Source organism: Eptatretus burgeri, chromosome 13 (assembly GCF_056783735.1).
Source record: "Eptatretus burgeri isolate ZD-2024b chromosome 13, Ebu_testis_v1, whole genome shotgun sequence".
NCBI lineage: Eukaryota > Metazoa > Chordata > Myxini > Myxiniformes > Myxinidae > Eptatretus > Eptatretus burgeri.
The window spans coordinates 77,544,258-77,688,436 of NC_140973.1; the positions used below are offsets into that span (position 1 = coordinate 77,544,258).

Consider the following 144,179-nt stretch of genomic DNA (forward strand, 5'->3'; position numbering starts at 1 on the left):
TTCCATTTAGCCGAACAGTTGGTTCCTGTCGACCTCTCCATCAGGCAACACGTATGAAGCAATTTTCAATATTACAATAGTGTGCCTTAAATCGATGTGGTTACGCTGAGCAAATCCTTCCTTTTAAGAAATGATATGGAAGGACTCCAAGATGTGTGCCAAGTGTGACCATCCAGTGTGAACGATGCCACGCAAAGGGTTGGCCAAATCCAAGGAAAATGTTGCAGTAAAGGGGTGGAATCATCAGTTCACTTAAATAACGTGAAAACTAGCTTGATATGGAATGATTGTAATCTCGTGTCAGATTCCTTCGTTAGACAAAAGGTCACGCTGTACCTTTAACGGGCAAAGGAATGGGAAATAATTAATCATCATGATGCTAATTGAGGATCAGGTATAAATCTTTTCCTTCTTTCTTGATTCCTCCTCTTCTTAACTGAAATTCAACAGAGAAAGAGCTCATCATAATTGGCAGGTGTTGAATTTGAACATGCAACTTTCTTTCTGTTTAACTCCATGAAACGGGAACCCAAACACATTGTGATGTGTCATTAAATGTTTCATGTAGCCTCGCCCTTTATTACACGATCGTATCATCAGAATGTGAATAAGTTGGATGTGTTTTTAAAGCCAATGTCTTGTTTTCATGAAGTATAGTGCCGATAGAAAGTGTACACCCCCCTTTTCAAAATTTTCACCATTTGTTGACTTATCACCTGGAATTAAATTGCATTAAATTAGACTTCACCCCCCCCCCCACCTTTATTTACACATCGTAACCCACAACTTGCAAGTGAAAAACAAATTCTACAAATTTCAAAAAATTTATTAAAAATACAAAACCAGAATATCTTGGTTGTATAAGTGTCCACCCTCCTGAGTTAATACTTGGTGGAAGAACCTTTGACAGCAATTACAGTTGTGAGTCTGTTGGGATAGGTCTCCACCAACTTCACACACCTTGATTTCGAAATATTTGCCCATTCTTCTTACAAAACTGTTCAAGCTCAGTCAAGTTGCATGGGGAGTGTTGATGGACAGCAATCTTCAAGTCAAGCCGCAGGTTTTCGATTGGATTTACGCCGGGGCTCTGACTAGGCCACACAAAGACATTTAACTGTTTGTTCCTTAACCACTCCAGTGTAGCTTTGGCTGTGTGCTTCAAGTTGTTGTCATGCTGAAAGATGAACTTCCATCCCAATTTCACCTTCTTGCAGAGGGCAGCAGGTTTTCTTCCAGGATTTTTCTGCATTTTGCTCCATCCATTTTCCCTTCTATGCTCAGAAGTGCCCCAGTCCCTGCTGATGAGAAACATCCCCATACCATGATGCTGCCACCACCATGCTGCACAGTAGGGATGGTGTACTTTGGGTGTTGTGCTGTGTTGGGTTTGCGCCAATCGTAACATTTTGCATTTAGGCCAAAAAGTTCCATCTTGGTTTCGTCAGTCCACAAAACTTTTTGCCACATGGCTTCACAATCTCCGGAGTGGTTTTTGTATCCCTCAAACGGGACTCAAGGTAGGCTTTTTTGAGTAGTGGCTTCCTTCTTGCCACCCTACTGTACAGGCCAGGTTTGTGGAGTGCTTGGGATATTGTTGTTACATGCACACAGTGACCAGTCTTTGCCATAAAGGCATGTAGTTCTTTCAAAGTTGTCATTGCCCTATCGGTGGCCTCTCTGATCATTCTCCTCCTTACTTGGTCATACAGTTTGGAGTGACGGCCTGATCAAGGTTGGGTCTTGGTGGTACCATATGCCTTCCATTTCTTAATGATCATCTTGACTGTGCTCCAAGGGATATTCGAGGCCTTTGAAATATTTTATACCCATCCACTGATCTGTGCCTTTCCACAGCTTTATCGTGGAGGTCTTTTGAAAGCTCCTTGGTTCTCATAGTTGAGTCTTTGCTGTGAAATGCACTACCCAGCAGAGGAAACATTGTTGAAGAATTCCGCCCGCTCAGCGTGCGCACGACCTTTTCAACCCAATCCGTCCACCGAACGCGCAATCCAGTCGCATCTTCCGGATCAATGCCGAAACCCAGCTACGGGTGTTGTTAACCACACCATAGATCAGCCAAATTTTCTGTCGACGCGCTACAGGGTTGATCGCCGAATTATCGATGTACCTAATTATTCGCGCAGACAGAAATGCCGGGGATCTACACCTCAACGGAGCCTGCACGAAAACGAGCCGCTTAAGCAGCTCGTTCCGTTTGCGATTGCCGAGCGGTTATATATCGCCAAGCCCCGTCGGACCAGATGTATGTTTTATTGGCTAAAAAACAGCTAGCTAAAATTCCAAATGCTCCATGGCAGTCAATGTGAGGAAGGGACGCAACGAACAGGTGACATTTAACAATGGGGTCATTTATTTCCATACACAGGCATGCAATGAATGGGGGGATGGGGAAAAAGACACGAGCAAAAACCTACAGCCGAGTTCTATTATTAAATGTAAAGCAAATACAACACAAGCACTTAACAGTTTCCTACTTGTTAGACGGGCCCACGGACACTCGTACGCACACACACACACACACACCCAAGAAATGGTGGCTGATGCCTTTAATAAGGACTTCAACTCGGAGGACAGATGGGCTGAAACCCAGAACCTATCTCGAACCTCTCCACCTCGTGTGGTCTTCAAGCTGTTCGGACCCGGGCTCCAGCGAGAGCGAGCTGGATCCAATCGCCATGAGCCGCGATCCTTCCCGTGCTCCAGCGAACCCTCTCGCGCTTCCGAACAAGTGCTGGTGAGACGAGGCGCCGATCCTTCCCATCGATGCATCACTTCCTCGAAGAACCACCTGCAAGATGAGGCCAAGGAGTCACACCAAGCCGGAAACCAAGTGGAGAACAAAGAGCTCCGAGCCGAGCAACCAGCTCAACTCTCTTCCGATGAACAAAGCCTCTCACAACACGAACCGAGAACAAGAAGCAACCACCAGCAGCTCGAGCCGAGCAATCAGCTCAACTCTCTCCCGATGAAGAAAGCAGCCGACTCTCTTCGACGAAACAAGCCAGAGCCCAAAAAGCGAACCGAGCCAAGCAGAACCCAAAGGCCTGCTGAAAAGCCAAGCCAAAGCAAAAAGCTCTCCAAAAGCCTCCACCTTAACCCGAGCCAAGCCGAAGCAAAAAGCCTTCAAAAAGCCTCTTCCCTAACCCGAGCCAAGCAGAAGCCGAAGCTTACTGAACCCCCCCGAACAAAGCAGAGGATCTCTTCCTTATCCTCCTCCGCCCCTCCCCCACTCCCGGCGTGACTCATCCCCCATGCCCGCACAACCACGGGTGGGAGGGAGTTGCTTACGTCATGAATCACGGGACTGGAGGGCTCTTCTTCCTCTTCCCAGAAGAGGGGGAGGGTCGGCTTCCTTTGTGTTGTGATCGCTCCCTAACTATGAAATTAAATCACAGCGCATTTAATCGATTTCTGCCCATTAAACAATGGAAGGTGAGCTATGTAGGGAACAAGCACTTATCGACATAACTGAGCTAAAGGAACCTGTATGTTGAGTACTATCGAATTCCAAATTCGTAACACTATAGTACCAGCTGATTTTATTCTGAAATAATGAGAACCACTCCAATTTAACACAGGTGGAGGCCAATTAACTTGGTGTGTGATTTTGAAGGTGATTGGTTGCACCTGAGCTAATTTACAATTACCATTACAAGGTATAGACTTATCCAAGCAAGATATTCTAGTTTTGTATTTTTAATTAATTTTCTGAAATTTGTATAAGTTGTTTTTTCACTTGGAGGTTGTGGGTTACGATGTATAAATAAAGGTGGCAAAGGTCTGATTTAATGCAATTTAATTCCAGGCTATAAGGACACAAAAGGTGAAAATGGAAATTGACGAAGAGATTGTAAATAAATCGAGGAGCTTTACAAAAACCATCTGTAGGACGTTCATAAACGTCAGTGTATTTTAATGTGAACTCCAAGGACGTTAGTCGATAATGGACACATGGTATATATAATATGTGATTTGAAACTGGATTCTCTACATCCTGAGCCTGGGAACATGAACAGGCTAACCCAACCTGAGATTCAATTTGACAGGTTATTGGGAATCACAGCACAGCCCAATCAACACCATTAAAAAGATCTTCCACCTCCTACCTTTATGACTTTACCGGTTAACAGGGTGTTCCAGGTGCTTATCTGGCATATCTACTCTCATTTTCACTCCACTCCCCAAGGAGTTTCCATCTTGTGAGCACGAGGAGAAAACCAATACAAGTAGTCAAATATACTTCGGTGCAAACAATTATGGAAGGGTGGAGGAAAAATGCTAATGCAAAACCTTACCTCCACAAATCTTCACAAAAATCACACTTTTTCGCCACATCCTCCGTGCCCCAATTTATTTTCACTCTTTCACTCTCGTTTGCAAATCCTGAATCCCTTGTCATTTTCCTTCATTTTCTCAAACACGCCTTCATATGTAATATGTCAACGGCCATTAATCTCCACGACAATACTTTTTACAAGACTTTTTAAAATATATATGACAATGTACTTTTTGGTGGAGTGATTTGTCAGCTAAGCTTACTATTAACTAAAAATGGGGCAACATGCTCATGTATAAGACTTAAGGACTTTCCTAATTGCGAACTCCCTGAGCTATATGGCTATGATGTGGTGAGACTGGAACGAGTGCAGGCAGAGGAGAATCTGGAGCGAGTTCAGGCATAGGTGAATCTGGAGTGAGTGTCAGCATAGGTGAAGCAAGAGCGAATTGCAGGCATAGGTGAAGCTGGAGCAAGGCATGTATTAAGGGAAAAGTATTGATTATTGGGGATTTTAATTTGCTTTGGATAGATTGGGTCCATGAACAGGAAATAGGCAGAGCAGATGAGGACATAACGCATTTAGTTCAGGATTGTATTTTAAACCAGTTGGTAGATAAGCTCACGAGGAGGAGTGCAGTGCTATATCTCTTGGACGTAACAATTCCAAGATGGTAGAGGAGGTGGAGGAAGGAGAACATTTAGGGACAAGTGACAATAACATAGTGTGTGCAAGTATTCTGTTAAGGCTTAGAGTTTGCAATTGTAGACTGAGGTTATTTGATTTCAGGAAGGCAAACTTTGAGGAAATGAGTAGAGAGTTAGTGCTCTAGAATGTGACAAGCAAATAGGAGGCAATAAGCTAGAGAAAAATGGGCAGCCTTCAAGGAGCATATATGCAGTGTACGGAGTACATCCAGTATATCCATGAGGTGTAAAGCCAGAGGAAGAAAGAGACCCGGGTGGTTGAGCAGGGAGGTAAGGAGTGCTAATAAGGATGCACAGGAGGCAATTATCAGGTACAAAATAACCACATTGGATTTGGACTCATATCAATAGGGGTAAACAGAGGCTCGTTTCGAAAATAATGCAGCAAACCAAAAGAGGATATGAGAAGGAGATGGCAAAGAATAATAAACGTATAATAAATAGCAAGGCATTCTTTAAATACATAAGGGGTAAAGAACAGATCAAGACAAGTGTGGGCTCACTGAGGAATAGCACAGGGAGAGTGGTTATTATGAAAGTGAGACGGCAGGCTTATTAAACAGTTACTTTGCGTGAAACATTTATGGAAAACAGTTAGGAGAATTGCCAATAGCTCAAATAATTTATCTAAACCCCTGTTCTTCATTGCACGGCCCACAAGTCATTGGCGTCCCCTGGTGGCTGAAAGTGTGGGCCGTGACGTGTGGCTGATAATACACAATGTGAAAACACCCTAATCATAATCTGCCATAAATACTTTCAAATTGACTGAATGGGTTCAAATGAGTGTTCCAATGCAAAGCATAAAAGTAACATAACTACATCAGGATATGGTTGCAGTGGACAAACAATTACTCTTGCAGCCCAGTTAACCACAATGAAGAAGAGTATGTGGATTTGGGCCAGACAACATCCATTCTGGAGTCCTGCAAGCAGTGTGGCATCTCTCACACTGATGTCTTATCGGCAAAAGTGCTCCCCCCCTTCTAAAACTAAATGAAGATCACTGATCTAGGAGGACAGTGGGTGGGATGAAGAGCTTTTAGAAGAGTTCCAGGTAGGAGTGGAGGAAGTTAAGAAGTAACTCAGAGAGCAAGGACAAGATAAAGTTCAGTGGCCAGGTAATATGCATCCAAGAGTATTGAAGAAGTTGGCAGAGAAGATAAATAGCTAATTGGATTAGAAACTGGCTTAGTGATAGGAAGTAAAGAGTGGCTGTGGGTGGGAGGATGTCTTGCTGGGAGGATGTAAGTAGCGTGGTACCTCAGGGATCAGTACTCAGACCATTACTATTCAATATGTTAATCAACGATTTGGATAATGTGGTGAAGAGTAAGCTTTCCAAATATGCAGATGACACAAAGTTTAGAGGTAAAGTGGATGTGTGTGTGCAAGAGAGAGAGAGAGAGAGAGAGAGAGAGAGAGAGAGAGAGAGAGAGAGAGAGAGAGAGAGAGAGAGAGAGAGAGAGAGAGAGAGAGAGAAGAGAGAGTTTTGTATACTTTTATTATAAAAGTATCAAAACACAACAGAACTAGAGGGGGAGCACTCGGGAGAGTGCAAAACCTCTCCCGCCAATACTGCTGGGTCACTCAAGTGAACCTTATATCTTATTCAATAAATATGATGTCAACAGTGCTCACAGAGTTATAGTTCTTTTCTCCAACATTTTTTTTTTTGGGGGGGGGGGGGGTTGGAAATCACTTAAAACATGTAAAAATGCAAAAAAAAAAAAAAAAATCGAAATGTTGAAAAAAAAAGTTGCAAAAATTTTTTTCCCTCTAACAATTTTTTTTGGGGGGGGTTGAAATCACTTAAAACATGTAGAAATGCAAAAAAAATTTCTTTTTTGGGGAAACAAATTTTTTTTGGGGGGGTTGGAAATCACTTAAAACATGTAAAAATGCAAAAAAATTAATTTTTTTCTCAATTTTTTTTGGGGGGTGGAAATCACTTAAAACATGTAGGAAAACAGAAAAAAAAAAAAATTTTGGGGTGGGGGTAACAATTTTTTTTGGGGGGGGGTTGGAAATCACTTAAAACATGTAGAAATGCAAAAAAAAAAACATTATCTCTAACAATTTTTTTTTGGGGGGGTAATTTTTTTTTGGGGGGGTTGGAAATCACTTAAAACATGTAGAAATGCAAAAAATAAAAATTGGGGGGGGGGACCAAGTCCAAAATTTAATGGCATGATCCTTGGACCATACCTCACCCCCCCCCCCACCAAGTTTCGTCGAAATCCGTTGAGGAGTTTTTCCGTAACTGTTCACAAACAAACAAACAAACAGAAAGGGGTGAAAACAGCAACCTCCATCCATCTTCAAAGATGGCGGAGGTTAAAAAGCACACTCCATAAAAACAAATCCAAAAAGTTTTGACAGCAAAAAGAAATTCAACAACAAAGGGCCGCCTCGCCCACCAGAACGGACAATTCTGTCGTGACCCTCACGGAACAACGCCGGGAGCTAGTCACGGGTGGGGGTTTAACCCCACCACGACCATGCCAATTGCCCACCCGCGCAGGATAGGGTTGCTCGTCAAATTCGATCTACCTAAGTACCTGCGCAGATGGTCGACCGGGTGATCGTACCTCGCCGCAGGCCGACTCCGGACACGAACCGCTTAAGTGGTCCTTTCCGTGCTACAGTGATAACCGAGCGGTGTTATCGTCGGCCTCGACAGTTCCGATTAATTATCGGGGGTATTAAGCCCACTACAAACCCTTTACGTGAAGCAGGATGGAGGGTCAATAAAGAAAAGACGAAGCGAAATGGGAAAACAGTTCACACAATGCACATTTATTACGAGACACACGGAGAGCACACATATACAGCCAAACAGTCAAAATGCACATATAGCAGTCCAAGTAATAAAAGCAACGACGACGCAGAGTTACTACCGACTACGCGCACACACACGGCAACACTTATACAGTTCTACTTTACAGATGGCGCCAACACACGTTTACTCAAAAGCAAAGGAAAGAAGCCACCCTCATAGACAAGGGGGCAGGCGTGCCTGTAGGCCAATATGCGCGCGTGACCTGAAGGAGCGGCCAGGTCCGCGAGACCGGGTGGGTCCTACCCGCGTCCTCGTGACGCGTTGGCGGACGAGCCGCAGATGTGGCCGCGTGGCTGTGCCCCGACTCCGTGTTCCTTGGCACGACGTTTGGAGTGGGGTGGGAACGGGGCCCCCTTTGTTGCACTATCTCAGCACGGGGGAAAAGGGGAAATTGTTGATGCCCTGGGGGAGGGAGAATGGCTGGCTGGCTTGGGTCCCGCGATGAGCGATCTCCCACCGCGACCTCGTCGCCGACCGCCGTCCTTCAAGCCTCGGACCCGAGCTCTTTGGCCTCTTCCCACAACTCTCCTCAGCCGACTGCAGAACCCAACTCGATGCCTTCGCCACCCGACTCCACTCTGCCACACTCTGCCGCTGCCACACTCTGCTCTCCAACCAAAAACTGACTCTCCCACGATTCGCCATGACATGACAGGCCTTCGGCCTACGATTTTCTCGACAAGACCGTGGTCTCGGTCTCTCTCTCTCTCTCTCTCTCTCTCTCTCTCTCTCTCTCTCTCTCTCTCTCTCTCTCTCTCTCTCTCTCTCTCTCTCTCTCTCTCTCTCTCTCTCTCTCTCTCTCTCTCTCTCTCTCTCTCTCTCTTTCTCTCTCTCTCTCTCTCTCTCTCTCTCTCTCTCTCTCTCTCTCTCTCTCTCTCTCTCTCTCTCTCTCTCTCTCTCTCTCTCTCTCTCTCTCTCTCTCTCTCTCTCTCTGTCTCTGTCTCTGTCTCTGTCTCACTGTGTCTCTCTCTGTCTCACTGTGTCTCTCTCTGTCTCACTGTGTCTCTCTCTTCTCCAGACAAGAAGGAAAACAAAACACGGAAAACGAAAAATGGGGAAAGTGGAAACACCAAACAGCACAGCAGCGGAGGGGAACTCACGACACGAAGCAAGGAGCGGCCATGACAGTACCCACAACGTACCAGCAGAGAGAGAGAGAGAGAGAGAGAGAGAGAGAGAGAGAAAGAGAGAGACAGAGACAGAGAGAAAGAGAGAGACAGAGACAGAGACAGAGACAGAGACAGAGACAGAGACAGAGACAGAGACAGAGACAGAGACAGAGACAGAGACAGAGAGAGAGACAGAGAGAGAGAGAGAGACAGAGAGAGAGAGAGAGAGACAGAGAGAGAGAGAGAGAGACAGAGAGAGAGAGAGAGAGAGAGAGAGAGACAGAGACAGAGACAGAGACAGAGACAGAGACAGAGACAGAGACAGAGAGAGAGACACAGACAGAGACAGAGAGAGAGAGAGAGAGAGAGAGAGAGAGACAGAGAGAGAGAGAGAGAGAGAGAGAGAGAGAGAGAGAGAGAGAGAGAGAGAGAGAGACAGAGACAGAGACAGAGACAGAGAGAGAAAGAGAGAGACACACACACGCAGAGAGAGAAAGAGACAGACAGTCAGACAGAGAGACAGAGATTCAGGAAAGTTGAGACAATTTCCTAGATTAAGCAGAAGATTGACAGATGACAGGTGCAATTTAACCGGAATAAAGGTAAGGTGCTGGGGATAGGTAAGAATAATGAAAATGAGGATGATATAATGCACGGGGCAATCTCAGAGCGTGTGACACAAGAGAATGATCTCGGAGTGCGAGTCGATACTGGTCCAACAGGAAGCAGACAGCACAGTGACAGGTAGCTACAGGTAAAGCTAACAGGGTTTTAGGTTCTATTAATTAATTAACAGGAGGAAATAATGGATCAAGAGAAGGAGTGTAAAACTACCGAATTTGGTAAGCCTTTCCCCTGACTTCTGCTACTTCCTGTGTCATGGATGTTTTTTGTTATTTTTCCTTTTTTTAACCTCGCCGAAGGAGAGGGTATTGCATTTGGGTCCATTTGTTTGTTTGTTTGTTTATCTGTCTATGTTTGTCTGTTTCTTTGTTTGTTTGTTTGTTTGTCCAAACATAACTTTCGTGTTTTTCTCTGCAACCGCTTGGCGGATTGAGACGACATTTTCACCATGGGTGCGACCACTCATGCAGAATGTTGTAATGATAATTATGACATCATAGGTCACATGGGGTGGCAGCCATATTGGAAAAACAGAAAAAAAAATTGGACCTCTATCACTGAAACTGCATGAAGGAAAAAATTGAAACTTGGCACGTGGCAAGTCCTCCTCATGGGGAATGAGTATGATTTTTTTTGGGATGTCATAGGTGCCTTCATTATGACGTCATAATTGCACATGTAGAATGCCACGTCTGATCAGTAAAAATTTTTGAGGGTCATCTCGGGATAAAATAGTTCACAGAAATTTTTTTTGATGTTGTCATTGGTCACATGATTTGGCAGCCATATTGTTAAAGAAAAAAACCTTCAAAATTTCCTTCCCTGAAGTGGCTGAACAGATCAAGGCGAAACTTTAAACTTATGACCGCCTATCCATGAGGAACAAAAAGTTCACAGATATGACATCATAGGTCACATGGTTTGGCAGCCATATTGGATTTACCCTAAAACATAAAAATCTTCTTCTCCAGAATAGCTGGACATATCGAGGGGAAATTTCACCTAAATGTTCCTCAAGGAATGTGTGTACAAGGCTGTTCAGGAATAATTTCTAAGTCATTTGGGTTGGCAGTCATATTGGATTTAAGAAAATATTAAACAATGTTTTCTCTGGAACCACTTAATCAATTGACATGAAACTTTACAATTGTGATGTAGTAGTGATGGGGAATATATGTTTTAAATTTCAACTTGATCAGCCACTTGGTCTGGCAGCCAGAATTATTACGTTTTTTGATATGGGGTTTTTTTTTTTAATTGAATAAGGCTCACTTGGCTGTACCTGGATGGGTTTGAGGGTAGAGGAGTAGCAGCTGAAATGAAAATCCTATCCAGGTTCCACCTGATGACGTCATCTTTGCTTTTTGCTTGTTTGGGTTACTTATTGCTCCTATTTGGTGTTCCGTTTGATTTGAATTTCATTTATTTTAATTCAATAATGAATTCAATTGAATAGTAAAAAAAAATAAAACGTCATGGGTCAGGGTCAGGGTCAGGTGGCCGACCAAAGTGGGGTTGCATCAAAGCGCAACGTCTTGGTACCCGGTCATTACTGCCAGCAGTTATAAAGGTCAGTTCTAATTATGTCTCTTATTAATTAAGTAACACACCAGTCCACAAACGCCACACAAAACAAGTCCTGGTGAGGGTTTGCAATCTCTGATTTTGTTTGTTTGTAAACAGTATTACGGAAAAACTCCTCGACGGATTTCGACGAAACTTGGTGGGGGGATTAGGTATGGTCCAAGGATCATGCCATTAGATTTTGGACTTGGTTCAAAATCCAATATGGCCGCGATGGCAGCCATTTTGAAAAAATATTTGATTTTTTTTTTGTTTGCATTTCTACATGTTATAAGTGATTTCCAACCAAAAAAAGAAAAATTGTTAGAGAAAAAAAAAAGAAAAAAAAACAGAAAATTTTGCAACTTTTTTTTCAACAATTTCGAATCTACTTGGCCTTGTCAGCGACCCAACTCATCCAGCACGTGTTGTCCAAATCTGTCTTCAACTTAATGAGAGATATCATGCTATATATCGGTTTTGGCCCCATCTTTCAATGGGGAAGAATCACTTTAAAAATTCTAGTATCTGGATCCGGATTTTCAATAAATTTCAATCAATTCTTACTTGTCACACACCCAAACTCTCCATCAAGTCCATCCATAACTTTTTGAGATATCCTGCTCACGGACAGACAGACAGACAGACAGACAGACAGACAGACAGACAGACAGACAGACAGACAAAAAACAAAAATATTGGCAATACCCCTGGTTGCTCACGTGGTACAATTATGATACTGAGGATGAAGTTAACATCAGACAGAATCCGCAAATACCTCTTTTAGTAGGGGGCAATCCCCCCCCAATAGTCCCCAATTTTTTTATGTTGTGAAAAAACTTTTGTTCGGGTGATGAAGGTTGTGGTCAAGTTTCATCGAAATCGTGTGTGTAGTTTCGGAGAAGAATTTGCAAGTGTTTATGGACGGACGGACAGACGGACAGATGATGCACCATCCCATAAGCTCCCCGGAACTACATTCCAGGTGTGCTAAAAATGTCGTTCATAGCATGATACTTGTGAAATCCAAATAAACAATAATTTTGGTAAACCATCCAAATGATGATCAAGCCTCCGATTCAGACATCCCAGATCACCTGTTCCCCCCCCCCACCCCCAACGCCCTTCCCCATTCCAACGTCCCAGATCACCTGTCAATCTTATTTAATTTCACAAGACTATCCCACCGACGAGCCTGTGCCATGATGATTCACTTTCACTGGGCATGGATTCAGACACACATTGGGGACTTGGGGCCCCACAAACGGTCTCCCATTATGTGATCAGATGTTCACTGTTCCGCTTCCGTTTCTCATTGTGGATGATATAGTTTGTACATGTATAATTGAGTATAATTAGCTCAGAAGTATAATATTACATCCTACAATTATCCACATTATTGTCCCAAAATACGCTGCTGGAGAGATTCACCCTCCAAGTCAGACGCACAGAATCTCAACACAGTATGGTGGTGTAAATGGAGGGGAGGAGGGGGGGGGGGTTTGGATGTGTCTCTGGAGCACCCTCCCCCCACCTCCCCCCACCTCCCTCCCTAAAACAAGACATTTTCCGAGACTCGTGTCATGGCCCTGTCTGCAATGGCGTGGATCTATTAAGGTGTTTCCTAGCTTGTGGGTGGCTACATCATGAGGGCAATATGTCCACCAATAAATACCACGATGGCACGGATCATGGGATATGCGTTTATCGTGAGATAAAGACCCAAGAAAAAAATATTAAAGATGTGGATAAGCAACTACATTGGACATTATGGACCGAGAAGGGTCGGTATAGCTGGCTCCGCCCCACAGGTACTTCACTGTATATATATATATATATATATATATATATATATATATATATATATATATATATATATATATATATATATATATATATATATATATATATATATATATATATATATATATGCACACACACACTGTCTATAATTCCAGCAATCCGTGTGTGTGTCTGTCTGTCTGTCCGTCTGTTTGTCTGTTTCTCGACGACCGCCGGTCCGATCTGGTTGAAACTTGCCAGGAATATTGCCGGGGCCCCGTGGATGTGTCTTTTCGAGGTTTGATATTAATCGGACGAGCAGTTCCCAAGTTACGGCCATTTATCTGTCGACCAATGACAAGACACGGTGCAATGACGTCACGAATGACGTCACAATTAATGTTTATTTATTTATTATTATTTTTATTTTTTTTTCACGAGTGACGGTCCGATATGATTGAAACTTGCCAGGAATATTGCTGGGGACCCGCGGATGTGTCTTTTCGAGGTTTGATATTAATCGGACGAGCGGTTCCCAAGTTACGGCCATTTATCTGTCGACCAATGACAAGCTGTTTTTTCCCAAGGTTTGAATTAATTGTTCAAATTATTCATTCATCTCAAGGTTTGAATTTTCCCAAGGGAAACAGCTGTTCCCAAGGGTTTGAAAGCTGTTTTTTCCCAAGGTTTGAATTAATTGTTGTGCTTGGTAGACATTTGTGAATACATTTACAGAGAGAGGGGCGAGAGAGAGGAGCGAGAGAGGGGGGCGAGAGAGAGGGGCGAGAGAGAGGGGCGAGAGAGAGGAGCGAGAGAGAGGGGCGAGAGAGAGGGGCGAGAGAGGAGGGGGAGAGAGGAGGGGAGAGAGGAGGGGGAGAGAGAGGCGAGAGAGGGGGCGAGAGAGGGGGCGAGAGAGAGGGGCGAGAGAGGAGGGGGCGAGAGAGGGGGCGAGAGAGGGGCGAGAGAGAGGAGCGAGAGAGGAGGGTCGAGACTAGGGGGAGAGAGGGGGGCGAGAGAGAGAGAGGGGGTGTTACAATTCTTCTTCTTCGTTTTACATGACGTCACAATTGACGCTGGGGACCTGAATATGTTTCCCAGGTGTTTCCCAAGTTATGGCCATTTATGATACGGTTGGTCCGATCTAATTGAAACAATGCCCCAATCCAGTCGTCGTTTACGATAGCGAAGGAACGAAGCTGCACATACTGGCATGCACTAGTCTATCCATAATTCAAGACCCTTTCGAACTCTAAGACTCTACAGACTGTTAGACCCTTTAGACCCCAAGAGAACCCTATTACCCTGTTAAACCATTGGACTCCCTTTAAACCCTTTACTTAATTACACCCTTGAGACCCTTTAGACTGCTCGGACCTTTGACCATTTGGAGCTACAAACTTTTAGACCCGTTATGGACACTTTTAGATCCATTTCGACCCCTTCCGACTGGACCATTTAGATTTTGACCTTCAGAACATTTTCCACGCACACCATACAAACATCTGTCGTCTTCTTTCAAAAGACAGACGATACTTTTTTCAGCAAGTAATAAACTCTGGATGGGAACTGATTTGATAATATAGTAAATAATAATAATCTTTCTTCACGCGGGGAAACCCCCCCCCCCACAAATACTGCTGAAAAACGACGTCATCCCCCACGCTGACGTCATCACGCCATCCCGACGCTGACGTCATCACGCCATCCCGACGCTGACGTCATGACGCAATCCCGAGGCTGACGTCATAACGTCATCCCGTTTCACCGAACCCGGAAGCCTGAATCTCCTCCCGACCAAATACCACCAATCATAACCGCGTACTTCACGACACGTGACGTTTAACCGAGCTATTCTCTGATTGGTTGGATGGATGGAATGGGCGGGATCCACAACGCGCTAATTCAATACGCCCCCTCTCCCACATTGAGTTGACCATATTAGGATTTCCTGGTTGAAACGTCCCGCCCTCTCGATCGCGGGTGACGTTTAACGTAAGGGACACAGTACCAAAGTACCAAAGTATGGGGAGCGACGTGCTCACCTCATTCCTCCAGGTAAACAAGCGGCGTTTCGTGGTCACTCTCACCTCATTGCAGCTCCGGTGGAATGAAGCGCTGACGAAGGGAGGTGAGCGCGGAGAGCCTCGCTCGCTTGGAGACAAAGGTGAGTCAAGGAAACACAGGTGTGACAGTGACCCTGAGTCCGAAGGTATCGGCGGTTGGGGCGGCGTGCGTACATGAACGTGGTGCACGGCAACGGGGTGCACGGCAACGGGGTGCACGGCAACGCTCGTTTGTGACAACAAAGGGAACGACACCAAAGGGAACGACACCAAAGGGAACGACAACAAAGGGAACGACAACAAAGGGAACGACCCATGGTACGGAAACCACGTGGGTTCGTTCGTTTTGTGTGGTTTATCTTGGATGGAGACAAGTCGCCCTGTTCGGACAGGTAGAGTGGATGAATATGTTCACAGGTGTAGAACACCGCGACAGGTGATCTTCATGTGGGTTTCTGGATCCTCGTGTGAAGACCAAACTGTATTAAACAAAAAAACCTCTCTCATTGGCCCAAAAGTTCACCGCCGTTGATGCACCGTCTTGTACACCGCCCTATCTAACGTCGTTGTTACATTTGTTGCTCTTGTCCGTCGTTTGCGTCCTTTATGACGTCACTCTAAACGGTAGAGGTTACTGTTTTTGGATTGATTTTTCCGTTTTGTTTGACTGCCAGGCTGAAACGATTGCTGTACCGAGCGGCGCGCGCGAGATTCCGTACCATTTGCCATATTGAGAGCCAAAGTACGGCGAAACCTGCGCGTCCGTGTTCGAAAATACAACGTGGAATTGAAATTGACGAGTTCCTCGATCGTAAATTGATGGACGGAGTGAGCCGATTGGTTGACCCAACTTTGCATTACCCGCGCGGGGGTAACGGAAGTCACCGGTGTCGCATCGCCCTCCTTGCGGAGGGTCACGTGACCAAGGACGGTGGTGTAGATTGCTCCTGAAGGGAGCTGGTGTTTCTCTGGTTTTATGGCGGTAGGATTGGACAACTTTCTGGGTTTTATTGTTTTACGGACTTTGTACGTTGTACTTCACAACACGATAACATCCAACCTGTTTACCAAAGGTAGGAGGAAGAGCTTGAAGCCACATTGGATAACGAGGAGTACGATTTAGTTGCAGTGAGTGAGACGTGGTTTAAGGAGGACAGTAACTGGAGGACAGGATTAGAAGGCTACAAGGTGTATCGGTGTGATGGGAAGGAGAGAAGAGTAGGAGGAGTAGTAATCTGCGTAAAGGACATCATTGCATCAAGAGAAAGGGGTGACGTTAAGGAAGGAATTGATGGAGAGGATTCTGTGTGTGTAGAGATTCGAGATTGTAGAAACAGTAAGGTACTGGTAGGATGCTTTTATAGGGCTCTGGGTGGGAAGGAAGAGGAGGAAGGAGGAGGAATACATGAAGAATTAAAAAGGGCATGTGGAAAGGGAAGAGTATTGATTATGGGGGATTTTAACTTGCCAGGGATAGATTGGGTCCAGGAACAGGGAAAGGGCAGAACAGATGAGGATCTCCTGGATTTAGTCCAAGATTGCTTTTTAACCCAGTTTGTAGATAAGCCCACGAGGGGGAGTGCAGTGTTAGACCTCCTTTTAAGTAACGATCCCAATATGGTGGAGGAGGTGGAGGTTGGGGAGCATTTAGGAGCACATGACCATAACATTGTGTGTACAAAGATTCTGTTGAGGGTTAGAGTTCAGGATAGTCGGGAAAGGAAATTAGATTTCAGGAAGGCAAACCTTGAGGGTATGAGGAGAGAGTTGGGAGACTGCAACAACAGGACAATCAGCATCAGAAAAATGGGAAACCTTCAAGGACCAAATGTGTAGAGTGCAGAGTAAGTACATTACAATGAGGTGTAAAACTAGAAGCATAAAGAGACCAGGGTGGTTGAGCAGTGAGATAAGGAATGCTAGTAAGGAGAAGACGAAGGTATTTATTAGGTTTAAAATAACAGGACTGGAGTTAGATTTATATCACTATCTGAGTAAACAGAGGCAAGTAAAGAAAATAACTCGACAAGCCAAAAGAGAGGATGAGAAGGACATGGGGAAGAATATTAAACATAATAACAAGGCTTTCTTTAACTAAATCAGGGGAAAAGAACAGGTTAGGACCAGTGTGGGCCCCTTGCGGAATAGCACCGGGAGAGTGGTTAGTGATGAAAGTGAGATGGCAGGCTTATTAAACAGGTATTTTACTTCAACTTTTACACAAGAACAGTCAGGAGAATTACCAATAGCTGAGAGTATTTATGGAGGAGGTGAGGAAGGGCTTTTACAGAGGATCCAGGTTGGAGTGGAGGAAGTAAAGGAACAGCTCGGTAATCTAAGAGTAGATAAGGCTTCTGGTCCAGATAATATGCACCTGAGAGTATTGATGGAGGTGACTGAGCAGGTAACTAAGGACCAGATGAGGAGCCATTTAAACAAATACAAACTAATCAAAGATAGTCAGCATGGGTTTACCAAAGGTAGTTTCTGTTTAACAAATCTTTTAGAGTTCAATGATGCAGTGTCTGATTGGGTGGATGAGGGAAAGGCAGTGGATGTAGTATATCTAGACTTTAAGAAGGTATTTGATAAGGTTCCACATCGGAGGTTGTGAGCCAAAGTGAGGGCTTGTGGAGTGGCTGGTCAGGTAACTAAATGGATTGCAAACTGGATTAGTACTCGGAAGCAAAGAGTGGCTGTGAGAAGGAGGATGTCTTGCTGGGAGGATGTAAGTAGTGAAGTGGAGTACCTCAGGGATCAGTACTCAGACCATTACTATTCATTATTTACATCAACGATTTGGATAGTGGGGTGAAGAGTAAGATTTCCAAATTTGCAGATGACACAAAGCTTGGAGGTTAAGTGGATAGTGGAGAAGGTGGTGATCAGATACAGGAAAGTATTGATACTTGCATAGATTGGGCAAAAGATTGGTGGATGGAGTTTAACCTGAACAAGTGTAAGGTGTTGGGGATGGGAAAGAACAATGAAAATAGAGATTACAGGATGTAAGGGGTAATAATGGAGCGTGTCACACAGGAGAAGGATCTGGGGGTGGTAACAGATAAGGAGGTAAGCAGGCATCACAATGTCAGACAGGTACAGGTAAAACAAACAGGGTTTAAGGTTGTATTCGGAGGGGGATCATTTATAAATCAAAAGAGGTGTTAACATTGTACAGGAATTTAGTGAGGGCCACATCTAGAATATTGTGTGTGGTTTTGGTCACCACAACTCAGGAAGGACATAGATGCCAGAGAGAGGGTTCAGCACAGGGCTACTAGATTGATTCCGGGCCGAGCTAGACTCAGATATGAGGAGCGGCTGAAGGAGACGGGGCTTTATTAACGAGAAAGGAGGTGGTTACGAGGAGATATGATGGAGATGTTTAAGATGATGAAAGGTAAAGTAATATAAGTGAAGAAGAATTATTCAACAGAGTAGACTGTGATAGGACGAGGGGCCATAGCCTGAGAGTAAAGAAGAGGAGAGTAAAGACGGTAGTGAGACAGGGGACCTTTACTCAGAGAGTAGTTAATGCATGGAATGGTCTCCCTGGAAAGGCAGTGGCAGCAGAAACAGGAGATAAGTTTAAATTAGATATGTACCTGGAAGTGATGGTGGTAGAGGGGTATAGGAATGTTGGCAGGATTTTTAGGTAGTTTGAGCATTGATGAGTGATTGTGTGCATGTGTACGGAGTGCTGTTGGTGGGGGTCTCATCAAGGGGCGTTGTGTGGTTGATGCTGTGTTTCTCACCCAAGAACCGCCTTTGCCCACCTCCCCTCCCTCCTCACCCAACAAAGAAAAAACTACAGAAAAAAAAAACTTCAAAAATCACAAACAAACAAAGAAAAAACATTTTGCATTTTCATTTTTAGCTCACCTGGACTTTATTCAGGTGAGCTGAAAGCATGAGTCACATTTGCTCTGCGGCTAGGATACGGCGACCCGACTTCCCAAATTAGTATTTGCTCTCTTCTCCAAAACTACACACACAATTTTGATGAAACTTGACAACAACCTTCATCACCCTTGATGTACCAAAATTTATTCACGGCATTAAAAAGTTTAGGGTCAGAGGGGGTCTGCGGGAGGTTTGAGTGTCTGTTGCTCCTGATGTCGGCGAGCTTCAGGACAGGCGGTCCTCTTTTTTATTTATTTAATATAAATTGGTCTGGTGTCGATGTGGCGCAGGCACGATGGGCCGAATGCCCTCCTCCTGCATCTCCATTCCTTGTGACAGTTGTAGAAAGTCATAAACATTTATCGTTTTTAAAAACACAGTGCACATTGGTGGGTGTTAAAGTTCGTGTCAGGCACTTTGGCGCTAACAAACATTCAGAACATGTTTTAATGAATGCAGACTCCCCGGTATGGATGATCACTTTGTCCCCAACTAGATGGAACGCGGACCCAAGGCCTGAAGAGAAGAGGTGGAGACTTTCAAGCTGAGCGAGGCTTCCTTGGAACAATCAGGAGGATGGGCTCGAAGAGGCAGAATATTATTGGTTTTTTTTTGGAAACAGAATTTATACTTGGCCAACAGCGTCTTGTATCCATTAAGGCACGCTTTCATCGTCTATTAAAAGCGTGCGAAATGTCCTTTGCTGCACTGTGCTACGTTTATCGTCGCGTTGGGAATTGAACCCAAATCGGACGTGGAAGCTCAATCTCTCTTGCAGCCAATAATGTAAATGGTTACTCGTCTAAATTCAATCACTGTGTCAAAACAGAGAGATTGCACAATCGACTTCGTCAAATCCATTGTGACGGCACGCGGTCCGTAAGGACCCGTGCCCTCGCGCACAGGCATGGCTCGACACGGGAAGACGGGCATTGCATAGGAGTGGATGAGCGGCACAAAGGAGAGGGACGGGAGAGAACTATTGAGAGTAACTGTATTCAAATGAGCAGGGGTGGTTGTGGGATAAAGCTATCAGCCGACGACGGGGCAGCACTCCCGAAGGACCTTCGGTGTCCTCGTCACTTGGCTCGTGCTTCTCATTGAGAAAAGACAATATGGATAACGGTCCATTAGAAGTACCATTTCTGTGGAAATGCAGGGATGCGTAACAATTCCTCATTCGTTCCATTCACTGCACACCTTCCCGTGTTACCTGATTACAGTTTGAGTGGCACAATTACAAGTTATCGTTTGCATGGAATGGCAGTGGAAGTTTCTTGTACAAATTTTTGGGTTTTTTTTTTTTTGGTCATCGAGGATTTTGTAAATTAATTACACGCAGGAGAAAGACATTAGTACGTATCGACGTACAATATGTTTTCATTCAGTATGAAGACTTTAGTCGACGATGGACAAACATATGGTATGTGGGGTTCCCCTCGCAGGCCAACGCTGTCATTATTCGCTTCTTGGTTGTATTGGCAGTGACATGGCTTTCCCGGTGTTCCAGGTTTGCCAGGTACTGTGGTGCCGTTGGAGGAGGTGGTGGCAGTGAAGAAGCGGGTTAAAGGGAGCGGTGAATCGAAGGATGAGTGTTACGCGCTCTCGGTGCCCTCACAGTGCGAGGCCTTCACAGGTACAGAGTCCTGCGTTTGTACATCATTTGCAAATCATTCCTTCATTCGGATATGGTTTGAAGGTTAGACGATTGACGTTCCTTGATCATTGTAGCTTGTCGGAGTAGGACTTGGATAAGAACCTGCATCTTTGGTGGAAGCTGCACTGTCTCTACTTTACTTTGGTATCACCATTGTGGAGCAGGAATACAAGTCCTGACATTGGTACGACTCTACAAACCTTGCAGTGTACCATGTTGAACGTCGACCTGGGAAGCGATGGGCTCTTCAGCACGTCACCTTCTGGAGCGACGATGAGGGTGTACCCTGCCACAGATGGATTCAGACTCTCAACAAGCACGTCGCCATGCAAGGTGCGTCGGTAAACGACTCGTTTCTTTCCAACTTGCCAACGTGAGCGACTCGAGATGCTCCTATCCCTGTGCCATTCCAGAGCGTATCGTTACTTAGCGGCTGAGGTCCACAGCGCATGTGCGACGTACCTATCGGACGTGTAACTTTGATCATGTCCAAATGGGGCTTAACTAAATCGAGCGAAACAAACTCGAATCGAAATGGAATTAAAGTAACTTGAAAATCCTTGCTTGCAAAATTTCCCTTTGCATTGCTTTATGACGAGAGATACCATAATGTCTGGTTGCATGTTTAAACGTCTCGAGTACTGCACATCCATTTTCTTTGTGTCCAATAGCATCACGCCGTGATTTGTTCGTCCACTAGCGACGCTTCCAATTTGCCCGAAAGTGTCGCAACTTTGATAACCCCTTGCAATTTGGCTGTTGGATCAAATTGAGAGGCAATCTGGTCAAATGCATCTGTTTTTTTTTTTTAGGGTCTTTGGAGACCCCGTGGGAAGGCGAAGACACCTCCCACCCTCCTTTCTTCCTCTAGGCCTATTGACAAAGATAGGATTAACTCTGTGTTCAGAATCAAGTAAACTGCAGAGTTTTATTGAAATTGTTATTTATTTATTTATTTAGTTTATCCAAGCCCCCAAGGTAAGTGCAACGAGTCTGGTCACGCTCGGAACCGAGATCGTCTTATTTGATCGTCAGTGGTCCCAGGCTACCAGTAATTGGAAGATTTTGTGAGATATTTTAGTTGATTTCTTGATGGTTTTTCCTGTTCGTGATTTCATTTCATTTTTTATTTTTTTTTATTTTCCCAACCCCATATGGCACAGGACTGGTTAATGGTTGTTTAATATCAATAGTTTATTAGGAACCTCACCCCTTATGAAGGGAAGAGAAGAAGACCCATCTATAAACTACTATCCTGGTATTTTCCAGGGAGATTCATCAATGTGTGTGCTGTCCCAGTGATGGCCGTTAAGCCGGGTGTCCTCTCTGCATTAAAGATTCCAAGGTGTCCTTCGCTAAGAGTCGGCGAGCTATCACCAGCACCTTGGTCAAAGTACAAATTCCAAATTCCTGCCCTGACCGACTGCTGGGAAGGCAATGGCAAAACACCCAACATAACACGGGCCAAGAAACTGCTTCGGCAGCACCAACGCTCGAGAGCCCTATTCTTCATTGCACGGCCCGTGAGCCACTGGCGGCCCCTGTTGGCCTAAAGCGCGGCCCCTGATGTGTGGCCGACGATACACAAATGTGAAACACCCCATCATAATCTGCCATAAATGCCTTCAAAATGCTATCAACAATTGTGAAGATGACTTATCTAGAGTATGATGTTTCTCATGTCATCATCAGTCGATTCACTACAACATGTACACACTGATCGGAATTGCTTGTTTCTTCACTGTAGATTATTTTGTTCTTCTCCGTAGCCTCCACTGCCATGTCAAATAGATATGCAGAGGTAATTTAAGCTTTTACTGACAAGCCTGACTTGTGCTGCAGATAACGTTCGACCACAACGCCTCTTGGTGTTCATCAACCCCGTGGGTGGACGGTGTCGTGGGGAGGAAATTTACCGCTGCCACGTCGAGCCCATATTTAAGCTCGCCAGCATTAACACTCACGTTGTCGGTATGACATAATCCTTTTTTGGGGGGGGAGTTGTGCAATCTGATAACCACATTAACTCGATACCACCTTTGGTCACCAGGTTGTAATTTTGATGGACTTTTAATGACTCTGCGCACGTGTGCCGGCAGTGACGAAACAAGCTAATCATGCAAAGGACTACATCCTGAACAACAACACGGAAGCATTTGATGGGTCGGTGACGTCGCTGATTTACTTTGTCTCGGCGTTTTGTTTTCCTACTCATCCACTCGTTCCACCGCGTTGCTTGTGTCGCTGTCCCATTGGAATTAAATTGTTAATTTTGAGAATTCTGTTGAAGTTAGAACACCAATTGGCCATGATGCCTCCGTTCCACTGGTGCTTGGCAATGCGGTTTGTTTGTGCCTGTCATATTGGGGGGGGGGGGGAGGAGGGTTCGGCTCATATGTCGTACGCTTGTGCATTATTGTGACTGTTAGTTTGTTTGCAATTATCATTTCACGTGTCGGCTTTCTTTAATGTCGGTGCACCCTTGTGAGTGTTGATTTGTTGATGCGTGCAGCATTGTGCGTTAATTTGTTTTGGGGGGGGGGGTGCAGCCTTGAGTGCGTTATGAGTGTTCACTAATTGTCATGCAGCACTGAGTATAGTAAACCTTCACCATTCGTGGGAGTTACATTCCTGGGAAGTGCTGCAGATTGTGAAGCAAAGGGCCTATGGGGAAAATGGGGGTTAGGTTCATGGCTGACGAGCTGAACCCCCATAACTTATCCTATAACTCACTCTACATGAAACAAAACCTGAAAAAGTGTTATAATGGAGGCTAAGGTGCTTGGCTGACAAGAACAAATATACAGGTAGTGGACAAAAAAAAATGGAAACACCTGGGTAAATGAGGGACACCAGGTATATTGAAAGCAACAGCTTCCACACAAGTGTGGCCCGTGCAAATTCCACACAGCAAGTAACATCCCAGAATGTTTAGGGTCATATGTATGTATAAAAATGCTACACAGGCCTGGTTGCCGAAAATTGTGGCTATCATGGCTGCAAGAGGAGACCTCGGTGACTGAAAGAGGGGTGATTGTTGGGGCGCATTTGGTAGGAGCTCCAGTGACAAAGCTCAACTTGCTGATGTTTCACGAGCAACGGTGTCCAAGGTAATGTGGGCATGGAACTCCGAGGGAAAGACATCATCGGCAAAAGGCAACAGTGAGCAGAAGCGCAAGTTCTAGGATCGTGATATCCGTGCATTAATTTGAGGTTCAAGGCAAAGTAGGCGAGCAACTGCAGATCAATTGACTGTAAATTTCAACCTGGGGCACGAGCAGCCAGTTTCATAAAAAAAAAAAAAACGGTCCGCCGACAAGTCAACAGAGCGGGATACCATAGTTGGTTTGCAGTGCACAACCACTCCTTACAACTTGCAATGCACGTTTGTGAGTCGAGTGTGCAAAGACCACACGCAATGGACCACTGAGCAGTGGAGAAATGTGATATGGTCAGACGAATCGTCCTTCACCATGTTCTCGACAAACGGAGGAATGCACGTGTGGTGCCAACCGAAAGAACTCGACAACCCCGAGTTCTTGATTCCAACAGTGAAGGATTCTCGTGGTTCTGTGATGTTGTGAGTGCATTTTTTCTGGCATGGTTTGGGTGCAGTCATTCCCTGAGAAGGCAAGGTCAATGCCAGTCTCAACTTGAAGGTACTGAGTGATCATCTCTCTCCATGTTGCAGCATTTCTTTCGTGTCAGGAGGGGTGTCTTCCAGGATGACAATACCTCTATCCACAGAGCACGTGTGGTCACCCATTGGTTTTATGAGCATGACACTGTTATCCATATGTCAAGGCCTTCTCAGTCACTGGATATGAACCCAATCAAACATTTATGGGATATTCTGGAATGCCGCCTGAGACGACGTTTTCATCTCCATCAAACAGGTTTGTGTTGATTGATTTTTCTCAGAATGGAAGAATGGTGTCACATCCCTCCTGCGGTATTGCAGACGCATGTGGACTCTATGCCGCGGTGCATACAGGCCGTACTGGCCGCGCGTGGTGGCCCAACACCCAATTAAGTGACTTTACATTGATGTTTCCATTTTTTGGTCCACTTCCTATACATCTATATTATAAAAGGAGCCATGTCTGTCTGTCTGTTTGTTTGTTACTTGGCAAATTTTTTATAGTGTTGATCGGTTCGGTTCGTTTGTTTGGCCGCTCACCTGCAGCCCAAACTGCTCAGCTGATCATTCTGAAACTATCGGAGATTGTACGTTCCGTCCTTGTGATGGTCGATTGATGGTCGGTGCAAGGTCAACAACTTGGGTGGAGTTTCTAAAATCCTCTATAATTTTCATCCGATTGACTTGAAATTTGAACAGGATTTGCATATATCAGGTCACTGAATTCAACCACCAATTATTTTTGAGGTCAAAAGGTCAACATAGGCATAATTTCTGAAATTTATAGGGCCAAAAACTATGTATATATATCATGCTATCTATAAAAATTGTGGATGAGTTTGATAGGTGACAAGAACAAGCCGATTCGATTTTGGTTCAGATCCGGCCTATCAGTGGGATACAAAACGTAAACTGTTCAGCCTGGCGGAGGTATGCGCTCCACCGAGTGCCGTTCCACGTTGTGTGCGGTGTTGTGAGAGTTTCGTGTTTGTATGTGCAGCATTTTGAGTGTTGGTGGTGATGGAACGTTCAACGAGGTCATGCACGGGGTGATTGAAAAAGCTCAAAACCGTGTTGGCGTTGGTGAGACGGAAGGCCAACTGAAACCTGCCACCCTGCGTGTTGGGATCATTCCAGCAGGTAAGGTACAGCATGTGGTAACTGTATTACACTGAAAAGGGAATGCCCATCTACAAGGGAACCTGCTTTGGACGTTTATCTATCTAGTCAAGTCAAAATAGGGTTTGACCTAGGACAAATTGGAATAGAAATTAAACCTGTGGTGACTTATGACATGACAAATATATCTTATGACAAACATGGTAAATAACATATAAAACTAGAGGGGGAGCACTCGGGAGAGTGCAAAACCTCCGCCGCCAATACTGCTGGGTCACTCAAGTGAACCTTATATCTTATCCATTAAATATGATGTCAACAGTGCTGACAGAGTTATAGTTCTTTTCTCCAACATTTTTTTTTTTGGGGGGGGGGGTTGGAAATCACTTAAAACATGTAGAAATGCAAAAAAAAAAAATTCAAATATTTTTTTTTAAATGGCCGCCATAGCGGCCACATTGGATTTTGGACCGAGTCCAAAATCTAATGGCATGATCCTTGGACCATACCTAATCCCCCACCAAGTTTCGTCGAAATCCGTTGAGGAGTTTTTCCGCAATACTGTTCACAAACAAACAAACAAACAAACAAACAGAAAGGGGTGAAAACAGTAACCTCCGATCTTCGATGGCGGAGGTTAACAATCTAATGCAAAATATTTGGTGGAACATCATTTTTGGGGGGTCCCGAGAAATTGGTAATTTGGGACCTGGCGAAATTAGGTTGCAAAGAATAGTGACCACAAATATGATTACAGCTGGATTTACTTTGCTTCTTATGATACTCTGATAATGTCCCTTTACAGTCTTAATGAATAAGAATGACTGAAACAGCAGCCTGTGGCTAAGGGAGCCCCAATCCAGCCCCCCCAGCCCCCCCCCATGGGCACTGATACAGGGTTACCAAGACTAGATTTGTTTCGCATTCGTTCAATAATCACTTCAATTACCAAAGAGCTCATAGGGAATCATATTAACATCCAGAGTTCATCAACTGTGGGGAGATGCCACCCCTAGTCTGAAAAATATTACCAAATTTGGTACTCTTCCACTGTAAGTTGATGATGACAATATGCAGTTCACGTCAAATTGTACGCGTCATCCTCTGCATTGTCATCGGAGTTCTCGGTTTTCATATTCTCACAGATGCCTCTGCATTCACTGCAAGCCGGTGTGCATTCCAGATCAAGTCCTCTGCATCCACAACGTTTTCCGCACCGTCTTGCATTTGCATCTTATGACCTCTAACAGTGCTTTGGGTGCCACATCCAAATGTGTCATTAGAGGAAGCATCTTCCCTTCAACAACTTCCCAGCCCCAGTCCTCTGACTGCAAGTTCATGCCCTTCCACTCCTGCACTTGGTGATAGACACGGGAACTGTGGTACTTCATTGCTCCTGAACTTGGAGCCAATACCTTTGGGTATTGCACCACATTTTTGCTCGTCGTGACTAGTTCTTGGAATCTGTGGTATCTTAGCAAATCTAGACCGTCATTGGACTTTGTCTTGTGTAAACAAAGCATAGCTTTCTGTCCTGCCTGGATTATCTCCTTCTTACTGGGTGCAGAATTATTAAAAACCACAGCCTGCTCGTGAAAGCATTCACTGTTCTGTAGCAGGTTTAAAGCCACACCCTTCCCAAAACCAAACACTCGTGAAGTAGTGTCACATCCGAGAATACCGTGCACAAATAGAATATTCTCACAGACGGTCTCGCCAAGGTGCTCACGTACACATCTGATGTTCAGAAAATTTTTCAGTCTGTCCCTGTTTTGGCTCAGGTCTCCAGAAGACATCATGGCCCAAGTTCTTTGCATGGCAGCAGAGGAGTACCGGAAGATCCGTGTCATGTCCAACGAGGATCACCTCCAACTTGTATTGCTGTCGGCGTCGCCTCTGGCGTGATGAACTTCACAACCTGCTGCTTCTCGGGAGTTGCTCAAAAAGTTAAGAAATCGCTGCTTATTTGCATTATTTGATAGGAGGATCACCTGTGGTTGAAAGTGAACTGTTCGGCCTTGGCGCTTTCCAATTTGTCTCCGATGAGTGCCAGCTTTGGTGTATGGCCCGCTAGTGTAGCCATCAAAGACAACAACTGCCTCTCTGTAATGCTTCCTCACATCGGTCACGTATCTGTCCAAAATTGACCGAAAGGCTTCTCCGATTTGCCATGGGATCCTGTGACGTAAAGCACCACCGTCAAGAACATACTGGCTGTTCAGAGGTACAGAATGTTGCTCCCCCTGTGGTCGGGTAGCCCAAATAGCTTTGGCATACTTTAGATTTTCAGCCTGTGTTCCTGCAATTACCAGTCTCTGAAAGAGCAGTTGTGGATCAACATTCACTTTCTCTCCAGTTATTCTGAGTGTAGACTTCGACTCAGTAGTGATCACTTGATTTTTTTTTTCTCCTGAAGACATATTGCTGAACATCTTGCCTCTCCATTTCATTCCGAATTTTCTTCCCAACTTGCTCCGCTTGTTCCGCATTGACATCATCCCCGGTTGCTACACCGGTTACAATACTGTGCAATGTGGCGCCGTCTTCAAATGGATTTCTTTCAGCGAGGATGGAAATGAGTTTATTTGTATCATCCATATCTCTCATTTGCCGAGCTTTTGACAAGTCCTTGTGTTGCTCACTCGTTGAATAGGGGACCGAGGTTAGTTGCTGCATGGCATTGTTCACCTCGGCACAAACAGGTCTGGACAGGCACCATACCAGTCGTTGTGTTTCAGTCATGCCCCGTCGTCTTGTCAAACCACCAGTTGTTTTAAGGCTTCTCATTAGAACCTGTTCGATCACAAGATCAGGTGACAGCCCTGCCCAAAAGCGATCCGACCTTCGTACAACGTGAAAGCCATCCATAAACTTTGAATACACGAATGGGTTACTGTCCTGCAGCTTTGTCATTTTCTGAAGGTACAGGTACACTGACTTGGTATACAAGTTGTGCCCTGAGGCAGAAAAGTAGGGAAGCACGTCTTGGAGAATCTGTGGATGTAGCTTCCAATCACCCGTGCGTTCTGATCGTAGGAAGTCCCGTACTATGTCGACACATTTCATATACACACACATCAAAATTTTCAACAAACCTTTATTATGAGAATATGGAGAAAATAATTAATAATTGGGTCCAAAACGTCAAAGGACAAAGTCACGGTGAGTCGAAATAGGCCTTATTATTTCAGCCGTCGCTTCCTGTTTCTCCTTGCTCAACCCCACGTCCGTGTTCACCGTGAAACGATCGCAACGGCGCGGATTTGACGCAGGTGGGGGTAACGCTTTCAGATTTTGGACTTCGAAACATGAAGCCGTTTCAGTTTCTGCTGTCCCTCTTCCTTTTCAAAACCTGCACAGTAGTCGTCCACGAGTCAGGCGCAAAAATTTTGAAGTTGAGTATCAAGTTGGGGGACTAATTCCCACGATGATTTTTTTTTTTTTTTACTTGCACTAATGTATGACGTCCAAGAAAACGAATGATGGACATCTCAAATGAGTAGCTTATTGCCATTTGAGGGCCATCCTTAAAAATGGCCACCATTTTCAAGCAATATTAATGCAATTCAAAACGATGGCTGCATGGCCAATTCTGGTGGTGAAATCTTCATTTGCACTGATCAGATGTTGTTCGCTATCTTATTAGGAGCATGTCGATACTTATTTTAACCATTTGTGCAACCGTTGGGTTCTGTAGCGGCCATTTTGGCTCGTTTTAAATTTCCCGCCTGAATTTAATCCAACGATCCTCGCATCCACAATTTGTAAACCCCAATGCTTTTTCTCAAAAAAAAACGAGGCAAAAAATCAAACTCAAAAAAGATGAACCTGAAAGTGTTTGGTGAAGTCGAGGAGAAGTCTGTAAGGGGCACAAACAAGGAAATGGTTCTGAAGGCGGAAAGGAAAGGAGGTTGTTTGTCATCATGATGATCATTGCACAGAACCGAAAGCTCGACATGCATGACGTGTTTTGTTACCCTTTGGATCGTTGTCATGGTCACGGGCAAATGTTGACGAAACTCTGAAGAAAACCAACAAAGCTGTGCTTGCCGAAAATCTAGAAAGTATGGTGGTCCCTGCGGACGATGTTCCCGAACCACGTGCACACCGATTGATGCTACGGTTTTCGTACAGAAGGTGCATGGAGAACATCGTACCTTTTGAAGAGGTCTCTGATCATATCTCCGAGTCGTCCCTGCGTGCTGCTCGGGGAAGTGATCGTGTTGATGTGATCTTCGATGTCTACAGGGATCAGTCCATCAAATCTGCTGAACACGTGAGCCGAGTGTCACATTCAACAGAATAACACCTGGTCACGAGATGTATATTTAAAAAAAAAAAAAAAATTGGAGACACTTGATGGTGTGCAGTGAAACAAAACAAAAAGCTCACCAAACTCCTGATAGAATCATGGCAAGAAGAAACCAAAAGGGAGAAGCTATGTGACCAAACATTGTCCATCACATGTGAGGGAAAAATGCTTCAAGCTTACCAGGGAGAACCGCGAGGAGGTCCAGGCTCTCAGATCCAGCGACGTGGAATCTGACACTCGTCTGTTTCTACATGCACAAGCATGCTGCTGCAGAGAATTACCAGGTTACTGTTTTGGTGGAAGATGACACCGATGTTTTCATCATCTGTCTCAGTCTAAGCAGTGCCGTCAAGAGTGAAGTTTTCATCCGCCGTGTTCGGATGAATGACGTCGCAAGAATTGTTGCAGCATTAGGGCATGTAGTGTGCTCGGCACTGTCAGGGCTTCGTGCATGGACTGGTTGTGACATTGTCGGTGCTCTTGCGAGCTAAGGAAAAATGATAGGTCTGAAAATTGTGAGGGAGAATCAGAAATGCCGAGATGTATTTGTCGCTCCTGGAATGGAGCATCATGGAACCTGCCAGAAGACGGCTTCAACCAAATCCAAGCGTTCACCTGTCGGCTTTACTCTAAAAACACCAACATGTGTGGTGTAAACGATCTGCGCTTGTAATACGTTCTGTGCAAGAAAGGGCGACGTGGATTCTGGACAGCTCCCACCATGCGAGGACACACTGGTGCAGCACACACTTCGTGAAAATTACCAATCTGCTATGTGGATATGAAGCCTAGTTTGCTAAGCCTGGTGTTGGCTTAGTGGTTAGGGTGGTGGCTTGGGATCCTACGGTCCTGAGTTCAAGCCCCGTTCGCCGCTGAATTAATACACCAGGAGGTTGACTCAGCCTGTCGTCCTTCCGAGGTCGGCAGAATGAGTACCAGTGTGTACTGGTACGGGGGACATTGCGTCTGCGGCATAGCCACGTCCCAACCGATGATGCAACCAGCAGCCACAGGCTGCACTCGATAGAGAGAGAGAGAGAGAGAGAGCCTAGTTTGCTTTCCAGACATCCCCAGGCCATCAGAACGCCATGACTGGCAATGGAACGGCGAAGGAGAACTAATAATTCAGCGGATGACACGACATACCGGAGGGCATTTTCTCAGTTTCGCAGGCCTCAGATCAGGTGAGAAGTTTTGTTTTGAAATTCAAACTACCGGCAGCTGCACTACACCTGAATGACAAAAGTACATACAAGTAGAATTATGTGTAGATTTTCATTAAAAAAATAAAAAGAATAATTCATTTATATGACTTTAACATCGTTATAGAGCAATCATCTTACTATAATTCACCGTCGGTCCGTCTGTCTGTTCCCAGGTACCACAAAAAGGGCTGAACCGATCACAACCATTTTTTGGGTGTGTCATCCTGGGATCCCTTGGAGTAAAATAGGCATAAACATAATAACATGACCCCCTTGACGGCTCCCGGAGGGAGCGGGTGCTTCTCGTAATCATAAGACAAAGAAATCCCAAAAATATAATTATTTTCATATCATTTCTTCAAATATTTTAGACAAGTATGTATCAACATGATGTAAATGAGTACTGACATACTCCGAACTTTATAATGAAACAACTTTACTTGCTAACCTTTTAAGATCCAAAAACTGGAACGTATCATCGAGCCGTAGTTTAGATTTGCATGAATGATGATTGAAAATGGCAGCCATTTTTAAAGATGGCATCCAAAATGGCATTGAACTACTCATTTGAAACGTCCATCATTCATTTTCATACACATCATACATGGGTATGTCTGGTGTTGGCTTAATGGTGACGGTGGTGGGCTCAGGATCCTATGATCCTGAGTTCAAATCTCGCTGAACTGTTGAATTAATACCAGGTGGGGTTGACTCTGCCTGTCATCCTTCCGAGGTCGGCAAAATGAGTGCCAGCTTGCTGGTATCCTGTGTCGGAGTGGCGACCCGTCCAGGATTGTGCCCAATAGCCAAGGAGACTGTTTTGGCAGCACCAACGCTCTGCAGAGAGTATGGTCCCAATGGATGGATGGATGGATGGATACATGGGTGTAACTAAAATTGTCTGGCTCACGTATTAAAAGTGTCCATTATCACAGAGATGTAGTCCTGCAACTTGATTCGGAGGAAAATAAATGGTAGTCTCCGCAGTCTGTTTTTAGTGAAGTTATTTCTCTGCGCTCGCAAACCAGGACCATTACCACCCGTGGAGGGTATCGCTGAGGGATCCCTTTCTTTAAAAAAAAAAATAATAATAAATTCTCTTCCATGGGGAGGGGGTGGAGAGGGGAAGGCGGTAGGAGGGGCGAGGAAGGGAAGGCAGCATGAGGAGGGGAAGGGAGGGGCGATAAAACTCGCCCAAACAGCAACATGTTCAATATAAAACCAGGCGGGAGCATTTAAAACCCACGCTATCTTCCTGGCAAAGGCCTGCCTGCCCGCTTGAGTGCATGCTCACACATGCAGCGACCTTTTCACCCCTCCGGTCGGCTCGCTCTGAATCCGATTCCTACATGCCACATGATGGAAAAGCAGTTTTAAATTAAAAACTAAACAGTCAGTCCTTAATAGAGGGGGGCGGGGGGCGGGGGGATGTGAGAGAGATAAACTGGATGGCACATCTGCCGGAATCTAACGTCCATCCGAGAGATGGCACACACATTTACGAGTCGTCGTGCCTGTGAAACACCGGGATGACAGTTTAGACAGACACACACACACACACACACACACACACACACACACACACACACTTGTTGTTATGGACTTGAGCTTTTGACAAACCCTTATTTATGAGAATATGGAGAACACGAGTTAATAATGTTTTTTTTCGCTGTTATTTCTGTCAAGTCTAGTTTGAATATGAAGCTTAATTCATGTTGCTAGTTCACTGCTTAATCCATCAACACCAATTCCCTTTTTGTCTTCCCTCTGACAGGTTCAACGGATTGTGTGTGTTTCACCACCATAGGAACCAATGACCCTGTAACGGCCGCCCTGCATGTAGTCATCGGTAGGTACAGGAGACTGAAGTACGTGTTTGATTTGCAAATAGAGGTGTAATTCATGAATAGTGTGAGCCACTTATGGTTGTTTACGAGAACGAGATGTCAGGCCCTGAAAACCACATCTTTCCAAAACTTTCTGCTCAGGGGACAACCAACCTCTGGACGTCTGTGAAGTGAGGACAGACAAGGCCTTCCTTACTTTTTCTGTGACGCTCCTTGGTTACGGTTTTTATGGAGACACACTGCGGGACAGCGAAAATCACCGCTGGCTCGGCCCTTCTAGATACGACATTTCTGGTAAGACACCGTTGAAAAAAAGCACATAGTGTACCCCCGTGTGTGTGGAAAAGGGGCCCCGCCTGCCCCCGTGTGTGCGGAAAAGGGGCCCCGCATGCCCCTGTGTGTGCGGAAAAGGGGCCTCGCATGCCCCCGTGTGTGCGGAAAAGGGGCCTCGCATGCCCCCGTGTGTGCGGAAAAGGGGCCTCGCATGCCCCCGTGTGTGCGGAAAAGGGGCCCCGCATTGCGGAAAAGGGGCCTCGCCTGCCCCCGTGTGTGGAAAAGGGGCCTCGCCTGCCCCCGTGTGTGGAAAAGGGGCCTCGCCTGCCCCCGTGTGTGGAAAAGGGGCCTCGCATGCCCCCGTGTGTGCGGAAAAGGGGCCCCGCCTGCCCCCGTGTGTGCGGAAAAGGGGCCCCGCCTGCCCCCGTGTGTGCGGAAAAGGGGCCCCGCCTGCCCCCGTGTGTGCGGAAAAGGGGCCTCGCATGCCCCCGTGTGTGCGGAAAAGGGGCCTCGCATGCCCCCGTGTGTGCGGAAAAGGGGCCCCGCCTGCTCCCGTGTGTGCGGAAAAGGGGCCCCGCCTGCCCCCGTGTGTGCGGAAAAGGGGCCCCGCCTGCCCCCGTGTGTGCGGAAAAGGGGCCCCGCATGCCCCAGTGTGTGCGGAAAAGGGGCCCCGCATGCCCCCGTGTGTGCGGAAAAGGGGCCCCGCCTGCCCCCGTGTGTGCGGAAAAGGGGCCCCGCCTGCTCCCGTGTGTGCGGAAAAGGGGCCCCGCCTGCTCCCGTGTGTGCGGAAAAGGGGCCCCGCCTGCCCCCGTGTGTGCGGAAAAGGGGCCCCGCCTGCCCCCGTGTGTGCGGAAAAGGGGCCTCGCATGCCCCAGTGTGCGCGAGTAATGGTTGATGTTGATGAATGAGTAATGGCCTTGGAGCACACACAACAGGGTGTTTACTTATCCACTGCCCCTGCTCACTTGAAGGAACAGGAAATTATAGGAACTCGACACCTCTCATCCATGGATATTTCTCATATTTCCATGAGTCCGATTTGCATCCAGGGACATAATAATTTCGGTTGACCATCGCGAAATCGCCACTCTCGTTTAAATGGTGAAAATTGTTTAAAAGACAGCAGGTTAAAAGTGCCCGCGCTGGCATAAGTGATCGAGTCACTGAAAATGCACACACAGCGCATGTGTGAAATGCCTCGTTGGCATTGATCAGTCATTTTAAAAGTCCTGCATTGATGAGGATTGTTTGTCCATTATTTTTGCATGAGCCAGCATAGCATTCCATCCATTGGGACCGTACTCTGTACAGAGCATTGGTGCTGCCTAAGCAGTCTCCTTGGCTATTGAGAACAATCCTGGACGGGCCGCCACTCCGACACAGGATACCAGCAAATTGGCACTCATTTTGCCGACCTCGGAAGGATGACAGGCAGAGTCAAACCCCACCTGGTATTAATTCAACAGCCGAGTGGGATTTGAACTCAGGACCCTAGGATCCCAAACCACTAAACCAACACCAGGCATAGCATAGCATTGTCTCGCATTTAATTTTGGGTCATAATAGGCCAGAGCCGCTTCCAAGTCTGGCTTTTTAACACGACGCACATCTTTTGGTGTACTTTTTTGGAAAAAGTCCAAAAAGTCTTCAATTGTTATCTTGCAATTGTTTGTTGTAATTTCCCATTGCGTATCACGGGTGTACCACATGTATACACCGTTCCTGAAATGTACACTTTGTGGCTGAGCTGTGCCGTACTGGTTTCGCAGTTTAAAAAGGAAAACGTTTTCACAGCTGGCAGTTCTGTATTCCGCTGACCACGGCGCACAGTGCCACAAGAGGGTCAATTTTAGCAGCTCAAGGATGTGCCGCCACGTATAATGCACCACAGTGCGGTTCCCGCTTGGCTTGCTCGTGGGAACAGCCTTTGAATGCACCCCTGATATCCCAGTGTCAGCGTTTTGGTATCGCACAAAGCCTGTAATGACATTGGCAAAGTGGCGAAAACAAACCACACCTGTTGTTGTGCGATGTCACAACAACTTTGGTAATCTGTACTTTCCCTTTCCAGGCATCAAGACCTTTTTACGCGGGGCGAGTTACACTGGCCGTGTGGATTTCCGCCTTGCGACGGTCGATGCAACAGGGCCACGTGATGGCAAACTGTGCCGTTCTGGGTAAACTCCCCCCCTCCCTCTCAACAACCCGGCTTCCCACTCTGTCATATGTAGAGGACTTTCCCTTTTTGTCACTTAAGATTCTTCCGCTCGCTTACTTCTGTCCCACAAAGTACCGAAGGAAATGGGCCAAACCGGATTGCTCGGTCGGCCCGTTTGGAATATTCCTGCTTCATGATGCTCGGATCTGTTTTGAATGCCATGCACTGTTGATTTGCCCATTTTCTTCAAATGTCCTTGTAATTCGTGTAAAAACACTTGATCAAATCCATCGATGGCACGTCCCAAAACCATCTGCCTGCTCTATGCTCCAAAGTGTCTTGCGGTATATCAGATGGTGTGGTTCTAAGACAAAGGGCATTGTGTCCTTCCCAGATGTGATGTGTGCAAGGAGGCTGGAGAGAGACTGCACAGCCAACGTTACCAGCACGGCTTGCAGTCGAAGGATGACGGTGAGGATGTTAGAAACGATATCTCGATTTTAAAAACTTTTTTTTATTCATTTCACAAAATGAAACTTTTCCTGTTGCCTGTTGTTCATATCCCATCTGTTTGTTTCCTGTCCCCCCCCCCCATTTTATTACCCTCCTTATTTAGAATGGATGAGTGTGTGTGGACGATTCACTGCCATCAATCTGTCAGCCATGAGCAGTTCGTGTGCCCGCTGTCCATCGGGTCTCTCTCCCGCCGCACACCTCGCCAGCGGCAGTGCCGACCTCGTGCTGGTTCGAACGTGTTCCCGCAGTGCTCTCCTTCGGTTTCTAATTCGTCACACCGCCAACCAGGACAGGGTAAGAGGCTAACTTTGAGCTAGTAGAGATTGAGGGAGTTGAGTGTTCAGAACATGATGGTATTTTGAAACGACACGTGACGTACGTCTGGCTTCCGCTTGAGCTTTGTGATTTGAAACACTTAAAAAAAAATATTCTTCTCCATAATTTTAATTCGCTCTCATTTCCCAGTTCGACTTCCCGTTTGTCGAGACCTATCGAGTCTCTGAAGTCAGATTCACACCGATTGCCAAGGGGGACTGTGATGAGTGTGAGGAGGAAGACGAGTATAGCATTGCGAGCAACAGCGAGTTGTGCCGGGGGTTGTCGCCCCAGGGGGCTACACCCAATCTTTGCTGCTGTGTTTCCGTCCCACATACGTCGACAGTCAGTTGCTGGAATTGCGATGGCGAGATCCTGATGCAGACAGCCCTCAATGTCAGGTAGGGTGGCTGAAGCTCGTGGCAAAAAGTTACCCCCAATATTTTACCCCCAATATTTTCCTCCCACTTCCCCCATTCTTCAGTAACAGGTGATTGCTTCTGCAACATGATACGATTTAAATTAATTTTCACGTGAAAGAAAGACTTCTGCAGTGGAGAGGTTGTGCATTTACCTCCGAGCTATCCAGTTGGAGTGCGATTCCTGACCAGACTTAAGACTATTAAAAACTTTCGCTCCAGTCGGTGCTTGGCAGGCTGTGCGTTGCATCACAGTGAGCCGTCCTCGGATGGACGTTGACCCATGGACCTGTCTGCAAGCAGAGATTGTAACATTAAAGATCCCGCGGTGTTTCGACAGATGGTTGGCAAGCCATCGCAGTCATCCTGTGGCAAATTTCTGAATGTGCGGCATGGCTGCACTTCAGTAATGATGCAACGCAAGGCTGCGGGGTAGCGTCATTGGATGAGGGCACCGCCGTGCCACTGATGCGATGCCCTCTGCTGGGTATGGCAGGAATTTGTAATTTGGCCTGGATGCCAGCGATAGCTCGCCTACTTTTTGTGAAATACACAATGGAATCTTTAACATCCACTAACGAATGGTGGAAGATGGAATGCTCGTTTTACGTCCATCCGAGGGACGGCACACACGTTGATGAATCGCCCTGCCTGTGAAACACCTGGATGACAGTTTATAGTTGGGTCGGGATTCAAACCCAGGCTACGCAGCTTTGAGGCGAGCGTGCATACCTCTCGGCGATCCTGTCAGCCCAATGATGCAACCTTCAGTATTAATTCTTCGTCGAATCTCAAAACAAAGCTGAAGTCCCATGTCAGCGCACGATGTAGACTGTTGCGTTAATATCCAGAGTCCATAGAACACATTTCCCCACGCAGTTTAGAGACGACGACATAGGTGGGCTCTGCGAGCAGCCACTTCGATTGGTTGAGATTATGTAAAATGCCGTGATATTTTGTGCCAGTATTGCTAAACGAAGAGGTTTTGAAAGTGACAAGAAGGCGATTTGTGTTCTAGTGTTCAAGGATGTAGTTTGACCGATATAAAAATATATATCTCTATATATCTATTCCGGAAGTTTACCGCCATTGATGCAGCGTCTTTTACACCACCTTATTTAACACTTTACATTAGTTGTTTGTTTCCTGTTTATAATGATTTTCCAATAATCTTTGACTGCCAGAGAAGCAGAGCGAGTAAAATGATCATCTCGGTCCTCTCCGCACGTACACGATCAGGACAAACTGAGAGCCAAAATACCGTTTAAACGACAGGTTCGTTTCCGATTCATGTTCAAATTATTGAAATCGAGTTGTTCCTCGATCATGAACTGCTGATTGTGGACAAATAGACAGACAGACAGACAGACAGACGGATGTGAACCAATTGTTTAACCCCGCTTTGCGCTTTGTACGGGTGCGTTAACAACTTACCATCACATTAGGATTCGGTGTGTACTTTTATGCAACTGTGAGACTTTAAAGGAAAGTGTCATGCCGGTCAGAGTGCAAAACACTCCACATTCACTTTATCACAGCCTTTTGTTTTGTAATAAACCGTTGCTCCGATGGGTGTTCCTTCCCGTCTGACAGGGTACGTCCACGGCTCATCCGGCTGTTCGCACGAGGCATCGAGGCTTAGCCGAGCACGTCGCGTCACTTTCTAAAGCCGGAGATTGGAAGGAGAGCAAATTCTGCATCTTCCATCCACGAGCACCGAGATCGGGCAAGATAAAGCTCTGCTGGCAGAGCGACTGGTTGGCCTGGCGTGCCGCGATACCAATCGAAAGCACTGCGCATAGTTTGGAATCATGTGATCGAGTTCATTCTGTGTTCCGTGTTTGTTTGTCATAAAATAAGTTAAATGGTTCTGTACGTCTCGGTCTTGTTCAGCACACTCGAGATGCTTGCCCGTCAAGGCAACGGGCACAATTTGCTATTCGTCTTTGCCACGCTACTTGCTGTGCAGCGTTCGTACGTGACGTTCATGTCGTGTTGTTGCTTCTGCCGGCCCTCATGGAACCTCACAGAAGCCATTTCCTCCCCAATCCACCCATTCTTCCATGGCTGCCATTTCCTTCCTACGACTCGAAGCAGAGGCCGCAAAAGTCGGTTCATTTTAAATATGCGCTTCAGCACAAGCGACGGAACCTTTCAATGTGTGAATGTATTAATCAGTATTTATTTATTTCTTTTTTTAATTCTTAAATATAAAATGTCTCAATTGTACAAGTTGCACTAAGCAGAACCCAAATACATCAGCTAATTAAAAATGGTTTCTGCTCTAATATAACAACGCATCGTGATGCAGGCGTCCATAGCCACACCTGACGTGCAGGTGTACATGGCTCTTGCCTCAGACAGGTACTGCAGGTACGATTACATTTTTAAGTGGTGATCGGCGTTTGTGCCACCGTATCATTGAATGTTTTGCTTGAAATTTTGAACTTATACGGAGGTGGTTTGAGCCATTTCCTCGTCATTCCGAAACCACTCGACAACATGCACTCCATTAAAAAAAATATTTATAAAAAAGAAAATTTATTATTTTATTTTATTTTTGGTGTTGGTCCGAAAAAGTATCTTCACATGTGCATACGCAGCAGTCGTGCTACAGCCTTTTTATTCCTTCACTGCACAAGCAGCTATGTTCTGTAAACATCCACAAAACGAGGAATGCATTGTCGAAAGCTGCTCAGAATATCCCCTGAGGCTGGAGGTTTCCCTCCAGGAATGAGGAATGAGGAATGAGAAATAATAATAATAATTAATAAAAAAATCCATCTTTAAACAAACAGAGAGCGAATTTGAAATTGGGGGGGGGGGCAATTCTTTATGAAGTAGCATGGGACGGGAATGCTGCCAGAAGTTCAGCGAGTCAATCGATTTGAAGGCACTTTGAAGTATAGAAAGCATTGCGTATAAAATCACCTTCGATACTTACAACAGCAGCAGCAAAAAAAATCTGGGATTACAGTGGGAATTGGAGCTGAAACTCTAAACTGTCAGTTATCTGGATGACGTCTGAACGATCAGACTGGAAGCTGCTTCATGGGGCGGGAAGGTGGAGCGACTTGCGGGTCACAGCTTGTGAGGGCTAACCCAACGATACGTTCCCTCGTAACGAAATCCGGCCTTCTTCAACAAATCGTCTCCTTGAGTTGGCCCACGACTGTGGCACAGGAACACACAGGGACAGACAAGCAATGCAGACACTTGCGTTGCTAAACCCCACCGTTCCAGACGGTGCTATGTGCGTTGGAGTTTAAGAAGCAGAGTTTCAGGCCCTTGCGTCCTCAAACTGGAACATCCAGGTTGGAGTTAATTGCTCCTCACAATGACCAGGAACTTATCAATAGCCTGTTTGTGTAGCCCATGCCAGGGGCACAGATTCATCTGCAGCAATAACCAAAACACCGTTCCATACCCCCTAAGCTGCGGATGTAATGGTTTCAGTTATACATCAACCCAGGGATATTGGTATTTATTTGAATGCCGTACCTGCCGTGTGTATATGGAATGGGGATTGGCCTCTCTGTGTCAATCCAGTGCAAAAGAGGAGTAAAGATCCTCCAAGCTTCACGCAGCTCATCACTGTGGATGGGGGATGGGAAAGGAAAGACATTGAACCATTTATACACTGCTCTCCAATCAAAGAGTGATAAAAGAACCAAATTATTAAACCTTTAAGAACTTGGCATAACACACACACACACACACACACTCTCATTTCCTCATCGTCCATTACAAGAGGCCATTTACAGTGACCAACACACAAATGCTCCTGGTGCTGTGCTTGGGGCTTCCCCATAAACCGACCTTCGCACAAAGTGCATTTGGTTTCCACAGAAAACATCCAGCAGGAGCCGCTCGTAAGCGTCTGGCAGTTTCACGCCCTGTTCGGGGGGAGAGGAGGGGATGGCGGTGCACGAGATTAGCACAATTAACCAGGGTGGGGAGCACACCCTGAGGTGCATTGACACAGAGCAAACTCATTTCGGCAAATTAGTGTGTATGCGGCAACTCCAGGTAATTACATGGTAACGACTGCTGTAGGTGAGGTCAAGCTCAGACTCCTCCGGGCTGAAGAACATTCCGGGCTTTTTGGTCATCAGCTTCATGTAGACTGCTTCGTTGGGCTGGACACGAACAACCAGCTCATTACGCTTGCTCCGTCTTTCGAATATATCACCAGGTACGTCGCGGAACTGCAGGCGCACCTCTGCCTTGCGTTCATTCAATGCCTTTCCACAACGCAGCACAAACGGTACCCCTGCAGCACCACATGCATGAGCTGGCAGGATGGCCGAGGAGGTACACACACTCGCCTCGAAGCCGCCGAACCTGGGTTTGAATACCGAACCAGCTAGAAACTTTCATCCGGCCGTTTCAAACGCGGCACGATTCATAAACGTGCCATCCTTCGGATGGACACTATGGTGGGTGTCCCGTCTACCGACATTGGTTGGCGGACGATGAAAGTCCCGCGGTGTCCTTTGTGAAGAGTCGGCAAGCTATCGCCGGCACCTTAAACAAATTACATACTCCTGCGCCAACGTACAAACAGCATGCCGTGCCCTCAGCAAATGATGCTACCCCACAGCCTGATGCTGCATAAGGAAAAAGAGGCTGACCGCATACATCGTGATACTTGTGCATGAAGCATAAATGCAAGCGAAACTGAGAACACGAATGATGAGACAAGCATTTGAAACTGAGTGCATAGAAAACACAAACATAATGCCTATTCAACTGTGCTGAATGCCAACAAAATAAAAACGAAAGCAGCACTCGGCAGATAGATCGCACACCTCCGCAAGGCTGAACAGTTTACGTTTTGTATCCCACGGATACACCGGACCTGAACCAAAATCGAATCGGCTTGTTCTTGTCACCTAACTCGGTCAGCCACCGAGTTGTGTCGTAACTCGTCCACAACTTTTTGAAATATCGTGCTATATATTGTTACGGTTGTGGAAATTCGCAAACCACCATTCAGGTCCCATAGGTGAGATATCTCTGTAAGTACATGTGTAGTTAGCCCCAAACCCGTTGTTTAGAGGGAATAAATGCGATTCATTCGGGCTGCGACGCTTTGAGATAGCCGTTTTTCTGTTCTACCTTTATTTTGAACTAACCGCCATCAAACAACCACCAACCACAACGCCGCTTCACAACAACAACGCCAACAGCCACGACCTTTACCTTCACAACTCGCTCCCACATCATCGCATCATGCCATTCCCAAACGCACCATGACCATCAAACCACCACCATAAACCCTCCACCACCCTCACCTCCCTCCTTCTACCGCCATTCCTGCACCACCTGTGAGCACCGAGCGTCGGGCTGTCCTGGGCTCGTACAAGATACACGCCGAGCCGCGAGTGCAAAATGCGGCCTTTCCGAGGAGAATTCGATTCTGGAATGCTACACGCCCACTTCTGATCCATCCAATCAGCAAGCGCGGGGCAGCTTGGCCCCGCCTCCAGGCGCGTCTGTGTGGAATCGAGATATGCAAATTCTAGGATCAGGGGAGATTCACGCCCCTTTTCCTCCGTCCAATGGGCGAGCATGGCTCCGCCCCCGAGCTCATCCTGATCCGGAAATTTGCATATGGGTTCTCCTGCCGGCCTATAAAACGCCGAGCAGAAAAGTAGAGTGTAGTGGCAGAAAAGCGAAGAGAGTTTTGGGGCCGAGAGAAAGAAGAGTTGTTGCGCAAGAGTTGTTGTTGCGAGGCAGTCAAGTCGGGTTGGAGCGCGGAGTGGAGTCGGGAGGCGAGGGCGTCCAGGTGGTTTTCGGCAGTCGGCTGAGGAGAATTGGGGGAAGAGTCCGAGGAGCTCGGGTCCGAGGCAAGGAAGACGGCGGTCGGCGACGAGGTCGCGGTGGAATCGCTCGTCACGGGACCCAAGCAAGCCAGCTATACTCCTTCCCAGAGCATCAACAATTCCCCCTTTCCCCCGCGCTGAGATAGTGCGAAAATGGGGCCCCGTTCCCACCCCACTCCAAGCGGTGCCGTGAAGGAGCACGAAGTCGGGGCACCGCCACGCTGCCACATTTGCGGCTCATCACGAAGACGCGGGTAAGACCCCCCCCGGTCTCGCGGGCCTGGCCGCTCCTCCAGGTCCCGCGCACACATTGGCCTATGGGACCGTCTGCCCCCTTGCCTATGAGGGTGGCTTTCTTTTCCTTTGCTTTTGAGTAAATGTGTGTCGGCGCCGTCTGTGAAGTAAAACTGTTTTAGTGTTGCCGTGTGCTCGCGTAGTCGGTAGTATCTCTGCGTCATTGTTTCTTTTGTTGCATTTGCTATATGTGTGCTCTCCATGTGCCGCGGAATAAATGTGCATTATGTTGAACTGTTTTCCCATTTCGCTTCGTCTTTTCTTTAATTGAATCTCCATCTTGCTTCACGTAAAGGGTTGGTAGTGGGCTTAATACGCCCGATAATTAATCGGAACCGTCGAGGCAGACGATAACACTGCTCGGTTATCCCGATAGCACGGAACGGATCGCTTAAGCGGCCCGTGTCCGGAGTCGACCTGCAGCGAGGTGCGATCGCCCGGTCTACCATCCGCGTGGGTACTTAGGTAGGTCGAGTTTGGCGAACAACCCTATCCCACGCGGGTGGCCGATTGGCACGATCGTGGTGAGGCCGAAAGGCTCACCCGTGACTAGCTCCCGGCGTTAGTCCGAGAGGGTCACGACAGAATTGTCCGTCCGGTGGCCGACGTGCCGCGATTCGAGTCACGTGGCCGTTCGCACGCCGGCGGGCGCGAATTCGCAACAATATTATTTTTTGATCCCACACAACAATGGTGAAGAATCACTTAAAAAAAAAAAAAATAATAATAATTTTTAATCCTCATATCCGGATCTGGATCTTCAGTAAAAATGAATCAATTCTTCCTCATCACACAACCAACATGTCCACCAAGCTTCGTCCGAATCCAGCCACAAGGTTTTGAGATAGCGTGCTGTTTCTTGTTTTTGACCCCATCTCACAATGCCGAAAAAGCTCTTAAATTGTAGTATCTGGATCTGGATCCAAATTTTCACGAAAATCGAATCAATTTGTCTTTGACACACATGCAACCTGTGCACCAAATTTCATCCAAATCCATACACATGTTTTTGAGATATCCTGTTCACAGACAAACAGATAGCCGTGAGAACATAACCTCCATCCACCTTCGGTAGCGGAGATAACTCGTCTGGACTGTGGTTGTATGTCGATGAATGAGATCGAGTAAACCTCCTTATAGCCTTATGTCCCAGTGGGACGAAGGGAGTGATTAAGTAAGTAAACCTCCTGATAATCAGGCCACGTGACGCCTCCCACCGCCGCACCGTATCTCACCACCACCACAACCAGACCGCAACGTGTCTCCCGCCACCGCAACCTTGAGCAAGGAAAAGAAGCCAACAAATCGTTCCCATTCCCTCAACTCACCTTCCCAGCGCTCATTCTCAACATGCACAATGGCCGTGGCAAAGGTGGGTGTGCGGGAGTCGTTTGGGACTGTGGGGTCGTCGCGGTATCCCTGACTTGCTTCACCGTGGGCATTTGGGTCCCCTTCATACTGGCCGAACACCACATCCTCGCTGCACACCGGTGTGACACACCGCAACACCTTCACCTGTATAAGGCAGCCACCACCACGACCTATAATCACCACCAAGACCAAACAATTATCACTCCTAAACTACAACGGTCATTGCTGTCAAGAATCAGTGCCAGTTTGGCAATTAAAGGAAACCTCTTGTCAAATAATTACACAAAATAATCGAAAGCTTCACCAAAGGACGACGGCTCTGAATCACTTGCAGAGTCAGAACAAAACCATTCCAGTAAAAAGTACATTTAAACAAATTTAATGGTTCAAGTTTTCAAAAACCAGGAAAAACAGGTTTTCAAATGGTTCAAGAGAATTGAAGAAACAAACTAGAACGGCACTCGGTGGAGCGTATACCTCCGCCAAGGTGAACGGTTTACATTTCGTATCCCGCCGATAGGCCGGATCTGTATCCGGAGCTGAACCATCATCTAATCCGCTTGTTTTTGTCACCGACTCAACTAATCCACCAAGTTTTGTCATAATCCATCGACAGTGTTTGAGATATCATAATATCATACAAGATATCGTAAGGGTGGTGGGCTTGGGATCCAAGGATCCTGAGTTCAAATCCCCCTCAGCTGTTGAATTAATACCAGGTGGGGTTGACTCTGCCTGTCATCCTTCCGAGGTCGGCAAAATGAGTGCCACCTTGCTGGTATCCTGTGTCAGAGTGGTGACCCATCCAGGATTGTGCCCAAAAGCCCAGGAGACCGCGAAGGCAGCACCAACGCTCTGCACAGAGTCTGGTCCCAATGGATGGATGGATGGATACGAGATATCATTCTGGCCCCATCAATGGTGAAGACTCGCGAAAAAAAAAAAACTCAGATTCGGATTTTCACCAAAATCTCGTCAATTTGTCCTCGTCGCACACCCAACCTGTCCACAAAATTTTGTCCGAATCTGTCCACATTTTTTAGATATCCTGCTCACAGACAAACAGACAGACAGTTATGAAAGCATAAGACACGGTAACAATCGTGTACAGGAATTGTGATCTGTACAACACAATCTGAAAGAGGATTCAATCGAACAATCTATTGTGATGTGACAGTCACATGACAGCTTTGGCGCATAACCAATTGGAAGAGTAATTTGCCTGGTTCCTCCTGGTTAAATTTCTAGGAGATTCATAAACAGAGTTAAACTAACCAACCAGAACCGGCTTCATCCCACTTTGCCTCCAAAGATTGACATTGCCTAGCTTTCTCCACAATAGGGCAAATTGGAATAGTGTGACTTAAAAGGACTAGTACGTGCCCGTACGTGTGTGGCCGTACGTGTAAAAAAAACAACTTTCAAACAACCACACAGGCCATTCCTTCGCTCTCGCGTGTCCGTACGTGCGTGCTCGTACGTGCAAACCAAAAAAAAAAACTTTCAAACAACCACACAGGCCGTTCCTTCGCTCTCGTAAACGACGACTGGATTGGGGCATTGTGTTTATCTATAAATGTGCATAAGAAATCGAGAAATTATTAGAATACAGTAAGTCATCACTATCCGGAAGTGGTGCGTGCCCGTACGGAATGTTCACATGCATTCCACGAATTATCGCTTGCATTGAAGTAACAACTGCTGTGATACTTACACACACACAGAGTTAATTAAAATCAAAATTAAAATCAAGTTTACCTCCCTGTCTTTGCTTGCCATGACATTCGCTGCCATTGACCATTGCCACTCCTACGCCACGGTAACTCAATGGCGCCCTTTCCCCATCGGCCACGCCTACGCAGCAACGCGTCTTGTCATTGGTTTGGTAAATAAATGGTCATAACTTGGGAAGCACTTGTCCGATTATTATCAAACCTTGAAAAGGCACATCCTCAGGTCCCCAGCAATATAACTGGCAAGTTTCAATTATATCGGACCAATGGTTGTCGAGAAACAGTGGTCACAGACACAAAAAACACACACACACACACACACACACACACACACACACACACACACACACACACACACACACACACACACACACACACACACACACACACACACACACACACACACACACACACACACACACACACACACACACACACACTGCTGGAATTATAGATGGATGACCTTTTCATCACGAACATCATCAGACCGAGTGGATGTTGGTCGTTCCATTGCAACAAGGCAGAGGAGCTGGAGAAGATGGTTCTGCATGACATCTCTAAAAGGGGCGAAAGAAGGGAGGATGGGGTCCAATGGTGTGAGATGGTGAAATAAGATTACGAAGGATGGTGGATGTGAAAGAGGGACTGTGCAAGGGAAAGAAGACCCACCTGATGATGCCAAACTTGTCAAAATACCCGCCACGTCCCTCTGTGCCGAATGGTTCTTTGAACGTGATCAGCACACAGGAAATGTTGTCTCGATTCCACACTGGTGCGAAAATTCGATTTCCAAACCTGTCGAGGAAACGGGTCTTCGCTTCGTGAAAAGGAAGGAGGATATAAACCCACATTTGCGGAAACCTACGGCAGACCAATCTGCGACACGTGTGGTGCTGCCAAAAGCCATTTACCTGAGCACCATTAGGTTTTGCACCATTTCCTTGCCCAAGTAATGGTCAATCCGATAGATTTGAGATTCATCGAAGAGCGACGCCAGGTTCTGAGAAAGGCGCTCAGAGCTCTGCAGGTCATGGCCAAATGGCTTCTCCACAATGATCCTGGTCCAGCCTCTGTACATAAGAGAAGGGTGCTCAGGTAACAAGGTGCACCACAACGTGGCATTCACAGGGTTAAACACAGACATGAGCTGGGATGTATAGGAGTAAGAATAGACAAGAAGAGTAGAACATACCCCATGCTCATACAAGAATGGTGGAGGTTTTTAGTGACTGGCTCAAACACAGTGGGTGGCAAAGCCAGGTAAAACAGGCGATTTGCATGGTCTCCCCCAGGTAGTGAGGCGAGGTGCTTGGCAAGGTTAGAGAATGCTTCTGGACTGTCATATTCGCCGGACACGTACGAATTCCGCTGGAAAAACTCTTCAAGCAGAGGATCCTCACCTGCCTGCAACTGCATCAAACGATTGGGGAATTGGGGGAAGGGAAGGGAGGGAAAATGTTTTTAAATCTGAATTTTTTTACATGTACAATGGTGTTCCAAACAGAAGTACACCGTATGTTAACGTACGGAGTCAAAAGCTGGTGGTTCATCTTCAAGGCCCAAGTTGAAAGATAGATGTACAAGGCTGAACATACCTTGAAGTAAGGGGTGCAGCGCTGTCGGATGTCTCCTTTTGTGAGGTTCGAGCGGGCAAAACCCACAAAGTACGATTGTGGAGGTAGGAGACCATCTCTGAACAACCACCTAATGGGAGTGAGGAATGCGTTACGCGAGCACATAGAGCCAAAAATCACGTGACCAGCTTGACCAAGACACCATGTATATGCGACCCAGGGAACCCAGAAACGAGGGGGGGGAGAAGCAACGTGGGGCTTGCCCCGGAAGAACATCGCCAGGGAAATGTTCGCAAAACCGCTCACGGTCATCCATATATCAAGGCTCCACATCAACGTTTTAGGGTGCCCTGTCGGGCAGGCATTTTTTGCAATTCAGTTTTTTGGGGAGGGGTGTCCCAAAAAAGAGAGCAATAAAAAGAAAAAGTAATAAATAAATAAAAACCCAAAAGCTCATTCGCAAATTTTGAGTACATAAAATTGACCAGGAAACTGCAAAAAGACCAAAATCGGAGAACTATGTGACCCCATGACTGTGTTGACATGACTGAACAAAGCTCGGAGACGAGACCGACCGACTCCCAGAACACGTTGTACGAGTCTTTTCTCGAGACTTGTATGCATGGGCATTATTATCCCAAACTGATGAAGGCCTGCTCATGTACCATGCTGGTGATAAAAGAGTCTCCATCAAACACCACCGAGGTTTACCGTAAGAACGTACGTACATGCTTTTGAATGGAGCACAGAGGTGGTCATGAAATAGTGAATCGTAATCAACCGATCGTTTTCACATCTTGGTTCATGGACCTGCAAGCTCGCTGCATCCTCCCAGCGAGTGCGACGCATTTGAGGATTTTTTTTTTTTTTTGCATGCATAGTCGAGGCTCATGGAAGAGCTGGCGCGCTGAACGGATGATGTAACGGACAAAAACAGGACGTAAAACAAGCATGCATGGAGAAGGAGACTCGAAGTAGGAAAAAAAACTGGAAAATTAGGAGGGATTTGGTTGTGGTTAACAAGGGTAAACCAGACACGGTTTTGGATCGGGGACGATCTGACATGGCGGTGAACAGCAGGCTTGAAGACCTGGAGGGAAGAATGAGGTTGAAGATCAGGATGTGAAAGTCGATTCCACAGGTGGGGAAAATGAGCAGGTCAAATGAATGGAGGTGAGAAGTGATCCTGGATGTACAGCACTGATAGAGTCTACACCCCCCCCCCCCACCTTCAAAATCTTCACCTTTTGTGTCCTTATAGCCTGGAATTAAATTCCATTCAATCAGACTTTTCCCCACCTTTATTTACACATCGTAACCCACAACTTTACACAAGTGCAAAACAAATGATACAAATTTCAGAAAATGTAATAAAACACAAAACTAGAATATCTTACTTGGGTAAGTGTCCACACCCCTTATAACAGCAATTGTAAATTAGCTCAGGTGTAACCAGTCACCTTCAAAATTACACACCAAGTTCATTGGCCTCCACCTCTGTTAAATTGCAGTGATTCTGATTATTTCAGGATAAAAATCAGCTGTTCCTGGAGGTTTCCTCTGCTGGGTAGTGCATTTCACAGCAAGGACTCAACTATGAGAACCAAGGAGCTTTCAGAAGACCTCCGGGATAAAGTTGTGGAAAGGCACAGATCAGGGGGATGGGTAAAAATATTTCAAAGGCCTCGAATATCTGTTGGAGCACAGTCGGGACGATCATGAAGAAGTGGAAGGCGTTTGGTACCACCAAAACCCAACCTCTATCAGGCCGTCCCTCCAAACTGGATGACCAAGTAAGGAGAGTGATCAGAGAGGCCACCAAGAGGTCAATGGCAACTTTGAAAGAGCTACACGCCTTTATGGAAAAGACGAGTCACTGTGTGCATGTGACAACAATATCCCAAGCACTCCACAAGTTTGGCCTGTACAGTAGGGTGGTAAGAAGGAAGTCATTACTTAAAAAAAAAGCCTACTTTGAGTCCATTTTGAGGGACACAAAAATACACTCTGGAGATTCTGAAGCCATGTGGCAAAAAGTTTTGTGGTCTGATGAAACCAAGATGGAACTCTTTGGCCGAAATGCAAAATGTTAAATTTGGCGCAAACACAACACAGCACAACACCCAAAGTACACCATCCCTACTGTGAAGCATGGTGGTGACAACATCATGGTTTGGGGATGTTTCTCATCAGCAGGGACTGGGACACTTGTCAGGATAGAAAGGAAAATGGACGGAGCAAAATACAGAAAAATCCTGGAGGAAAACCAGTTGCCATCTGCAAGAAAACTGAAATTGGGACGGAAGTTCATCTTTCAGCGTGACAATGACCTGAAATGAAGCACACAGCCAAAGCTACACTGGAGTGGTTAAGGAACAAAAATATAAATGTCCTTGAGTGGCCCAGTCAGAGCCCCGACCTAAATCCAATCGAAAATCTGTGGCTTGACTTGAAGATTGCTGTCCATCAACACTCCCCACGCAACTTGACTGAGCTTGAACAGTTTTGTAAGAAGAATGGGCAAATATTTCCAAATCAAGGTGTGTGAAGTTGGTGGAGACCTATCCCAACAGACTCACACCTGTAATTGCTGTCAAAGGTTCTTCCACCAAGTATTAACTCAGGAGGGTGGACACTTGTACAACCAAGATATTCTAGTTTTGTATTTTTAATTAATTTTCTGAAATTTGTAGAATTTGTTTTTCCCTCGGAAGTTGTGGGTTACGATGTGTAAATAAAGGTGGAAAAAGTCTGATTTAATGGAATTTAATTCCAGACTACAAGGCAACAAAAGATGAAAAGTTTGAAAGGGGGGGGGAGTGTAGACTCTATAAGCACTGTCTGTAGTTTTACCAGAAGAGGGATGATGGTGGATCGTATGAGCCCTGCAGAAACCTGGGGGGGGGGGGGAGTACAAAGCATGGATAGAGCAGAGGGTGCAAGACCACAAAGGAAGTGGTAGAAGACAGAGAGAGACCACTGACCTGTCTGCAATGGTGAATTGATGAGCCGATAAACTCAGCTTCAGTGCGGGAGATTCCAATGTCATAGGTCACATGGTCGGCCAGCAATATTAGTTCAAAAACAGATCCTTTAAAAATTCCCTTCTCCGAAACCTCTTCATTAATCAATGCGAAACATATCACAATTATATACATACATACATACGCACGCACCGTGGATCATATCATCGGATTATAACTAGTACCTCTGAATTTGGTGATATTTCATCGTACAAAGTGGATTTCAACAACCTTGGCGATTGTAAATTTTGGGTCAAAATTGATGTTCATTGTGCGATTTTGATGGTGGCCGACCGGGCATCCAAAAACCAACCACTTATAAAATTTGGGTGCCTGATGCTAAAATTAGGTGCCCCAGGAATCCGTGAATGTCGAGCCCTGATGAATTTACCGAATTTAGAATTTTACCTAATTTAGAAACACCAGATCACCCTAAACGCGATCCAGGAAGGAGCACATTGATGATGATGGTGAAGCGTTGTTCCGACTTGAATTTTGGCCACAGTGCTCGCAGTCTCCAATAAAAGATGAGAGGTGCTCATCCGATGGACTAGTGTCTTTGAAAGTTAGTGAAAACGCCAATCATACATGTCAGGTGATACAATTTGTCCACTACACCAAAGATAATAAATAAAATATTGATAAGGACAATCAAGTCGATCAAAATTGTCCTTCTACGAGCCTCGATCGTGTATACAAAAAAAATAAAAAAAGGTCAATCAGCAAACTTGAGACCACACAAAATTGCAATGTGCACTACCAGCTCCCGTAACCACATCCCACCACTTCATTAACGACTGTGCCACGATTATACATGGCTACGGATCATCGGAGGCGAACTTCCTGCTATATTAGCTTCTGAGCACATGGAAGCAACAGTGATATTGAATCATGTACAACCGGTCACCAGTACTACAGAAAATGTTCTACCCCACTACAGGCAAACCCCCCTCCCAAAACAAAACAGTGGCCACGCGGGGCCACCAATCAAAGGCCACACACGTACATTTGGATCTCCTGTGCGTGTACTAGTGAAATGGTACTGGAAGCACAGGTTATTGCGTCTTCCTGCGGATTCCCAAGCAACAGTCTAAAGAGGTATGCAATCTTCGCACAGGAGCTCAACTAAACACCAAACTACAAAAACAGTGGCACTGTGCAAGCCGAGAGTATGTTGAGAATAAAAAGTTTTCAGCTGGCAGTACTTTAAGGGAAACGACCAATTTCAAAAACAGAATGGATTTCCCAATCATTTGTAGAGGAGTGGAGGGGGGGGGGGTGGGCAGCCACCTCTCGTCTTTGGCTGATAAACACGTCGCAAGGGTGGAAGAATGAAGGAGGAAGAATGGATGAAAAGTTATCATTCTTCCGTAGATTGAAGAACTAGTCTTGCTGGTGAAGGCTCGTGTCGATTTCTGTCGGCGGACAGGTAGACCAAAGGAGGAAATCAACAGGACATCAATTGAAGTATGCCAACGGCCGTGAGAAACGAGGAGAAGCTGATGTTTCTGGGATTAACCCTTCGACGGAGCAATCCAGAAACGTCCTGTCCATTTCATCCAGTTTACCATCATCCCATCGACAGACATCAACTTAACTAGATCGATTTCACTTACTTGGGCAAGCATCGATAAACATGACAAATGGGTCATTTGCGGTAGCATCGGTGGATCGGTCTCGTTCTCATTGTCATCCTCAGCTTATGGAAGTTAAACCATTAATGACATTGCCATTGCATCTTTACTGCAATTTGGGGGCAATTACTGACTTGCACTGTAATACTTTCCCATCTACACCATGTTTTAGCAACTCATGCAGTTGGACTGTTCGGAATAGCCAAAATGTGCTCGGGACTTGGACGGTGCGAGACGACGAGGAGAATCAGCGGCACCAACGCCAATTCAAAAAAAAAGACATTCTATCTCGAATAAGAGACCGATGCTTTGCTTCCAAGCAACACAAACAGTTTTTTTTTTTTAAATAAAAGTCAAAGGGCAGGTCACAAATCAAAAAGGTACAATTGCAACTTGGGGTCTCCACATCGATAATTTTAAGTGTTATCAAGGTGACGGTGCGCACAACTCACCAAATGGTCGGGTATATCTTCTTCTTGGCGAGATCACCCTGCAGACACAGACTTTGTCATCAATTCAATTAGAAGTTGCATCCGAACTACAATCGACGGAAAGGAAAAACAGCCTGGAGGAACCGACCGTACAGTGAAGAGACACCCAAGAGGTTGAAATGCCAAGGGAGAACCTTACTATATGGCACAGTTCCCCTACGTCTCCCCCTCCCCGACCTCCATTTGACGGATGCAGCACAAACGGCCGCTCTCAAGACCCGAAACACACAAACTGATTGATCGGCACAGACATTCCCAACCAGCTGTCACGCACACTCCTTCACCCATAGACTCAACCAGCGTGGAGTCCGAGCGGCATGCCCTGTTCAAATGTGAAGGAGAAGGGCATCGAGTGTTTCATTCGAGTAAACATCTCGTACGTTTACTTATTGGGCCGAACAATATCTCATCGTAACTATTATCAGGAACACTACAAACGAGCATGACGATGATAATGATAGTCACTATTGTGATTTTGATGGCACCACAATGCAGCGAGCGATAAAAAGCGGTGGAGGAGGATCAAGGTAGTTTTGTCCAAAATAGAATGCACTACATGGTGGAGTATCATCACACGAGGCCTAATCAATAGGATGGAGGACCTACCTTTATACAAGCCCCCCCCCCTCCAACTAATTCCAGCTGGCAATAAAATTGTGCGTCAAACTCACCGTTGCACCAAACAGTACGAGATGAGACCTTCCTTCATCCATCGCCAGCTCGGTGGGCACCATCGTCGGGCGTCCGACAGATTCCCTGGCTCTTAAAGCCACAGCAAGCGACGGCTTGCCCTCAGAAGCCATGGCTCATGACGAAGATACAGACGCTGGAGATTTCATAAAGGCTTTGCCATCCTACCACGCCCATCCTCCACATAACCATGTCCCTCAGCTCCTAACAACCAGATCCATCCTGCACCAACCGCACGTTGAGTTTCCACGAGACGACAAAATGCCATTTGCTACAACCACCTGTTCAGCGATAAGCGTTGGTACACGCCATGGACAGGGCCACATTCCTTGGCACATAGGGGCTGATCCCAGTGTTATCAAGGTGAGTCCATGACAACCAGGAATAGGTTAACTCGAAAATAAATTCATAAAAAAACAAAAAACAAAAAACAAAATGGAGGAGCTGTTTGTGAGTGATGCAAACAAGGAAGTGGTGGCTCTGTGGTATCGTGGAGGTGAAAGAAAAGTGAAAAACCTGAACCGTTTTGGGACGAGTGCTCCAGATAGGGGTTCTAATGTCGGTCAAACTCAGCGGGAAGTTTTGGAACGGTTGTTTCTTCGCACGAACCATCGACATGACGTACATCTGTATAAATCACGACGCGATTTAACGTTAAAAAGAAGCACCAAATGTTAAGCTGATGAGGAGTCTTCTTCGTTCGTACGCAGCACTCGGTTGCGGGGTAGCATCATTGGCTGAGGGTGCGGCTGTGTTGCTGATGCAGTGCCCCCCCTGTTCGTTTTGGCAGGAATTTTCAACAAAAAAAAAATTCTGGGTACCGGCGACAGCTCATGTACTCTTGGTGAAGGACACTGTGGGATCTTCAACGTCCACCGATGGATGCTGGCGCATGGGATGCCCGTTTAACGTCCATCCGGGGGACGGCACACGCATCGATGAATCGTCTTGCCTGTGAAGCAGCTTATAGTTGGGTCGGGATTCAAACATAGACTGGACAACTTCGAGGCGAGTGTGCGTACCTCCAGGCCATCCTGTCAGCCCCAGTAACCAGATGATAAGATTGCAAAAGACACGTACATTCACAATCACGACTCATGTACAGAGCGTTTCAAAAAGATTGATACAACTTTGACTTCCAGCCATTTCTTTGTTTTTTGACCTATACTGTGTTCCTTCTCGGGGTTTGGTGGTGTTGTCATGGTATTTGTTCCCTGGGATTTCCAGCTCCGTAGCTCAACTATGTCATCGATAGTGAGGCAGAAGACAAAAGTGGTGGCTCTGAGGTATGAGACTAAATCATATGTGGACGTCCACCGGAGGTTTTGCTGGGAATACGTCCTCAGAACACGTGATGGACCCACAAGTTGTGCCATTCCACGTATTGTGAAACATTTTGAACACAAGGGTACAGTGCACAACCAGGGCAAGGACAACAGTGGCAGCTCAGCATCAGTAACCAAGAGCCAAGCTAACATCGACGCCGTGTGGGATTCTGCAGTGGACAGTGGATTTAGTCTCATACCGCAGAGCCACCACTTTTGTCTTCTGCTTCGCTATCGATGGCATAGTTGAGCTACGGAGCTTGAAATCCCAAGGAACAAATACCATGATAACACCACCAAACCCTGAAAAGAAACACAGTATAGGTCAAAAAACAAAGAAATGGCAGGAAATCAAATATGTATCAATCTTTTTGAAACACCGTGTACATGCAATGTACTCTTTCCCTCGCTATGCTGAGGCAATACCCATCACGCATTTCCTCCTAATCAGCACAACCACATCCAAATATATTCTGGCTTTACAAGTCAGCAATGCCACCCGGTGGATTAAACGCACTCAAAATTAAACTTCGTACAAAATTACCGTAGTGCGGTGACAAATGCCACAACTTGTGTGTGTGTCCCTTCTCTTTTTGTTGCATCGCATCGTTAAAGAGACCCCTGCCGCCCCTCCAACCCCCGATCGAATCAAACCGTCAATTAAGCAACAGTTTTCTCAGGTAGATGTCAATCAGAGCCGACACAATGGCTGAAATCTTCGGTTTGATGCAGCGACTGAGAATGGTCACGAAGACCTTTAGTTTGCGTGATGCTGCTTCACCCGGGACTGCGTTGCCATAAGAGTTTGGAGCAAAGCATCAGATCTGATCTCGAACTTTTCTGTTTTCTGAGCACAAAACATTACCAAGTGCTTCAGACTGAGACGGAGACGGAAAGGGAGGAAGAGAGAGGGACAGAGACAGAGACAGAGACAGAGACAGAGACAGAGAGGCCAGCAGGTGACGCCACTCTGTTCCGGAGGGAGACGGGGGTGGGGGTACGGCAAGTCTAGGGAACACCAAGGCAGCTGCTATTACGCAAACGTGCTTGCACGACCCTCGAATGATCTGACATCACAAATGCAATTTCAGGATTAATGAGCCAATTACAAGGTTGTGCAAGCCAGGACCGTGTTTCTTGCTGCAAAGCGTTCAAAACATGTGGTTTCATGCACACGTGCAGTGAACACAAACTCTCCAGGAATGTATTGATTATGTAGTTTATCAACCATAACGATGTCCATTCATCGAGGGTGTGCAGGGAGGAAGGCATTCGTTCATCATTCAAACTTGGTGACAAATGTATAATATTTCACCAATTTTGTCACATTTGTGTTTATGCCACGGTCAAGTAATTAAACAAACAATTAATACGCACGATTATGTATGTATGTATGTATGTATTTATATATATAATATATATGTATATGACAGGATGGTGCAGAAGTGGAAGACACGTGCCTTTGAGCTGTCTCGGTTTCGATTCTTGACCTGACTGTAAAATGTCGGGTTGGTGTTTCGCACGCCCGACGTTGCATCACAGTGTGTGCCGTCCCTCGGAGGGATGCGAAGCCGGATGTGCCATCCAGAACGTTAGTTGGTGGAAGTTAAACATCTCACAGTGTATTTCGCAAAGAGTCAGAAAGTTATTGCCGGCACTCTTTAACAAATGACAAATTCCAGATCAAATCAGCTCTCGTGCAATGTCAGGGACGGCCAGCCGGTTCGCGAAAGACTCGGGCCAAAAAAAAAGGTTCCACGGACCACGACACTAGGAGGTTGCGAATAACTGGGGTAGCAGCAACGAGTTTTTTTTTTTTCAATGTCTTTATGAACTCTCGATGAAGTGTGAATGTGAAATGAACAGTTCGATGCGAGGACGAGAAACTAGAGTTCAAAACCTGCCGCCGAACAGTTAGTGCGTTACTCCATCACCACTTTGCAATCTGATTAACCCGTTGCAAAATAGCTGAGTCAAATTTGCCCGCACGACCTTTCCGTTTTTCACGATGGAGTATGGCTCGCCGCTGCAAAGTGCCGGCCGCTCACTCACCTCCACATGGGTACCTACCCACGCAGCATCTTCGAACATCAACCAGGTACGACTAAGCGATGGCACAGATTCCACTCAATGCCAGCACAGGAATGATGGATGGTCAGGCTGGAGCACGGCACTGGTTCCAAAGGTGATGGTGTGGTTCGACACATTGTTTGAACCCGAGGTCAGCATCGTCATGAGGCAAGCGCGCAGATAGGGATGCCAAGCAAACAAACACAATGATGTTAGCTTTAACACCACGAAGCAGATAAGCAATCTATCAGGAGTTAAGATCTGACAGGATGGCCTGGAGGTACGCACACTCGCCTCTAAGCCGTGAAGCCCGAGTTTGAATCCCGACCCACCTAGAAACTGTCATCCCGGTGTTTCACAGGCAGGGCGATTCATCAATGTGTGTGCCGTCCCTCGGATGGACGTTAAAAGGGCATACCTTCTGATGGCATTAGTTGGTGGATGTTAAATACCCCACGGTGTCTTTCGCGAAGAGTAGGCGAGCTATTCCTGCCCTAACCAGTGGAGGGCACTGCACCAGCGGCAAAGCCACACCCGAGCCAGTGATGCTACCCCGCAGCCTTGTACTGCATACGAACAAAGGAGATCAAGAGTTGAAAATATACAAACAACGCCTGCAACATGCTCTGCACGAAACATGGAAGTCTCAAGAAGGTGACAGCGAAATATCCGAGAAAGGCAATGATCCAGGTCGTCCCACCAAGACGGGCCTTCTGAGTGCAAACCACCGGAAAGACATTGAGCGTCAAACAAGGAAGCAGCACATACCATTTTTAGCTCACCTGGACTTTAGTCAGGTGAGCTTATGCGATAGAGCAGTGTCAGTAGGTGAGTGAGTCAGTTAGTCAGTGAACACGTCAGTCGTCATTATCGCTTGAACCAAACACGCGATTTTTACGCCATCAGCCAGAACTGGAAAAGGGATGAGAACATGAGTTTCGTTCCACTGATCGGGGGGACACTTGGTTTTTGCGGATTCTGATAGCTATTAACCTTATAAAATGGGGGGGGGGGGCAAAGTTCTCCACGGAGATTACAGTTTTTTTTTTCTAGCCATCTGAAATTCGGGTAATTCGAGCCCAAACGGTCATTTTGGTGTCTGAAGGCAAATTCAGCTGCCAATATCCACAGACATTGACATCACTCATGCCTAAGATTTTCAGAACACATTATCATTGGTATGGTGAACGTATTCCAGAGAGTTCTCCAAACTGCTGCACCTGGTTTCTTCCAAACACGGCGATTTCGTGAAAATGTGTCGGTTTGAAGTGTCTGGGAACCAACTTTGGAAGTCGATATCTAATGATCTGAAATGCGCACATACTCAAAATTGCCTGGAATAGTTGTCATCTGTATTGTGAACGCATTACGGAGAGTTCTGAAGGCTGATTCATCGAGTTTCTTATTGGGAGAGGGGGGGGGGTCTTCCAAAAATGGTGAAATTCGTTAAAATGGATCATATTTCTGGTATATTGTGGACAAAAATTTTCGTTCAATAATTACCTTCGACATCACGAGCGCTCAAAACTAGGTAATACGCAATGGTAGTACAACAGAAATAACACACAAGAGAAATTGATACAGATTAAAACAGATATAAAAACTTATTATAGGTAAGAAGGAATCCCAATACTCACTCGGTACCATTAGACAATGGCATGTGAACATGGTGTTATCCACAGCCAACAAACCAATTATACAACGCTAAACTACGTTAACATTTCGTATCCTTAATCCTCATCATAATCCGCCTGGTCATCATTACAATTAACATCGCCATCATCATCACCACCATCATCATCATCATCGCAATCATCACGAAGATCGGTTGCATGGCTGACATTGTCACAGTCTGAACATGGCACTTTTGCCTTTTTGCATGAACACCTCGAACTTGAGCACTTCGATATTTTGCAAGCACATTGTGTGACTTTCAAAAGAATGTCTGGGGCCGGATTGATGGTCATCCACTTTATGACTAATTTCCCATCAACAATCTCCCACCCACGGCCTACAGGTGAAGGAGCACCAATAGACTGCGCAAGGGATCGCCTATGAATTGCAGCTTGGTAATTGGCCCTCAAGGTATGCACAAGTAATGCATCCTTGGTTGGCGGAAGGCTTTGACCAGATGTTGAGGAGACGCAATACATTTTGTATCGTGCCTCGTTGACGTCATCTAGTTTTGGCTGCCCCGAAAGATGACATACGAAGGATTCCAGGGATTTGAGGCAAACTTCATCGAGATCGAAACCTCGTCCCAGTTCAATGAAAGACCTTGTGTAGTCGTCACGATCAAACATAATAGTGAACGCTTTCTGCTTGCCTTTTCCCATATAGAAAGTGCTGGTGGAATCTGCATCCCGTGAATGCGTGTCAACCTATTAGTGCCTTGCATACATCAGCTCCAGGACAACAGGTCATCTTCTGCAAATCCATAATGCGTGATGTCTCAAACACCTCATTGCCAGTCATGAAGAATGTATTGCAGGACAGATTTTGTTTAAGACAAAGGGAAATTATGCCCACATCCGAGTCGCAGCTCACGATTACAACGTCTTCAAATGTTGCACTAGCGTGTTGCGTGTGGAGAAGCCGCGTGTCTGCTTCCTCGTGGTCACATGACAACTCATCAATGGAGCAAATGGTTGTGATGGCATTCCTACTCCTCAGAACGTGACAGTACTCTCCATGTGTAATGTACACATCAACGTCCCTATCGAAGTAGGCACGCAAGTCGATGTTGCTTTCCTCGTGTCGGTATGGAAGGACAAGTGATTCTTCATTCCGACCACTTGACATGAATTTTGACCATTGCTTCGGTGTTTTTTGGTCTTTAGCATAAATATGTATGGTCTGGATGCCACTGACCGCTCTCCTATCCCTTTCTTCATTTTTTACGCTTATATCAGGATATCGATCGACAACAAAATCTAGGCAAGCACAATTCGTGTTCTTGGCAAATTTTGTTAAGGCAGAGAAAATGGCATCAGACAGCCCTCCAAAAGTAGCTGGGATAGGCTTAATGGGCCGAATCAGGGGACCCGCATCAACAATGATCGCTGCGTGGTCAAGGATGTCACTCTTCAGGTAGTCAACGCAGTTTTCCTCGACCATCGTCAGGAGCTTTGACTTAACATTTTTTGCCAAGGACCCGTCGGCACTGGCAAGAGGTCGTGAGACGGGTGCCAGGGAATGAGTCAGAATGTCACGGAGATTGATACTCCGAGACTGACCGATGGCAAGAAGTCGCGAGAATACATTTCTCTCATTTTTCACAATGACTTCTTGACCACTGGTTGTTTTGGAAGATTTTGAGATACTTTGATCGGCGAAGGTTCTCAGTTTTGAGAAGTATGGGGTCAGTGGAGAGAACGTATCAGGATGAGGCTTCACCTTCCGGTGGGGTGCAGTCTGCTCACCCAATCCATCCACTACGTCCAGACTTTCATCTCTCACAGTCAAACAGTCGTTAATATATCGGCTCAGAGATTCCTCACCAGTCTGATAAGCAGACAGATCATGTTTGACACGATCGTTAGCTATGACCCCAGAGCTTAAACAAACCAGTTGATCAGACTCAACTTCGAATGGGTTGATCATACTCCCAATCGTAGTGATGATTGACTGGACATCCTGATCATGCTTCCTCACTTGCGACTCGTACAACCCCTTCCTCTTGGTGCAGTCAGGTGACATACCCGCCATAACCTCACATTGCCTTGCAATTGCAGCATGCTCGGGCTGCACCAATATCCATCTCTGTATGGCACCTGGTTTGAGGGTTATCCCAGTCAATCCTCCACTGGTCTTCGAGTCACGTTACACGTTTGTTCTATTGCCTGATCACAAGCAATTGATGAGAATGGGTGGCGATATTGACGCTGTACGGTCCACTGCCCCGTGACATGCAGGGTGCGTCCTCTGAAGATCCACCAGCTCAATCCAGTAGACAGGGAGATACCTGGCATAATTTACCCGGTCATAGAAAAAGAACCAGGGCAACATGGCTCGAAACATTTTTCCCACCTAGCCACCGAAAACGGCAGGGCACCATCATTTTCTACATTTGGCTGATGAATTATGCACTCGCAAGGTTCAAAACCGAACATATTGACGATGAAAACAACAAAAATGTTATAAAACAAACCGCTTCACGGGCGCAGCCATCTTGAATAATTAATTTGTTTCGGGAAATACGCTCACTGTTCAGTGGTCACATGACCATCAATCCAAGAGCAAACAGCAGAGCGGGCGGAACAAAAGGGCGAGTATCATGATGGAAATACACAATAACTGCAGGATTTTGAGTGGAGATCTTGTGGATTGAGAATGTATTCATCATAAAGAATAATTCTGTACAGGATTTATGTATCCCCCTGATAGGGGGGACGAAACTGCAGGATGTAAGTTACGGCTGATGGCCTATTTGATGAAACTTGGCCACAACCTTCATCACCCGTGATTGACCAAAGTTTGTTCATCGCATAAAAATAATAAAAAAATAAATAAATCAGGGTCAAGGGGGGGTGGGGGGGTCTGCGGTGGGAGAGTTTGAGTGACTGTTCCAGCTCCTGTTCCAGGTGAGCTTCAGGACTCGCAATCCTGTTTTTAGTCTTCACTAGACGACCCGTGAACCCGTTGGGTTCCCATTGTGACTGCGGTTGATTAAAAAAAAAAGATATCTCCAGCGAACTATACCGCTGAGGTTGTTTGCATTGATCAAATACTCCCAAAGAGTACTTGACTGAATTGGGAATTGATATTTTAACAATTTTTTCGTTGCCCGATTTTAATGAAACTTGATACTGCACACCGCAGGACAAGGGCCGAAATTTTTGCGCTATCGTGTACCGTTTTGTCTGTATTTCGGGAACATAGATACAAGATGAGAGTTTTAGTAATATATAGATTATGACTTGTGGGGTTCAAACCACTAACCTCCCAGACTCAGAGCAGACACTCTGACCATCACACGACAAAGCATGGGGTGATCCATCATCTTGTTAGCTCAGTCAAGGTCAATATTATACACTGGACCCCAAACCCAAAAATTTTGCAAGCCTGTGACCCCCCCACCCCCACTTTCATGGAGGTACTTTGTTCACATCTTCAAAAAGTATTCACTTTTGTACAATTTACAGAAGAACGGAACTAAAAAATGATTACGTTGAATATCGAGGGACAGCCCGAATGGTGTCGTGATGCCCAATCACAACCCCCATGTTCACATCGTTTGGCCCTGTATGCTTCACCAAAATAACAACAATGGCTGTTTTTCTGATTCTCGCCGAGCTTTCCATGGTTTTGCTCTTTCCCCTGTTCCTGGACCCAATCAATCACTGGCAAATAAAAAAAAATCTCCTATAATAAACACTCCACCCTTTCCACAAGCCTTTGTGAGTTTCTAATGAACCCCTCTCTCCTGCTCCTTCCTCATACAAGGAACCATATCAACATATCCTACAAAAAAATTAAATAAATACACCGAGTGGATACATGTCTGCGAGTTTTTGGGGACAATTTCCAACATTTACTGTAAGTAGAACAAACGAAATTAGAACGGCACTCAGTAGATCGCATACCTCCACCAGGCTGATTAGTTTACGTTTTGTATCCCATCGATAGGCCAGATCTGAACCTAAATCTAATCGGTTTGTTCTTGTCACCGAACCAACAGCATCTCTCAATGGTGAAGAATCACTTAAAAAGAAAAACAAACCAGAGTTGGTGTCAAAGCCACCCAATGCTCGCCTGTTTATACATTTATCGTTTTTAAAAGACTCGTCTACTAATTAATATTTTTTATAAAGCATTGCAGTGAAGTCTGATCCAAATAATTTTAAAGCAATATATGTATTTGTATATTGTCATTAGTAACAAGAGCACAAGTGAGCACAATATACGCCCGAACAAGAAGGTATATATACAGAATTGTGCTGCTACATGGAAAACAGCATCCTGGTTGCCATGGCAACCACTTTAGATGAACGTATGTCATGACACACCGTCTCCACAGTCTGTACCTATGTACCAAATATGAAATGTGAAAGTTGAAAACTTTGGGAGTTTGAGTGCGGACAGACAGACAGACATCACATTATACGCCCCGATATGTATGTATGTATGTATGTATGTATGTATGTATGTATGTATGTATGTATGTATGTATGTATGTGTATATACATATACATATACATATACATATACATATACATATACATATACATATACATATACATATACATATACATATACATATACATATACATATACATATACATATACATATATATAGAGCCTGGTGTTGGCGCAGTGGTTAGGGTCGCGGCTTGGGATCCAAAAGGTCCTGAGTTCAAGCCCCGTTGTACCACTGAATTAATACACCAGGGGGTTGACTCAGCCTGTCATCCTTCCGAGGTCGGCGAAATGAGAACCAGTATACTGGGCCAGTGTATACCCCGGTTAAAAATAGGTGTACCATATCCCTGTGTCGTAAGAGGTGACCAGGGTTGCGTCAGGAAGGGCATCCGATGTAAAACATGTGCCAAATCACTATGCGGATCATACGGATGATCCGCTGTGGCGACCCCTAACAGGAGCAGCCGAAAGAAGAAGAAGAAGAAATATATATATATATATATATATATATATATATATATATATATATATATATATATATATATATATATATCTATATCAGGCATATAAAATAGTGTGGTAGATAAAAACATTAGAAAGGAAAAAATAACTTGCACCAAAAACTAACATTTTCACGCTGTCGCTGACGATCACGCCAGGGGTATCGCTATAGCTCTCTGTTCTTCGAACAGGCGAGCTAAAAACACATTCTCAGATCTGGATTTTCACCAAAATCGAATCAATTTGTCCTTGTCACACACCCAACCTGTCCGTCAAATTTCGTCCGAGCCTGTCTATAACGTTTTGAGTTATCCTGCTCACAGATGGACATGAAAACATCACCGCTGTCCACTTTTGGTGGCAGAGTTAATGAACTGTATTGCAGGTGCACAGGGACCCTTCGATGACCCTGAACCTCAGGTTCCTTGTGATTCACGTAAAATACATGGATATGTCCCAAGGTGTTCATCTTAGCTCCTCCACAAGCAGCGTAGGGTTAACCACCAGGAAAACCAGGCAGTCACCCGGAGCGGCAAAAATTGGTTTTGAAAAAAAAAACTGAATAAATCATCCATGAAAGTACACAGGTAAATATAAATCAAAGCAGACTTCAGTAGTGGGAAATGAAACGTCTGCATCTACCGATATACATCACCGACATCGATAGAGGAGACTATTGATGTAAGTGTTGAGGAGTCTCGTTGGAGAGTCCTGTCGGCAGGACGAGCATGGCTGGGTTTGGCATCAGGGCACAAAACGGATGACACAAAAACCAGCGGTCATGGCAGGTAAAGCAGGCAGGTGATGGTGGTACAGGATAAGGCTTTCACAGGCCAGCAAGCAAGGCAGCAGGCCGATGATATGGCCAGCAGGTAGGTGATTCAGGTAAGGGCCGGCAAGCATGCAAGACAGCCGGTTTGACCCTAATATACAGCCTGGTGTTGGCTCAGTGGTTAGGGGTGGCGGCTTGGGATCCTAGGGTCCTGAGTTCAAGCCCCGTCGGCCGCTGAATTAATACCAGGTGGGGTTGACTCAGCCTGTCATCCTTCCGAGGTCGGCGAAACGAGTACCAGTTCCAGTGTGTGTACCGGTGGAGGGGCACTGCATCAGCGACACATTTGCACTTCAAGAAATGATAGCTGCCATACGACCACCACCACCCTAATATGTCCGAACCTAATCTATCTCCCCACCTGATCTATCTATTCTCTTACCTACTCTGGGTCCCTCGAAGCTATATTAACCCCTTGTTCTTCTACTCTACGAATGCACAATATTCATCTTTTTTAATTAATTCTGATTGAAGGGGGGGGGATGGTGGGGGAAGTCTGGGCACAAAGCTGAAGGTTCGCTGAGGGTGCTCAATACCCATCCATGCAGCGGCCCTGTCCGCGAGCCTTGGACACGTGGAAATGTGATGAATGATCTACCAACTTTCACAATCACCATGGAAACGAAAAGGTGGGGGGGAGGGGGGTGCGTTACGAAAGGTGTAATCTGTGCTCGACTGGTTCAACTCGCGCTTCATAACTCGGCAACCCCGACACAGCCACGGTACGGATGAAATAAACGATGGTTTACAGAGCTTGGTGTTCCCGTCGGACTGAAGTACCCGCCGAGTCGCCAAGGACCTACCGATGCGCCAAGTACCACGAACTGGTGCGTCTCCGACCGGTGGAAGTCCTCCTCGGCGAGCAGATCGCGCTGGAAAAGCTTCACGATGCCCTCATCACAATCCTGCCGAGTCATGGCTGCACCACAGCGGCTCGAGCCCTTGTGAATCGACGTCACCGATACGATTATATACGAGTAATATGGATCAGAGGGACACTTGGTGCCGACCAGAGCGCACACGCAACGAGGAAGTGCGTGCGTGGGCGGGGCTGAAGAATAATCCTCCAATCAGGGCTTGGGCTGCGGGGGCAACGCGCCCCATGATTGGTTCAACCGATAAACAACGCACGCGGACCAACGCAGGCATTTCCTTCTTTCACTCGCAACTTGACTCTCGTTCCGCCCTTGTTCGTCCTTCTGTACCATCATCTCCGTGAGAATTCCTACCCCGAGCGGTCGCAGGCGCACTCTTCGACGGAGTCCGTTTGTGCCCGACTGCAGAGGAAAGTGATACACTTTTGGGATGCAGCCAGCTGTGAGCTGTGGCTGCTGGTTGCATCATTGCTGGGAGCGCGGCTGTGCCCCTGTGCACCAGGAAGCTGGTGGTACTCATTTTGCCGACCTCGGAAGGATTACAGGTCGAGTCGACTCACCCGGTGTTGTTAAACCACGTGACAGGGACTAAAATTCAAGACCGTAAGAATTTAGGGATTTGCTCTCTTCTCGAAAACTACACACACGATTTTTATGAAGCTTGAGCACGACCTTCATTATCCCTTGATGTACAAATGTTTGTTCACGGCATAAAAAAAAAATAATAATAAAAAATTCAGGGTCTATGGGGGGGCTGCGTGACTGTTGCTCCTGATCCAGGTGAGCTTCACGACAGGTGGTCCTATTTTTATAACAGACATCAGGAACGTGCAGAACTCCAAAGGAGAGGCAATCCTCTAAAAACAAACCATACTCTGTTTCTGGACGATCAGTATTGCCAAAGCACTTTGCATGGCAGAGAACCAACATCAGATGGGGAGATCACTGTGAACTGGATGGTGCAATCATTTGAAGCAACGCCATGCCTGCTAAACATCAGGAAGACGGTTTATGGATTGAGTTGGGAATATATCCCAGACTAGACTGCTCATATAAGAGTACCATACTTAAGAGCTATCGCGTGGACCCACTAACCAGGTCCTATCAATAAAAAGGTAGTTCGACCCCAATAGATTACCCAAGTTGAATCCCAAATTCCTCTGCACGAGGGTTCAACGTGATGTCATGGAGAGGTATCACATCAACCTTTAAGTTGTATGACGGAAGCACTTCCTGTGTAATGGTCTTAAAAAACACAATGTCAGAGGAGAGAATTTCAAAGTCAACGCAAGAACCAATGTCCAAAATAGTTTTCATTCCGATCACACGGCCAATGTTCTGGGAGCAATCATTGCACATCCCATACATAACCTCAAAACAACATCAGCCCCCCCTCCAAAAAAGGCAATTTAAAAGTACAAAGAGTGTTTTTAAAATGGCAATTTTATATCAACAATAACACCACAACAGGATTAAAAGCAGTGATAAGAAAAATAAAATTAGGCTTGAAACAAGCATTTGCGACGTGACTTGGCATGGACTACAAGCAGTCCTTGAAAGCAGTGCACACCACAAGGCATCATTGTAAAGCACAGAGAGAGAGAAAGAGAGAAAGAGAGAAAGAGAGAGAGACGGACACGTGCATACACTATGTGTACCACTACAAACCAACAGCCAATCAGAATCTCACATTCTGAGTCGTATTGTTTTTAAGTTGTCTTTCTAATACAAAAAGAAACGTCAAAACAATGTAGATCAAGCTGGTTCAGGGTTGAGAGGTCTCTTCTCCACAAAATGCACAAGATTATTTTACATCGTGCACCGTACCCGATTCAAGTGTGGAACACAAGGAAAAATGGTAGAATATACACCCAAGGCCTACTGAGGACTGAAGAGGTTTGAGTGAACACAGTTCAAATGGGTCATTGGAGTAGATGCTGTGCAGGTGCAGGAAAGGATGTGTAGATGAGGAGCGAGCACCGATGGTAGAGTAAAGGTTGGTGCAATAAGAACACCAACTCGGGAATCGACAATCAGGGTCAAACAAAATCTCTTCATTGTCCAAACTGTAAAGCAGGTGTCTCAATCCTGTAGATTTAGGCAAGTGCGTTACTCGTCTGTCAAAATGAAAACTTCACTTTGCATATCATATTGGGATGAACCTTGGTCGAAATTACGAAAGGACGTCAATCATCGTGATGAAGGGTAAAATGAAGCGTCACTGCCATGGCCATAATTCCAGACCTCAGAATTCTAGTGTCATTTTCAAAAGTCATCTGCTTTGCCCGTTCACACATTTTCAAAATAAAAATAAAATAAAAAACCCAAAATGGTACATTGCAATTCAGTTCATTATACATTTTTATCAAAAACGAAAAACAAGGTCATCATTGAAAGCATATCATGAACAATACACAGGGCACAGAAAGCTTCAAGCTGACAAAGGGTCCATTCACATGACCAGAGTTTGGTCAAGCAAAACACACAATGCCGATTTTCCTTTCTGCCATTGCTGCGATTAAGCACTGCGAGTGTTAGTTGTGTCCGACATTTCTTGGCATTGATGCTTCAGGGTCTCAAAAGGTCCAGCAGGTCAAATGGCTCGGTTTCACCTAAGCATCATGGAGTAACTGCCGCTCAAACCTGCATTCCCAGATGCTTGATCAGTCAGAAGTCTCAGTCTCGACGTAAGGCTTCTCTTGGAGAATTTGATGTCCTCAGTGAAAGAAGCAGCAGTTAATTGGTCAAAAGTTATTTTCACATCAACCATGGTAATTTAGGATGAAAACTTGAAAATACTGATGAATCGACGATTCATGAATGTTCGACTTACGCTGTTTGACCTCTCGACATGGCAAACTCAGCCTTGGAATGGAGATTATATATCGATAATTTTACTTAAAAAAAAAAAAAAAAAAAAAAAATCAACAAGTATAAAAACATTTGAGAAAGTCAACAACAAGAGAGCCCACCTAAAATGTAACCAAAGGCACCACTTACAGCTCTCAGATCAAATTCCACAGAATCTTTATCGAACCCAAACTTTCTCGGCTACGCCGGGTCTTACATTGCTGCAAAAAGAAGAGAATATTCTCATCGGGTCACTGCAGAAAGCACGGGCACAGATTGCCACAAAATGCATGAAGAACAAAACCCTGTGGGAAGGAAGTGAGGTGGTACACATGCCACAAACGTTTTGGGGAAAGCAGAGAGTGAAGAAACCCGCACTCCGCTGAATCAAAGCTCCAAGTCATTGAGCAGGACAACCAACACAAAGCACATATCACAGCTTTGGCAGTAAGTTAACCTCTACAAAGGCTTACAAATAAAATGATAATCAGGGCGATAATTATGATGACGAGAACGAATGCTTCCAACCAAGTTGATGGTCTCCAATTAGGAAGAGAGAAAAGTGTTTGGCAATAACGGGAAGAAGTCGGGCTATGAACAAGCCGTGATATTGAGGTTAGCTGCCTCGAGCGTAGCTTGCACGGGTTGCTGTGCTAATGACGAAAAACGTGACATGATTGTCTGGTAAGCTTCATCTCTGTGCACCATTGCACCAAACACCAGTGGCTGGGGGAAGGACGAGGACAGCAACAAAGGTAAACAGGAAGAGTGCAAGGACTAAAAATGTCCAAATCCTCTTCCGATGCACTTCGTTGAAAATAAAATAATGGCAGTTAACATTGTAACAAAGAACCTACAGGCTTACAAAGTAGAAAACATTACGACAAAGCAGGAGAAGCAACATCATGCCGTTGGATTCAAACAATTAACTAACTAGAGAGTTCATAGAACACCTTACCCTGTGCAGTCTTAAGAAACAAAGGCAAAGGTGGGAACGAGTGGAAAATTTGATTGGTCGACATGATGTAAAATGCCTAATATTTTGTCCAAGTTCTATTAAACGGAGGGGTTTTGAAAGTGCCAAAAGGGCCATTTGTGTTCTCCAGTGTTCAAGTGTGTAATTACCCTTGATGAAGGAGAGGGTATTGCATTTGGGTCCGTTTGTTTGTTTGTTTGTCTGTACAGAACTTTCGTGTTTTTCTTCGCAACCAAATTTTCACCCCAGGTGCGACTACTCATGTAGAATGTTTTAATGATAATTATGACATCATCGGTCACGTGGTGTGGCAGCCATGCAGGAAAAACAGAAAAACTTTGGACCTTTATCTCTGAAACCGCACGAAGGAAAAAATTGAAACTTGGCACACGGCAAGTCCTCCTCATGGGGAATAAATGTGATTTTTATGTCATAGGTGCCCTCGTTATGACATCATAATTTCATATTTAGAATGCTACATCTGATCAGTATGAAAGGTTTCGAGGGTCATCTAGGGATAAAATGGTCCTCAGAAAAAAAATAAAATGTTGATGACATCATCGATCACGTGATTCGGCAGCATTATTGTTAAAAAAAAACAAACAAACAAAAAAAAACCCTTCAAAAAACTTCTCTGAAGTGGCCGAACAGATGGAGGCAAAACTTTACAAGTATGACCGCCTATCCATGAGGAAGAAAAGGTTCACTCACACACGTTTTAGGTCACATGGTTTGGCAGCCATATTGGATTTACCCGACAACCTTTAAAAAAAAAAATCTTCTTCTCCAGAACGGCTGGACAGATCGAGGGTAAACGTCACACAAATGTTCCCCAAGCCTTGGTTGTACAAGTTTGTTAAGGAATAATTGAAAGGATTAGGATTGCAGCCACATTGGATTGAAGAAAAATGTCAAATAATGTTTTCTCTGGAACTGCTTCATCAGTCGACGTGAAACTTCACAATCTAGTAGTGATGATGAATGCAGGTTTTAAATTTCAACTTGATCAGGCACATGGTCTGGCAGCCAGAATTATTTAATTTTTTGATGTGGGTTCTTTTTGATTTCATATATATATATATATATATATATATATATATATATATATATATATATATATATATATATATATATATATATATATATATATGTATATATTGTTGGGGGGCCGGGCGTCAGCCATGCGCACGACCACCAGATGGAGCAGTGGAGTCGGCTCGACCGATTGCCCGGAATTTAGATCGTACTTTTTCGGAAAACTCCGGAAAAGTACGGGTCCCTTATTGGACCGAAGTTCGCCAATAGACAGACCACGTGGGGTGGGGTTGATTGCCAATTTCAATTTACCTAAATACGCACGTGGTCCAACCTACCGGGGAAATTCACCCTCGATGGCACCCGTACGGAACGAGCCGCTTAGCGTACTCGAACCGTGTGCGATCCGAGCGGTTTGATCACCAAGATCCGTCGGTCTCAAATGTCCCGTTACAACGGCTACGGCCTGGCTAATTTCCCAACAAGCAGCATGCTAAGTAATTGGAGGAATAGACACGAACGAGCTGAAACATTTAGCAATCGGAGTATTTATTTACAATAATAATTGGGGAATGAGGGAAGCACGCAAGAACAGAGTTAAACCGATTATTAAAGGCACGTATGTACATCACGGCACTTATACAATTCACTACTTCTCTGACTGGCGCCACGAACACACACACCCACACATCCAAAATGATCGGACCAAATGGTCTTAATTGAGGCCTATCTCGGACCTGTCCGCCTCGTGTGGTCTTCAAAGACCAAGTCCTCGTGGTAGAACTGGACCCCCAGCACGATCCGGACGATCCAGATGCCCGTACGACCGGCTCCGGACAAACGAGGTCAGCAGGGTGAAAGCTGGCAGGAGAGGACCCTTTCTGGCACCGACCACTCCGTGCGTAGACGCTTTTAGAACTCAATCGCCCTGCGCGCAGATGTTCACATTTCGTGCCAGAACCAGAACAACCGCGCACACTTCTTGCCAGGACCAGAACCGCATGCACTTCTTGCCAGGACCAGAACAACTGAACGCACTGACCGCGTCTATAATTATACCCCCCTCTTCAGGGGGGGGGCACCTCCTCACGACCCTCCCTCTCTCACTGCCTGGTTTTAGCGCACAAAATTGCTCTTAGTCTCTCTCACTGGCCAAAACGGGCGGCAAGCTCCTTGATTGGCCCGGGGGCGTGGTGATGTCACGCGGAACCCTTTCCTCCTGTCGCGGGATCTGATTGGCCAGGCGACAGTCATCTCACTTGTTGCACGCTGATTGGCCGAGGGCCGCCGTGCGGCTCCTCCTTGAACTCCGCCCACCATGACGTTGGCCAGATTGAGGTGAAGGAAGCGAAGTGAAGGTGAGGGTGATGCGGTGTGGCCGGCATTGATGTTGGTGTGTAAAATAAACGAAAAGAAAACCTGACTATTAAAATAACTCCACAGCGCAGGAACATTTAATTATCCATTAGACCAGGGACGGGACCCTAACTGGCAATATATATATATATATATATATATATATATATATATATATATATATATATATATATCTATATATATATCTATCTATATATATATATATACATATACATATACATATATACATATATATATATACACATATATATGTATATATATGTATATATATGTATATATATATATATATATATATATATATATATATATATATATATATATATATATATATATATATATATATATATATATATATATATATATCTATATATATATCTATCTATATATATATATATACATATACATATACATATATACATATACATATATACATATATACATATACATATATACATATATATATACATATATATATAGTTCTGGTTGTGGGGGAAGATGGAAGAATTTTTTTCTTTTGTAAACCTCGTCGAGGCTCGTATGAGAGCTAACACACAATGCACAGCAAGGGGGGCATGAGACAAGAGGGGCGGGAGTGGGAAGGACAAAACAGTGGGGAACAGAGACATTAGATCTGTGGAAGGAAGAGGGATGGGGGTGGGGAACATGGGGAATACAAGATGGACATTACAGGGACTTTCAGGAAGGAAAGCAGGGAATTTGAAGGAGGTGGGCTTAGGGTGGATTAACGGGGGGGGGGGGGGGAGAAAAGATCGAGGATTTGGATGGGGGATGAGAAGAGATGGTGGTGAACAGCTGTTTTGAAGGCCTGGAAGGAAGAATGGGATTGAATAGTGAGGGAGTTTATTCCAAAGGTGAGAAAAAGAGGAATGAAAGAGTGAAAGTGAGCAGTGATTCATGATTTTGGTAGTTTTACCAGAAGGGGGTTGTTTGCGGACCTTGAGCGCCCTGCGGAAATATGGTGGGGACAAATCGCAGACAGACCAGGGGGGGGGAGGCGAGACTGGAGACAAGACTGTTTAAGACAGAAAGACCACCAACCTGCCTGCAGTGAGAGAGTGAGGAGGCCCAAAGACTCAGCCTCATCGCAGGAGATGCCAATGATCCGAAATGCCTTGGTTTCCACAGCGTGAAGCCGAGAAGGGTGGGAGGCAGGAGCACCAGCCCAGAGGAGAAAGCAGTACTCCATCAGGCTGCAGACAAAAGCTTTGTAAGTGGTCAGGAGCTCAGGTGGGCCGAGGAAGGACTTTGCATGATGGAGGATTCCCAGTAGGCAACTGGCTTTGGAGGCCAGGTTGGAAATGTGGCTTACTCAGGAAAGATCATGGCAGATCGTGAGACCCAGAAGCTTGAAAGAAAGGACTTATTCCAGAGGATTGTTGAGAAAGTGGATGGGGGGGGGTGGGTTCTATACGGTCCTTTCGGAGAGACAGTGAGAGTGTGAGATTTGTCCAGATTGAAAGACATGTTCCATGTGTTGGACCAGTTTGTGATTTGACCCAGATCTGCAGTGATCAAAGAAGATGCTGCATGCCGGTCTGAGGGATGACAGATGGTACGGCAGAGGGTGGAGTCATCAGCAAAGAGATAAAGAGGATTTTCCAGGGAGTCGGAGAGATCATTTATGAAAACCAGAAAAAGAACAGGGCCCAGAACGCTGCCTTGAGGAACTCCAGCCTGGACAGGAAGAGGGGATGAAAGAACTCCATTTAGGGCCACACATTGACTGCGCCAGGAGAGAAAGTCTGCGAGCCATGAGTAGAGATGGCCTTGTATACCATGGGAAATTTCATAGGGAATTTAGGATTGCATAGAGTTGTTTGATCCATGGACGTGTAGGAGATATCTCGATGTAATTAAGTAGGGAAACTGTGAGCTTAAGTGTTACATGTCACCACACAGGGGGTGGTGCAGTGTTGATTAGCTGGGGAGTAAGAATAAGTTCCCCCAGTAAGTAACTGGCCCCCGTGACCTTTTCCTATGTCTTTATTACCAAAACCATGACAAGGAACAAGCAAACGTGTGAGGCAGGCAGAAGCCCCGCCTCCAAGGGTGACGGCGGGCGAAGTCATGCCCCAGAGGCTGATGATTGATGGGCGTGACGTCAGAAGCTAGCCTGACGTGCCGAGCAGATGGAGGCCCCGCCTTCCCGGGTTTCGTGCGAGCAATCCACGCCCCAGAGGAGAAAGGGTGGTTCGGTGTGACGTCGAAGAAGAACGTAGTAAGGAAATGACCTGTAAGAACAGGGCTTTATGGCTGACTTTCCTTTGAAGCATGAAGAGGATGGCACGATTCTTGTATTCGTGTTGAGGCAACTTGGCTGGCGTGGTTAAGCAAGACGCTTCACCTTGGCTCTTGGTTGGGTTGTGAGGAATGGACCCCGGGCCTCGTGTATGTCAAATAGCATGTCAGTAAGGACGATCAACACACGAAGCAGCTGCAATGGGTCTCTGAGCCTTGGTGTTGAGTGCCGCTCGTGAATTGCCTGGCATACGTTTGTCCCGCTATGAGAGAAGCAGCTTGTCGCCATTTTGCGAGCATCTGCACTTGCAAATATCAGCGCCTCGATTCCAAGTTCCACAAAGACCAGCTCTGGGCCAAGCTAAGTGCAAGAACAAAAGGAGGAATTTTCTTTTATTTTCCCCTTTGTATTTGAGTCTGTGTGTGGAGGCACCTTGACTTAGACTTTTATTTCCTTCACGTTATTATCATGACCTTTTGATTATTGTTCTTTGTAAATATTTGTCCATTTTCATTAAATGTGTTCATTTTAAGTAACTGTATCCGTGTATTTGTAGTAGGGTTCGAGTATAAACCCCCCTGTACATCCATTTCTGTGCTGTTCTCCTCCGTCCCTCCCCCATTGCGCCCTTTTCCGGGGTGTACAATATTCTCCGAGGATCAACGTATCTGCCTCCGAATAAGGAAAAGACCGCTTGGCTGTCTGGGCTGGTGGTGTTAAACACCCGTCACCACAATTTATGTTGGGGGATTAACCTTGGCGGCCAGACCCGTGACATATATATATATATATATATATGTATATATATATATATACATATATATATATATATATATATACATATACATATATATATATATATATATATATATATACAACAAATACATATATATTTTTTTTTTTGAATAAGGCTCACTTGCTGTGCCTGGATGGTTTTGAGGGTAGAGTAGCAGCAGCTGAAATGCGAGTCCTATCCAAGTTCCTCCTGATGACTTCATCTTTGCATTCCTTCTGATTAGTCCAATGCAGGACTGTACCTATTTGGTCTTCTATTTGATTTTAATCCCATTCTAAATTCAATTGAATAATAATGAAAAACGTCATGGATCAGGGTCAGTCAGGTAAAAAGATTATCTCAGTCCTCCATGCGCATGTGCAATCGGGACGAATTTGGAGCCTAATTCCTGCTAAACTACAGATTCGTATTTGGATTCATGTTCCGATCCATATTCAAAATATAACATCCAATTGAAATCAAGTAGTTCCTCAATTATAAACTGACGTTTGTAGACAGACAGACAAAGTAAACTAATTGCTTAACTACATTTTTTGCTTCACGTGCATTGGGGTAATGAGATAAGAGCAGTTAACTGACATTAGGTTTAGCAATCCAGGCCTCTCTTTGATATATTGCAAATATGGTACGACTTTTATCAAGGTAATAACCTCTGTTCCAATCAGCACCATGACATTCCCAATGCTAAAAAAAGTAACAGCTCAACCCTTTGGGCTTTAAACTACAGTACACCTATGGTAAGCTGTGAGGTGTTGAGTAAACGTACCTTCTGAGTAAAAGGAGTTTTGATGGAAATACCCATTCCAGAACCGGGCAGCATGGTCAGAACCTTATACTGAAAAAGCACATGGAGGAATGCAGGTTAAGACCATGATATCTCGATGGAATGTAAAAACAATTGAACCAAAAATAACTTGTAAGGAGAATAAACAGAGCACTCAGATAACTGATCTGAACAGCATCCCCCAAAAAATAAAGGGACAGTTTTGCTGCAGCCCTGTTCATTTAAGAGGAAGTAACAGGTAGCACCCATCCCATGATCTTTATCTCAATATGTCGGATTTTGGAATCTTGATAAGTCCAGTTTGCAGAGGTTGTCTGCACACGACAATCAAATCCCCTTCATGTTATTTTACGGTGTCAAACATCTCCATGTCAGGCCTCTCACCCCCATCTCCTACAAACCTGTGTCTTTTCAATCCCACCCCTTCTATGTGTTCCCCTCTTCAGCATCCCCCCACTTCATATTCCCTTTTTCTGCATCCACCCTCAACCCACCCTCTCAAAGTTTACCATTCATCCCTCCCCTTTACTCTCAACTTCCCATCCCGTCCCGCCCCCTCTTGGCTTCCCCACCCTCCATCCCGCTCCCTCTCGGTCCCACCCCTCTCTGCTTCCGCCCATCCCTCCCCTCCCTCTCAGCTTCCATCCCCCTCGGCTTCCACCGTGTGGCCCCTCACAGCTCCCCCCTCCACATCCCACAACTCTCCATCCCACACCCTCCCAGTCTCCCCCCACCAGCCATCGCTAACCATCCCAGCATCTCTCCCCCACCCCCCCAATCCCCCTAGACCCCTCACTGTGTGGATCTCCAAACATCCGAGGCCTTCACTCCAACATGACAGATTTCTCGACCCAGGCTGCTGCTGATAAACCAGACATCTGTTTAATGGAATCCATCCTCCCACAGGACGTCCCAGATTGTCTCATGATTACACAGGCCTGAACACCATCCTGGTGGCAGAGTTGCAGTTTACATCAATAACTTAATGTCTCACTGTCTGAGTACTGATCTTACACCTCCAACCACAAGGAGTACCTTTGGCAGCAACTTCCCCTCTGCAACCACAACTTGTTTGTCTGTGTGTTGTTCCGTCCTCCCAACAGTGACAGCTCCATCTACATTTCTCTTCCAGACAACATGGACCAACTTTTAACCACTCATCCCAACTCTCTTTCTCAAACGTGGAAATTTAAATTGTCACCATGCAAAATGGCTGGGTGTTGGTACCACCCTCACCAGGCAGGGCACTTCAGCAAAGGACTTTTGTGACTCCCTGGGACTGACTCATTCTGTGAACTTACCCACCTAGATTACTCCCAATGGCAAATCCTCTCTTCTGTGCTTGGTAATGACTAACTTTTCTGCAAACGTCTCCTGTTCTTCATCTGCTCCAATTGGTTCATCTGACCAAGCAGCCATCTCACTTCAGGACTGGCCAACTATATCTATCTCCCCTGATATCAACTCGGCCTGAGAATTCTTCCACAGAAACCTGCTCTCTCTTATGCACAGATTCATCCCATCTCGTCTTTTTCCCCTCCCTACCCCTCTCCCCACCCATGGTGCCGATTCCTGTGGTGAAGCAGTTTCTCTGAATCAACTTGCCTTCTCTTCCTGGAAAGCAAACCCAACCAAAGGCTATCTCAGATCATTTCACAAAGCCTGCAACAAGTGTGTGCCCACACTCAGAAGAGCCAGAAAACATCTGTCCAACCTCAAGATTGAACTTTCAAACTTGTCCCCCTCATCGAAAAACCTGGTAGTGCCTTGTTAAGTCTGTCTGGAGTATGCTCCCCTTCTATTCCTTCCCTCTCTTCAAATGACACCATACAGACTCCACTTGTGACAAGGCCGAATGCGTCAATTCTGTGTTTGCTTCCAAATCTTGTGCCCCCAATCTCTCGCTCTATCCCAATTGCTCCTGGACTCGATATCATTTGCACCTGAGAATGTGGAGAAGTTTCAGGCAATCCTCGACTGATTCTGTAAATGGACCGGACGGCATCATCCTACACTTCCTAAAAACTTGCTCTGATGATCTTGCAAATCCTCTCTCTGCCCTTTTCACTCTGTCATTTTCCCTCAGTCATCTTCCATCTGCTTGGAAATCTGCCATCACTGCATTACATGAAAAAGGTACAAGAACGAATCGCCTTTACTTCAGACCTATCAGCTTACTTCCAATCATCAGCAAGATCATGGAATCCATCATCACAGTTGATAATGATATGAAATCCTTACTGTTCTCCAACAGCCTGATCTCAGATCATCAATTTAGTTTCAGACCAGCTCACTGCAACTTAGACATGCTGCTTCTACTCACCCAATGGATGGAGGCCCTCAATGTCAGACATGAGATCAGGGTCATCACTCTCAACACATCTCGAGTTTTCAATACAGTCTGGCATCCTGCCTTGTTCTCTAATCTCTCTGCCAAAGCATCCAAGGCCATCTTCACACATGGCTTACCCACTTCCTCTGCTCTTGTTTCCAAAGTGTGACTCTCAACGGAATCCTTTAATCTGCTCTACCTGTTAAGGCTGGAGAGCACCAAGACAGTGTTCAAGGCCCAGTCCTATTCTTATATCTTCATCAACAATCTCTCTGACTCTGTGGAAAAACCCTCTTTATCAATTTGCTGAGGACTCCACCCTTTGCTGTGACAGCCCACATCCTTCTGACAGACAAGCAGCAACCTCCTGAGACCTTGACAAAAATCACAAGCTGGTCAAACACTTGGAATATGGCTTTCAATCCTGACAAATCTCACTCTCTCACTAGCTTTCTCCAAAAGGACCATCTGGCAAACCCTTCTCGATCTACTTTCTTTACAATCCTTTTAAGGCGGTTCAGTCACTGCAACTCCTGGGTCTCACTATCAGCCATGGTCTTTCTTGGGCAAAACACATTTCAAAGTTGGCCTCCAAAGTCAGTTGCCAACTGGGCTTCCTCCGTTGTACAGTCCTTCTTTGGCACACTTGAACTCCTACCAACTGACAAGACCTTCATCCACAACTTGATGGAGAACTGCTCTCCCCTCTGGGCTGGCTCCCCTGCTTCACATCTTGCTCAGCTTGACACCATGGAATTCAATGCCTTCAAGAACATTGAAATATCCCATGATGAAGTTGAGTCTATGGGCCTATTACTTCGCCATCACAGACAGGTCAGTGGTTTGCCTGTCTTCTACCACCTATTTTCTGGTCTTGAACCCGCTGCTCTTTCTATACGTTGTCCCCCCACGTTCCTGCAGGGTGCACGCGGTCCAGCATCAACCCCCTTGTGGTGAAACTACTTAAATCCAGAATCACTGCTCACCTCCACTCATTTGTTCCCCACTGTGGAATCAACTTCCATATTCTCTTTAATATCATTCTCTCCAGGTCTTCAATAATCCTGTCCACCACCATCTTCGATCATCCCTCTACCAATCAAATTCATGATCTTTGCTATCACCTCTTAAATTCCCCCCAACCCACCCCCCCCAAGCCCATTTACTTCCAGATTGAAAGTTTTTTTTCTTCCTGAAAGTTTGCTTCAGTATCCATCTCATCCAAGGCCAGATTCACCTTTTGTGGGCCTGGCACCAAACAAGTTTGTGGGCCCCATTTGAGGAACCATTGCAAAAGACATATTGACACAGAAGTAGTCTTTAACACAGCACACAGTTGTATATAAGTTTGTTTTTGTTTTTTTTTTACAATATTTACAAGATTAAGTTACAGATGGAGGTGGCTGCCATTAGCCTTGGGGTAGCAGCAATGGTAGCCCTAGGGCAGAAGGACATCGGAGTATCAATTACACACTCATCAGCAGGAGTTGAAGGCGCAGTTACTTCATTCGGAACAGAAGCACCGTAACTGAAGTAGTTGCTGATACAAGGCAGTTTTGCTTCATTTTCCTTATCTACTTTAAGCCTGCATTGCTTAATTCCTTCCTTCCATGTGATGTAAGTGCTGCTTCATCAGGATGAAGATTACTGCACTGCAGTTGATGAAAAAACATTTGAGCGGCACTCATCATTTGTGTTAAGAATTATCTAGTTGTCCTCTCAACTAACTATAACTCTCCCACTCCACATGTGGTACTCAAACTGGAACGTCAGCGATTAAGTGTGGACTGTGATGATGTCACGCACCAGGAAGTGGTAGTATGTCTTTTTTTTAAGTAGTATTAAGTTATATGCACATTCTTTTTTGAAATGCATCATGGTGTGTGCACTTAAAATAAATAAATAAATCTATCGCTCTGGGCCCTTCTACGCCTGGTGTTGGCATAATGGTTAGGGTGGCGAGCTTTGGATCCTAGGGTGCCGAGTTCAAATCCCGTTCAACTGTTGAATTAATACCAGGTGGGGTTAACTCGGCCTGTCATCCTTCCGAGGTCGGCAAAATGAGTGCCAGCTTGCTGGTATCCTGTGTCAGAGTAGCGACCCGTCCAGTATTGTTCCAAATAGCCAAGGAGACTGCTTCGGCAGCACAGATATGGTCCCAATGGATGGATGTATGAAACACAAACATTTAGGCCAAATGGTTGCTTCTTTCATCACATGGTACATCTTCAAAGCAACTACGTCATTCTTTGTGCCCTTATTAAAACCCCGACCCACTCATTTCCCCCAATGGACCACATTCCCACTGGGGAAATAAATAAATAAACCAACAGCAAAACATTTGCCACAACAAGGCAATCAGCACAGACACTTACTTTTTGAATCTCAGTGATGCCCTGCAGAGGAATCACCTTGTTCTTTTTGGATGGGCCAGACTTGCTTTCAAAGCAAATAAAGCTGCGCAGGTGAAGGAAGATTGCAAAAAGGGAATGAAATGAAGGGTGGGAGGAGGTGGGAAAGAGGTGCAAGGAAATATGTGTGGTGCAGTATTACCACATGACTTGTGGAGACAGGCCGAGCTGTAAAACTACAGTGGAAGTTGTGCCTGATGGCTTGTAGAAATTTTTTTTTCAAGCGTGTGTCAATAGCTCTTACTTGTCAGTAACATACAGTAGGCCATTGCGGATGTAATCCGTGGAGATTTTCTTGTCTCTGTTAATGAGGCAGCAACGCCATCCGTTTTCGCATGCTGCAACGTCACGCGATGCCACACATCACCGTGCACTGCAACATCACGCAATGCATCAACACAAACAGCCACTTCTCAAAGTGTGCTGAAACAGCACACCGTACATTGCCACGTGACGACGACAATGTTGCAGCCGGTGCCAGAGCATCAAGGTACGTAATCGTGGGCACCATCAATCTCACACATTACATCACCCGACGAGGCAACATGACATCTCAAATCAGCACCTCTTGCAATGTTACACCACACCTCAGATCAGCAAGTACTGCAGCTTTACTGCAGAGAGTCACACATCATTGCACAGCAAGATTATGAAAGCATATGCAGTACTTGCAATGATGCTACCTTAAAGTGGACAAAAATCCGAATTTTGCAATCATCCTTTGTGCTAAAAGTAGATGGGTAGTAATGGTGGATGCATGATCAGGGGTTCATGAGGTGGTAAAACTTAATCTGTTGCTATTATATTGACGCATGCACCGAGTGTGCGCACCTTATCCTCATCCGCCCTTGTACACATGGGGCACAGGCCTGCGATAGCCGCACAGTGATAGTTCGACTTTGAAACCATGCACGGGAAAAAAGGGAAATCCCACGCTTCCTCTTTTCCTCGCTGTCCGACGGCAGGAAGAGAAAAAGTCCCCACGCCAGTCATTCTAATAAGAAAGTGATAATAATATAAACTAGCAAATAATATTTACACTTTGTATCCCATAGATAGGCCGGATCTGCATTTGGACCTGAACCAAAATCTAATCGGCTTTTTCTTGTCAACTACCCAAATCATACACCAGATTTTATCACAACTCGTCCACAATTTTTTGAAATATGCTGTATATCGTTTTTGGCCTCATCTCTCAATGGTGAAGAATCACTTTAGGAGTTAAAAAAAAATTTCTCATATCCGCATCCGAATCTTCACCAAAATTGAATCAATTCTTCCTTGTCACACACCCAACGTGTCCACCAAGTGTCGTCCGAATCTATCCATAACTGTTTGTCTGTATGTCTGTCTGTGAGCACGATATCTCAGACAAACATAGACAGAGACAGAAAGACAGGGGGTTAAAACAACTTCCATAAACCTTCGGTGGCAGTGATAACGAGAAAGTAGAATTTGACACTAATGCATCAATCGATATGTCTCCGCCCATGTTAGATATGATCTCAATTAAAGATTGTATGAGAGAGAAGAGAGAGAGAGAGAGAGAGAGAGAGAGAGAGAGAGAGAGAGAGAGAGAGAGAGAGAGAGAGAGAGAGAGAGAGAGAGAGAGAGAGAGAGAGAGAGAGAGAGAGAGAGAGAGAGAGAGAGAGAGAGAGAGAGAGAGAGAGAGAGAGAGAGATTTAGAGAGAGAGAGAGATATTTAGAGAGAGAGAGATTTAGAGAGAGAGAGAGAGATTTAGAGAGAGAGAGAGATTTAGAGAGAGAGAGAGATTTAGAGAGAGAGAGAGATTTAGAGAGAGAGAGAGAGAGAGATTTAGAGAGAGAGAGATTTAGAGAGAGATTTAGAGAGAGAGAGAGATTTAGAGAGATTTAGAGAGAGAGAGAGAGAGATTTAGAGAGAGAGAGAGAGATTTAGAGAGAGAGAGAGAGATTTAGAGAGAGAGAGAGATTTAGAGAGAGAGAGAGAGATTTAGAGAGAGAGATTTAGAGAGGGAGAGAGAGATTTAGAGAGAGAGAGAGAGAGATTTAGAGAGAGAGAGAGAGAGATTTAGAGAGAGAGAGAGAGAGAGATTTAGAGAGAGAGAGAGATTTAGAGAGAGAGAGAGATTTAGAGAGAGAGAGAGATTTAGAGAGAGAGAGAGAGATTTAGAGAGAGAGAGATTTAGAGAGAGATTTAGAGAGAGATTTAGAGAGAGAGAGAGATTTAGAGAGAGATTTAGAGAGAGATTTAGAGAGAGAGAGAGAGAGAGAGAGAGAGGTTTAGAGAGAGCGAGAGGTTGAGAGAGAGGGGTTTAGAGAGAGCGGTTTAGAGAGAGAGAGAGAGAGAGAGAGAGAGAGAGAGAGAGAGAGAGAGAGAGAGAGAGAGAGAGAGAGAGAGAGAGAGAGAGAGAGAGAGAGAGAGAGAGAGAGAGAGAGAGAGAGAGAGAGAGAGAGAGAGAGAGAGAGAGAGAGAGAGAGAGGGGTTTAGAGAGAGAGAGAGAGAGAGAGAGAGAGAGGGGTTTAGAGAGAGAGAGAGAGAGAGGGGTTTAGAGAGAGAGAGAGAGAGAGAGAGAGAGAGAGAGAGAGAGAGAGAGAGAGAGAGAGAGAGAGAGAGAGAGAGAGAGAGAGAGAGAGAGAGAGAGAGAGAGAGAGAGAGAGAGAGAGAGAGAGAGAGAGAGAGAGAGAGAGAGAGAGAGAGAGAGAGAGAGAGAGGGTTTAGAGAGAGAGAGAGAGAGAGAGAGAGAGAGAGAGAGAGAGAGAGAGAGAGAGAGAGAGAGAGAGAGAGAGAGAGAGAGAGAGAGAGAGAGAGAGAGAGAGAGAGAGGGGTTTAGAGAGAGAGAGAGAGAGAGAGAGTTTAGAGAGAGAGAGAGAGAGAGAGAGAGGTTTAGAGAGAGAGAGAGAGAGAGAGAGAGAGAGAGAGAGAGAGAGAGAGAGAGAGAGAGAGAGAGAGAGAGAGAGAGAGAGAGAGAGAGAGAGAGAGAGATTTAGAGAGAGTGATTTAGAGAGAGGTTTAGAGAGTGAGGTTTAGACAGAGCGGGAGAGAGAGAGGTTTAGAGAGAGAGAGAGAGAGAGAGGTTTAGAGAGAGAGAGAGAGAGAGAGAGGTTTAGAGAGAGAGAGAGAGAGAGGTTTAGAGAGAGAGGTTTAGAGAGAGGTTTAGAGAGAGAGGTTGAGAGAGAGAGGTTCAGAGAGAGAGGTTTAGAGAGAGAGGTTTAGAGAGAGAGGTTCAGAGAGAGCGAGAGAGAGAGGTTTAGAGAGAGCGAGAGAGAGAGGTTTAGAGAGAGCGAGAGAGAGAGGTTTAGAGAGAGCGAGAGAGAGAGGTTTAGGGAGAGCGAGAGAGAGGTTTAGGGAGAGCGAGAGAGAGGTTTAGGGAGAGCGAGAGAGAGGTTTAGGGAGAGCGAGAGAGAGGTTTAGGGAGAGCGAGAGAGAGGTTTAGGGAGAGCGAGAGAGAGGTTTAGGGAGAGCGAGAGAGAGGTTTAGGGAGAGCGAGAGAGAGGTTTAGGGAGAGCGAGAGAGAGGTTTAGGGAGAGCGAGAGAGAGGTTTAGGGAGAGCGAGAGAGAGGTTTAGGGAGAGCGAGAGAGAGGTTTAGGGAGAGCGAGAGAGAGGTTTAGGGAGAGCGAGAGAGAGGTTTAGGGAGAGCGAGAGAGAGGTTTAGGGAGAGCGAGAGAGAGGTTTAGGGAGAGCGAGAGAGAGGTTTAGGGAGAGCGAGAGAGAGGTTTAGGGAGAGCGAGAGAGAGGTTTAGGGAGAGCGAGAGAGAGGTTTAGGGAGAGCGAGAGAGAGGTTTAGGGAGAGCGAGAGAGAGGTTTAGGGAGAAGCGAGAGAGAGGTTTAGGGAGAGCGAGAGAGAGGTTTAGGGAGAGCGAGAGAGAGGTTTAGGGAGAGCGAGAGAGAGGTTTAGGGAGAGCGAGAGAGAGGTTTAGGGAGAGCGAGAGAGAGGTTTAGGGAGAGCGAGAGAGAGGTTTAGGGAGGGCGAGAGAGAGGTTTAGGGAGAGCGAGAGAGAGGTTTAGGGAGAGTGAGAGAGAGGTTTAGGGAGAGCGAGAGAGGTTTAGGGAGAGCGAGAGAGAGGTTTAGGGAGAGCGAGAGAGAGGTTTAGGGAGAGCGAGAGAGAGGTTTAGGGAGAGCGAGAGAGAGGTTTAGGGGGAGCGAGAGAGGTTTAGGGAGAGCGAGAGAGAGGTTTAGGGAGAGCGAGAGAGAGGTTTAGGGAGAGCGAGAGAGAGGTTTAGGGAGAGCGAGAGAGAGGTTTAGGGAGAGCGAGAGAGAGGTTTAGGGAGAGCGAGAGAGAGGTTTAGGGAGAGCGAGAGAGAGGTTTAGGGAGAGCGAGAGAGAGGTTTAGGGAGAGCGAGAGAGAGGTTTAGGGAGAGCGAGAGAGAGAGGTTTAGGGAGAGCGAGAGAGAGAGGTTTAGGGAGAGCGAGAGAGAGAGGTTTAGGGAGAGCGAGAGAGAGAGGTTTAGGGAGAGCGAGAGAGAGAGGTTTAGGGAGAGCGAGAGAGAGAGGTTTAGGGAGAGCGAGAGAGAGAGGTTTAGGGAGAGCGAGAGAGAGAAGTTTAGGGAGAGCGAGAGAGAGAGGTTTAGGGAGAGCGAGAGAGAGGTTTAGAGAGCGCGAGAGAGAGAGAGGTTTAGAGGGAGCGAGAGAGAGGTTTAGAGAGAGCGAGAGAGAGAGAGAGGTTTAGAGAAAGAGAGAGAAAGAGAGAGAAGTAGAAGAGAGGCAACATCGGATGCTTCAAATCTAACTCGTTTGGTCTGCAAAATTATTTTCAAACGACACATTTCATCGGGCACACATGATCTTTGACCTGTTCAACCTTAAAAAGGAATCAGTTAATCTTTGTTACAGTCCATGCATGTGTCAAGTATGGTTGAAATCTCTTGAATGGTTCACAAGTTTTTGCAGTAACACAGATTTTAATTTTAAAAGGCCATTTCACTTCGGTGTTTGACCTTTTGAACCCAAAATGTGATTGGTTAATCTTCCGATTACACTCCATAGTTATGCCAAGTTTGATCAAAATCCCTTTAGTGGTTCACGTTATCACGGTAATGAATATCTGTTACTCTCAGCTAAATGTCACATGACCTTTGACTTCAAAATCTAATCATTTCATCTTTGTGTCAAAATATACTTTTTGAGATATCGTGCTACATTTAATTTTTGGCCCAATCTCTTTAATGGTGAGAAATCACTTTTAAAGTTCTAGTAGTCGGATCCAGATCCGGATCTTCACCAAAATCGAATCAGTTTGTCCTCGTCACACAACGAACCTGTCCACAAAATTTCATCCAGATCCGTCCACAACTTTTTGAGATATCCTGCACACAGACAAACAAACAAGAAAAAGACCGTGCAGAGCACGACACTTGTAGTGTCGCAGCATAGCAAACCTCTTGTGCATTTTGTGATACAAGCACCAAATTTGGCACAAATGTACATTAATATGTTGCGAACATTTTCAGATATTGGACCACTTGAAATTCTCTCTTTATGTCCGCCATATTGGATTTCAAAATGGCCTCCACTTGAAATCTACATTTGCTATTATCTCTGGACGTAATGCAGCTATTGACTTGATTCTGGTATCTAAATGTATGTTTTTGGGGGCAAGGAATCCAATGGTACCATTTTCAACTTAATATTATCTATCACAGTCTGTTATATAATTTTATTTGGAAATTATCTAGGCAAATATTGGATTCAACACAATACTTTGAAAAGAATGTCTTAGTTCTGTAAATGTCTTAGGTATAATACTGACATGCGACATGGTGTAGTATTTGAGGCTAGGTGTACTGGTATCTGAGGCTAGGTATATACCGGTACTGAAGATATGTGGACATAAACAGTGTCATGTTAACAAGTTCAGCATTGCCACAAGTACATGTATGTTGTTGACTCATCGTCATGTGCAGTCCCCTTCACACACACACAGAGGGCTGTGCACTGAAGGGCAGCCTTTTTGCACTTGCAGCGCCTCACACACCCTTTCTTGCACTTGCAAGAAACCAACTCAATGCAGCTGTGAGCTGCCTCAGTTAGCCTGGTCCAGTAAGGTGTGTACTATCCTTCTCCAGTCCTTGACCAACCCCAGTTGGTTGGTGGAGGGAGCTCTGGTGCTGGCAGCAGTATCTGACCCCACACATGTCCACCTTGATACACTGCCCTCTTGACATGTTCCTCCAGAGCTGCCTTCGTTTGAGGGATGAGCTGCACATTGTTCTTCCTTGCGAAGAGGTTCCTCCTGGCCTTGTCAATGTCTGTGCATTTGCTGGTTTGATCATACAACAGGATCACGAACCTCTCGATGATGCGCATTGCATCATCTGGTATGTCACGAGGTGCAGAGGACAGCAGCAGCAGCGCCTCAGTGAGTTCTGGCAGTACCGTCCAGACTGCCTACGCAGTCTTCTTGCCATGTCTATGAAAACTAGACACAGTGTCGCATCCAGTTAGAGCGTGGAACATTGGCAGTGCATGAGCCTTCTCTCGTCCCAATCCAGCTGCTATTTCGTGTGCTGCTAGGTATCGGAAACTCTGGCCTGTTCCGAATGCCAGCCACAGCTTGTCTTCTGGTTGCAACTCCTGTGCCAGGGACACTGCCAGCACCACAACATCGGTGTCTACAGTCCGGATGAGTATTGCATGGTGTCCATGCTGGACTGCGTGAGATGCATGCAGCAACATCCAACTGTCAGCTTCTTCATGGTTACATGGAGCGAGTGAGGTCAGATCTGGCAGTTGTGGCTTGCTGAGCACTGCCTCTCCATCAGTAATGATGAGTTGCTTGTCCTCCTGGTCAAACCATTCCATGAGAGCTGCTGAGAGGAACCTGAACAGCTCGGTCTTGTTGGTGTCCACTCGTAGGAAGTTCTGCCAGTTTCCTGGTATGGCTGCGGCAGCCACCACACGTCTCCGCACACCTTGTCCCCGCTTTGCACGTGTACTACCTTTCAGTGAATCAGCAAGGTAAGTATCCCAGCCCAGATCCAGGCGTGACACTGTTTGCAGCTTCGTGGACATATATGGGATGAAGATCTGTTGTGCATACTCTTCAAAGGTCTTTGATGCAGCCGGCTTCAGCATCTGGACGATAGCTGCTCCATCAAGCACAATACAGGTCGTGACAGGAGTCTCTGTCTTTGCGTCGGAGACTTCTTCCAAGCATGTGAGGAGATCACTCTTGGTACCAGTGCAGAGGCTTCCACCATCAGACAATGCAGGAGGACATGCCTGATTCTCATGACAAAATAACTCCTCAAGGTTTCCATCCCTCGTCTGGCAGCCAATGTACAGGCATGCAAAGAGTTCACGGTCATTCTTGATGGAGGCGAGCTGTTGCTGACCTATGCTCTGGCTTCTTGGAGTGGAAGTGCTGAACACCTTCAGTTTGTTACGAGGAATGGGTGCGTCCACTGCCTTTGTTCTGTCCAACAGACACTTTCTGGTGAAAGCCTCGAACTGCTCTTGGCCAATCCTCTTGGCATTCATCACGGTCTCCACAGCTATCTCCACAGCAGACATAAAGAGAGAATTTCAAGTGGCCCAATATCTGAAAATGTTCGCAATATATTAATGTACATTTGTGCCAGATTTGGTGCTTGTATCACAAGATGCACAATTCTTTTGAATATTTGGGCTAAGCCACCCCACTATTGCAAAATCCACTCCCCCGCCCCCCCCCCACCTCTCCAAAGGTTGCCATGGATACATGAAATTGTCCATTTCATTAAGATTAAAATTGACAATCTTAATCAAAGTTCAGGTCAATCGGATGAAAAAAAATTAAGAAAATGCTGCTTAATTTTCAGGTTAATCAGATGAAAATTGACGATTTTTCAGATAAAATTTGATGATTTTAGAAGTTTGGCCCAGAGTTGACCTCAAAAATAGTTAGTTTCCTAATTCGGTGACAATATTCAAATCTTGTTCAAATTTCAAGTCAATTGGATGAAAAAAGACGATTTCAGAAATTTGATCTCAAGATGACCTTTGACCTTTGACCTCAAAATCAATGGACTTCTCAGTTGAGACTACCTCTACAACTTGGTAAAGTTTCATGACGATCGGTTTAGAATTGTGACCTGTCAGAATTGTGACAAACAGACAGACAGACAGACACAGAACAACAATCGACTGACCAATATTCTTGAAAAATCTTCGATTTTGCAAGTAATAAACAAACAGAGGGGTGAAAACATAACCTCCTTCACCTTTGGTGGCAGAGGTAAAAAGACAGGGGGTTAAAACAAAAAGACAGGGGGGTTAAACCTGGCATTGTTGATCGAGGTCTCGGTTCCCAATGACTTCAAAGTAAATGCAACATAAATTAGGAAAATGACCAAATACCAGGATCTAAAAAATGAGGTCAAGAGGAAGTGGAAATTGAAGAAAGCTTTAATTGTACCAGTGATCGTTGGAGACACAGGAATGATGAAGAAAACCCTTACTGAGCACTTCAAAATAATTCCTGGGAATATCACCACAAATGAGCTACAAGTGCAGGCTGTCAGAGGTTCAGTGAAGATTTTGAAAAGAGCCCTTGGAATGAGGCTATGAAAACGAAACTTCACAGTTTGGTTCATGAATCACGATCGTTTAACAAAAAAAATAGGAGGTTGAGATTTTGAGTTCTGGGAGAACTCCCTCCCACCTCCTGAAACCTGTAAATGGAGATAACAACCAATAAGATGTCCTTTCAGACCATTTATTTATGTAAAAGTCCCCGATATATTTTCCCTACATCCCTGGACTCTCTTTCTCTCTTTCTCTTAACCTCTCAACTTCTACCTCCTCTAATACTGACTCAACCGACAAGAAACCAGCACTAACCTCTGCAAACCCTCAATTGAGATCAACAACCATCAACTTCATCCACAAGTTACAGATCTGGCTTTGGGGATAAATGGGCATAGTTTATAATACTGCAAGTCCTTGCTTAACATTGTAGTTACATGCTTGAAAAGTGCGACTTTAACCAAATCCAATTTCCCCATAATAATGAATGTAAATAGGAGGGTTAGGTTCCAGGGGAATTTGGTTTATTGCCAGACAAAAGGCATTGTATACATGTACAGTAAACTTTAAAATACAGTGCAGTATTTTTTTATTAAACAAACAATGTCATACTGTACTTAACAATGATTGTGAATGATGAGTGGTGGAGCCAGAGGATGGAAGGGGGTGGATCGTCCTTATACTTTGGGTCGCAACATGGTGTATTTAAGGCTTATACTGTACGTACTCTGGGTAGGTTTATTCAGTGGTATTTACGGTATGGCTTATGTTCTAGTTTTATTAAAATCGGGAAAACCATTAGTTTGGTGACTAAATTAGAGGTTTTAAGGTGTTTTGATGCAGACGAGCATGCGGTAGTTATTTAGTGCATACAATGTGATAACGGAATGTTGCACGACATTAAAAGGAATATGTTCTCCAATAGATCAGCAAAGTAATAACGAAAATATGTTCACTGGGACGATGTTAAGCAAGGACTTACTGTAGTTATTTCACAGGACATGTTAGCATATGTGTGATGTAATTAATGCAATTCATGACGCAGTGTCCAGACCTTAACCAAAATCTAATCACCTTGTTCTTGTCACCTACCCAACTCATCCACCAAGTTTTATCATAATCTGTCCACAACCTTTTGAAATATCATGGTATGTTTTGTTTTTGGGCCCATCTCTCATTGGTAAAGAATCAGTAAGGAAATTAAAACGTTCTCGGATCCGGATCGTCACCAAAATCGAATCAATGTCATTGTCGCACACCCAACCTGTCCAGCAAATTTCGGCCGAATCTGTCCTCAACCTTTTTGATATATCATAGTCACAGATAAACAGACAGACAGGGGTGAAAACATTCCCTCCATCCACCATAAGTGGTGTAGGTAAAAGGAGAACAAACAAGTCAATGTATGTCGTTTTAACACCTCCCCACGACCATGCACCATGCCTTCAAACATTATTTTCATGCCTTGATCAATGAGGTGGCATGTTTTACTACTGGCACTGCCAGAACCAATGATATGACACCTTGCAGTGTGCCAATGGTGGCGTGCCCTCTGGGGTCCTTGTGATGGCTGGCACTGTGCTGGACACCTTGTAATCAGAGCGCAGGGGGCTTTATTGGCCCAAACATGAACCAATAAATCCAAATGCACTCTCAGTACCTTGCCTGTTTTTTCTCTCTCTTAAAGAGGACACGTACAAAACGACAATCTCCTATCTGATACCAATGTCAACGAAACCATCCCTCACAGCATACAGAAGAACAGGACAACTTCATCCTAACAGGTTCCTGGTTACAAAAATGTTTGAACCTGCATGAACTTAATATGCTACCCAATCCGTACCTATTCCAATGCAACAACATGTGTGTATATATAGATATATACTAGTGGGGTATGCTAACACTTGTGTAAGCATATGAACCATGCTTCCCCATTGTCTCGGGTCACTCACCCGCATTTATTTTTTCATTTATTTATATTTTCATTTACGGACGCTTTCTAATCGTTCTCTGATTTTTCCCGGTGTACAGACTTCGATTGTCCATTGGCACACAAAATTACCGTGCTTCTCCATTGTCTAGGGTGGATCACCTGCATTTTTTTCATTTTCATTTACGGATGTTGTCCGATGATTCTGAGATTTCTCCCATTGTATCGGCTTCAAAGTCCATCGGCAAGCAAAATTTTAGCTTTCTACGTCACCCAGAAGGTACCAATCTTTAATATCAGTCAGTGAGTCAGTGGTTAAATATATATATATATATATATATATATATATATATATATATATATATATATATATATATATATATATATGACCTTTGGCACAGTGCTGCATTGCTGTACAAGTACCACAGAACCACAGCAGCATGACAAAGCTGGGTGATATAAAAGAACCGTGGTGTACACACTTCAAGGGGCAGGTGACTGAGGACAAAGAAAGTCATCTGCAAACCTGGCAATGGTTTCTCAGTTTCAGGCAAACTGAATGTTTCATGAAAGCTGGCTTTACGTGATAGAGAAACTGAGCCAATGGCATCATCTCCTCTGTCAGACCCACCCAGTACAGGGGAACTCCCACTGCGTGCCATTGGCCCCATATTCTGTGGTGAAGGTACAGTGAGACAATGTGCACATAAGTGAGAGGGTGGGGAGGGAGCATGGAATATGAAGCAGATACATCTCATGTGAAAAAAATTGGTAAAAGACTGAGGATCTAAAGCAGGGCTGGTTACCCGACGAGATGAGTTGAGACCCGGTGGCCTCTCTCTAAGCTGCTGGTTTGTAGGTAGTAAATTCCAAAGGCGATGTGCGGTGTCATAACGGAGGTGTACTCGAGGAAACCGGTTGAACACGGGAGCAACAACAAAGAACCGAAAGGCTATGATGAGGCCTGGAAGCATGACAATGAGAGAATATTACAGGCACATGTTAGTGGTACATGAGAGGTGGAGAGGACACACACTGATGGGGATGTAAAGCATGAAAAAGCATATCAAGGCATTTCAGAAATATTACATCGATTCGCACATTACCCATGATCCTGCCAAGTAAAGGAGCAGGAAGAAAACAAGAGGCAAGAAAAGCTGCCCAGAACATCAGATATAGGGTTTGTGTTGCATCCTCTTCAATCCACATTAACAAGCTGGGGATAGAGAATTGGGGGGGAGGGGGCATCAATATAATAACTTTGTTAAAATCCCATGATCAATATTTATGGCATTTAGGACCACACTTCAATTATATTCATTCAGTGAGAGTTGAGCATCCATTAAAACTACATGATGATGACACAGCAATGCTGTAGGTCTGTAAATGTGACTCACTTCTTCAGCTTCTCCAGAATGTCCGCAAGCTTCCCAAAAAGGTTCTGCGGATGGGTCACACACACTTTGGAAAAACCGAAAAACAACAATGGCAAATAAAGTAATTTTTCACCACATTGATGGTGGTGCATGATAGTTTTTTAAAAGCACACATTATCTTTGCGATATACTCATCACACCAACCTGTGCCTTTTGTGCCACATCCAGGACCAGCTGGAATTTCTCAGACATTGTCAGGTCCATCTTCATGGGTTCCTGCAAAAATTGCATAGTCAGTGCAATCACAACGAGAGAGTGACACTATTTACAGGCGATCGGTCATCACCAGGTGAACCATCACCTACAAAAAAATGTTTCCAGCATTCCTTTGTTCATTGGTTTGAGAAAAAAAAAATCACAATAATATGACAAAGGTAGTTTGGTTGTCAAATATAAAGAGGGACGGCAGGATTTTCTATGCAAGACTTAGACTCATGGAAGAACAAGGTGACATGGTATAAACTGACAGTGGGGCAAGTCTTGGACACAATAAGCAAAGAAGGAATGAACGAACAGGGGAAGGAGAAAGGAGAAAGGAGAAAGGAGAAAGGAGAAAGGAGAAAGGAGAAAGGAGAAAGGAGAAAGGAGAAAGGAGAAAGGAGAAAGGAGAAAGGAGAAAGGAGAAAGGAGAAAGGAGAAAGGAGAAAGGAGAAAGGAGAAAGGAGAAAGGAGAAAGGAGAAAGGAGAAAGGAGAAAGGAGAAAGGAGAAAGGAGAAAGGAGAAAGGAGAAAGGAGAAAGGAGAAAGGAGAAAGGAGAAAGGAGAAAGGAGAAAGGAGAAAGGAGAAAGGAGAAAGGAGAAAGGAGAAAGGAGAAAGGAGAAAGGAGAAAGGAGAAAGGAGAAAGGAGAAAGGAGAAAGGAGAAAGGAGAAAGGAGAAAGGAGAAAGGAGAAAGGAGAAAGGAGAAAGGAGAAAACACTATCATGTGTAAGTAAAATGGTTCGATTCTGGAGGGTTAATATCGGGACAGAAAAATATTGTGGGAATGGATTGGGAAGATGGGGGGGGGGAGGGTGATACGAGATGGTGTTCCACCACCCACTTGAAGCCCTGGAGGGAAGAGTGGGAAAGAACAGTCTCTGTAAGGAGGTTCCACATTTGGAAGAATGGAATAAAAGAGTTGAGCTAGCATGCAGCCTGCATTTTTGAAGTTTTTCCAAGAGAGGGTTACTGGAAGAATGTGTACATCCTGGAATTGTTTGGGAGTGCCGGAGGACTGAGAGAGAGCAGCAGGAGCTAAACCAGAGGAGAAGAGGTAAAAAGCAGAGAGACCACAGACTTGCCCATGATGTAAGAGCAGCAGGCCCTGTGCTTTGAACTCAAGGGAGATTCCAAAAATGATGAGAGCTTTAGATTACACTGAATCCAGGAAAGATAGATGTGATGCTGAGGCCCCACCCCATAGGGGATGGACAAAGGCCTTGTAGACCAAGTATAGTTCTCATTTTTCAACGAACGATTTTGAATGATGGAGGATGCTCAGAGTGCGGCCTGCTTTGCGATATGGTTGGCCCGGGAGGGAAAGAGGGGGTAATGGCTGATGGTGAAACCTAAAGGTTCAAGAGACTGGACCTCTTTCAGTGGCTGACCATGGAAATTGATAGGTGGGTTTATTTGACAATCCTTCCAAAGCAACAGGGCAAGACTGAGAATTTCCAGAATTGAATGACATGTTCTATTTATCAGACCAGCATCTACCATAATAATTTCCAATCAGCAGAGAGTGACTCAGCTGTTGTCCGTGGGATGGGGGTACTGTACGACAGTGTGGAGTAATCTGCAAAAAAGGAGGAAAGGGCAATCTGGAGCATCATAGAGGTCGATTATACAGATGAGGAACAGGAGTGGGCCCAATACACTGCTTGGGGAACCCCATTGAGGGAAGAGAGGGGTGAGTTCCATTGATGGCCACACATTGACTGCGCGAGTGGAAGAAGTCGGAAATCACGGAATGAAGGTGGCCAATTGTATCCCACACAAAGAGTTTGGCAAGTAAAGCAGGATACCAGACAATTGAATGGACAAGATATGTTCAAGGAAACAGTCCTGACCTCTTATTTGAGATTTAGGGCTTCCATCCATTGATGAGAGAGGAATAATAGCATGGCTAGAGTTGGGAGCAGTTTAATTGCGTTAGCATGTCATTGCAATGCGAGGCAAAACCTGTTTTGTGTGCAAAACAATGTGTTGGCACGACAGTGTTAAGAAAACCAAGACATTTCTTTGAAAAGGTTTAATAAATGGCCGTTTCGCAAACATTTTTCCATAAATTACGATGATTACAGAATTACAACACTTTGTTGACTGAGAGAATGATTCACAAGTTCGACTACCACTACTAATACTACAACCAACACATTTTATGACCATTTTCCCTTTTTCAGGGGGTTGGTTGAATAAATGCATTCCTCCATACAGATCTATCCAATGCATCAGTGTTGTGCAAATCCAAACATTCCACTATATTTCTTGACAGTTTCATTCCACATCTTTTGAGGACGTCTTCTCGGCTTTCTTCTTTCTTCCACGAGCTTCATTGCTTTTTTTACAGCTTCATTTTCTGACTTTCGCTGCACATGACCATACCAACCAAGACTTCTCTTCCCAAGTTCTTCCTTCACCAGTATTAATTTTAATCTCTTCCTGATTTCTGAGCTTGGAATTATTTGTTTCAGAAACAATCAATCATACCATTCTAATCTCTGTTCTTTCCATTATTTTCACATCTTCGATCTGCATTGACTACGTTTTGCTTCCAACATCAATACTGGTCTGATCCAGATTTATAATCTCTAACTTTTACAGATAATGGAATGTTTCTATGCTTTATGATTTCACCTAGTTGTCTCCACTTATTCCAGGCCGACTTTATTCTTGATGTAATGGCCAATTTCCTCCCGATACTGCAGGGCTGTATTTGGTCAGTTATTTGATTCTGCTCCTCCTGATGCCTCCATCATGTCTCCAAGGTAACAGAAACTTTTGACCTTTTCCAAATCAAATTCTTATCTCAGAAGCATTTCCTTTTTGTTCTTCATCATTTTCTTGAAATAATTTATCCTCATATCTTGTACATATTATTACAGTTCTCGGAACCGTATGCATACAAACATACAGTTGTCCCAAAGTTAGTTATGCCATAAGTATATGTGTAGATAGATCCCTACCTTGTGTGTAGTGGGAAGACACTGGGTTGCATTGCGATGTGTTTTTAGGTAGATTAATAAATTATATCCCCTCCATTATGATCCACAGTACCATAGCGCTTGCAGCCCTCGGTTCGCTGGCCACAGCGCACCATTGTCCATCTGCTGTCTCTGGAGACTCGTTTCTCGAGGCAAAATATTCGTGTTCACTGTTCCAGTTCCTCGGCTTCCCCAAACATTCCAATTCCTTCTTGATGGGTCCAGACACGCATGGAGTGGGCGGGCTTTCCCGTCTGGCCAAAACCCCGCCCAGAAAGGGTGGACCCCGTGAAGGCCCTGTCCAATCAGGACGGACGATGACGTCGGCTTTGCCAAGGCCCCTTCCCGACCTTGGGGATCTATAAATTACGACACCATCCTCAGAGTAGAGTGAGAGAGTCGGAGAGTTCGTTGTTGGTTGAGGGAGGAAGAGGTTAGCTGGTTGGATTTGAAAGTTCGTTCGTTCGTTGGTTGGTTGGTTGTGAGAGAGCTGAAAAGACCTCGACCAGGCCTCGGTCTGATATATATATATATATATATATATATATATATATATATATATATATATATATATATATATATATATATATATATCTTCTTCTTTCGGCTGCTCCCGTTAGGGGTCGCCACAGCGGATCATCCGTATGATCCGCATAGTGATTGGCACATGTTTTACACCGGATGCCCTTCCTGACGCAATCCTGGTCGCCTCTTACGACACAGGGATATGGTACACCTATTTTAACCGGGGTATACACCGACCCAGTACACTGGTACTCATTTCGCCAACCTCGGAAGGATGACAGGCTGAGTCAACCCCCTGGTGTATTAATTCAATGGTCCAACGGGGCTTGAACTCAGGACCTTTTTGATCCCAAGCCGCTGCCCTCACCACTGCGCCACCAGGATATATACATATATATATATATATATATATATATATATATATATATATATATATATATATATATATATATATATATATATATATATATATATATATATATATATATCTACGGATTTTAGAATCCAGTCTGATTAAATGCATCCACACATCCAGGTCCTCAGACAGTTATTTCCTTAAATGCATGTTCAGATTAGCCCCATCCCCATGTCTAATGGGATCTTAAATGTGATGCATTGAGAATGGTAAAGGATAGATCCCCTCTCTTATGGGAAGCTTTTTTCTTTACGACAGACACATTCACACATTTCTTTCACGGGATCTGAAGCCCGCCCTCATTTTTCCTCAGCAACATTCTTTCGCGAGCTCCGATGCCCGCCTTTTTTGAGAGCGCACGGGTCGTCATGGAAACCGTGCGCCAGTGGGGCAGGGTGAGCTTGGGCGGACTGATCGGTAGAGACGGCCCGGAGATATAAAAACGAGCAAGAGGTACGTTCTGAGAGAAAAGCGTGAGGAGAGAAAAGCGTGAGGAGAGAAAAGCGTGAGGAGAGAAAAGCAAAAGAGGAAAAAGCGAAAGGAGAGAGGAAAAAGCAAAGGGCGAGAGAAGCGAGCAAGAAGCGGGTGTCTGACCAGCACCAATGAGACAATTCGTCCTTCACAGTGCTTCGGCAAGCGAGCGTGTGGTGCGCGTGTGGGTGTGAGCAGCGCCGCAAACAAGTAAGGCACGGGTCGGTCACCAACAACACCAGGGTCTAAACCCACGACGGACGATCTCGGTGCCCTCCAGACGTCGACTGGCATTCAAGGATGTTCGCAAGAGAATGCACGGCAAAGTTGGGTGCTGGCGACGGATGTGACATGCACGTACGCATTTCAGAACATTTTCGCTTCACGAACGACTTTCTGGTGAGCGAGACGATTCTTCCCCCCCCCCCTCTTCCTGAATGATCCATTGTGTACCCATGTCTGTGTTTAGCTGTAAGTAAGTCAATCGCCGATAAGCATCTGCTCTTTGTCTCTTTCCTGGCATTTTGATTGATTTTGCTTTGAAATTCATTCTATATTTACCTCAGCAAATAATAAGTATTTATATTTATTTAATTATTAATAAATTATTTGTCGATTTCCAACCTGTCCGTGTTTGTCCTTTCCTTCCATTGTTCTAGCATTGTCCGAAACTAGACAGACTGGGAGGTAATTACCACAGATTTGACCAAAAATCGTCGGCACGCACCAGCGGTTAAAACACTCGGCTGCCCTAATTAAAATCTAATCGAGATAACATTGGTGCTTTGCAGAGGGCGCACTCCCCGCTCAGGTAGCCACGTGACCTCTAGTTAAATGGAATAATTAGATGGTGTCCACTGGAACTCGTGGTTGACTGGGTGGCGTTCGTGATTCTAAAACAACCCACCGTACCGCAACGTCAATTGTGAGCAGTGGCCCCAGGTCCAGCTCCACCGGGGATTAATCCCCCTGAGTGACAAGCTGTTGTCTACCCGTGGCTGCAACAATATATATATATATATATATATATATATATATATATATATATATATATATATATATATATATATATATATATATAATATCGTTTTTATGGTCTTATCTCTCAATAGTGAAGAATCACTTAAAAATGAAAAACATACTAAGATCGAGATCTTCACAAAGATCGAATTCATCCCCACAATCACGTTTTGTCAGAATCTGTCCATAACTGTTTGAGATATCCTGCTCACAGACAAACAGAGGTGAAAATGTAACCTCCGTCCACCTTCAGTGGCGGAGGGAAAAAGGCCAATGGCCGCATTCTTTCATTTTTCATTCACCTGACCACTCACCATAACCTTTTTTTATTGCACTTTTCCATTTTGGAAACAATTCCTTTGCTTCTTTTTCACTTTCAGCTTTCAATACTAAGTCATCAGCATACTCTAATTTGCATCGGAACTACAACCTTTCATTCTTCATCAATTCTTCCTTCCCTATCACTATTACAAACAGTGGAGGACATCAAACTGATCCTGGTGTAATCCTATATTGCACAAGGAAAGCAGACACAGGTAGAGACCATTCAGTCCATCATGCCTGCATGAACACCACACTAATTTATTTACACAAGATCCAAAGAAGAAAATGCAATTAAAAAAAATCTATTTATTTTAAGTTTTTGTTGTTTTTGTATTTTAATTTTTTTTCTTCTTACCCCCAGGGGAGGGGGCATGGGCTTGGTTAAAAACACACACAACACCCCTTGATGAGACTACATTGATATCTAACATTTCAGTGCATCCTAACTTTGTCTTTACCATAGTTCTCTTGCCCTCCCACCCCCCCGGAGGGAGGGAGCGGGCTATTGTAATCGTCTGGTTTGTTACTTATGAAATCTAAAGATTTCGTAAGTAAATTGATGACTTCCGTCATCTGTTTGTGTGTGTGTGTGTTTGTTTGTAGGCACAATAACTCAATAACGGAAGAAGCTACCAATGTAAAATTAAACCACGTGATTCAGGAAGGTGATGGCTAGTGCTGATTATATTTTGGTCAAAATCGGTCAAAGGTCAAGGTCACAGTGAGGTCAAACATCCAAAAACAAGCAGTCATAGACTGGTACTTATGAAATTGTCAACTTGACCTCTGACCTTGTCTTATAAAAGCTGTCTCTAGAGAAGGTAGCGACGCAAACCAGAAGTTTCTACGATGATTCTGTACCAAACCATCAGAAATCGAATGTTTGACCTCACTGTGACCTTGACCTTTGACCAAAACCTAATCAGCACAAGCCATCACCCTCCTGAATCACGTGGTGTAATTTGATATTGGTAGCTTCTTCTGTTCTCGAGTTATCGTGCCTACAAACAAACAAACACACACACAAACAAACACACAAACAGATGACGGAAGTCATCAATATACTTACGAAATCTAAAGATTTCGTAAGTGAAAAGTTATAACTCGAGAACGGAAGAAGCTACCAAGGTCAAATTACACCACGTGATTCACGAGGGTGATGGCTAGCACTGATTAGATTTTGGTCAAAATCGGTCAAAGGTCAAGGTCACAGTGAGGTCAAACATTCGATTTTTGATGGTTTGGTACAGAATCATCGTAGAAACTTCTGGTTTGCGTCGCTACCTTCTCTGGAGACAGCTTTTATTAGACAAGGTCGGAGGTCAAGTTGACGATTTCGTAAGTACCAGTCTATGACTGCTTGTTACTTACGAAATCTTTAGATTTTGAAAGTATATTGATGACTTCCGTCCTCTGTTTGTGTGTTTGTTTGTAGGCACTATAACTCGAGAACGGAAGAAGCTAACAATGTCAAATTACACCACGTGATTCAGGAGAGTGATGGCTGGCGCCGATTAGATTTTGGTCAATATCGGTCAAAGGTCAAGGTCACACATAATTCATGTGGAGAAATGGAGTATTTTTGCTTCGGTCGACGTTACGAGTTCGTTTTAACTTCGATTTTAATTTTGCCTTCGGTTTTTGCGATCGCTTAGGACGCTTACCACTCGGTTGTCGAAATTCTGGTAAAAATTGGATGTTTTGGAGGCGTTTTAAGATTGTATAAAAAAAATATTTCACTCGCCGCGTCACGGTTCGTCACGTGGTGCAGCGCACCCGAGCAGACGCATCGTTGAGTCATGTAAAGGTTTTGCGTGTGCGCGCTGACGGTGTTTTCGATAAAGATGGTGTTTAAAAGTCATTTTTTTATCCCAATAAAGGTTGCCTGATAAACCCAATAAATAAATCGTCGCATGCCTGACTCGCTAAACCGTCGGATTATGTAAAGATTGTTGGTGGATGGCCGAATATTACGGTTTTGGGACTTTGATAAAATAGTATTAAATAATTGCTTGGAGAAATGGAGATTTTTGCTTCGGTCGACGTTTTGATTTTTGATGGTTTGGTACAGAATAATCATAGAAACTTCTGGTTTGCGTAGCTACCTTCTCTAGAGACAGCTTTTATTCGACAAGGTCAGAGGTCAAGTTGACGATTTCGTAAGTACCAGTCTATGACTGCTTGTTTGTTTGTTTGTGGGCACGATAACTCGAGAACGGAAGAAGCTACCAATGTCAAATTACACCACGTGATTCAGGAGGGTGATGGCTCGCGCTGATTAGATTTTAGTCAAAAATCGGTCAAAGGTCAAGGTCACAGTGAGGTCAAACATCCAAAACATAACTCGAGAAAAGTTACCACAGGTATTGTTGATGGAGCGTCAGTTTGGAAGATCGAGGTAAGTTCGGCGGAATTTGTGTGTCAATTCGTCGAGTTATGGCTGTTTTAAAAATTTCAGTGTTAGCGCCCATGGTGCAGAACGCCTTGCCTAGTTGTAGGCCGTGTTGTGTTTTCAATAAAGATGGTGTTTAAAAGTCATTTTTCATCCCAATAGAGCTTATCGTCGCATGCCTGACTCGCAAAGCTGTCGGATGGTGTAAAGATAGTTTGTTGATGGCCGAATATTATGGTTTTATGACTTTGATAAAATAATATTAAATAATTTCGTAAATTCCTGTGGAGAAATGGAGTATTTTTGCTTTGGTCGATGTTACGAGTTCGTTTTAACTTCGATTTTAATTTTGTCTTCGGTTTTTGCGATCGCTTAGGATGCTTAATGTTTTTATGAGATGTTTGTTGGGTTAACGGATGTTTTATGAGATTTATGTTGGGTGTAGTATCTGAGGCTTAAGTGAAGATTATGCTAATGAGGGGGATTGTAACACACGGCCTTACGCGCTCGTTTTAAAGTCAATTTCAATTCTGTCTTCACTTTTGGTAATGGTTAAGTATGCTTAACACTCGGTTGTCGCAACTCTGGTAAAAATCGGATGTTTTATGAGACTTTGGTCGGGTGTCGTGTCTCCGCGAGGGGCGGCGTGGTGAAATGGTGCCAAATGGTTTTTGTCCGCCTCGTGATGCGCCGGAGACCTCAACACGGTTTCCCGCGCTGATTTTAACTTCAAATTCAATTATGGTTCCACCTTTCGCACTGCACAAGGTTGATCGACACTGAAATAGAGCGAATTCGACCTGAAATTCACTTTTATCGAGAGAAATACATCGAGTGCGTAGGGTGGATATGGGTGCCGGTGATGCCGCGGGTCCGTGCAGGCATGGGAGAACCCAAAACTGTCTCCTTGAGGGACCGTTTATTGTTAGGGTCTGCGTGATCAATGTTTGCATCTTTGGGGGTTTTGGGACACGCTCTGCAGGTTTCTGTTAGAATTCCGGCGTTAGGGAGACGTTTGAAGATTGTATAAAAATATTTCACCCACTGCGTCACGGCTCGTCACGTGGCGCAGCGCGCTCGAGCAGACACGTCGTTGAGTCACGTAAAGGTTTTGCGTGTGCGCGCTGACGTCATCGCGCTCGCCCCGGCGTCCTTTCGAGTTGGGGGGGGGGGGCTGTCGAGTATGACCTTTACGCTACGTTAATCCGTGGTAACTCGAGAACAGAAGAAGCTACCAATGTCAAATTACACAAGGTGATTCAGGAGGGTCATGGCTAGCACTGATTTGATTTTGGTCAAAATCGGTCAAAGGTCAAGGTCACAGTGAGGTCAAACATTCGATTTTTGATGGTTTGGTACAGAATCATTGTAGAAACTTCTGGTTTGCGTCACTACCTTCTCTCGAGACAGCTTTTACTCAACAAGGTCAGAGGTCAAGTTGACGATTTCGTAAGTACCAGTCTATGACTGCTTGTTTGTTTGTCTGTCTGTTAGCAACTTTACGGCAAAACGGCTTCAGCAAACACTATCAAATTTAATCCACAGGTGGGCAATGAACCTTGGACGACACAATTAACTTTTGGGTCCAATTGGATCAAAGGTCAAGGTCACGAAAAGATCCAAATCGTTTTTCGCTCATAACTTTGTCAAAAATGGTTTAATTGATTTCAAACGAAGACTAAAATATTCCTTATTCTATTGCTGAAAATCAACATTCAGGTTAAGGATGTATCAAATTTAAATTTGATCCCCAAAATAACTTTATGCCTTAAATGGGCGGGATTTGTTGTGCCTGGCACCACTTGTTACCTCCGCCACCAAAGGTGGACAGAGGTTATGTTTTCACCCCTGTCTGCTTGTCTGTGAGCAAGATATCTCAATAAATTATGGACTGGTTTGGATGAAACTTGGTGGACATGTTGGATGTGTGACAAGGACTAATTGATTCGATTTTTGTGAAGATCTGGATCTGGATCCAATAATGTTTTAAAATTGTCTCAGTGATTCTTCACCATTGAGAGATAGGGCCAAAAACGATATCTCAAAGAGTTGTATGTGGATTATGACAAATTTGGTGGATGAGTTGGGAACGTGAAAACAACAAGCTGATTCGATTTTGGTTCAGGTCCGGATGCAGATCCGGTCTATCGGTGGGATACAAAACAAACTGTTCAGCCTGACAGTGGTATGTGCTCCACTGAGTGCTGTTCTATTTCCTTTTGAAATCTGTCAGTGGTTATTCCAAAAACATTTGACAGGTTGTCTTTGTCGAAGTATTTTTATTTGAGTCCACATTCCACCTACATCTTTAGACTACATCTGATCTTCAGATAATTTTTCAGATAATGTTGAAATTTTCACATCTCTAAGCTTTCAAATCTTTCTGTGTCGAGTTCACTTGAGGGACTTGCTTTTCGTTTAATTTTTGATTTTAAAAATCTCCAACTACCAATCGATGCCGAGTCAAATACTCTTTCCTGGTTATTACTTTCACATCGCTTACTCTTCTGCTTTTAAAACTCCTTCACACAAATAATTATTCACAAGATAATCATTCATTAATATTCGATACACTAACGATTTTCAAACATTTCTTGTTCTCGTCAGCATTGTGTGTGACTTTACCATGAAATAGTATCAAATACATATTTTTCAGTTTTAATTAAAATAATTTAATTGCTTTGTTTTAAGCCACAAGAACAGGAATTCATTCATTTCATAATCTCTCCTTTCTCTTAAAGGGTTACGCAAATCCGAACGGATTCCCTGAAAATATATTGTGCAACACATTTGAGGTTACACAAGATTTTCTATTTGTGCAGCCCTGACCATTCTTGTGGATGGGAGTGATGTTTGCTGACTTCCAGGCACATGAGAGGTGGCCAAAGGAGGACGGCGGGTCAAATAGAGCAGACAGAAGAGAATCAAGAGAAGGATTTGAGAACATGGGCACTGATGCCATCTGGGCCTGTCTCCAAAGCAGGGTCGAGGCTGTCTGGTACTTTTTCTCCCTTCTTGGGTGAGAAGGAAACAAAGTCTAGTAGATAGTGGGAATGATTGTATGAGGGCACAACATGGGGACATATGAGGATGGGTTGGGGATACAAATTCTGGAAAGAAGACATTCTGCTTATCGTGGGCAGAGTTTGCAGATATGCCAATTGAGCGAAGGGAGGAGAGGGAGGGCAAGCATTAAGCATAGGCAGACGTAAGAAGATAAAGTATATTTAGACAAATCTTCTCCTGTACTTCCTTGTGGCTCTGTCTGCACCACAGGCCCGACCTTTCCAGTATCTAAGACCAATATTTCAGACAACTAGTGGGCCTGTTTGTCCATTGGACAAAATTTTAATTGGTCTTCATGGCCTTGTAGCATACCTGCCTGCTGTACTGTTTGAGCATTAACTTGCCTTTTCATCAAGCCCAAATATACTTGGGCTAGGGTGGGGATTATACATTCATCATTATGGCTAAACAATACTACCAATATTATTATTGCTGTTAATATCATAAGGATTAATTAACATATGCTTTGTTACAATGTTCACATTCTTTTTGATATTTATTTTGCAATTATAATGCCATGCCATGGAAGGACCTATTAAGCTGTTCTCTACACCTTAACATGGCATGCATTTAAAACATGGGAATTCTTTCGGATTCTATGTACTTACTTAGCCTAATCAATTGAGGCGATCATGACGATCATTTTGATGGATCACATTCCACATCAGAATGCTCCAGAACTCCAGAAAAATGTTTTTTGGAGTTATGGAGGACACACACACACACACACACACACACACACACACACACACACACACACACACACACACACACACACACACACACACACACACACACACACACACACACACACACACACAATGCAGAAGCAGTGAATTAAAAAATAAATAAAAGTAATCATCAGAAATTAAAATGAGAAATAATCTGTGCATGTAGCTTGCAAAGCCACCTCACCTCAGCCTCTGTCACCTCAGGCACAATGCTCCAGCGTATTCTCCATCCCCTGGAAGCATATGGACACCAAGAAGGAACATGATGACAAAAGACAAAATGTAAGGGAGACTGATTGGGGCAGGGGGGAGGGAGGAGGGTGGTGAAATCTCCAAGCTGTAACTTGTCGAATCCCAGACCAGAAACCTCTAACCCTCATCACACCTTTATAAAAGCTTACATTGACAACCAGTATTGGCCAGCTGTTTAAAATCACAGAACAAAAAATAAATTTTTTTTTTTTTTTAAAGGACATTCCTCTCCCTTTTGCAAACAATTAGTTGTCCGAGCCAGGTGCTCGAATAACCTGAAAATCTAGCTCTGCAATGAAAACAAATGTGAATCCGTATTATGAATTGTGAATTGGAGCAGGACTCACCTGGCAATAAGGTAGTTTAGGCTGAGCCTGATGATGCCAAGGAAAAGTAAGAGGGAAAGAGCCCAGCCATGCCACACCGCATAGCCAAATACCTGCACCGTACAGTGATTGCTACGATGTGAACATGCATTCGACAATTAACCGTTTCCTTTCAACAGATCATTCACGAGTGTACTACAAAGTTATTCTTCACTTGTTCATTCAAAACAAAAACCAATATTAGGATATGATTAGCTCGCAATTGTTTCTCTCATTTTACAACAAAGAATCTAAACTGCATTTGGTTTAATGAATAAAGAAACCAGCAACAGGTGAGATAGTCGACTCAATCAGCATCCTAATTACCACGACAAAACTCTGTTGCTGTGTAACTTCTTCTTTGTTCATATACAGAACAAGGATGTGCAGGGTAGCATCATTGGGTGAGGGCACAGATGTGCCACTGATGCAATGCCCTCTGTTGGTTAGGGTAGGAATTTGTGATTTGTTCAGGGTGCCGGCGATAGCTCGCCTATTCTTCATGAAGGACACCATGGGATCTTTAATGTCCACCAATGAGTGCTGGTAGATGGGATGCCTGTATAACGTCCATCCGAGGGACGGCATTGTAGGCATGTGGTAAGAGGCCAAATAGACAAAGTAAACGTTATAATATGGAGGTGAAACAGGAAGGGTGAATGGTGGATTAAGAGATTGATTTACCAAAAGGAAATTTCCACTCCATTTATGAACTTTTAGTAGATTGGGTTTTGGCCTCCGACTTGCTTCCCATTATTTGTGCGCACACGCACACGCACACATACACACGTTTGTTTTTGGCAAACATGTGCCAAACACTATCATGGACACTTACTTAAGCCAGTGTTGTCCCTTACCAAGAATGCAAGCGCGGAGGTGTAGAAGGAGTACCAATGAGACAACGCAGTTAAGTCCCGTAGGAAGTTAGTCAAGGGTTTAGCAGCACGTTCTGGTTTGTGTGGAGGTAAATCCATAAATTAGTGCAGAAAATGATATATGTTCACTACATTAGTCACATAACGAGTTACTATAAGGGCACTCAGTAGAGGGCATACCTCCATCACATCATGCCTGATCCAGTATATATCAGGTCCGATACTTTTTGAGATATCGTGCTACATATGATTTTTGGCCCCATCTCTCAATGGTGAAGAATCACATTAAAAATTAAAAAAATTATTGTATCCGGATCTGAATTCGGATCTTCACCAAAATCAAATCAATTCATCCGTGTCACACACACGACCTGTCCACCAAGTTTTGTCTGAATCGTCCACCATTTTTTGAGATATCGTGCAATGTATCGTTTTTCGGCTGGATCTGTCAATGGTGAAGAATCACTTGAAATATTCTCGGAATCGGATCCGGATCCGGATCTGGATCCAGATCTTCACCAAAATCTAATCAGTTCGTCCTTATCACACACCCAACCTGCCCACCAAATTTCATGCAAATCCGTCCACAACTTTTTGAGATATCCTGCACACAGACAACCAAACAAAGGCAGACAGACAGACAGACAGGAGTGAAAACTTAACCTCCCTCCACCTTTGGTGGCAGAGGTAATAACAACACAACAAGAAGTTACATGATGGCACCAATCATAGCAAAATGAGGTGATGTGCAAAGTGCGTATGGAGCAAAACTTACTGACACGCCGCATGTTTTCCGTTAACCTGGGGGAAGGTCAACAGGCATTAACATCTATATTAGTAAAATGAGCCGTGTCTGTCTGTCAGTCATGTTATAACTTGAGAACGGATTAATGTATTTCAATAAATTGAACTACAGTTGATTCAGGGAACTCCTGGGAAGGTTTGTGACCAATTTTTTTTTTTTTACAGTTACATGGGCATACGTGGCAAAAGTGCAAACAGTAACTTGCGATGCTGGTTATCCCTGCACTCCCAGGAATCCTTTTTCTTCTTGCCCTATTGATTAGCGATCACAGCAAAGATTGGTATTTCCATCAGCGAAGTGACGGTCTTATATTCTACATTATAAATAAACTGAAAAGACATTCTCCCATCTCCAAAGGCTGAGAAAAAACATCTACAGAATATTAGCAAGGCAATTCAGACATGGTTAAAGGGGGTTAATTGTTGCCAAAACCAAGTTGTAAAGACAGGTTAAGGGCACAAATGAAAGTAGGTTTGGAATAGACCATATTAACAGCCAGGTATGTTCCAATCATGTGCTGCCTTTTTGGCTGCTGGTTGCATCACTGGTTAGGGGCGCAGCTATGCCGCTGATGCAGTGCCCGTATTACCAGTATACTGGTGCTCATTTTGCCGACCTCGGAAGGATGACAGGCTGAGTCAACCCCCTGGTGTTAATGCAGTGGCAACGGGGCTCGAACTCAGGACCCTAGGATCCCAAGCCACCACCCTAACCGCTAAGCCAGCACCAGGCTAGCCAGGTATGTTAAAGGGTCATAAGCAAGGAAGACCTCCTGGCACTGAGTGGCTCCTCGGTGTCATCACGTTTGGTTTTGGTAAGAGGCTGCAGCAGTTGATATAGCTCCCCCAGCCAGGCCAAGCCGACAGTCCTGATGCGAGTCACCCAGCTGCAGCAAACCTCCTCTGAAAAACAAATAGGAAATATATCATGATGATATAGACTCTCCTTGGTTCAAGATAGACAGCAGATGGCAAGGTGCACTGCACAGCACCTGCTACAAACCCTTTTTATGGCAGACAGGAACCAAATAATAAGAATATCAAGCATTTGGAAAAAGCTTCAAAGAGGCCACGATTTTAAAAGGTAAAGTTGAACTATATCCTTCTAGATCGATGTGTGTTTGTTTGTTTTTCACTCTACTCTTCCTACAGCTCTGGGCTCATTACATCCAGACTTGCTACATTGGATCACCATGAACCCAATTAATGCATAGGGCTGTTCTTATCTTTTCCGGTGGTCTTGGAAGGGGGGTGGGGGTGGGATGCAAATTCTCTATGTAAATGTGTATCGTGTAGCACCACTTAAGGTGGAAGAGGGTAGTCCCACCCTTTACAGTACCACTGGATTGTATTCCTGTCCCCACATTTTCCAGCACAGTGAGGTGTTTTGCATTTATAAGCAGTAAGCATGTTTTTGCTTCATGCACGTAACCCAGCTTATTTTTAAATGGTGTAGCTGCTTCAATATTTGGTGTCATTCCATCCATCCATAAAAAAATGAAGAATAATAACCTTTCTAACCCACTGTGTTTAATTCTAGAGGGTTCTAAAGGTTTTTGTTAGTTTCTGGGCTTTCCCTATTTTGTATTAAAAAAGCCAAACTGCACTGCTTCCTTCGGACACGGGTGTAATTTTTAATTTATTTTCGGGAGTGATTGAGGCAGCTGTCAATTGCCTATACACCGCCCAAATAATGTGTCAGAAGAACGTGCTGCATACTTTGAACAAGATCACCCGTAGGGCAGGTACTCTGCTGGTATGTAAAAACACGTAAAGGATCATAAGAATTGTTTAAGATGCTTTCTAGCATATAAACTATTTCCATTGTAAGTACTGTCTGTATTCTTCAACATGAAAGTTGGTGCCGTTTGTGGCTTTCAATGACGTGACAGTCTGCCTTTCAGCACCATCAAGATCAGTTACAGGAGATTGGCGAGAAAAACAAGAGAGGTGAATACAAAGTTTTTCCTGTCATTATGGCCTGTTCTTTCATCAGGAACAATAACAGGTTTAATATTTATAAGCAGGAGTTGGAAAGTGGCAAAGCTGGCTTAATATCCTATTCAAAGGGATCAAACTCATGAATATACCACTCAGAGATCAGAACAAATTATCAAGGTTATGCGGTATCATCCTGCCATTCAAATGAAACAGAAATGTGTTGTTGGATTTGCAAACACTTTTTGGTATTCAGAGTCAAAGCCCATGGAAGAGTTAGTACATTGAACGGCGAAGGATGCAACATGACAAAATAAACAGTAGGGGGGGGGGACATCAGCAGGAGATTTAAAAGACAAGATAGAGGGTGACTTGGACAAACAATGGGTGCAGGGAGGAATGGGGGAGCAGGAGAGGATGAATGGGGTGGACAGGGTGGATACAGAAGGAAACTCTCAGGAAGGAAAAGCTCTAAATTTGGAAGGAGTCAGGGGGAGTGGGAGATTAGTGAGGGTATAAAAGGTCATAATTTTAAATTGGGAGTGATCCAAGATGGTGGTGAACAGCCGTTTTGAGGATCTGAAGGGAAGAATGAGATTGAAGAGAAACAAATGAGTGGAGGTGAGCAGTGAATCCTGGACTAAGGTAGTTTCACCAGAAAGGGGCAAATAAATATACACTGTATATGAAATCTACAAAATCCAAAGACAAATTATTTTAAAATGAGTTCAAATGAAACAAAATGAAAGAAGTTATGAGGACTTGCAGTTGATAACGTGTCAGTGGGTGAGATAAGAGGTTGTTGAAAAACCTTGCTTATGCACATCAAAAGGAGTGATGCATCAGCTCAAACCTTTGTATCCATCAAGCACGTCCCTTCGTTCCCCACACAGTGCTTTGTCTTCATTCCTGAAACAAGTCAAATAGTACAGAGTAGTTAACAATGCAGAGTATGTAGATTACAGTAGATCTGAGAATAAACGATCTGCACGCGGATTCGCACATTCACACTCACTGACACACAGAATGATTAAAAACAATTCATAGCTGGGTCCAGATTCTGGCCCAGGATGGACTGCTCAGAGGCGAGTGTGCATACCTCGAGCCATCCTGCCAACCCACATCAGACATGAGCTGTTTAATGAACGGTTTTGGATTTTAGTCCAAACAAGGCGTTTATCAATGATTTCTGATTGTGTGCTTGTACATTACAAGTTTGTTCATGATGGGAAGTCTGTGCCACTCATAAAGCCATTTCAGATTAAAGGAAAGCAACAAGCATTGCTCTTAAATTAGCAAGGTTATGCGAAAGCTGAAATTTGGCAAAATAAGAACCTGTTTGTGGAAAGCTATTTTAGTTTTACAAACAAAGTATTTAACAGGCCCACCTAATAAAAAGGTTGATGGGAACTATATTTCACAATACAATTCCAAACAGCAATTACGATTTTAATGCATCATCAGTTGTTACAATTGTGAAATTAATGACTGATGCCATAAAAACCCTGCAGACCCAGGTATATACTGAATCTACAGTATATCCAGTACGGAGGCAAATAAACCCTCAGCAGGATGTGAAACCAAAAAGCTCAATGGAACGAAATGCAGAGTTACCGTGAGCTGTGGCTCGTTGCCTCCAGATTGGCCTCGAGTTCCCGACATCTACAGCGTTCCCTTTCAAGCTCCTGCCGGATCTGCTCCAAACCAGGCTCTTCCCTCAGCCTTCGCAGCTCTTCCTCTGCAGAGGAACAGCACAGTAAACAGACTTTCAAATACTCTCTCTCCCACTGCACAATTAATGATCTGACGAATCATTCCGTACCCTCTGATCGTTTTCAATAAAATGTAATCACCGCAACATTTGAATTACATTGATGTGATGAGAAAGCCTCGTCATGGCAAGAGGTGATGGCACAAAGGCAATCAATATCCCAACACAGTAATCCAAATGTATGCAGCTACATTTTCCCCCGTTCACCCGTGCATCAGTAAAACACTGAGTACACTCTTCACACAAGTCAGAAAAAAACTGGTTGGAGTTGAGAATATCAATAATTTCAAGCACCACCACAGGCATAGCTCATGGCCGACACACCGAATGGTTCTCATCCAGGACTGGGTAGGCATCATGTGCCCCGTGTAAAGAATCCTCCCAAAAGGAGAGAAGGGCATCATGTGATTGCAACAAGCAAATTATGAGTGTGTGAGACCTAACAGAAGGTAAGCTTGCAAGAAGCAGATAGTGGGAGGCTTGTAAGACCGAACAGAAGGTAACCTTAGCAATCAGACGGTGAATCTGGGATGACAAAAACGATGACGGCTCTCACCGCCTGATTATTGTAGTCAAGTGATGTCCCCCTCCCATTTGGTAGGTTTCTTTACACGGGGCTCATGATACCTGCTCAGATATGCATGAACACCACTCGGTGGTTGAAATGTCGATCTTGCACCTGGTCTATCGAGCAGTTAAACAAGTTTATGGTGCTTTCAATTTGGAATACTTCTCAGACATTTTATACAATCATTACCTGTCCGTCTATGCTGCTTCATGATGCTCGTTATAGTTTTTCTACCATTCAAGCTAAAAAGTACATCATAATGTTTAAAACAAATAAATAAATAACGCACAACATTGTAACGTACGCAAGAAATGTTTCTCAAGTAGAGCCAGTTCCAGGTGACCCTTGACTTCATTCAGTTTGTCACTCTCTGTCCTCATGGCATCTGGTACAGGGCCCAGCAGTGTTGGTGTGCCCACACATGCCTGTGCGAAAGAAAAATCACAACACATCAACACATTTGACCCTGTTCTCTATCATGTACATGGTTATCCACAGCAGTGCATGGCATTCCTCCATTAAACAGCACATCCAGCACACAGGTGAAGTCCTGTTATAAATGCTGGCTCAGATGGTGCAACAAGTCAGAGAATTCTACACACAAATGAGATGTTATACTCGTAATAACCTAAACCTAATAAAACAAACATTAAAGCACAATGATCAGCAGCAAAGCTACTGAAGGGCGACTGATCAGCCCAATTTGAAACAATCTAATTTGCCCATTACACGGAGCCCTGCCCTCTCATATAAATCAATTCCAAACACCTTGAACCTTAAAATATTCAAATAAATCAACAAACTTTGGTTGTCCCATCCGTGGCACTTGCATTCAAAGCAAGGTCAAAGTTGCTGGCTGCCCGCTCAAAGCGCCCCTAATCTATTGTTACGGAAATGGCCCTTATTAGGCTACTAAATATAGGATTAGCTCAGATCCCCCATTAAATGCATGTTTAGCTAGGTTGTTCGGTAAAATGGACGTTACATGTGTGTCGGGAGATGTAAGAGGCTGTTTATTGTTTGTGCGGTGGTGGTGGATAGAGAGCTCCCTCTTCTTCCTTCGCCTCTCCGGACGATAGGCCCCGCCCAGTCGGCTGAGGGGGAGTGGCCTGGAGAGGGAGGTGGAGCTAAGGGGAGGAGTTTGTCTGCTTCGTAAAGGGGGAGGAGCGAGTGGCTTCAAGCGAGCGAACGAAGACCTCGTGAAAAGGTTCAGTTTTGGGGAAACGGTCGGTTTCGAGGCGTGCTCAGGGTCGAAGCGAGCGAACGAAAAAGAAACTGTGGTGAAAAGGTTCAGTTTGGGCGAACAGTCGGTTCTCGAGGCGTGCTCGAGTTTCGAGGCGAGAAGGAAAGAAAACCTGTGGTGAAACTGAGCGCCGAGGTGGCGCCGATCGGCTGTACATGGGACAGCTGTGTCCATTTTTCGTGAGGAACGAGCCGAAAGAAAGGCAGGGAAGGCAACAGAGAAACAAAGTGTCTGTCTGCAATCTGCTTTGTGAAGGAGGCAGGAGAAACGACTCGAGGCGGCCTGCACGTTGAGTCGGCGATCGACTCTTATGAGGAGGTGATTCTGCCGTGAGAGAAACGGCAGTCGGCTTTGAGAGGCGAGCGTAGAAAAGGAAAGAAAAGGTGATTCTGCAGAGAAAGAAACTGAGAGGACGGAGTTGAGAAGTCAGGCTTCGAGGCGGGAAGGCAAGAGAGGAAACGACGGAGCCTCTGACAATCCTTACTCACCTCACGGCTCGACACATTTGCTGATCCGCTTGCCGGAGCCTGGCACCCCGATTTGGCCTTGTCTGGTGAACAGGCCAGGCCTGGATTTGTATGCTGGACCTTGAGAGAAATCAGCTGAGGCCCATCGTCGATCTGACGGTCTTGTGCCGTTCGCCTTACGCAGGGTCAGAGCGCGCGGAGACCGCGTGTGGTGCGGAAAAGGAAGGCGAGCGCCATCTCGCCACGCGGCGTTTTCGAGTTTGAGCTGGGGGCTCAAATCCGTGGACATCCGCTTGTTACGAGCGACATTCGTGCTTTTGTCACTTTCCTCTCGTCCATGAAACCTCACCAAGTACTCTGTCTTGTCTGCATGCATGCTGTCTGTTTGTCTTGTCTGCACGTTGTACAAGGCATATCTCGGTAGCAATCCCCTCAAAACCTGTAATCCGTAGTTCCCGAGTTAAGAACGGGTTAAAGATTGTTAATAAAAAACAATGTCGTGAATGTTTTGCTTGTGTCGTATTCCCTGAGGTTCCCCAATAAATCTGGTTGGTTCGTATGAAGTTGCCGCTATGGATTAATTCGTGTCGCGTCGAGGAACGATCCGTTCGATTGGCATATAAAACCAAAATGGTTACAGACTGGCAGAAAACGCTCGGCATCTGACAAAACCAGTCTGTAACCGGGGTTCTATTTCCCCAACTGGTAAGGTTCAGGATTACGTTGGTATCGGGATTGAAGACGCGTGACCCGAGGCCTGTGCTGAGCCAGCCGGGGTTTTAAACCCCGGAGACGGCGGTGGTGAGGGTGGCGCCAAGAGTCGGGTGAGAATCCCGCCACCCCGGATCCACAACACTATTGTGAATCTGTGTGGCGATATCACTGATGATGGAATTGTTATATTTGCACCGCGAGAAACACCCACTCCCTTAGAGAGCAGCTTCTGGGGGGGGGGGGTATAGTGGGGGAGGTGGGAGGCAAACATATTTTGTGCTGTCGCTAATAATCCCCCGTCTGCGGCAGGGATCAGCAAACCACTTGCGCTGTGGCACGTTGGCATGTGTACAGGTGAAAATCACCCCCTTCCCCTGCCCCTTAAGGGACTTTTGTTTGTGCCCTTGACTTGACTGGTTGAGATCAGCCCAGTCCTGTTTTTTGTGGGGGCTTAAAACACTTCCTTATACCCACGATAGAACGATTAAAAGAAAGAATCCCCCGCCCCCAAAAAAACTCCAACTTTTGTTTTTAAAATTTTCAAAAAATGTTTTTTTCCCCCAAAACACTCCCCGGCACTCACTGATGGACCTCTGAAAGTTTGATGAAGGTCCGTTAAGCCATCTGTGAGAAAAATGGCGACACACACGGCTCTGTTATAGTATAGATAGTAGGATAGGATTCCAGTCGGTTGGCCAAATGTGTTTTCTGTAAAGTCCAAATAAAGTTATTCCAAAGTGCAAATATTAGGCCCCCCCCCCAAAAAAAAAGAAAAAAAGAAGAAGGTTATGGTTATTGAATACCAAACAAAACTTTGCATTTTGCAATGCAAAGCTTCAGCGGTTATATAGATTACAGTGGATCTGGGAATGAAAAATCTGTATAAAATAGACATACATGCAGAGACGAGGACAAACACAAACACAACCGAATAAAACCTGAAGGAGACAGTCAAGGCTAACCATATTACAAAATGAGCACTATACAACAAAACATCGTTTTCTGCCTGGACTAATGTCATGAAGCAACACCAAACATGGAGGCATGATCCATGTCCCGGCAAACACCAAAATCCACCGAGGAGGCACAGCTTCAGTGAATAAAGGTTACACGAGTCACACTCATCCAAGCAAAGCAAACATCTTGCACTTCACCATCTCTATTCCACAACAATGCTGTCCTTTCCAAGAATCTATCTGTAAACCCACGAGCTATCAAAACAACCACGTTTGTAAATCTATCGAACCACGAGCTACGATATAAACTTCAAGATAAGATAAAGTTCCACCATTAGGAGTGAATTGATTTATAAGTACTTTAAGTTTACTTTCACTGCATAATGAACAAATAAATGCTTGCTTTTGTGCTCGCACACTTCATTGGCGTACTCTCTTGTAAGCAATAAAAAGGCTGCTGTGCCAAAACAAAGCAAGATTGTGTGTACCGATTTCATGGTTCGACTCGTGTTACAACTGTTCAATCACATTGCCGTTAGCAGACAAAAGTGCTTACTCAGGCCTTCAAGGTTTGCCAATGCCACGCAATCTGAACGGTTAAGTTACCGAATCTCGTAACTCCTCTGATTCTCTGATGGATCCAAAGGTAATGGGGCCAGCAAGCTCAGAGGTGCCATCCTCCGACACCGATTCCCCATCGGACAAGTTGGGCGAATCCCCATGATCTCCGGATTCATCCTCCCGCCTCGCCGTGCTCCGAAAGCGAATGCGGTCCAGGCGCCGCCGCATTTCATGTACGTGGCTGTCTCTTCTGGCCCGATGTTATGTGCCACTCTCTCACTCTCACTCTCACTCTGTAATCCAGCTGCAATTGTCTGCCTTTTCTCCCATGCAATCTATCCTCGACCAAACGGCCAAGCCATATTGATGGCAATCCTGTCTCTGATCTGGAAGCAGATCTGCGAAAAACAAAATGTTTGAGAACACTATCGTGATGACTGGTCAATATTCAGGTGTTACACAACAGCAACAACACTTCATTTCATTTATTCATTCATTATGTCCATACTTGAATAAATTTTAAAAATGGGGAGAAGATTGTAATCGGTTCCGTCCGTCAGTCTGTCCATCTGAATGTCAGTCTGTCTGTACGTCGATCCATCACGCTATCTCCTCTTAAACAGGTTGTGCAGATATTCAAACTTGGTAGGTATGATCACCACACAGTAGTATAAGGTGCAAGAGCAGTGTCATTTTTGGCCCTGCCCCCTTGGGACCCTAGGGTGGGATTACAAGATCAAATTCCAGGAAATGCAATTACCTGCACATTTTAAAACTTTTTCAATGAAACTTTGTTTAAGCAATCAACTTTGGGGGTGAGAGAGGTGGAGTGGGAGGCGCAGAAAATATGTAAGGTTTTTTTTGGGGGGGGGGATTTGACCCACGATTCATGGCCCATGGGGTGGGGACTTGGAGTCACAACAGAAGATTTTTCAAGCTCAAAATTTGATATCGTGTCATTGTTGGTGGAACGTTTTGCCAACTTTCAACTTTGCTTTCAGTGGGAAACGTGGGGATTTGCGATGGCATGCCATCGACTTCGCTCGAATGTACAAGATATATTTGATGCCAGGTTTGCCCAAGCTGACCAGGTGTTCAAGAAATACGACTCGGTTCATTAGTTTGTGCAACATCTGGGTGATGGTTACATCATTTATGGTAAAACGGCAGTGCCACTGATGCGATTTGTTTACGGTACGGGCAGCAGTCGTCTGCTCTTTGTGAAAAAAAACACATTAGGATCCAACGTCCACCAGCCAGCAACGCTCGCGGACGGCTCGCTCATCGATGCAACACCTTTCCTGTGAAAACATCAGGGCAATCGTTTTTTAGAGTAAGGGATGGAATCAAACCCAGACGAGACAGCCGAGAGGAGAATATCCTGTACATGCGAGCCAGCTCCTGACAGCATACGATGAAGTTTGCTGTTGGAGACTATGGAGATGCACATAAGCCAGGCTGATTAGTGTACGCATTGTATCCCACTGATAGGCCGGATCTGGATTCAGATCTGACTTAAAATTGAATCGTCTTGTTCTCGTCACCTAACCAACTTATCCACCAAGTTTCGTCCGAATGCTTCCATAAACTTTTTCAGATATGGTGCTACATGTCGTTTTAGCCCTATTGCTCAATGGTAGAAGAATAAAAAGATCACTTTAAATTCTCGGATCCGGATCTTCACCAAAATCGAATCAATTCGTCCTTGTCCATATCCAACCTGCCCACCACGTATCGTCCACAACTTTTTGAGGTATCGTGCTAAATGTCATTTTGAACCCATCACTCAATGGTGAAGAATCAGTTTAAAAATTGTCGTATTCGGATCCGGATTCGGATCTTCAGCAAAATTAAGCGTTTTACCTGGATTAAGCGTTTAAGATTTTTACCTGGAATTTCTCGCAAGGTTTCTTTCAATGGAATTCGACGACCACGAAGCAGTCACTGCAGGATGAAAATTAATGACATGTCAAAGTCCGATCTTGTCCAACACCAGAACATAGCACACACAACCAATGAACAGTTAACTAACCGAGCGCCTGGTTGTCTGGAATGATAATATTAAGTAAAACATCATCGGGTCAATAAAGAGCACAAATAAACTCGTTCCATATTAACAATCACCAAACACAGATCCGTCCACAACACACCCAGAGATCGTAATGCCACGATAACCTTTCACACTGAGCTTTCAACCCCAGGGGGATAGCACGGTTTTTACTAACTCTTTACCCAACCACCACTAACCGACTTCACCACCAACCCTTTCCACACATGAATACAGCAAAACAAATGGCACCTTCCGTCATCTCGAATCAAGAATCAAACAAACAAACATTCACACACGGTACCACAACCACAACGTAAGACTGTACTCCAGGGAACACTGTATACCAGCAACCACGTGGCCTGTGACTACATCGATAGAGACACGCGACGTGTGTCTGCTGGTAGGAGTCCCATGTACACGTCTATATTGAGGTGTGAACGCTGGGTGTCGTGCCATGTACACGTCCATAACGAGGTGTGAACACTGGGTGTCGTGCCATGTCCACGTCCATAGCGAGGTGTGTCCGCTGGGTGTCGTGCCATGTACACGTCCATAGCGAGATGTGTCCGCTGGGTGTCGTGACATGTACATGTCCATAGCGAGGTGTATCCCCTGGGTGTCGTGCCATGTACACGTCCATAGCGAGGTGTATCCGCTGGGTGTCGTGCCATGTACACGTCCATAACGAGGTGTGAACGCTGGGTGTCATGCCATGTACACGTCCATAACGAGGTGTGTCCGCTGGGTGTCATGCCATGTACACGTCCATAACGAGGTGTGAACACTGGGTGTCGTGCCATGTACACGTCCATAGCGAGGTGTATCCGCTGGGTGTCGTGCCATGTACACGTCCATAACGAGGTGTGAACGCTGGGTGTCATGCCATGTACACGTCCATAACGAGGTGTGTCCGCTGGGTGTCGTGCCATGTACACGTCCATAACGAGGTGTGAACGCTGGGTGTCATGCCATGTACACGTCCATAGCGAGGTGTGTCCGCTGGTTGTCGTGCCATGTCCACGTCCATAGCGAGATGTGTCCGCTGGGTGTCGTGCCATGTACACGTCCATAGCAAGGTGTATCCGCTGGGTGTCGTGCCATGTACACGTCCATAGCGAGGTGTATCCGCTGGGTGTCGTGCCATGTACACGTCCATAATGAGGTGTGTCCGCTGGGTGTCATGCCATGTACACGTCCATGACGAGATGTATCCGCTGGGTGTCATGCCATGTACACGTCCATGACGAGATGTATCCGCTGGGTGTCGTGCCATGTACACGTCCATAATGAGGTGTGTCCGCTGGGTGTCATGTCATGTACACGTCCATGACGAGATGTATCCGCTGGGTGTCATGCCATGTACACGTCCATGACGAGATGTATCCGCTGGGTGTCATGCCATGTACACGTCCATGACGAGATGTATCCGCTGGGTGTCATGTCATGTACACGTCCATGACGAGATGTATCCGCTGGGTGTCATGCCATGTACACGTCCATAACGAGGTGTGTCCGCTGGGTGTCATGCCATGTACACGTCCATGACGAGGTGTATCCGCTGGGTGTCATGCCATGTACACGTCCATAACGAGGTGTGAACACTGGGTGTCGTGCCATGTCCACGTCCATAGCGAGATGTGTCTGCTGGGTGTCGTGCCATGTACACGTCCATAGCGAGGTGTATCCGCTGGGTGTCGTGCCATGTACACGTCCATAGCGAGATGTGTCCGCTGGGTGTCGTGCCATGTACACGTCCATAACGAGGTGTGTCCGCTGGGTGTCATGCCATGTACACGTCCATAACGAGGTGTGAACGCTGGGTGTCATGCCATGTACACGTCCATAACGAGGTGTGTCCGCTGGGTGTCATGCCATGTACACGTCCATAACGAGGTGTGAACGCTGGGTGTCATGCCATGTACACGTCCATAACGAGGTGTGAACGCTGGGTGTCATGCCATGTACACGTCCATAACGAGGTGTGTCCGCTGGGTGTCATGCCATGTACACGTCCATAACGAGGTGTGAACGCTGGGTGTCATGCCATGTACACGTCCATAACGAGGTGTGTCCGCTGGGTGTCATGCCATGTACACGTCCATAACGAGGTGTGTCCGCTGGGTGTCATGCCATGTACACGTCCATAACGAGGTGTGTCCGCTGGGTGTCATGCCATGTACACGTCCATAACGAGGTGTGTCCGCTGGGTGTCATGCCATGTACACATCCATAGCGAGATGTGTCCGCTGGGACGTGATCGTCCCTCATAAACATCTGGCGAGACGTGCTTTTATAAATCCGAACCTCTGCGTCGGTTACGCGGGACACAAACATCTGGAAGCAACATGACGAAAGGAAATAAAAACAAAAACCATCGTGAAAAGAATCACGTCCTGAGGTAAATATTACACAATCATTAATGTCATTGTGATTATTCCTCATCTCCTGGAATATTATATATACATATACATACACGCTGATCCGAACCAGCTCGTATATCCACGTTCACACCTGTCTATCTGACCCTCACCTGTAATCGCGGTGTCTTCTGTCCACCGTGCTTCCTCATACACCACAAAATATTCGTCTTCTACTTCCTCTTCTTCTTCTACTTCTTCTTCTTCTTCTTTTTTTTCGTCGTCCTCCTCCTCCTCACATCAACCCATCAAAAAAATTCTCGCGTTTCTTCTTCTTCTTCTTCTTCTTCTTCTTCTTCTTCTTCTTCTTCTTCTTCTTCTTCTTCTTCTTCTTCTTCTTCTTCTTCTTCTTCTTCATCTTATACTTTGTCTTCTTCTTCTTCATCGCACGGATGGTTCTCAATCGCGTTCGTCTCTGGTGATTTAAATTATTTTCTACCTCAGCCTTTTATTTACTTCTCATTTATACACCTCACCCACTCTCCAGATACCTGAAGAAGCCATATATTTATTACGTACGCACAACGAGCGGAATGGGGGTGTTGCCGTTGACAAGGAGGAAGGGGGGGGGAGGAGTTGCGTCCATATTCGCTTTTCCTGAGCAGCAAATACTTCATCACGCCATTGTTCCTGGCTGTCCACACAATCACACGTGCTCCATTGTGACTGCTCTGAGCCTGTTTTGGCCCTCACGTTTCAGTGCTGATGGTGTTTGCGTACGGAGTGCTGTTGCTGGGGGTCTTGTTGATAATGCTGCATTGAACCTTCTCCGCGGGTTTGAGGGTGAATCATCTGATCCAGAACAGGTTGATATTTCGGGGGGAAACTTCACCCGCGTGTTCACCAATTCTTGGGGACAGTAAGCGAGTTCACGAATAATAATAATAATAATAATAATAATAATTAACAGGTCACACGGTCTGGCAGCTCGCTGGAATTGAACGAAAATCCTTGAGAAATTATTTCTCTTCAACCTCTTCATCGACATCAAACTTTGTCTCCCAAGGGACACTGGACGTGGTTTTGTGAATTCTCGAGGAGGTTCTCGCCAGATTGCGCGTGTGCAGGGTGGAGGGTGGAGGGTGGAGTGTGGAGGGTGGAGTGTGGAGGAAGGAGGGTGGAGGGTGGAGGGTGGAGGGTGGAGTGTGGAGGAAGGAGGGTGGAGTGTGGAGGAAGGAGGATGGAGTGTGGAGGAAGGAGGGTGGAGTGTGGAGGGTGGAGTGTGGAGTGTGGAGGGTGGAGTGTGGAGGGTGGAGGGTGGAGTGTGGAGGGTGGAGGGTGGAGGGTGGAGGGTGGAGGGTGGAGGGTGGAGGGTGGAGTGTGGAGCGTGGAGTGTGAAGCGGAGTGGAGTGTGGAGCGGGGAGTGTGGAGTGTGGAGTATGGAGGATGGAGTGTGGGAGGATGGAGTGTGGAATGTGGAGGGTGGAGGATGGAGTGTGGAGGATGGAGGGTGGAGTGTGGAATGTGGAATGTGGAGTGTGGAGTGTGGAGGATGGAGTGTGGAGTGTGGAGGGTGGAGTGTGGAGGGTGGAGGGTGGAGTGTGGAGGGTAGAGTGTGGAGGGTAGAGTGTGGAGGGTGGAGTGTGGAGGATGGAGTGTGGAGTGTGGAGTGTGGAATGTGGAGGGTGGAGGATGGAGGCTGGAGTGTGGAGTGTGGAGTGTGGAACGTGGAGTGTGGAGCGGAGTGGAGTGTGGAGTGTGGAGTGTGGAGGGTGGAGTGTGGAGGGTGGAGGGTTGAGTGTGGAGTGTGGAATGTGGAGTGTGGAATGTGGAGGGTGGAATGTGGAGGGTGGAGGATGGAGTGTGGAGGGTGGAGGGTGGAGGGTGGAGTGTTGAGGGTGGAGTGTGGAGGGTGGAGGGTGGAGGATGGAGTGTGGTTTGTGGAGGGTGGAGTGTGGAGGGTGGAGGGTGGAGTGTGGAGGGTGGAGTGTGGAGTGTGGAGGGTGGAGGGTGGAGGGTGGAGGGTGGAGTGTTGAGGGTGGAGGGTGGAGGATGGAGTGTGGTTTGTGGAGGGTGGAGTGTGGAGTGTGGAGGGTGGAGGGTGGAGTGTGGAGGGTGGAGTGTGGAGGATGGAGTGTGGAGTGTGGAGGGTGGAGTGTGGAGGATGGAGGATGGAGTGTGGAGTGTGGAGTGTGGACGGTGGAGTGTGGACGGTGGAGTGTGGAGTGTGGAGGATGGAGTGTGGAGTGTGGACGGTGGAGTGTGGACGGTGGAGTGTGGAGTGTGGAGTGTGGACGGTGGAGTGTGCACGGTGGAGTGTGGAGTGTGGAGGATGGAGTGTGGAGTGTGGACGGTGGAGTGTGGAGTGTGGAGTGTGGATTGTGGAGTGTGGAGTGTGGAGTGTGGAGTGTGGAGGGTGGAGTGTGGAGTGTGGAGGGTGGAGTGTGGAAGGTGGAGTGTGGAAGGTGGAGTGTGGAGTGTGGAGTGTGGAGTGTGGAGTGTGGAGTGTGGAGTGTGGAGTGTGGAGTGTGGAGTGTGGAGTGTGGAGTGTGGAGTGTGGAGTGTGGAGTGTGGAGTGTGGACGGTGGAGTGTGGAGTGTGGAGTGTGGAGTGTGGACTGTGGAGTGTGGAGGGTGGAGTGTGGAGTGTGGATTGTGGAGTGTGGAGTGTGGAGTGTGGAGGGTGGAGGGTGGAGTGTGGAGTGTGGAGGGTGGAGTGTGGAAGGTGGAGTGTGGAATGTGGAGTGTGGAGTGTGGAGGGTGGAGTGTGGAGTGTGGAGTGTGGACTGTGGAGTGTGGAGTGTGGAGTGTGGACTGTGGAGTGTGGAGTGTGGAGTGTGGACGGTGGAGTGTGGAGTGTGGAGTGTGGAGTGTGGAGGGTGGAGTGTGGAAGGTGGAGTGTGGAATGTGGAAGGTGGAGTGTGGAATGTGGAGTGTGGAGTGTGGAGGGTGGAGTGTGGAGTGTGGAGTGTGGAGTGTGGACGGTGGAGTGTGGAGTTTGGAGGGTGGAGTGTGGAGTGTGGAGGGTGACGTGTGTGAAGGGTGGAGTGTGTGGAGGGTGGAGTGTGGAGTGTGGTGTGGAGGGTGGAGGGTGGACTGTGGAGTGTGGAAGGTGGAGTGTGGAATGTGGAGTGTGGAGGGTGGAGTGTGGAGTGTGGAGTGTGGAGTGTGGAGTGTGGACGGTGGAGTGTGGAGTTTGGAGGGTGGAGTGTGGAGTGTGGAGGGTGGAGTGTGGAGTGTGGAGTGTGGAGGGTGGAGTGTGGAGTGTGGAGGGTGGAGTGTGGAGTGTGGTGTGGAGGGTGGAGGGTGGAGGGTGGAGTGTGGAGGGCTCCCGTCTGGTTTGGCGGGACACGCATTGCGAGGCCGGTGTGAGGACCACACGAGGCAGGTGGCACCCGCGAAGAAAGAGGAAAGCCGACACGTTCTCGAGCCTGTCACGTGAAGAAAGCCGACACGTTCTGAAGCCTGTGTGACGTGTGTGTGGAAAGCTGACACGTTCTTGAGTCTGTGTGATGTGTGTGTGGAAAGCCGACACGTTCTCGAGCCTGTGTCACGTGAAGAAAGCCGACACGTTCTTGAGCCTGTGTGACGTGTGTGTGGAAAGCCGACACGTTCTTGAGTCTGTGTGATGTGTGTGTGGAAAGCCGACACGTTCTCGAGCCTGTGTCACGTGAAGAAAGCCGACACGTTCTTGAGTCTGTGTGATGTGTGTGTGGAAAGCCGACACGTTCTCGAGCCTGTGTCACGTGAAGAAAGCCGACACGTTCTTGAGCCTGTGTGACGTGTGTGTGGAAAGCTGACACGTTCTTGAGTCTGTGTGATGTGTGTGTGGAAAGCCGACACGTTCTCGAGCCTGTGTCACGTGAAGAAAGCCGACACGTTCTTGAGCCTGTGTGACGTGTGTGTGGAAAGCCGACACATTCTTGAGCCTGTATGACGTGTGTAGAAAGCTGCGTCTCGAAGCGCCGCGGTGCACGCGCGTGTGCTCTGCGAGTGCACGTGCCGGAGTGAGCACCCTCAACCCGAGTTCGACGAGGACCAGTCCTGAGGCAGACTCAGTTCAGGTGGATTTAAGAAGGGGGTTTTATTTTCATTTTGTCACCCTTTGCCTGTGTTTGTGTTCGTGTGCAAGGCCTCGACCAAACAAGTTGTTTATTTATTATTGGGGTGCCCAGTCAGGACTGGGTTATCGATTGTTTTTCTTCTTTTTATTTTTTTATAATTTTTCTTTTTCCGCCGGCAATTTGCGGGTTCTTTCGCTTTAAAAATCATTTTCTCAGGAACGCGAAGACCGATCGACACGAAATTTTCACCAGAGTATGTATCTTTTATGATAGCATACTCAATTGATAATTGTGACGTCATAGGTCACGTGGTACGGGCGCCATCTTGAAAAAAAACGATAAATTTTGACCTCTGTATCTCTGAAACCGTGCAATGGAATTTTTTTTTCGCAGTGTGTGTGTGTGTGTGTGTGTGTGTGTGTGTGTGTGTGTGTGTGTGTGTGTGTGTGTGTGTGTGTGTGTGTCCGTCCGTCTGTTGGGTAGTCGATCTCGTCGAAAAAAAAAAAATTTGGGGGAAATTTGTTTTACCCTTATCAGTTTTTCTGTCGATATGTTTGTCTGTCCCTCTGTTCGCTCCAGTGCTCAGTTAATACAATAGTGATTTCGATGAAACTTGGTTGGTAGGTTCATACCATGACCTCGTTGTGTGCAAATGAGAACCGTTGCTATTGACACCACCGTTGCCTAGCAACGGGACTTTGAAATTTTTGAAAAAATCATAAAAAAATTATTTTTTCAAAAATCGGGCCACGAGCTACTGTGGGCAGTACATTCAGCCATATTGTCAAAAATTTCCAGCCAGGTCCTATGAAAACTGTCGGAGAAGATAGACTTTGAATGAACCCTGGTCGAAAACAATAAAAAAAAACGAAGTTCGTTATATCTCAGAGACTATGAGTCAGATATAAATGTGACGTGGATTTTTTAAACCCACCTTGTTGTGATCGTTGTCCTCCTGAAGGATTCTAACTGGCCGATTGTGGAATCCTATTTGACTTCAGGCAGAGTTTAACGTTTGTCCGATTTGGTTATAAAATCCTATAAAAAAGCCTATCGACACTGATAAAACTGATGTCCACACAAGTCCTTCCTTGTGAAACAATTTATTTTCTAATTATACACCATACACTTGTCACCCTTGTACAATGAACTTAAGAATCCCCATTGATTGCAATATTATTTGGTTCTATTTCATTTATTCTTACTTTAGTTAACAGTTAGACCAACCCGATTCAATTCACTTCTACATTACATCAGAGAGTTTTATTCTAACTTGGTACTTGGTCAGTTCCAAGGAGTACAAGCCACTGAGATACTATACTTCCTCACGTGCTTGCACTGAAACAATTTACCTTTCAAAGCATTTTATACTTTCATGAGAGAGAGGTTGGGGGATATTCACCCAGACTGTAGACGTGTCCTTTAGACGAAAAGCCACTTCATACATTTCTAAGCAAAGGTTCATTTATCAGCTCAGTCACTCTGCTCCAGAACAACACATTTCTTATCATTTAGGGCAAAAGTCTTTTGGCCAGAAATGACAGCCAATTCAACTTGCAGCATAAAAGTTACATTTCTGAAACTCCATTTGTTACAATTTAGAATACATTAATATAAAATTTTCCCCTACACATGAAACTGGTATGGTAGGTTCATGGTATGTCCTAGTTATGTGTGAGAAAGAACCGTTGCTATGGACCCCTCCGTTGCCTAGCAACGGCCGAAAAACCTCTAAATGTGGGGGTATTTTAACGAAAAAACAATCTGCAGCATTAACCCTTGAAGCTAGAATCATTAATTTTCTTGTGCTTAATCCTCAGGTCATTCCCCCATCGAACGGGCCCATCGCCTCAGGTTCTATTGGGTAGTCGACTACCCATGTCCGCCTACCGGCTTGTCTGTATGTGTGTGTGTCTGCGGCCGCTGTTTCTCGACAAGCACTGGTCCGATCTAATTGAAACTTGCCAGGAATATTGCTGGAGACCTGCGGATGTGCCTTTTCAAGGTTTGATATTAATTGGACGAGTGGTTCCCAAGTTATGGCCATTTATTTGCCAACCAATGACAGGACACAGCACTATGACGTTACAATTGTTTTTTTTTTGTTTTTTTTGCACGATTGACGTCACAATTCTTCTTCTTCGTTTGATATGACGTCAATTGACGCTGGGGACCTGAGTATGTGCCTTTTCAATGTTTGATATCGTTCTTCATCCGTTTCAGCTGTTTCCCAAGTGTTTCCCAAGGTTTGAAAGCTGTTTTTTCCCAAGGTTTGAATTAATTATTCAAATTATTAATTAATCCCAAGGTTTGAATTTTCCCAAGGGAAACAGCTGTTTCCCAAGAGTTTGAAAGCTGTTTTTTCCCCAAGGTTTGAATTAATTGTTCAAATTATTAATTAATCCCAAGGTTTGAATTTTCCCAAGGGAAACAGATGTTTCCCAAGGGTTTGAAAGCTGTTTTTTCCCAAGGTTTGAATTAATTGTTCAAATTATTAATTAATCCCAAGGGAAACAGCTGTTTCCCAAGGGTTTGAAAGCTGTTTTTCCCAAGGTTTGAATTAATTGTTCACAATTATTAATTAATCCCAATGTTTGAATCTTCCCAAGGGAAACAGCTGTTTGAAATTATTATTTTATTTTTTTTGCATGTACAGCCACACATGAACGGGCACGCATGTACGGGTCTGTGTGGCTGTCTGCGACCGCTGTTTCTCGACAACCACTGGTCCGATCAAATTGAAACTTGCCACGTATATTCCTGGGGACCTGCGGATGTGCCTTTTCAAGGTTTGATATTAATCGGACAAGCGGTTCCCAAGTCACGGCTATTTATTTGCCAACCAATGACGGGACACGGTGCTGTGACATCACGAATGACGTCACAATTGCTTTTTTTTGCACGATTGACATCACAATTCTTCTTCTTCGTTTGATATGACGTCACAATCGCCGCTGGGGACCTGAGTATGTGCCTTTTCAAGGTTTGATATAGTTCTTCATCCGTTTCAGCTGTTTCCCAAGGTTTGAAAGCTGTTTTTTCCCGAGGTTTGAATTAATTGTTCAAATTATTAATTAATCCCAAGGTTTGAATTTTCCCAAGGGAAACAGCTGTTTCCCAAGGGTTTGAAAACTGTTTTTTCCCAAGGTTTGAATTAATTGCTGTGCTTGGTAGACATTTGTGAATACATTTACAGAGAGAGGGGTGAGAGAGGAGGGGGGGGAGAGAGAACGCGAGAGAGGGGGGGAGAGAGGGGAGCAAGAGAGGGGGTGCGAGAGAGGGGGCATCACAATTCAAGAGAGGGGGAGAGAGGAGGGGGCAAGAGAGGGGGACGGGAGGGGTGGTTAGAATGGGGGGTGAGATTGGGGGCAAGAGAGAGGAGCGAGAGGAGGGAGGGTGAGACTAGGGGGGAGAGGGGGCAAGAGAGGGGGGGCGAGAGAAGGGGGGGCATCAATTCTTCTTCTTCGTTTGATATGACGTCACAATTGACGCTGGGGACCTGAGTATGTTTCCCAGGTGTTTCCCAAGTTATGGCCATTTATGATACGGTTGGTCCGATCTAATTGAAACAATGCCCCAATCCAATCTTCGTTTACGAGAGCAAATGAACGAAGCTGCACATACTGGCGCGCACCTACGGGCACGCACCTACTTTTTTTTTGCACGTACGGCCACGCACGTACGGGCACGCGAGAGCGAAGGAACGGCCTGTGAGTTTGTTGTTTCTGGCACGCGGTTTGAAATTGAAACGCGGAAACAGCTGTTTCCCTTGGGAAAATTCAAACCTTAGGATTAATTAATAATTTGAACAATTAATTCAAACCTTGGGAAAAAAACAGCTTTCAAATCCTTGGGAAACAACTGTTTCCCTTGGGAAAATTCAAACCTTGGGATTAATTAATAATTTGAACCCAAGGATGTGCCTTTTCAAGGTTTGATATTAATCAGACAAGTGGTTCCCAAGTTATGGCCATTTATTTACCAAACCAATGACAGGACACGGTGCTATAACGTCACAATAAAAAAAAAATTTTTTTGCACGTACGGCCATGCACGTACGGGCACGCACGTACGGCCACACACGTGTACGGGCACGCACTATATCTATAATTCCAGCAATCTCTGTGTGACCGCTGTTTCTCGACAACCACTGGTCCAATCTCATTGAAACTTGCCCGGAATATTGCTGGGGCCCCGTGGATGTGCCTTTTCAAGGTTTGATATTAATCGGACAAGTGGTTCCCAAGTTACGGCCATTTATTTGCCAACAAATGACAGGACACGGTGCTATGACATCACGATTGACGTCACAATTCTTCTTCTTTTATTATTATTATTATTATTATTTTTTGCACGTACGGCCACGTACGTGGTGAGTTGCCTCCAGCAGCCAGGAAAACGAAAAAAACAAACAACCAACCAACCAACAAATAAAGGACCATTGAGGGCCCTGAAGATACCTGATCATCGATTGCCTGCTGCTGCACTCATCCCCGAATGTTGCCTTTATTGTGTTCTCTCCTCAAGCCACAGGTCCTGGGCCATGGGTAGTGTAAATAGTAGAAATGTATATCGTTCTGGCCCACCTGTTGTTTGTTTAGTTCCGGCAATGTAGTTAAGTTGTCCGAATGAGTTTGTTAGTTTAGTTATGTAACACACTCGGATGTTTATTTTTGGGACATGTATTCAAAATGTCGCACTCAGGGATCCGTAGGTAAATGTACGAGGGGAACCTACACCTGCATGCCACACGAATATTAACGACTCGGGTCGAGTCCAGCAAAAGGGAGAGCGGTAGTGTTGCGGTTCTCGGAACTGCATGCAAACAACAGATTGGTGTCCTAAGATAGTTATCTCATTAGTGTACGTGTAGTTAGTTCCCTACCTTTCGTCTAGCGGGACAGCAGGGAGTGCGTTGCGATGGGCTATTAGTTAGGTTTATTAAATCATTTCCCCATCCATTCCACTTCCCATTCTTCCTCTTTTCACTCCTGAGGTAAATCTGCCTCGCTTGCCCCTCGTCTCGTTTACCACAGCGTGATGATCTCGCTTGCCCCTCGTCTCTCTTACCACAGCGAATCACGCAGTAAGGTAGGTGGGCTGCACCACCGTCTACCCGGGGCCAGACATGTGCAGCGTGTCACGTATGCTTTTGCACCCAGGTGGGCAGGCTATACCGGCGTCTGGCCGAAGCCCGGCCCAGGATGGCAGACCACGTGAGGGGTCGGGGCCAGTCAGAATGCCGATTCTGGCGATGATGTCGCATTCGGCATGGCCCCTCCCCCAAGCTCTATAAAACACGGAGAAGTCCTCCGTGAGGGGGTGATGTGAGTGTGTGTGTTTCACGCTGTGTCTCCTGTCCTCGACTCCGTCCACGTCTCGCCTCGACGGCCCGCCTTCTGTTCCTCGTTTCCGTCCACATGACCTCGCTTCCTGCTTTTCGACTAAGCCTCCTGCCTGGTCCCGCCGACTGCTCCACCCTCGCCCTCTGGACTCCTTCCTTCTCCATTCAAGCTCCTCCTGTTCGGAACATGATCTCCACATGTGCGGCTCTGGCCAGAACAACGCGGCCATTGTCGGGTGCCACACCATGAAGCATCCCTCCCCCGAAACACCCAGGTACCAAAAACTATAACCTCAACCCCCTCCCTCCCTGGCTGCAAAAGTCCCTTTTCCATTGCGGTTTCTTTTTCTGTGTGTGTCTGAGTGTGCTGGCACCTGTCTGTTAAGTAAGCCTGCAGTAGATCTATTATTGTTGTTACTGTGAATAATCTCGCGTCAAGTCTGCACTGTGTCTGCTTTAGTTAGTTGCTTGTATAATTGTCGCACCCCCCCCCCACACCCCTCTCCTCTTTCCCTGCGTTACATACCCAATAAACCTTTGTTGTGCCACATGCTTTTACTCGCTTGCTGTAAATAAATAATTGTTGTATAAATGTTCCCAGCTCGCCTTTGTCTTTTCCCTCATTGGTCCAGCATGGTTCGAATCCAGGTTTAGCCGGGTCTTTATTCCCAACGGTCCATTCCTTCCAGCCGGTACGTCCTTGGCAGTGTTGCTCGGTGCATCCGATCCAGAAAGGTGATCCGATCCGATAGAGTGATCCGGTTCGGACACGGCCTACTGAGGGCGTGGTTCCCCACTGGTTAAACCACGTGGTTAATTAGGTAACCCGATTCCATAGGCGGGAGGACCCTAGGTCACGCGGTTGAGTTATTGGCATCCACGGTCAGTTGAGCGACCCTCCGCGTCACGGAATTATCCGTGAGCGATGGCCTACAATTCCGGGGAGTCTGGTGGGAATCGATGTAGCTTCCCCCACCTCGTGGTCTTCTCACCCGACCCCGCCGGCTCGCAGCAATATATACATATATACATATATACATATATCGAAACATGCGTAGTGTGACGAGCAATCCGCCGATCCCCATTGGACATAGTCCGACACCAAAGCGTCACCTCCAACACAGAGGCCTCGGCCCGGTGACTGTCAAACAAAGATTATATGGTCATCATCAGTTAGACATCAAACGGAGCCACCGATCTGGATTTTGGGCTTATTTGCCCTCATCAGGATGGCATACCGATAAATATCTAACCAATGATGACCACATTCATCGCTCAGCCAATTAATTAACCGCCGCGTAGACACTGGCACGGTTCCCTGTCTGCCATGCTTAACTCACCGGCATGGTAAACCGACTCTGGGCGCGAAGATTCGACTTATGTGTTGGAGACTGTGTCCGTGGTCTCTCTCGACACGCAAACCTCGTGAAGTTATTAAGAGGTTAAATCCATAACAATACATATTTGAGAAACACATTTGAGAGAAGACTTTTGTACAAAAAGAAAGTTAGGAATGGTTTGTCCCAAAAGAAATTCCCTTCCACAATTACTTATATATGAAAACTTGAACTTGGTGCAGAAAGGGTGTCAAACAGATTTAATGTGTCACGTCATACACATTAACCTGTGGAACAGCCTCCCTAAGTCGATTGTCTCAAGCTCTACCCTCCAAGATTTTGAGTCTGAAGCCCACCGTCATCTCATGGTCTCTCCCATATCAATAATCACATAATACGCCCCGATATATATGTCGGGCGTATAAAAAGGCAATGATGTGAGAAGAGGATCACATTAAAAAAAAGAAAAAGAGAAGGGCACTCGATAGAGTGCATACCACTGCCAGGGGGAACAGTTTACGTTTTGTTACCCACTGATATGCCTGATCTGCATCCGGACCTGAACCAAAATCGAATTGGCTTGTTCTTGTCACCGACCCAACTCATGCAACAAGTTTTGTCATAATCCGTCCAAATTTTTTTGAAATATTGCACTATAACATATCATTTTTGGCACCATCTCAAAATTATGAAGAATCGGCCTTAAAAATTTTAAAATTCTCGTATCCGGATCGGGGTCGACATCAAAATCGAACAAATTATTCCTCGTCACACACCCATCCTGTTCACCAAGTTTTGGTCCAAATATGTCCATAACTTGTTGAGATATCCTGCTCACAGACAGACAGACAGACAGGGGTGGAAACATAACCTCAGTCCACCATTGGTGACAGATATATATATATATATATATATATATATATATATATATATATATATATATATATATATATATATATATATATATATATATATATATATATATATAGTAAAATAAGGTTTGTGCAGCTTTCTAACACAAGCATTTCCCTTTCTTTCTGCACAAGCTGATGCAGAATCAAGTTTTTTTTTTTCAAAATTATTCTTTATTCTGAAGATTAAAAGTAGAATATATGTTGTTTTTTTTGCACAAACCATAGAAATAGTGCAAAATGTCTTGCGATGCCACTTACTCATGCTGCCTCAACAAAAATATTCCATAAACGTGTCACCAAGGATCATGAAACAACTAAAGAAAAAAACCTGTGTCGATTGAAAAACGATGAAACATTTAATCTTCTGAGTTAAACAAACAAAAAAGATCGACTCCCATGCGTGGTGTCCTGGGATGGCGTTGCAAAATACAACATGTGCTGAGAAGAAAGAGGAGGAACCTTGCTATCCCATCCGGATGGCTGACAAATAAAACAAACAGGAAATGTTTGAAACTCTCATGGATTGTCAAGACACTGAAAATAAAAATAACAAATTGTGGGAACAAGAACGTCACCGGCCTCGTCTTGGTCTTGGTCTTGTTCTTGTTGAGCATTGGCAGGTGTAAAATAATAAATATGGAAATATTCATATTGTTGGGATGTCAATTTACAAAGAGAGCAGCAGGCCTTGTGCGCTGGGACATTGAACCCACCAAGGAACTGCTCCTGAGCCGTGCTGCCACGCTGTGTGGGTTACATTAACAAGCTCCTTCTGTAGCTTTTGAGTGCATTGGTTCATGCTGATGCAATTCCAGAAAATCTATAGACCTATACGAATGAAGAACTCTTACATCTGCCTTTTTACCTTCATTGCTTGATCAATGGTCAGTTAGAACCTATAATGGCACAGTAGTGTCTGTAAAGAATGAAAGGTTGGCAGTTGGAGGCAGTCATGTTACACGGTGTACTGCAACTTTACGTTGCAGAAAAGATGTTTGGTAGTATAGCACCATCCATCTGATGGTGGGAAGGTGGGCTGGGTCATCAACAAGAGGAAGAAAGAATACTGTGTGTGCTGAAATCACAGCCATATCCACTTGGCCATGTTGTGCAAGGCATTCCTCTGAGGAAATGCAAATTGATGTGAAAAATATGATAATGAAGGGTTTAATTCTCATTCCAAGTTTTCAAAGTTTCAGAAAAAGTTCGTGGGAGTTCTCAAAGTTGATTCAAAAGCCTGGAAAGCAAGTGTCACCATGGCGATAGCCTGGCTCCGAGACGAGCAAGGCGGAAGCATGCGTAGCAAGCAAGGCCCAGGAAGGATACCTTGGTTATAATACGGCAGGCCCGGCCAGTCATCGAAGGTGGAGGTATGCTACGGTTTAGAAATGGGGGAGAGTTAACAAATTAGAAAAGTTTGATGGGAATTATTAGAGGAGAGAGAAGCAAATTATGAATGTGTGGTTTATACAATAAACTCAACTTTGACCACAAAACATTATTATTAATCAATAAAGTATGAATACATAATTATCTTCATTACAGAAATAACAGCAAGCCAGTTTTGGTGTTAAAAAGCCCTGTCCAATAAGAGCCGATCTCTGAAGCCTTAACAGAAAGTCGAGTACCATCGACGAAGAAACAAATACACTGCGACGATCTTCCACCGACGCCACACCAAGCTGCGGTCCCATCGTACCTCACTACCTGTTGAATGTCCAGCTGTTTATTCCAGTTTTCCTTGATGCCCAGCACATGTCCAATGCCAACAACTCCCACCACAACAGCAGGTGTCCGTCCTGCTTGTTTACCTGGAGTGAACACCCGAAGTTGTGATTCAATCAGGGTCTGATATTGACTTATTTATATTTAAGAAATGACAGTGGGATTGAAAAATTAGTCTCCAAATATACAGACGCTAAATATTGACAAATTCCAATAAATAATTTAATTCAATTTAAATATTGACATTTTCTTTCACTCATGGGTTAAGGCTCATAGAAGAATGGAACAATGGAACTTTTGACTGAAGAAAAACGAATGTACACCCCATTTAGAGGATTCTCTTGAATAATTTAACACCATCTCCATATTTTCAAACACTTCAGCACAAGTCAAAAGGTCACACAAATTTCATTGGTACCGGGCAGTGCGGGTGGTGTGGGGACTGGGCGTGCAGATTGCCGCAGGCTGTGAGTTAGATATACGTCACGCTCTGCAACGATCGTCCGATGGAGGTTGGGGAACTCTCCAATCATTTCAGCCATCATCTGCTCCAGCAGATCTTTCTGTTTGCATTGCTCGACGTCTTCGGAGCTAGGGTGAAGTGGAAGCAACAGTGGTAACTACACATTGCATGTAATCAAAAGCATGGACCACAGGCTCATACCACGCTCCTTCACACAGTTACCTAAGAGGACCATTCAAAAACAGCAGGTCCCAGGCGAGCCTGATCTTTTGCCAGAAGGAGAGAGCTGAAAAGGCACGACGTAGCGTCACTGGAATAGGCCTGTCTCCTAGATGAAAACGGCAGAAAGGAACCAACGCCGCCTGTTGAGGACAAAAGCAGAAATTACTGAACTTCCCTCGCATGTACGGGAAGGTTTCCTACTTTGGCCGAACTTGTCCACATTGTCCACATTGTAGGAACCATTTCAATTTCCTTGTATTGATTTCCCCCCTCCCTCCTTCCTCCTCCCAAACCCCGCAAAGGCTAATAATCATCCTTACCTCATGGTACGCTTGGCGGAACTCTCCGCCTGGAACCACTCCAAGCTGTTCTGTGATGTGAGCTGAAACCTTGAGCAGAAGCATCTGCATCACACCAGTCAAAATTCCGTTCTGGTGCAAAGAAAGAGGAGCACAAGGCCTGCTCAACACAAGGAAGCAATTCTCCCCCATTTTTATCATCCCCGTGTTATATAATCACACTGAGGCCCGAATATATATCAATTTTTTGTTGTTGTTTTTGATTGATGTCCCATACTCTTTACAGAGCCTTGGTGCTGCTGAACCAGTTTCTTGGCAGGGGTTGTACTGGGGGGGTTTGCCATACCCTTCGCAGGGTTGTTAGTCTGTGTTCTATCCTTTTAAATTAGAGCAAAGCAAGGAAGCAGCAAGTACCATCTTTTCAAATATAAAGTCTTTGGTGTGACTCGCCAGGCTTTTCGATCAACGACCTCCCAGACTCTGAGCGGATGCTCTAACCGTTAGGCCTCTGAGTCTGGGGCTCTGCTTTCATTTATTTGTGACCATAAATCTCAGTCTTCAAAGACTAGAGTGTCACACGGATGCCATCCTCGTTTGGAGGTGAAGCGTTGCAGTGATATGGGACTCAAGTCCACTTTTTGGGGGACTCGGACTCGCACTCAACTCTTCAGGACTCAGACTCGGACTCTGAATGCCAAGAACTCGGACTCCGGCTCGAGTCTGGAAAAATTCAGTGTACAGTAAAACTTTTAGGTACAGTATAATTAAAAAGTGTCGAGTAAAGTAAAGTTTTTCGTGTACAGCATCAAGAACCCACAAGTACAGTAACCAGGCCAAATTGGTTTCCCGCGAAATCACTCGTACCATGAAGAAGATGATTATAAAGGATTAACGGAAGCGATTACAGCTTCGAGTCTTCTTGGGTATGTCTGTATCGGCTTTACACATCTGGATTTGGGGATTTTCTCCCATTCTTCCTTGCAGATTTGCTCAAGCGCTGTCAAGTTGGATGGGGAGTGTTGGTGAACAGCAATCTTCAAGTCTTTCCACAGATTCTCAATGGGATTCAAGTGTGGGCCACTCAATGACTTTCATGTTCTTGTTCTGAAGCCATTCCAGTGTTGCTTTGGCTGTATGCTTGGGGTCATTGTCCTGTTGTAATGTAAATCTTCACCGCAGTCTCAGGTTTTTTTGCATTCTGAAGCAGGTTCTCCTCAAGGATTTGCCTGTATTTGGCTCCATTCATTGTTCCCTCCATCCTTACAAGTCTCCCAGTCCCTGCCACTGAAAGGCATCCCCATAGCATGATGCTGCCACCACCATGCTTCACGGTAGAGATGGTGTTAAATGGGTGATGAGTTGTGCATGGTTTCTGCAAGATGTAGAGCTTTGCATTCAGGCCAAAGAGTTCATTTCTCGTCTCATCAGAACACAGAATATTTTACATCATGCTCTAAAAGTCTTTTACATGCCTTTTTGCAAACTCCAGATGTGCTGTCATGTGCATTTATCTCAGGAGTGGCTTCTAACTGGCCACTCTCCTATAAAGCCTCGATTTGTGAAGTGCTGCAGAGACTGTTGTCCTTCCAGCAGGTTCTCCCATCTCAGCCAAAGAACTCTGTAGTTCTGTCAGAGTGGTCATGCAGTTCTTGGTCACTTTCCTGACCAAGGTCCTTCTTGTCCAGTTTCTCGGTTTGGTCAGATGGCCAGCTCAAGGAAGAGTCTGGGTAGTTCCATAATCTTTCCATTTCCTAATGATGGAGCTCACTGTTCTTTTGGGAACTTCAATACTCTAGGTATCGTTTTATACTCTTCCCCAGATCTCTGCCTCCTCACAATTCTATCTCGGATTTCTATGGACTGTTCCTTGGACTTCATGGTAGAGTTTCTGCTCTGACATGCACTGTCAACTGTGAGACCTTATATAGAAAGGTGTGTTTCTTTCTAAATCATGTCCAATCAATTGAATTGACCACAGGTGGACTCCAATCTGGTTGTGGAGACATGTCAAGGATGATCAAAGGAAATTGTATGCACCTGAGCTCAATTTGGACTGTCATAGCAAAGGGGTTAAATACTTCTTCATGCAAAACATTTCAGATTTTCATTTTAAATTAATTTGTAAGATTTATAAAAACATGTGTTCGCTTTGTCAATGTGGATTTTTTTCTTTTGTGGGTAGATCTACTTTATGTAGATAGGTGACAATATTTAAAAAAAATTTAATGCATTTTAAATTCAGGTTGTAACATAACAAAATGTAACAAAAGTCGAGGGGTGTGAATACTTTCTGAAGGCACTGTCAGTGTTAATTTACGTGTTTTGAAAATCCAATTCAAAATAAGCAATTCTATCTCACTCCTGATTGGCCTAAGATGATGCCTTCCATATCTTCTGTATTATTTGAGATAGAACCTCCAAATTTGGTATGCTCAACTGCAAATGCTACCCTCAGGGTGTGTTCAAATCTGAACGCCACAGCATGTTGGGAATCGAAACTACAGCCGTTTCTGAGCTGTTAGGGTTAAGATTAGGGTTTCTCATATTTGATGTTTTTTATAGAAAAAAAACCATATCTCAGTGTGAAGGGGAATGCTGTGATTACAGAAACTGGTCAGAATGTCAAACCCGACAAAAAAAAAAAAGAAGAGTGAATAAGAGTGAAATTAAGGAGCAGAAAAGCTCGGTTCCAAACATGATTTCAGGCTAAAATAAACTCCCGAATCGTCTAAATAAGGTTGGAATCTGTTTCCTCGACAAAACGTCACCTGAAAACGTTTGTTGCAATATTCGTTTACAATTTTCAAAACATATTTTTCAAAATTGGATCTGGAAAACCAGTTAGACGTCTCTGTGCAGAGTTTGTTGCAATTTTTTCTATTTTTTTTGCCACATTTATGTCGAACTCCAATGTCTATAATTGAACTCACATGTAAGATCGTATTTATGTCCATCTTTTCAACATATATAAAAAAAAAAAAAAAAAAAAATATATATATATATATATATATATATATATATATATATATATATATATATATATATATATATATATATATATATTGTTGCGGATTCGCGCCCGCCGGCGTGCTGACGGCCACGTAACTCGAATCGCGGCACGTCGCCCACCGGACGGACAATCCAGTCGTGACCCTCTCGGACTAACGCCGGGAACCAGTCACGGGTGGACCTTTCGGTCTCACCGCGATCGAGCCAATCAGCCCCCGCGTGGGATAGGGTTGCTCGCCAAATTCGACCTACCTAAGTACCCACGCGGAGGGTAGACCGGGCGATCGCACCTCGCCGCAGGTCGACTTCGGACACGGGCCACTTAAGCGACCCGTTCCGTACTATCGGGATAACCGAGCGGTGTTATCGTCGACCTCGACGGTTCGATTAATTATCGGGCGTATTCAGCCCACTACCAACCCTTTACGTGAAGCAAGATGAGGATTCAATGAAGGAAATGACGAAGCGAAGCGGGAAACAGTTCAACACAAAGCACATTTATTCGCGATGAACGGAAAGCACACATATTCAATTCCACCAAAAGCACACAGAAAAGAAAAACACAATGCAATTTACACAAAAAGCAAATGCGACAATGCAGATCTAATACCGATTACGCGAGCACACGGCAACACTTATACAATTTTACTTCACAGACGGCGCCGACAACACATACCCAAAACCAAGGAAAAGAATACCCTCAAGGATGAGGCGGGCCTGAGGCCGAGACCGGGTCGGCCTACCCGTCTGGTGATGAGACGCGGAGCGGCGATGGTGCCTCAACTCCGCGGGCCTTGCGGGCAGTGTCTGGTAGGGGGTGGGAAAGGGGCCCCCTTGGTCGCACTATCTCAGCGCGGGGGGAAACAGGAGGGGGTTGCTGATGCTCGGGGTATAGAGGATTTTTATTGTCCCGCGACGAGCGTCTCCACCTCGGCCAGGTCGCGCTGTCGGCCTCCCTGGGGTGCAGCTCCCTGCACGACACGAGCACCCCCTCGTCTGCCCTCGCCGCCTCTCCACAGCTCCGTCCCCTCCGCTCCGACTCCAACGCACACGACGACCAGCTCCTTCTTGCCAACTCCACCGCCCGCGAAGTCTTAACTCTCTGTTCTCTCTCGACTCTACTACTCACTGGACTGACGAACACGGCCGCTTATATCAGCCCCGTGGCTTCGCCCTCTCATCTTTGACCCCCTCCCTTCGACCTTTCACCTCGCTCCCCATTGGCCCGAGAAAAAGTGGGCGTGAATGCTTTTTGATCCATAAATTTGCATATATCGATCGCCCTCCAACGCCCTGGGGGCGGGGCCAATTCGCCCCTCGCTCACCGATTGGACGGCAAAAAGTGGGCGTGTGTCGTTTTTGATCCGTTTTTGAAGCACAAAATCCGTGATTTTGTACACGCTGTTCGGCACGCGCCCTGCACGAGTCCAACACCGGTACCCACAAGCGGCGCAAGAACGGTGGCGATGCGACGGTTGCGAGGTGTGACGTGAAGGTCGTGGCGGTGGGTGATTGATGTGGTGGTCGGTGGTGGTAACAATGGCGGTTGGTCCAAATTAAAGATAGTAAAAGAAAAACGGCTATCCTGAAGAGTCGCAGCACGCATAAATGACATGTATTCCCACTAGACAACGGGTTTGGGCCTAACTACACATATACTTACCGAGATACCTCACCTAAGGGACCTGAATGGTGGTTTGCGAATTTGGTAACCACAACACTACCCCCTCCCCTTTTTACAGACTCGTCCCGAGTCGTCAAATTTTCGTGTGCCATCATGTGTAGTTTTCCCCTAGTACATTTTACCTACGGATCCCTGAGTGCGACATTCATGGTATTCGTGTCCCCAAAATAAATAACCTGAGGGCTGCGTAACTACCTAAACAAACTCACTCACACGGACGACTTAAATAAAATTGCCGGCGCTAAGACAAACATGCCGGGGGCGCACTCATATTTACAGTACATCTTAACCTTAACTTACAAATTTTACACTAAACCATGGCCCAGGATCACTGAACTCTGCAAAAGAAAACAGTTAGCAGGGAGCCAGGCTGCCCGCATGCAGTCTCTGGCTCAAACAATGCAGGTGACAGGGAACGTGGCTGGCTGCTCACACGCAGTCCAAGGCCTTCCCTTTTGAACTGAACGCAGTGAACCACAACGGTGCATGGGCTGCACAACGCAGTCTCCGTGCCAGCTCAAGTGGCACACGCAATGAGCACAACAAATGGATGGATGAACACAAACACGGTGCACGGGCCGCCACTGCAGGCCCGTGTTGTAGCTGCCAACAGGGCAGTTCTTGCAGCTTGCCAACTGTTGCTTTCTGATCCTGGCGCACATGGCAATGAACAGGGGGGGGGGGGGGCAGAGCAAAATTGAATGGGGCTGGTGAACGTGGGCAGTGGGCATGGCATGGCAAAGGCAGCAGACAAACACAGCCCGCAGAAGAAGGCCGCTGCAGGCAAATACAGCCGGCAGATGAACTGGCCGGCACAGGCCTTGCAGAAAAACAGCCAGCCGGCAGATGAAGTGGGCCGGCACAGGCCTTGCAGCACAACACGGCCAGCCGATGGCACAGGCCTTGCAGCAAAACAACAGCTGCCGATGAAGTTGGCCGGCCTCTGCCTTGAAGCAAAACACGGCCAGCCGATGAAGTTGGCCAGCCTTTGCCGTTCAGTGGAGGTTGGTGGAGGGAGTGCGGTGGTGCTGGCCACTTGGAAGGCGGGCTCGGACCTACCTACCTGTCTCCCTCCCACCTATCGCCTTTGCCTGTCACTGTACATACCCACTCCCTTAATTTGTCAAACCCCAATTTAGCCCCAACTTAATTTTTTTTTTGTTGTTTTTATTTTTACTCCCCCACTATAAATCGTCCCCTAACCCCCTTTATCGTCCTTGTTCGGCTAACCTATCCTGTCACCTAGCCTACTCCCAACCCCTACGTTCCCTTCCCGGAGGGGAACAAGGGAGAGCTAACGTCCTGTGTCGAGGCCCAACGAAGCCTCAGAATGGCCTCCCCAGAGTTCGGCGATCTTAACACCAAGTGGGTCCAGCGGCCCACAACGACAGCGAGGGGATGGATGGTGCGGAGGGGTACATCTCCTAATCTACCCTAACCATTTAACTGTTAAACTACCCCGGGGCTTTCAACAAGCGCCTCTCGGTTAAACTATTGGTTCTAACAACCCAGATTCCCGTCGCCTGTGTTGGTGTCCTCACAATTTCGGGCCTCGCCCCCCCCAATTTTCTCTCCGTGCCCTCACACGGTCTCCTGGCTAGGACACGTGGCTCCCTTTGGCAGGCACGACCCTCTGCCGAATCTCCCGCTATGGCACCCCCGGGCACTACACTGCCTCCGAGCCTACCAGCTCCCTAACACCGGGGAGTGCCCCCCATGGCACCTCCCCTGAAACGCACACGGTGCAGGCCGGCCTCCCGGGCCCCTTTCCGAGGGTCACCCGTGCCCACAATACTGCCCACGCGGCTAATGGCGCCCCGGGCCCCCGCACCAAGCAGGCGCACCCGTGCCCACTACGCTATCCCGGTCCCCCACGGGCCCTTGGCCTACCGCGGCCGACTAGCCTGGTGCCCGGGGTACCCACTCAGCGATACTCACCTTTCGCAGCCACGCTCCCAAGCCCGTCAACAGGGCTCCTGCACCCCTCCAAATGGGTCTCGAGCCTACCTTCCCACCAACAACAAAACGACCTCCATTTTTCAATTTGACTAACCCAGCTAACTCACTTTACTCTGACCCCGGGGTCCCTTGGGCGGGAGTCACTCCTCCCCCCAATCACTCATCGCACCATGCATTCCCCATTCGCTCCATACACACAGACCCGCTGGCCTCACTCACTCACCAAGCACATGCCTCCACCTCATAACTCACCAACAACTCTTCAACACACACACCACCGAACTCTGCCATCCTTCTAACTACCTCCCCTAACTAGCTCGTGCTCCCACGTCGTCCCTTAAACTAGTAGCACGTTCCTTTTAACCTACGTAGCTAAGCTACGTCCCCACTACACATTCATAAGTCTGTCCATGTCTCCAAATAAATCATTTTATTTCCCAACCTAAATCTGGCTACAATCCCTCTAACTAATCCATTCCACGGACTCCATGAGGACTTACCCCTGCCCCATGAAGTCGGTCTAGCTAAGCTAACCCTCCCCCCTAACTAGTTTCCATCCTGTGCCCAGGGTAAGGGGGTCTTCCACCCCTTGCCCAGGAATCCTGTGCACCCGAAAGTGAGGCTTGTTTTTTTTATTTTTTTTTTCCTACATGCGCAGCACCTGCGCGGCAACTCAGAGCTCGCGCACTTTGCACCTGCCCGTGACGTCATGCAGCTGCACGTGTTCCTCGTCCCTCCTTGGACGGTACCATCCGGCAGAGATACCCCTCCTGCCGGATTCCAACCCCACGTGCAGCCATGGCGTCACCGTGCGCATAAAAAAAAACAAGCCCCACGTCTCGAGGGGTTCCCCACGCGAACACATGTGCTTTGCCCGTTGGAGCTTAACACACACGATCGCGTGGAGAACCCATCCGGTCCAAATCCATAATCCTGCCTAAACTTTGTCCGTCCGCGGGATCGGCAAATCCACCGCGTGCGTTTCCGGACCGGGACTTCACTCTCGCAAGCGAGCACGTGGCGGTCTCGTGCGTTGCACAGCACGAACCTCGTGCTCACTGCTGGGTGAACCCGGCACGGTCCCCGAAACAACTACAGCCGCTACTCGGCTTTCGTTCCTTACATGTCTCCGTCGTCGCCTCCATTCCACCCACGCACACCTGCGTGTCACGACGCACACACTCCATTCCATCACATTCACACCGGGAGACGCGGATGCGTGCTCCCGCATGCCAACCGACATCTCCCTCACATACCGCTCTCTCACACACACGGTCTCCCTCACATAACCCATACCACTCACGCGTGGTGCTCCATTCACTCGTGCCTCACTCACACACGCGGGGGCACTCAATCGCGGTGCCTCATCCACACACCGTGCCTCACTCATGCACGCGGGAGCACTCAACCGCGGTACCTCATCCACACACGCGGGGGCACTCAACCGCGGTCCCTCATCCACACTCCGTGCCTCACTCACACACGCGGGGCACTCACCCGCGGTGCCTCACTCACACTGGCCGTTTCATCCACACATACGGCCTCACTCACACACGGTGCCTCATCCACGCACGGCGTGCTGGGAAGCACGTACTCTGGCACAATCGCCACCTCACCACTCACACACGGGGTCGCTTCCACACACGGTGCCGCACTCACACCTTGCACCACACACACAGGGACAACCACACTGGGGATTCGTGTCCCCACAAGGGTCTCCGGGGCCTCTATACCCCCCAAGCTCTCCGTGCACCCGTCCACAGCACTCCTCCCCTCGACCTCGCAAAGCACGACCGAACTCACCTGGTCGTGACTCGCCTCAAGGGGGCATACTCCCTCCCCTCGTTCCTGGAGGAGGCCATCCAGGTGCTCGCACTGGGTCCCCACACGCTCCGCGAGCTCACCCCCATTATCCTCCACTACCTCCGTGTGTGTGTGCGCGTCACTTACCCCGTCTTCATCGTGTTGTCTCTTCTCTATTTTTTTTGTCTCCCGTGTCTCTGCCAACTCGGTCACCTCTTCACCCTCTACCTCCCTTGTCTCAACTATTATTATTTCCTTTGTCACGGCCTTCATGCCCGCCTGCAGGCATCGGCCCATGTTCTGCGTTTCACCCCGCAGCTTTTTCGTTCCTTCCGTCATTTGCTGTGTACTCGCATCGATCTTTTCGTTCATGCTTTTTATTTCTGCATTCATTTGTGCCAGCATGGTGAATAGCTGGGCCATGTCGGATGCACTCAGCTGAGCCGTTTCGGCAGGGGTTGGGGAAGGGTTTTGGTGGAGAGGGGGGGGGGAGGTGTCATACACCGCGGCCGCTGCCGCACCCATTTCGGGCTCTGGGTTCAGTTGGGCGAGTCCGTGTTCCTGCACAATCAACATTTCCTGCACGGGGATTCCATCCTGGGCCATGGATCCGACACATTCTACATCCATTTCTAATACCCCCGGCTCCCGCTCGCCTTGAGACGCCATCTTGCTTCTCTTAAAGGGTTAATTTCGCTCGCTCGTAATTTGGAGGGAATCGGGGGTCGCTTCTCTCACCCCTGGACCGATTCCCGTGAATTTAATTGGAGACAGGAGAGCCCGTTTTCCTGTTCTCCGATACCAGTGCCGCGAGGAGGGCGATGGATTTGTATCCCACTCCTGACACCAGTGTTGCGGATTCGCGCCCGCCGTCGTGCTGACGGCCACGTAACTCGAATCGCGGCACGTCGCCCACCGGATGGACAATCCAGTCGTGACCCTCTCGGACTAACGCCGGGAACCAGTCACGGGTGGACCTTTCGGTCTCACCGCGATCGAGCCAATCAGCCCCCGCGTGGGATAGGGTTGCTCGCCAAATTCGACCTTCCTAAGTACCCACGCGGAGGGTAGACCGGGCGATCGCACCTCGCCGCAGGTCGACTTCGGACACGGGCCACTTAAGCGACCCGTTCCGTACTATCGGGATAACCGAGCGGTGTTATCGTCGACCTCGACGGTTCGATTAATTATCGGGCGTATTCAGCCCACTACCAACCCTTTACGTGAAGCAAGATGAGGATTCAATGAAGGAAATGACGAAGCGAAGCGGGAAACAGTTCAACACAAAGCACATTTATTCGCGATGAACGGAAAGCACACATATTCAATTCCACCAAAAGCACACAGAAAAGAAAAAACACAATGCAATTTACACAAAAAGCAAATGCGACAATGCAGATCTAATACCGATTACGCGAGCACACGGCAACACTTATACAATTTTACTTCACAGACGGCGCCGACAACACATTCCCAAAACCAAGGAAAAGAATACCCTCAAGGATGAGGCGGGCCTGAGGCCGAGACCGGGTCGGGCCTACCCGTCTGGTGATGAGACGCGGAGCGGCGATGGTGCCTCAACTCCGCGGGCCTCGCGGGCAGTGTCTGGTAGGGGGTGGGAAAGGGGCCCCCTTGGTCGCACTATCTCAGCGCGGGGGAAACAGGAGGGGGTTGCTGATGCTCGGGGTATAGAGGATTTTTATTGTCCCGCGACGAGCGTCTCCACCTCGGCCAGGTCGCGCTGTCGGCCTCCCTGGGGTGCAGCTCCCTGCACGACGCGAGCACCCCCTCGTCTGCCCTCGCCGCCTCTCCACAGCTCCGTCCCCTCCGCTCCGACTCCAACGCACACGATGACCAGCTCCTTCTTGCCAACTCCACCGCCCGCGAAGTCTTAACTCTCTGTTCTCGACTCTCCTACTCACTGGACTGACGAACACGGTCGCTTTTTATCAGCCCCGTGGCTTCGCCCTCTCATCTTTGACCCCCTCCCTTCGACCTTTCACCTCGCTCCCCATTGGCCCGAGAAAAAGTGGGCGTGAATGCTTTTTGATCCATAAATTTGCATATATCGATCGCCCTCCAACGCCCTGGAGGCGGGGCCAAATCGCCCCTCGCTCACCGATTGGACGGCAAAAAGTGGGCGTGTGTCGTTTTTGATCCGTTTTTGAAGCACAAAATCCGTGATTTTGTACACGCTGTTCGGCGCGCGCCCTGCACGAGTCCAACACCGGTACCCACAAGCGGCGCAAGAACGGTGGCGATGCGACGGTTGCGAGGTGTGACGTGAAGGTCGTGGCGGTTGTGGTGAAGCGGCGTTGTGGTTGGTGGTTGATGTTGTGGTTGTGGTGGTAACAATGGCGGTTGGTCCAAAATAAAGATAGTAAAAGAAAAACGGCTATCCTGAAGAGTCGCAGCACGCATAAATGACATGTATTCCCACTTGACAACGGGTTTGGGCCTAACTACACATGTACTTACCGAGATATCTCACCTAAGGGACCTGAATGGTGGTTTGCGAATTTGGTAACCACAACAATATATTTGCAATAAGTATGCAATTTGTGTGGTTTATTAAAGCGGTGCGTTGTAACGGACTCGTTTTTATGTTTGTTTCTTTTTAAGTCCTTAGAAAGGACTCGGTTTCCTTAGAAAGGAAAGGACTATTTGTGATTTTTTATGGTAATAATGGTGAATGCACAAGCGTGACATCTGTCATTCGACCCAAAAAATGTTACTTGTGTTGATTATAATATAGTGTTGACTATATAGTGCTGCTGGTGGATTCCTGTATACATTCTGTGGAGTTAAGTAAAGAAGTGTTAAGGTATTTTTTTGTTGGTGTGTGGTTTGTATGCTATCTGTTGGTATGTGGTGTGACTTTTTTTCTGTCCTCCA

General features: G+C 45.8%; 4 protein-coding genes across 11 annotated transcripts in view; 1 reads left to right on the forward strand and 3 right to left on the reverse strand.

Moving 5' to 3' along the window:
- Positions 1–14,864: 14,864 nt before the first annotated feature.
- Positions 14,865–42,719, forward strand: CERK (ceramide kinase). Its single transcript, XM_085853224.1, has 13 exons — positions 14,865–15,092; positions 20,408–20,533; positions 20,762–20,887; positions 22,397–22,525; positions 22,654–22,717; positions 25,195–25,334; positions 32,605–32,679; positions 32,819–32,971; positions 35,022–35,127; positions 35,503–35,579; positions 35,725–35,918; positions 36,090–36,340; positions 37,952–42,719. Exons 1-13 carry the CDS (start codon positions 14,951–14,953, stop codon positions 37,998–38,000), a joined length of 1,632 nt encoding a protein of 543 aa, XP_085709350.1. The 5' UTR covers positions 14,865–14,950; the 3' UTR covers positions 38,001–42,719.
- On the reverse strand, positions 38,959–64,907 carry G6PD (glucose-6-phosphate dehydrogenase). 2 transcript variants are annotated; one of them, XM_085853226.1, is made up of 12 exons: positions 64,669–64,907; positions 52,268–52,305; positions 47,180–47,288; positions 46,777–46,994; positions 46,496–46,654; positions 46,254–46,379; positions 46,048–46,141; positions 43,809–43,995; positions 40,396–40,631; positions 40,178–40,254; positions 39,860–39,952; positions 38,959–39,530 (listed from the first exon to the last, which is right to left on the reverse strand). In XM_085853226.1, exons 1-12 carry the CDS (start codon positions 64,780–64,782, stop codon positions 39,440–39,442), a joined length of 1,542 nt encoding a protein of 513 aa, XP_085709352.1. In that variant the 5' UTR covers positions 64,783–64,907; the 3' UTR covers positions 38,959–39,439. The 2 variants fall into 2 exon arrangements, with proteins under 2 accessions (XP_085709352.1, XP_085709351.1); XM_085853225.1 differs by lacking the exon at positions 64,669–64,907 and adding an exon at positions 52,978–53,271.
- Positions 64,908–66,165: 1,258 nt separating this feature from the next.
- Positions 66,166–118,867, reverse strand: GRAMD4 (GRAM domain containing 4). 6 transcript variants are annotated; one of them, XM_085853219.1, is made up of 21 exons: positions 118,636–118,814; positions 118,410–118,439; positions 115,945–115,999; positions 114,101–114,453; positions 110,419–110,539; positions 109,390–109,513; positions 108,629–108,684; positions 106,608–106,740; positions 105,809–105,834; positions 105,016–105,107; positions 104,141–104,232; positions 103,726–103,774; positions 91,559–91,630; positions 91,376–91,419; positions 91,085–91,194; positions 90,785–90,942; positions 90,505–90,652; positions 79,806–79,899; positions 79,526–79,607; positions 74,801–74,869; positions 66,166–68,316 (listed from the first exon to the last, which is right to left on the reverse strand). In XM_085853219.1, the coding sequence occupies exons 4-21, from the start codon at positions 114,281–114,283 to the stop codon at positions 68,182–68,184; spliced, it is 1,788 nt and encodes a 595-aa protein (XP_085709345.1). In that variant the 5' UTR covers positions 114,284–114,453; positions 115,945–115,999; positions 118,410–118,439; positions 118,636–118,814; the 3' UTR covers positions 66,166–68,181. The 6 variants fall into 6 exon arrangements, 5 of the variants coding, with proteins under 5 accessions (XP_085709345.1, XP_085709344.1, XP_085709347.1 ...); XR_015050925.1 differs by lacking the exon at positions 118,410–118,439 and having other exon boundaries at positions 79,806–79,934; positions 118,636–118,866; XM_085853218.1 differs by lacking the exon at positions 118,410–118,439 and having other exon boundaries at positions 118,636–118,866.
- Positions 118,868–130,453: 11,586 nt separating this feature from the next.
- The window catches only part of TRABD (TraB domain containing), a 197,447-nt gene continuing 183,721 nt past the window's right edge, over positions 130,454–144,179 (reverse strand). For both annotated transcript variants that reach the window (XM_085853260.1, XM_085853261.1), the window contains exons 6-10: positions 132,851–132,961; positions 132,531–132,670; positions 132,264–132,436; positions 131,820–131,931; positions 130,454–131,495 (exon numbers count right to left, since the gene is read on the reverse strand). In XM_085853260.1, the coding sequence (XP_085709386.1) occupies positions 131,372–131,495; positions 131,820–131,931; positions 132,264–132,436; positions 132,531–132,670; positions 132,851–132,961 (660 nt within the window). In that variant the 3' untranslated portion in view covers positions 130,454–131,371. The remainder of the gene's footprint in view (positions 131,496–131,819; positions 131,932–132,263; positions 132,437–132,530; positions 132,671–132,850; positions 132,962–144,179) is intronic.

Coding starts and splice junctions, on each gene's coding strand:
- CERK (XM_085853224.1), top strand. CDS start 14,951: ATGGGGAGCGACGTGCTCACCTCATTCCTCCAGGTAAACAAGCGGCGT. Junction 20,534..20,761: donor ACAGTGCGAGGCCTTCACAG/GTACAGAGTCCT, acceptor CAAACCTTGCAG/TGTACCATGTTGAACGTCGA. Junction 25,335..32,604: donor TGTTGGGATCATTCCAGCAG/GTAAGGTACAGC, acceptor TCCCTCTGACAG/GTTCAACGGATTGTGTGTGT.
- G6PD (XM_085853225.1), bottom strand. CDS start 53,109: ATGGCTTCTGAGGGCAAGCCGTCGCTTGCTGTGGCTTTAAGAGCCAGG. Junction 46,995..47,179: donor GCTGCACCCCTTACTTCAAG/GTATGTTCAGCC, acceptor CGTTTGATGCAG/TTGCAGGCAGGTGAGGATCC. Junction 40,255..40,395: donor CCTACAGCAGTCGTTACCAT/GTAATTACCTGG, acceptor CCCCCCGAACAG/GGCGTGAAACTGCCAGACGC.
- GRAMD4 (XM_085853218.1), bottom strand. CDS start 114,283: ATGCGGCGGCGCCTGGACCGCATTCGCTTTCGGAGCACGGCGAGGCGG. Junction 91,631..103,725: donor CTGAGGTGACAGAGGCTGAG/GTGAGGTGGCTT, acceptor CAATTTTTGCAG/GAACCCATGAAGATGGACCT. Junction 90,943..91,084: donor TTTACTTGGCAGGATCATGG/GTAATGTGCGAA, acceptor TCATGCTTCCAG/GCCTCATCATAGCCTTTCGG.